This window comes from Balaenoptera musculus, chromosome 13 (assembly GCF_009873245.2).
Source record: "Balaenoptera musculus isolate JJ_BM4_2016_0621 chromosome 13, mBalMus1.pri.v3, whole genome shotgun sequence".
Taxonomy (NCBI): domain Eukaryota; kingdom Metazoa; phylum Chordata; class Mammalia; order Artiodactyla; family Balaenopteridae; genus Balaenoptera; species Balaenoptera musculus.
The window spans coordinates 10,110,378-10,223,391 of NC_045797.1; the positions used below are offsets into that span (position 1 = coordinate 10,110,378).

The 113,014-nt window shown below is 42.7% G+C and overlaps 4 protein-coding genes and 2 long non-coding RNA genes across 20 annotated transcripts; 2 read left to right on the forward strand and 4 right to left on the reverse strand.

The window, feature by feature from the left end:
• Positions 1 to 9,308: 9,308 nt before the first annotated feature.
• On the reverse strand, positions 9,309 to 19,964 carry LOC118906402 (zinc finger protein 501-like). Its single transcript, XM_036873916.1, has 5 exons — positions 19,679 to 19,964; positions 18,784 to 18,872; positions 15,784 to 15,886; positions 15,190 to 15,276; positions 9,309 to 13,210 (listed from the first exon to the last, which is right to left on the reverse strand). Exons 1-5 carry the CDS (start codon positions 19,695 to 19,697, stop codon positions 11,943 to 11,945), a joined length of 1,566 nt encoding a protein of 521 aa, XP_036729811.1. The 5' UTR covers positions 19,698 to 19,964; the 3' UTR covers positions 9,309 to 11,942.
• An 11,543-nt stretch (positions 19,965 to 31,507) lies between these two features.
• Positions 31,508 to 34,396, reverse strand: LOC118906404. The gene is made up of 3 exons (XR_005022483.1): positions 34,367 to 34,396; positions 33,326 to 33,386; positions 31,508 to 31,810 (listed from the first exon to the last, which is right to left on the reverse strand). It is a non-coding gene; the product is annotated as an uncharacterized LOC118906404 (long non-coding RNA).
• A 5,755-nt stretch (positions 34,397 to 40,151) lies between these two features.
• Positions 40,152 to 54,434, reverse strand: ZNF2 (zinc finger protein 2). 3 transcript variants are annotated; one of them, XM_036873918.1, is made up of 7 exons: positions 54,374 to 54,425; positions 52,793 to 52,980; positions 51,300 to 51,389; positions 47,031 to 47,102; positions 45,660 to 45,786; positions 42,555 to 42,668; positions 40,152 to 42,020 (listed from the first exon to the last, which is right to left on the reverse strand). In XM_036873918.1, exons 4-7 carry the CDS (start codon positions 47,061 to 47,063, stop codon positions 41,014 to 41,016), a joined length of 1,281 nt encoding a protein of 426 aa, XP_036729813.1. In that variant the 5' UTR covers positions 47,064 to 47,102; positions 51,300 to 51,389; positions 52,793 to 52,980; positions 54,374 to 54,425; the 3' UTR covers positions 40,152 to 41,013. The 3 variants fall into 3 exon arrangements, with proteins under 3 accessions (XP_036729813.1, XP_036729812.1, XP_036729815.1); XM_036873917.1 differs by lacking the exon at positions 51,300 to 51,389; XM_036873920.1 differs by lacking the exons at positions 51,300 to 51,389; positions 52,793 to 52,980 and having other exon boundaries at positions 54,374 to 54,434.
• A 6,716-nt stretch (positions 54,435 to 61,150) lies between these two features.
• ZNF514 (zinc finger protein 514) lies at positions 61,151 to 80,043 on the forward strand. Of its 10 annotated transcripts, none has more exons than XM_036873180.1 (6): positions 61,151 to 61,401; positions 61,702 to 61,782; positions 63,539 to 63,627; positions 68,040 to 68,166; positions 68,483 to 68,578; positions 70,890 to 74,517. In XM_036873180.1, the coding sequence occupies exons 2-6, from the start codon at positions 61,764 to 61,766 to the stop codon at positions 71,873 to 71,875; spliced, it is 1,317 nt and encodes a 438-aa protein (XP_036729075.1). In that variant the 5' UTR covers positions 61,151 to 61,401; positions 61,702 to 61,763; the 3' UTR covers positions 71,876 to 74,517. The 10 variants fall into 10 exon arrangements, with proteins under 10 accessions (XP_036729075.1, XP_036729076.1, XP_036729082.1 ...); XM_036873181.1 differs by having other exon boundaries at positions 61,151 to 61,337; XM_036873187.1 differs by lacking the exon at positions 70,890 to 74,517 and adding an exon at positions 79,997 to 80,043 and having other exon boundaries at positions 61,151 to 61,782.
• On the reverse strand, positions 70,678 to 83,668 carry LOC118906015. 2 transcript variants are annotated; one of them, XR_005022404.1, is made up of 3 exons: positions 83,525 to 83,668; positions 78,931 to 79,068; positions 70,678 to 70,730 (listed from the first exon to the last, which is right to left on the reverse strand). It is a non-coding gene; the product is annotated as an uncharacterized LOC118906015 (long non-coding RNA). The 2 variants fall into 2 exon arrangements; XR_005022405.1 differs by lacking the exon at positions 70,678 to 70,730 and adding an exon at positions 70,742 to 70,777.
• A 91-nt stretch (positions 83,669 to 83,759) lies between these two features.
• Positions 83,760 to 109,616, forward strand: MRPS5 (mitochondrial ribosomal protein S5). 3 transcript variants are annotated; one of them, XM_036873188.1, is made up of 12 exons: positions 83,760 to 83,978; positions 87,259 to 87,339; positions 89,542 to 89,679; positions 93,432 to 93,557; positions 95,675 to 95,908; positions 97,669 to 97,703; positions 99,250 to 99,340; positions 101,617 to 101,663; positions 102,137 to 102,194; positions 102,502 to 102,564; positions 105,826 to 105,962; positions 108,663 to 109,616. In XM_036873188.1, the coding sequence occupies exons 1-12, from the start codon at positions 83,921 to 83,923 to the stop codon at positions 108,885 to 108,887; spliced, it is 1,293 nt and encodes a 430-aa protein (XP_036729083.1). In that variant the 5' UTR covers positions 83,760 to 83,920; the 3' UTR covers positions 108,888 to 109,616. The 3 variants fall into 3 exon arrangements, with proteins under 3 accessions (XP_036729083.1, XP_036729084.1, XP_036729085.1); XM_036873189.1 differs by lacking the exon at positions 83,760 to 83,978 and adding an exon at positions 86,602 to 86,651; XM_036873190.1 differs by lacking the exons at positions 83,760 to 83,978; positions 87,259 to 87,339; positions 89,542 to 89,679; positions 93,432 to 93,557 and having other exon boundaries at positions 95,691 to 95,829.
• Positions 109,617 to 113,014: the final 3,398 nt, after the last annotated feature.

The following is a 113,014-nucleotide window of genomic DNA, read 5'->3' on the forward strand; positions in this document are numbered from 1 at the left end:
TCTTCCTGGACCAGGGATCGAACCTGTGTCCCCTGCACTCGCAGGCAGATTCTTAACCACTGTGCCACCAGGGAAGTCCCTATGATTTCATTTAAATTATGATTTAAAATATGTAAAACTAGTTGAGGATAATAGAAACCAAAACAGTGATTACTTAGTGGGGACAAGGAGGTGAGAGGTTAGGAAGATGAGGTGGGGCGGGTGCATTGACTGGAAGGAGGATGCGGGAGACTTCAGGAATAAGGGACGTGTTTTGTATCTTGACCTAAAGCTGGTTGGTTGTTACATGGATTTATGCATATGGAAAAATTCAGCAAACTGTATACTGAAGATTTATATATGTTAGGAATGTTAAACCTCAATTAAAATAATTTTTTAAATCCATGATTCATAGTGATACTGAAAAAAATAGGTGGGAGGTAAAGATGAAAATCTCTTTTTTTTTCATAATAATGTCAGCTACTAAATATAGAAGAAATAACAGAGTTAGAAAAACACCATTTTGTAAGCAATAATGTTTACAAAATGAATTCAGGCAAGGATCTTCAATGGAGTCCAAAAACATTGTGTGAAAGTTTGTTAGGAAACAAGATATTCATAGATGACTTACTAAGTTGAAAAGGAGAGATGATTAATTATAATGAGGGAATTTGGACAACATGTGAGGCAAAGTAATCAAACTTAGCATTAGGAACAATAGACAAATTGGCATCTTGAGTTTCTTGATGTGATTTGAGGATTACACAACAGCTATATAGCTTTCTTGCCAGAAATGCTTAATCTGGATCTAATCATGAGAAAATAATCAGAAAATACAGATTGTGGGACATTCCACAAAACAACTGGCCTGGACTCCTCAAAATGTTAATGTCGTGAAAGACAAAAAGGGGTTAAAAGACCATTCTAAACTGAAGCAGACTACTGAGGCAGGACCAAAAATATGCAATGTGTCATCATTGATTGGAAACAGACGGTGGAGCTGTAAATGACATTTTGGGATAACTGTGGATAAATTAAAACCGACCAAGGACTTTCCTGGTGGAACAGTGGTTAAGACTCCACACTCCCAATGCAGGGGCCCGGGTTTGATCCCTGGTCAGGGAACTAGATCCTGCATGCCACAACTAAAGATCCCACGTGCCGCAACTAAGACCTGGCACAGCAAAATAAATAAATAAATACTTTAAGAAAAAAACTGACTATATATTAGATAATATTATTGCATAAATGTTAGATTTTGGGGGTTGAATAACGGTATTGTGGTTATGTTGGAGAATATACTTGCTCACATGCTGATACATATTCTTATAAAATATATGACATCAGGGCTGAAACTGGATGTCAGCAATCTCGTTTCAAATAGGTTGGCAAAGGAAAAACACACACAACCAAAAATAACTAAATAAATTAAAAAAAAAAAGATCAGGAAGATTTAAGCTCACAACTCATGATTATGAAACCATGAAAAACGAAACCAGAATAAAAGTAGAACAATATCTTTAAAGTGCTGAGGGAGGGAATTCCCTGGCGGTCCAGTGGTTAGGATTCACTGCTTTCACTGACGGGACCCAGGTTCAATCCCTGGTCTGGGAACTAAGATCCCGCAAGCCAATTAAAAAAAAAAATGCTGAGAGAAAAATAACAGTCAGCCTTGGAACTCTATACCCAGTGAAAATATACATCAAGAACTGGGGCAAAAATAAAGACATCAATCAACAAAAAACTGACAATTTACAACAGATCCTCACGAGAGTAACCTCTAAAAGATATCCTTCAGGAAGAAAGATGATTCCAGAAGGAAGGTCTTCTGGAATGCAAGAAGGAATAGAGATAAATTTGTGGGCAAATCTAAATGAACATTGACTTTATAAAACAATGACAGTGTCAGTACTTATAACACTAATATTTAAGATGGGAGGGTGAGTGTGGTATATCAATTGCAAAGACTGACCCAATTCTTCACCCCTCCATGTCCACAGCCTTTGTAATGTGACTTTATTTTTATTTTTAAAAATATTTATTTTATTTATTTTCCTTTTTAAAATTTATTTATTTATTTATTTATTTTTGGCTGTGTCAGGCCTTAGTTGCAGCACACGGGATCTTCGTTGACGCATGCGGGATCTTTTTTTTCCTTACAGCGAACGGTCGGCTCAGGTTTTTCTCCAGTTGCGGTGCGTGGGCTCCAGGGCGCGTGGGCTCTGCAGTTTGCGGCACGCAGGCTCTCTCGTCGAGGCGCTTCCGGCATGTCGGTTTAGCTGCCCTGCTGCATGTCGGATCTTAGTTCTCCGACCAGGGATCGAACCCTCGTCCCCTGCATTGGAAGGCGGATTCTTTACCACTAGGACCACGAGGGGAGTCCCTGTAATGTGACTTTAATACGGAGATAGAATCTATTTCCCTACCTCTTGAATCCAGGCTGGCCTTGTGACTTGCTTTGGCCCAGGAATGTGATGAAAGAGATGGTGTGCTAATTTCTAGCTGAGGCTTCAAACAGCCTTGCATGCTTCCACTCTCTTGGCTCCCTGTCACCAGGAGAGCATGCCTGAGCTAGCCTGCTGGAATGGCAGAAGGAGGGCACTGCCATCCCATCTAAGGCCATCCTCGGGCAGCCAGCCTGTCTGTATACACATGACCGAGCCCAGCTGAGATCAGATCTGTAGCACCATCCAGCTGACCCAGAGATTCATGGAGAATAAGACATAGTTATTGTTTTAAACCACTAAATTTTAGAGTGGTTTGCTACACAACAATAGCTAGCTGATATAGGAGTGATTGAAGTTAAAGGATTCTGAGGTCCTTAATTTCTTTGTAGGAATGAAATTGATTAACTTTAGAGTTTCAGTTAAACATGCTTTAAGCTAACTCAGCTTGTTAAAATATTAACAATAACCACTAAAAAGAATAGAAACAGGGTATGTATGTTTCAAACTCATAAAGTGAAAAAAAGAAATTTAATAAAATTTATTAATTAATCCAAAAGAAAACAGAAAAGTGGAGGGAGGCAAAAAAAAAGAAAGCACAAGACTAAATGGTAAAAATATATTAGTGTGATGGACAATTTTATGGATCAGTTTGACTGGGCCTGGGGATGCCCAGATAGTTGGTTAAACATGGTGTCTGTGATGGTTTTTCCAGAAGAGATTAGCATTTGAATTGGTGGACTGAGTAAAGAAGAGTGCCCTCCCCAGTGTGGGTGGGCATCATGCAATGTGCTGAGGGCATGAATAGAACAAAAAGGCAGAGGACAGGTGAGCTGGCTCTCCCTGCCTGAGTGCTGAGCTGGGACACAGGTCTTCTCCTGCCCTCAGCACCCCTGGCTCTCAGGTCTTCAGACTGGGAATGGAATCTACAGCATTGTTCTCTGTCTCTCAGGCCTTCTAACTATATACCAGCTTTCCTGGGTCACCAGCTTGCAAACAACAGGTCATGGGACTTCTCCGTCTCCATAAATGCAGGAGCCAATTCCTTACAATAAATATCATTATTTATCCAATTGGAGATATAGATAGATATGTATATCTATATCTATATCTATACCTATATCTATCTCCTATTGGTTCTGTGTCTCTGGAGAACCCTGAGTAATACAGAGTTTGGTACCAAGAGTGGTTCTAGAAAATCAAAACTTTAAGGATGAGTTTTCTGAATTGGTCCTAGGGGTTCTGGAATTGGCTCTCTAATCTGATTAGATTTAAAGACCCTCATGACTCTATTTCCAGTAGTAAACAGAGCACCGATAGTCTATGATATGATCTGGCCACAGAGATACGCAAAATATCTGCCTTGGATACTCTTAATCATTTCAACCATTTGTAAAAGGCAAGAAGCTGGGAGGAACATTTTTAGAAAACTAACTGTTGTTTGTCTGACATTAAGCTTTTGATTGCCAAGACATCCATCTCAAATAAACGCATTGCCAGTTGTATGACACAGCTACTAGTAAAGCAACTAGATAAGAAACCGAGCTGCCCCACCCATGAGGTATGTTCCCTTTTAGAAAGCCCTAGGCAACCTAGGTAACTGACTACTCCAACGACCCTGCTTTTCTCTTCCCCTGCACTAATTCCTGCTCTTATGTTTTAAATTCACAAATAAAGAATAAAACTCTGAAAACCTCAGACCCCAATAAAGGCAGAGTCCCAGGTCCACACTCTCTCTTTCTACCCCTGACCATGCTGTATAGCCCTTGGGCCTGCCAGGTACCCTCCACGACCTGTGAGTAATAAATCCTTTTTTCAAAGTACTCTGATGGTTGTTGCTGAAGTGCATCTTGCAGTCATAATAAGAAACGCAAGGGCTGGTCCAGCCACAACACTGGCTCTGCGCTCACTACAAGTAGTATGGGCCTAGGTGAGTACCTCAGGCACTTCTAGCTAATAGCATCATTATAGGCTGAGACTGACAACACAAAAACAAACAAATAAAATAAAGTTGGCTGGTTACTCCTGATGTTGTTGGGCAAAGTGGTAAAAGAAAAGGATAAACTCAGAGATTTAAATTCCCTTCTCAAGTGCATATGGAACATTCTCCAAAATAAATCATATTTTAGGCCACAAAACAAGTCTTAAAATTTTTAAGAAGACTGAAATCACACTAAGTGTCTTTTTTGACCACAGTGGAATGAAACTAGAAATGAATAGCAAAAGGAAAACTGGAAAATTCACACATATGTGGAAATTAAACACACTCTTGAACAACCAATGGGTCAAAGAAGAAATCACAAGGAACTTAAAAAATATCTTGAGACAAATGAAAATGAAAACACAACATACTAAAACTTACGGTTTGCAGCAAAAGCGTACTAAAAGGAAAGTTTATAGTAGTAGATGCCTACACTAAAAAAGAACTCAAATCAACAACCTAACTTTATACTTCAAGGAAGCAGTAAAAGAAGAACAAACTAGGGACTTCCCTGGTGGTCCAGTGGTTAAGACTTCGCCTTCCAACGCAGGGGTTGTGGGTTCAATCCCTGGTCAGAGAGCTAAGATCCCACGTGCCTTGTGGACCAAAAAAACAAAAACAATAACAAAAAAACCACCAAAACATAAAACAGAAGCAATATTGTAACAAATTCAATAAAGACTTTAAGAATGGTCCACATCAGAAAAATCTTAAAAAAAAAAAAACTAAGACTAAAGTTAGCAGAAGGAAGAAACTAATAAAGATTAGAGCAGAAATAAATAAAACAGAGAATAGATAAACAATAGAAAAAAATCAATGAAACTAATAGTTGGGCTTTTTTAGTTTGGTCAATGAGATTAAAGAAGGAAAGAGAGAAGGAAGAAACCATACTATAAACATACACACACAATTTTGGTGGTTAAACAGGAATTATATTTATCAAACTCACTGTACACTTTAAATGGGTGAATTTATTTATCTAAAAGTACACTTTAATAAAGTTGATTTTATAAAATGCCCAAAAGCCAGGTTTTTTTTATTGGAGTAGTAAAACTGACAAACCTCTGGAAACACAATCAAGAGAAAAGGAGAGGATACAAATAAGCAATTCCAGGAATGAAAAAGAGACCATAACTACAGATAAAACAGGGATTTTTAAATAAAATAAAAATATTTGAACAACTTAATGGCAAAAAAGATAAACTTTTAGAAAAGCCTAACTTAAAAAAATTCAAGAAGAGATAGAAAAACTGAATATCCCCTAAAACCAGTCAAAACACACACTATACAACAATAATCCCAGTTTAACAGGTGAATGTAACTAAACATTCAAGGAGCACAAACTCTTCCAAGGGTAGGGAAAATCATTAAGTTGCGTAAATCCCAGGAATGCAAGTGTTCTTTAACATTAGAAAATTTATCAATGTAATTTACCACATTAACAGATTAGAGAAAACCATACAATCATCTCAAAAGATGCAGATTTTACTACTGTTCATTAAAAAAAAAACTTTTTTTTAAATAAAAGATTAAAAGTCACATGTTATATTCATCATTTTATTGGGCTACACCACCATAAAGCTTACATGATGGACAGGTCATATAAACAGCTATACCAATACCTAATAGTCATACAGCACTTGATAGCTTACAAATCACTCTGCACCCATTATCTACCTAATCTAGCCACTCTCAAGGAGGTATGACATTTTAAAATATGTATAAATGAGGAAACAGATTTAAAAGGATGACGTGATTTGTCCCAAATCCCAATTATTTTCCTTCTTTATTTTGTTGGTTCTCTGTGATATCCACACATAGATAATACATAATAGGAAAAAAACACAAAATTCTGAATCTAATTCTCCAGTGGTTCTCACATGTTCTTGGAGCAAAGATACAAATAAAAATGTTTAACCTCATAGTTTATATTCTTAGTCATATCTATCCTTCCTTCTTGAATTTGTAAACTATAATTAAATGCTGGTATTTCCTCAACTTAAAAACTATAGTTCCCTCAAAGCTAGATGACACTTGCAGCCTGATAGTTTCTACCTTCCAACTAGGCAATGTATCTTTGGGGAACAAGTGAGCATTCCTCTTGGTCCTTACTTGGTTACAAATGCCCGGTGTAAGCTACAAACCTTTGATGCAACTTGACCTGCCATTTCAGTGTCAGATGGAGGATGTCATGGGAAAGATGGAGTGGTGATTTCCCCTATTTCTCTAAGTATAGCTAAAACCCCTGGACGTTCTATAGAAAACAACATAAGATTCTGAAAGGTGGAGAGAATACAGACAGGCTGGGGACCTCTGGACCCGAAGAACAACACAGGGCTCCTTGGCTTTTCTTTTTGCTTCATTTGTCCCAGACTGGGTTCTGAAGAAGCAGGCAATCCAGAAACACCAACAAGCACAGACCAAAAAAAACCCAAAAAAGCCCAAGAAAAGTCTGCTCTTTCTAGTCAAAGGACTAGGAAAAGAGCAGCTTAGCAAGACAGAAAACTTTTAGACAAGAACCACCCTACTCCGGCCAGAGACCATGGAAAAACACTGTGGTCTTATCAACAACCAACAAAGGCCAAGTGGGGAGCCTACACATCCACCCTCACAGGCTGTAATGAGGCTCCTCAATGCCCCATCCCCACCCTGAGTGGTGTCAGAGAAGGTCAAGTGGGGGACAGGACTGTCCAAGCCAACCCCTCCCCCATCCCACCCCAGCAGTGTCACCAGGGACCCTCTGGGGAGACTAGGCTTCCAAACCTACCCGGGGACAAGACGTCTCTCCCCTTCCTTAATGGTGTGGTGTCAGTGGAGGCCACGTGGGGAGCTGGAACTCCTCCCCACCCCCAGCCCAGCAGTACTGAGGATCCCTGTCCCACGTGTCAACAGAGGCCAATGATGGGCCGGGACTTCCAACACCAACGTATAGTCATAAGGCAGTGTCCCCCCAACCCTTTCCACCAGAGCAGTGTCAGAGGAAGGCTGCCCAGACAGAAGCTCCAAACAGAGTCAGAGCCTCATAATACTCAAAATGTCCAGATTTCAATGGAAAATCACTCATCACACAAAGAACCAGGAAAATCTCAACCTGAGTGAGATGATCCACAGATGCCAACACTGACATGGCACAGATGTGCGAATTACCTGACAAGGATTTTAAAACAGTCATTGTAACAATGCCTCGGTGAGCAATTACGAACACACTTGACACAAATTTAAAAAATAGAAGTCTCAGCAGAGAAATAGAATAGAGAATCAAATGCAAGTGAAAAATACAATAACTGACATAAAACCCAATAATGGGCTCAAATAGTAGAATGGAAGGGACAGAGGAACCAGTGAACTTGAAGACAGAACAATAGAAAATACCCAATCCGAACAACAAAGAGAAAATTGCTATGGACTGAACTGTGTCCCCCAAATTTATATGTTGAAGCCCTAACCCCCAATATGACTGTATTTAGAGATGGGGTTTTTAGAAGGTAATTAGGTTAAATGAGGTTATAAGTATGGGGTCTTAATGTGATAAGACTGGTAGACTTCTAAGAAAAGGGAGAAAGAATTCTCTCTCTCCACACCCATGCACTGAGGGAAGGCCGTAAGAACACAGCAGGAAGGTGGCCACCTGCAAGCCAGGAAGAGAGCTCCTACCAGAAACCAAATCAGCTGGCCCCTTGAAACCAAATCATCTTGGCCTTCCCAGCTCCAGAGCTGTGAGAATTAAATCTCTGTTGTTTGAGCCACCCAGCCTATGGTACAGGCACACCTCAGAGATATTGTGGGTTCAGTTCCAGAAAGCCACAATAAAGTGAACATCGCAACAGTGAGTCACATACTGTTTTTGGTTTCCCAGTGCATATAAAAGTTATCTTTATACTGTAGTCTATCAAGTGTGCAATGGTATTATGTCTAAAAAACAAGTATGTACCTTGATTTAAAAATACTTTATTGCTAAAAGATGCTAACTTTCAGCGAATCATACTAGTAACATCAAAGACCACTGTTCACAGATCACCATAACACATATAATAATAATGAAAAAGTTTGAAATATTGAGAGAATTACCAAAATATGACACAGAGACACGAACTGAGCAAATGCTGCTGGAAAAATGGCGCCAATAGAGTTGCTCAACTGTGGGTTGCCACAAACCTTAAATTTGTAAAACAAAAAAAAAACTATCCCACAATACCTGCAAAGCGCAATAAAATGAAACACAATAAAACGAGGTCTGCCTGTATTTTGTTTTGGAACCCAAACAGATTAAGACAGGTTTTGGTACCTAGAAGAGGGATGCTGCTCTAACAAATACCTAAGAATGTGGAAGTAGCTTTGGAACTGGGTTACGGATAGAGGCTGGAAGAGTTTTGAGGTGCCTCCTAGAAATATGGGTATTAAAGGCCATTCTGGTGAGGTCTCAGACCTCAGAAATGAGGAACACATCGTTGGAAACGGGAAGAAAGGCAATCCTTGTTGTAAAGTGGCAAAGAACTTCACTGCACTGTGTTCCAATGTTCTGTGGAATGTAGAACGTGTGAGCAATGAAACTGGATGTTCAACAGAGGAGATTTCCAAGCAAAGTATTGAAGGCACAGCTTGGGTCCTCCTTACTGATTAGAGCAAAATTCGAGAGGAGAGGGACTTCCCTCATGGCACAGTGGTTAAGAATCCGCCTGCCAGTGCAGGGGATACTGGTTTGAGCCCTGGTCCAGGAAGATCCCATATGCTGCAGAGCAACTAAGCCTGTGTGCCACAACTACTGAGCCCGTGCGCCACAACTACTGAAGCCCACGTGTCTAGAGCCCACGTTCAGCAACGAGAAGCCACCGCAATGAGTAGCCTGTGCACCTCAACGAAGAATAGCCCCCACTCGCCACAACTAGAGAAAGCCTGTGCACAGCAACAAAGACCCAACCCAGCCAAGAAAAAAAAAATTCGAGAGGAGAGAGATGAATGAAAAAGGAATTGTTAACCCAAAAGGAACTAGAACTTGGAGGTTTGGTAAATTCTATCCATGTTGCAAAACACGAGAAAACTTGTTCTGAAGAGAACACTAAGGGCGAGGCTGAGCAACCATTTGATAAAGAGATCATGGGTGTGACTCATAGATTTAATCAGCCATCTCAGCAGAAGCCAGGGACAGAAATGGGACTATACCAGCAGAAACACAGCCAGCTGGGATTAAAGGGGATAGAAAAACCAGACAAATGAAGGAAAGCTGTTGGACTTCTTAGATCCTATAGGGCCAGACAATAGAGCTTATTCAGCTGCAAACGTGCGCCGTGCTTCAAGAAAGGGAAGAATGACTCTGAAGTCGACTCAGAGATCTTGAGGCTGCCTCCTCAGCTTCAAAGGGTGGGGACATCACCTTGGTTTCAACAGGCCAGACAGCCTCCAGCCACAGTTTGGAGGAAGGGCTGCCCAGCAGAGCTTGGCAGCAGGATGGCTGCACTAGCAGGTCTGGAAGGTGGGACACAATGCTAGAGAGGTTTATCCTCACCTGAAGATCTCATGGAGTTTGCTTTGCTAGGTTTTGGGCTTGCTTGGGATCCATCACCCCTTCCTTCTTTCCTACTTCTCCCTTTTGGAGTGAGAACGTCTACCTTATGCTGTCCCACAATCGAATTTTGGAAGCACATCACCTATCTGGTGTCACAGGTTCACAGCTGGACATGAATTTTGCCTCAGGATGAATGATACTTCAAGTCTCACCCATATCTCATTTATGTGATATTTAGATGAGACTTTGAACTTGACTTTAGAGTTGATGCTGCAATAAGTTAAGACTTTGGAGGTTGTTGGGAGGGAGTGGATGTATTTTGCGCATGAGAACATGAATTTGGGGGCCAGGGACTGAAATGCTATGGACTGAATTATATCCCACCAAAATTCATATGTTGAAGTGCTAACTTCCAATGAGACTGTATTTGGAGATAAGGTTTTTCAGAGTAAATTAAGGCTACATGAGGTCATAAGGCTGGATTCCTAAGCGGATAGGACTGGTGGTTTTACAAGAGGAAGACAGCAAGCGCTTTCTCTCTTTCCATGCTCAGGCACCAAGAAAAGGCCACATAAGGACACAGCAAGAAGGCAGCCACCTGCAAGCCAGGAAGAGAGCCCTCATCAGAGACCAAGGCCGACACATTGATCTTGGACTTCCAGCCTCCAAAACTGTGAGAAATTAATCTCTGTTGTTTGAGTCACCCAGGCTATGGCACTTTGCTAGGGCAACCCATGCAGACTAAGATAAAAACGTACCGAAGAGTAAGTAAACAGAGTCTCAGGAACCTGTGAGACTAAAGATCTAACATTTGTTAGGAGGGGTGGGGGTGGGGGCTGAAAATGTATTCAAAGAAATGGTGGCTGAGAATCCCCCAAATCTGGCAAAAGACACACACCTACAGCCTCAAGAAGCACAGAAAGCAGGATAAACTGAAAGAAATGCACACTAAAACATCACAGTCAAACTTGTAACCACTAAAAACACAGTACTCAAAATGTTTGCAAAAATAATCTTCAAAGTTTCAGTGAAAAAAAACAAATATAAAGATGTCACCTGCCTCTATTCAAGAGTAAAATGATGAAAGGTAAGGATTTCTAGTGTTTTCAAGTTGTTTACAACCTAATATGCAGCGTCAGTTCAGGTCTACAGCTAAGTTAAACGATGGTATGAAAAAGCCTAGGGTACAAACTACATACAACTGAGGCAAATTTTTATAAATATGCACATTCTCAGGTAACTCAGCTTAAAACAGGTTGAAAGCATCAGAGGTCCCTTCTGTAGTCTCCCTTGCTAGGTTGTCAGTCTTGACCCTTGGAGTTAATGTGATTCTTAGTAGGTAACTTCTCAATGAACATGGTCTAAAAGACCAAAAGTGCAGAAGTGGACTTGCCAGGCCAACATTCCTTGGCTTCAAGGTGGAAACTTTGTGAACAACTAACAAGCCTGACTGATATTTTTCCTGGTTCTTGGTACTCATTTGAGTAGTTATCTCAATCAACATTTCCTGAGTTCATCCCCCAGCTCTTTTTGTCTATTCTTATTATCCACCTCCTAAGTGCTCTGGTATTTAAGACCACAGACAACGTCCCTTCCACTACCACTCTCAACCCTGTACAGGTTCACTGTGAATTGCCAACCTCTTATTTCCACCCTTGCAACTTGCCTAAAAGGACCATTTATCCCTTCAAAACTTCATCTCCTTAGCATTATGAGACCACCTACCCCAGCCAAGACGGCCTCTTTCCATCATGGCACACCCTATTTCTCTTGCAAGGATTTGGTAGCTTACATACACATTAGGGTGTTGGAAATAATTTTCCCCTCTCTCCAGGGAAATACACAACGTCCTCTGTTACTTTAAAAGATGTAAAACCCTTCTTTCACACTCTAAATAAGCTATGTCCCATATCAACAATGACTTCTCAATTAAATCTTTTTTTGTAACACAGTCTTAAATTCCTTTGTAGCCCTCACAGCATGTATAGTAATTGTTCAATAAATGTGTTCTGAATATACTACAGGTACATGACCTTTATCCAGTATGAATTCTCTTTTGCTGGCCAAAGGCTGAATGCTCACTAAAGGCTTTTCCATATTCCTTGGTTTTCCCTCCAGAATGAGTTTTCTGATGTTGAGAAAGGGATGAACTCTGGCTGAAAGCTTTTCCACATTCCTTACACTTATAAGGTTTTTCTCCAGTGTGAGTTTTCTGATGCTTTGTAAGAGATGAGCTCTGGCTGAAAGCTTTTCCACAATCCTTACACTTGTAAGGTTTCTCTCCAGTGTGTGTTCTCTGATGACGAATAAGGGCTGAGCGGTCACTGAAGGCTTTGGCACAATCATTGCATTTGTAGGGTTTCTCCCCAGTGTGAGTTCTCTGGTGTTGAGTCAGGGCTGAACAGTAGCCAAAGGCTTTCCCACATTCATTACACTCATAAGGCCTCTCCCCAGTATGAGTTCTCTGGTGCTGAATAAGGCCTGAACGATCACTAAAAGCTTTCCTGCATTCATTACACTTATAGGGTTTTTCTCCAGTGTGAATGACCTGATGCTGGGTAAGGAATGTGCTTTGGCTGAAGGCCTTCCCACATTCATTACACTCATAAGGTTTCTCTCCAGTATGAATTCGCTGATGTTGAGTGAGGTATGAACTCTGATTAAAGGCCTTCCCACATGCATTGCATTCATAGGGTTTCTCCCCAGTATGGATTATATGATGCCGAATAAGGGCTGAGCGGTGACTGAAGGCTTTCCCACATTCGTGACATTTGTAAGGTTTCTCTCCCGTATGAATTCTCTGGTGTAGAGTAAGGTGTATGCTCTGACTAAAGGCTTTACCACATTCATTACATTCATAGGGTTTTTCTCCTGTGTGAATTCTCTGATGTAAGACAAAAGCTGAGTAGTAACTAAAGGCCTTTTCACACTCATTACACTTCCAAGGCTTCTTTTCTGCACAAATTTTCTCATGTTTCATTAGATCTGAATTTTGTTTCAAGTTCTTTTTAAGTGAATCACAATTGTGCCGTCGTTCTCCTTGCTGCTGAACAAGTAATGTCCTCCGACTAAAATTTCTTCCAAATCCATCACACTGGTAACTTCTCTCCCCAGAAGGTTTCTTCTGAGGGACAACCTCTTGTATTAAATGTTTCTCATGGTTTTCCTGCTGACTCTCTAAAGAATCCTCACATTCACTGGAACTTTCCTTTGGAAATCTCTCTATTAACACCCCGGTGTTAACAGGGGCTGATTCTTCTTCAGAAATGTCCTGCTCTGGAGTTAGCTCCTTGCATTCCGGTCCTGTATCCCAGTCTCAAAGAAACAAAAATACAATGAATCATTTCCTACACTGAGAGAAAAATAATTGCTGTGGTAGAAAAAACAAAACAAACAAAAAATGCTTACAGGGGACTGAGGAACTTGTAAGTTCTCAAAAATAGTCCTGCAACCTTGAGAGAGCATGAGAAAAGAAAGATGACTGGGCAAAGCAGTGCTCAACATTCCTGTATCCAGCAGGGGAGGAAATGAGAAAGAATAACAGAACAAGACTAAACAGAGGTGATGGGGGAAATAGCAGATAAGAAACAGGGTCTGGTGGAGACTGGACTGGGATCTGAAAACGATGGTCTCCCATGCATTGCCCACTGTCACCACCTCACCAGAGCATCATGCCCTGAGAATGTCCATCACTAGCTGATCTTACCACCAATCTTTTCTTGTTCCAATATGTCCCAATCACTGCTAGCAGACTAACCTTTTAAAAGCCTACCTCTTACACAAAAATCTCTGTTGGTTCCACTGTCTCAAGGTGAGACACAAATCCTAGAAGCTAGCATTCAAGGTAGTCCAGATCTACAAATTCAATTAGTAATTAAAAAGCAACTTATCATCTCTGATCGTGCCACACTGAACAAATTGGAAACAGCAAAACAGAACCAACCTTCACAAAAAAATAAGTAGTGTGTGGGGAGGGGAAGGTCAAATTCCCACATGCTCAGATTGGTCCCCAACCTGTCAGGACACCTGCCCCCCAAATTCCAGGCTTCTTAGGAAGAGTTTGGGGGAAAACCCTGCACTGCTAGAAATGTTTAAATATTCTAGGCTTAAATGGTCATTAATATCCATTCCAACCATGACTCTACATGAAATAAATCAATACAATATAACATTCTCAATGACGTATCATAATCAAGGAAGTGGCTAGGATTTTATGGATAAATAGGTAGAAACAGCTTAAAGGCAAATGGACTTTTAGCTAAGGGGAGTGGAAGAATTGAAGCCCCAAACATTTGCAGAAAACACATGGTTAGCGGAGGATAGTCAGAGACTTGCCTGTCTCGTGTTAAGGGTTCAAGTTGAACAGAGAAGATAAAATGACTAGGCAGGTAGGTCTTGAAGGCAGGTAGAGGAATACAGAACTGGCAGAGTAAACAACTCACTGTGGGAAATCTGGCAGTATTATGCTGCCTAATTAGACAAGGATAAGAAAGTATAATTAAAAGCTAAAGAAAGTATAATCAGCTGGTAGTCTACTGCAGTATCCAGTTTGACAGAAGTGATAGGCTCAAATCCATGACATCTTTCAAAAGAAAAGTTAGCAGGACTTAATCATTAGCTATCATTTGCTTAGCGTATAGCCAGGTACTGTTCTAAGCATTCCCTTGGGTTATTTCATTTGATCCTCACAACAACCCTATGAGTTAAGTGCTACCATTACCCGCATTTTACAGTTGGGGAATCTGAGTCACAGAAAGAATAATTAAACTGTTAAAGCTCACAGAGCTAGTAAGTAGTTCAGATTAGCTTTGAACCCAGGAAGAGTGGTTCCAAAGTCTGCACTCTTAACCACTATGCTATGCTACCTCCACTTAGAGAAGAAGGCAAGGGACGACTCAGAGATCAATTTATAGTCATTGTTCTGAGACAAAAAGTCACATTATCCTGCAGAGATAAAATAACATATATGAAAAAACCTGTTTAGAGCCTTGCACCCAAACAAATTATTAACAAACATTAAAATGTTGATTTCATTTCACTTTATTTGGGAAAAAGAATTGGTTTGAAAGGGTGGAAAGTACTGACTTTCTAAAAAATAAAATTATGACTCTATAACAGATCAGCATCCACAGACCTGGAGTATGGCCCAGGAGAAAGGCACTTCACTTCAACCTTTCCATGGGTCTAGCGAAATCTGGAAAGGCTCCTCCACAAGCGTTGCAAAGATTTTTTTCCCACTGACCATCTGGGTTTTACGTTCACTGTTTCCAAAAATCACTCACCTGGACTAGTTGCTTTTGAGACTTCTCTCTCCAGCTCCTCCCCACATTCCAACCGAGAGATTACATCAGGCTTGGAAATTGGAAGCCCTGTTTGTGGAGAAAGAAAAAGGAGTCTGGTAAAGAGCTCAGTGTTAGCTCCTTGGTCTTTAGAAAAGACAGTCAGTATAAGAGAGAGAAAGGTCGGTTCTGGATTTCTCCCTCAAAAGCGCTCAGAAGAAGGTAGGAAAATTGACATGGGGTCTATTTGAGTTCAGAATAATTGAATGACTTGTTTTTACCTCTCCCTATTAAAAGAATAAGCACCCATCTCTTAAGAGGTGTTTTTATTAGAACTTTGTCTCAACATCCTTGGTCAGGGAGTAGGGAAGAAGGACGCTACCACCTAGGCAATTACGATATAAAGGTGTCCACTTCTAACTCTAGAAGGTTTAAACTTATATCCAGAAACAAAAAGAAGAAATTGCCTGCATCAGACCTTACACAGGGATTAAGAATCTTTGAATCTAAGAACCTCAGAGCTCCTAGGAACTGAGGAAGCAAAGGTACCACACTGGGTAAATTCCCACACTGGGTGTGGGCCGGGGTGATGCTTACCCAGCAAGACCAGATTCCTATGCTTCTCAGGCACATCTCCTTGAGGAGCGTTCAGCTGCCCCCACTGGGTGACAGCCTCAGCCATATCCCTGATCATCGACTCCTGAAAAACGGAACACATCAAGTGCTCACCAAGGGACGTCCTTCCAGAAGCCTCTGGGAAGGACTCAAACAGACAGCATAAGAGGAGAAAGACAGGAAGGACAGGAAGGTTAGACAAAACGACCTCTACCGTCCCTTCCAATACTAAGATTCTCTGGTGTATTTGGAGTCACAGACTCGCTCCTTACCTCCACACATCAGAATCGCATGTAACCTGCAAGTGCGAAGGAACACCTGCAGGGTAAAATCTGAAGGTACCAAGTTACTAGTTTATGTGGTGAAAAGTTAAATTATAGAACTACAGAAATCCTTACTATTTGGCAATAGTGGAGATATGGGAAAGTGGAGATATGGGATATCTCCCAATATGGGATATGGGAAAGTGGAGAAAATATAATTATAAATGAAGTATTTTCTTTATGGTATGGTTTTAGAATACAAGAGATTCAAGAAATATGAATTATTTTTCTCTCTCGTTTTCCTTTGAGAATAAAATCAGTCCAATATATTTTCTAAAAATTAAGATGTTTGCTACACATGTCACAGTATATAGATTTGTAAAACAGTATTTCAAGCCCAAATTATCAGAGTTCCGAAAGTGTTCTTGCCATCTCTCCCCAGTCGGTCTGACCACTCTCCCACCCGCCTCCACCATCTACTCTCTAACCCATCATACACTTCTCCTCCTGCATTCTCTGTGCTCCAGTTGCCGGCTGCCCTTTGGCTGCTTGAAATGTATGTTATACTCCCTCCCTTCTGCCCCTTTACACGCATTGCTTCCTGTCCCTGAATGTTCTCCCCTTGCCCCATCCTTTCAGCTATCTTAATCCTACTCACACTTCAGATCTCAGCTCAGGGGTTATCTCCTCAGGGAAGCCTTCCCTGACTCTCTGGGTGGTAGCACCATGTTCCTTCCCTCCTCTTGGGTTATGCACACATCAAGGGGACTTTGTGATTAACGTCTGTCTGTCCCATTAGACGCTAACCTCCAAGAGAGTAGAGGCCAGGTTTAATTTTGCTCAGTGAAGCAGCCCTAGTCTCTGGCACAGAGCAGGAACACTGTGAATATTTGTCAAAGAATTAAAAGAAGGTGAAACACTTGAACAAGAATTAAGTTTAAATGGGGTGTTCTATAAAAGTGTGCCTGGGAACAGAGGTGGGAGGGGAAGAGAAGTGTATCAAACATTGAAAACATTACAGGAGTGTTTACTTTACCTTACCTTAACCTAGATGACAGGCACAAAGTTTAGATCATCTACTAAAATGTAGGGAGAGTGAGCAGGGTGGGTAATGCTCCTGTGAATCTAGAGCTGAATCGGTTTGCTGCTGATAAAACAAATGTCTAATAATTGTTCTAACTCTATTAAAATTTTTTTCTATACAACTTCAATGTAATGGAGTCACATTGAAACAGACCAGTCCCTGGGATGCTAGCAAATGAACCAGTCATGGCTTTCTTTGAAACACCACTTTTGCCATAGCCCCTGAATATATGTGTATATACATATATACATGTATATATGTATACACACACACGTATATATGTATACATATCCTCCAAAACCAAGTGGTAAAATAATTCACATCATGACATAAAGTTAAGAGAACTACCTACTTTGAAAATCCCCTGCTCAAAATAATTTAAATCTTTTTCTAATACTTGAACTATGAAATCACTTCCCTTTTTATTTAAGTTATGGTCCCTTAAGGCCACATGCCTCAGGAGTGCTCAACACAAGCCATGCAATTTGTACAGTCTCTTTTCTTTACAAACAACGCAGCAGTAACAGACTACCTAGCAGTTCCTTTGAGACTTTAGTTCTGAGAAAGCCTCAGCAATCATACTCATTTAAGGAGCTGCTGCTCAGGGTGAGTATGTGGGGGGCTTGAGGGCACGGGGAGACCAATCACGCACTGTCCAGCAGATGCTACTGACTCTCTCTCCTCTTCCCTCTGAAAGAGATCTACCAGTTCACATCAGAATCAGTACTGGTGTTTCTTCCTAGCATTTTGCATGGATTGTCAGCACCTGGATGCTGTGAGGCAGGTCTGAGGTTGACAGGCAGTCCCAATGCCTATACCACGGGGTCTGCCATTCTGCCAGTATCCTAGGCCAGATCCTACAGAAGCATCTTGACTAATCTTCTCTCTCCAATCATTCACAGCATGTTTCATCTCGCTGGGCCTCTAAAAACTTTCATGGGGCCTCACCTGCCTTTGGAATAAGATCCTGTGTGGATTTTTCCTGCGGTCTGGCTACAACACACCTACACTTCCCTCATCACACTCCAGCTCACTCCACAGTGACACACCTTCTCCCTGAAGACCTCTGACTCTCTCATCACTTGGAGACTTCTTGCCAAAGCTGTTCTCCCTCTTGGAATATTCCTATATTCTATTTTCCAACTACCTACTCTCTCTTGTCTCCCAAAATGCAGCTTTTATCCCAGCATTTTACCCCCAAATACTCTAGAGTGATGGAAAACCTCTTCTAAGGTCTTTTATGACTTGTCTGTACTAGTAATTTCTCTATTAAAAAAAAATATATATATATATATTTCTTCTTGCTGTTTAACTATTTTACTTATCTATATCATTTCCTCAGTAAACTTCACAAGGCAGAGGCAACTGGCTTTTATTCCTTTGCATCTCGCCAGGAGGCCAATTACAGCACTGAAGAGCTTGTAAGTGTGCATCTAGCACTAAGCGGATAGAGAAGTGATGCCAGGAGGGAAAGTTTGGTCCATGTGAGGAGCATTTACTATCAGGTTCACCGCTCATCATTTTATTAGGATGAAGCCAGTGGTCTAGGAACCACGGCTGAGCAAGTCCATAACAATGCTAGAAACCATATTCACGTTCTGAGAACAGAAAAAAAGAGAAGAAATTTAAACCCACCTGGGATGCAGGGGTCAGCAGCACAGTGGTCAGGCCATTTTCTTTTGGGTTTCCAGCATGGGGAAGGTCTGAATTCTCAGAAAGTGACCCTACAAGTGGAAATAGGAGCCACAGTGATTACCCTTGCTTGCAGTACACTCACAGAAACTGCCACACACAACTACTTGTCACCTAAGAAGAGTCAACACAGGGAACCAAGGGACAATCCCACAACATCTCTTATACAAGACAGTCATGACCATGGCTGCCTCAGGTTCCTCCTACGCGCTTCTGCCCTTAAACTCCAGTAGAACTCTGCTACGAGATCCTGGACACTTAAATACATATTTCCATTTCTCATCTGCTGAGTGTAGTCAAAATAATCTCAAAGTCTCGGTGTGTCAATCCGTGCCTCAATGAGTCACTCCTGTTCTGTTCCAGGCTCACAGGATGAAAGACTAGTTAAATTCTTTTTGAACACTGGCTTTTCAGATACAAAACTGGCTTTCTCAGAAAAGCAATGGGCCTGTGGGGAAAAAAATCCAAGTACTCTAAACAAATCCTGTGACTTCTCGAATCCTCACTTTCCCCATCTGCCAAATGGGTCTATTTGATAGTCTCCTTCCTCCATAACCGCCTTACGAGGTTCCTGTGAGAACAAAAGAAAGTCATTATCAAAAGCCAAATTGTCAGATCTGGTGATTTGCGGGGGCAAAGGAGGTATGCATCATCCTAAAGACCAGCAGGGCAATGTAGGTAGCGGGCTCCCCTTAAACCCCAACGTGAGACCAACTGGTAGGAATGGGTTCTCTCCCAGAGAAGACGTGATGCTTGTCCTTCCAGAGCTTGCCCCAGCCAGAGGGCAGCCTTTCTCCTTTTTTCTCTCCAGCAGGCGGCATCCCTCTGAAATTCTCACCTCTGCCCTTAGGCTCCATGGCGACTTCCTCCCCGCCGGCGCAAGTGACGACCGTGGGAGAATGGCGCGACGAACGCACTAGGGGCGGGGGGTGCACAGCTCTAGTCCACCCCGAGGCCCGGGAACACGCGCGCGGCTCTATAGCTGGGCAGCCCGGTGTCCTCCACCCGGGGGCCCTCCACCGCCCTCCTTCCGGCCACTCAGACTCAGAAGGACACGCGCTCAGCCCTCCTGGAGCCCAGGCTCGACCTCGCGAACAACACTGTGGAGGCCCGGCCAGCGACAAAGGCATCTAGGAGCCGGCCGGGCCGAGTCGCGCCGGCCCGAACTCGCTAATGAACTACAGCTCCCAGAATCCTCCGCAGGGCGCGGCGCGCGTCACCGGAGGACGCTTCCCAGAGGACCCCGCGGGGCCGCCTCTGCAGCCGGCCCTGGGTCTCTGCGGTGGCGCGCGGCCGTGCTGGGTCTTTAGGAGTGCTCGGCCCCTCGGAGAGCTCTTTCCTGGACGCTCCAGGGGCCGCCCCTTCCTCAGTGTGTACTCTGGCCTTCGACCCCGGAGGACGTGTTCGGCCGCGCCAAACCCCGCCTCGAGAGGGAAATTCACTCCCCGCAACTGTAACTGGCAGAGGGCGGCGCCCCCCTACCCACCCAGGATTCCTCCCTGGCTGCTGTGCTCCCTCGGAGGGAAGGCGCCCGCGTTCCAAGGATGTTCACCCCACCACGTCGCTTCCCCTGTACTGCGCCTCCACGACCCATTGTCGGGGGGCAGAGATTACCTCAAGTAACCAGGGATGTTTATTCCATGCTGCACCTCGAAATAATGAAAAGCAGAATCTCAGTCCCGGAAAGCACCTCAGTCCGGTCCCCAAGAAGCTATTAGTTAATAGTTGGTACCGCTGACCTTAAGGTGCCTGGAACATGAAGGTCTTTCAAACTCCCAAGGAGCTCTAGGAAACGTCAGCTGGGAGTGGGTTTATCTTCAGGCTGGTGCATGTTCTCACCTTCCTTCCCACAATAAAATGGCCAATTTTCTATCTAGCTCAAGTTCCCAAGAAAGAAAATCAAAGTACCTAACTGTCCCTGCTTGGGTATAAGCCACAACGTCTGTTTGTCCTTTCTCTAATAGAATCCCCAACTTTTAGCTAGGCTTAAGGCTGCCTGGAGTAAAAATGACATCTCTCATCGTCCCTACCTCTTGCCAGGGGCATGAGAGCAAAGTGATTCTTAAAGGGAAGAAGAAACTCCTCCATGCTGGCTGGAACGCAGGCTAGTCATTGCGGATGGTGTGGACAAGGTTAATACCCTGGGAACGGCAAACCAATAAGACAGAAGGAACTGAGCCCCTAACATTTTGGTGGAACAGAGCTTGGGCTTTAATGTGGGAGAGATGTAAACTTCTGTTTTGTAGAAGCCACTATTATACTGGGTTTCTGCTATACAGATAATTATGCTTATCTCCTAATTCATTCTAGATTGGCTGATTGTGGTCCAATCAGCTAGGGCTGGGAGGAGAGGGTGCATGTGATAGAGAACACAGCCCTGCCAGCTCAAGCTGGAGGGAACCAACACCCCCCTCTCCACCCCCACCCCCCATCAGCAGGAGGTATGGAGTGGGCAGTTTCTTGCAAAAAATAGTGTGTGAAAGTTACCACCAGTTGACATATCTGGAACACCTGGGAATACCTTTCTTCCTTTTGTTATCTATCACCATGAAATTCCCTTTCGTTACCAGATCAATGGGCAGTTCTCAGTCCTCTTCACTTTACCTATGAACAGTAGTTGATAAAAAGGACTAGTCCCTCCTGGAAACACTCTGGTTTTCCTCCTTGACTGGCCACTCCTTCTCAGTGTCCTTAAGTAGTTCTTCCTCCTCTTCTCCCTAGCCTCTAAACCAGTGGTGGTCAAACTATAGCATGGTCAGGATCACCTGGAGAGCTTGTGAAACCATAGTGCTGAACTTCACCCCTGTTCAGGATGTCTGAGGTGGGCCTGAGAAATTGCATTTCTAAGAAGTCCCCAGTGATGCTGAAGCTGCTCATTTGGGAACGAACTAAATGTTGGAATATCCCAGGGCTCAGTCCTTGGACTTTGTTTCTTTTCCAGTCAACACTTACTCCTTGGTGATCTTGTTCATTCTAGATATTCTAAATGCCATCCAAATGTAGTCAACTCCCAATTTATCCCTCTAGCCTAGGCTTCTCCCCTGACCTTGAGCTGTCTCCTCAACCTCTTTACTTGGATGTTCAGTAAATATCGCTGATGTAGCATGTTCAGAAGTGAACTTTTGATGTCTTTCCTCCCCCACTGTAGTTTTCCCCACCTCAGTAAATGGCAACTCCATCCCTCTATTTGCTCTGTTCAAACACCTTGGAGTCACCATTCTTCTCTTTATCTCACCACCCACATCCACTTCCTCCCCAAATCCTGTTGGCCATACTCTCAAAATCTATGCAGAATCTGACCACGTCTCACCACCTCCACTGCTACTACACTTGTCTAAGCATCCATCATCTGTTGTCTGGATCGCTGCAAATGCCTGCTAACTGCTCTCACTCCTACTCTTGCCCTGCATATTCTAGTCTCAACACAGTGCTCCCCTATCTCAGAGAAAAAGCCAAAGTCTTTACAGTGGCCCGCAGAGCCCTTCAAAATCTGCATCACTGGGAATTCCCTGGTGGTCCAGTGGGCAGGACTTGGTGCTTTCACTGCCATGGCCCGGGTCTGTGCGGTGCAGCCAGAAAAAAAAAAGTCTGTATTATCCACACCCACTAACTCTCTGATCTCATCTTCGACTACTTTCCCCTCCTTTGTTCTGCTGCAGCGACACTGGCCTCTTTGTCACTTGTCAGTCAAGTGAACATGCTTCCACTACGGAACCTTTGTGCTTGTTCCCCTGTCTGGATATCCTTCCCCAGATGCCCACATGGCTTGCTCTCTCACCTCCTCCCAGCCTTTGTTCATCTTCCCTGTGAAGCCTTCTCTGACCACACTATTATTTTCCCCCATAGCACTTATCGCTTGCTAACATATGATTATTAATTTTGTTTACTAGGTGTCTCCAACACACATGCACCACAGATTAAGCTCCATGGGGCAAGGAGTATCACTAGAGTATTTACTGGTACTTAGATGATCAACAGCTGTATGAGAGTATGCTCTGTACTTGTAGAGAAGGAATAAATGCCTGCAACTAATATGGCCCTCGTTGCTTTTCTTGGCTCTCATTTGTGTGCTGTTGGAAAACCTGCACTTCCTTTATAACTCTGCTTTTATTTGCACAGGCCCAACGTTTGAACGGACACTACCAGCTGGCCCAAGTGCATAAATTGGTGTCACAAAGCAGCACAGAGGAGTTGGAACCCCTTGGGATTAAAAACCCATTGGTCCCCAGTGAGTTCCCATTGTCTCTTAAGGGTGGATTGACCTTGAGCTTTCCTAAATTTATTAAAGTTCCTAAGTTTAAATTTGAGAGTCACTGTTTCCTTCTAGTCTGTCTTTGTGTTTGACAAAACAACCTGCCAGGAAAGCATCCTTGCCTTCCTCAAGAAGCTACGGTGCCATCAAAGGCCATGAACTTTGACGCGAAAGTTGACGTAAAGAGAGGTAAACAAGGAATCCGTTAATAACCATGGAAGAGGGAAAAACCGAAAAGTAAAGAAAGGGTTTGGGTGTCAAACAGGTGGAGGTTTGAGGGACATGAGATTCAAGAGAAGAGAGAGGTGCTAAAGGTCTCAGGCAGTCAGAGAGGAAGGCAGACTTGAGACAGGAAATCGAGCTTGGATTGAAATAGCAGAGGGAATAAATCAGGCGTGAGTCCTGTGCCTGGTCACATTACCTCTGGGCCTCTGCACAGACCCTCAGCTCTTTGCTCCATCTCAGCTGCCAGAGCCTGGAAGCGTGCTCAGCCTTGTGACTGCACCACCTGCAGCGGGACAGTTATTGGCCTGGGCAGGCCAGTCTCTCCCCTTGCTTGCCACAGGCCAAATAACTGCACACTGCAGGTTCCTGGCTCCTGGTACCACGCCCAGACTTGTTGATGTGCCACACGATGGGTTGTGGGATCTGGCTATGATGCAACCTGAAAATGCGAGGAAGATGGGAGGGATCTGATCAGATAGAATCCTTCTGCTTCTCTGCCCATCACCTGCTCCAAGGCATGGTTTCTCCACGTAGACTGTCTGGAGAATTCTTTTTTTTTTTTTTTTTAATTTTTAAATTTAATTTTATTTATTTTTTTATACAGCAGGTTCTTATTAGTTATCTATTTTATACATATTAGTGTATACATGTCAATCCCAATCTCCCAGTTCATTCCACTACCACCACCCCTCCCCGCCACTTTCCCCCTTTGGTGTCCATACATTTGTTCTCTACAAATGTGTCTCTATTTCTGCCCTGCAAACTGGTTCATCTGTACCATTTTTCTAGGTTCCACATATATGGCTCAGTAAGTTGAACTGCTGATCCTAGGGTATTTGGAATTGCTGCTTTATTACTAAGCAGGGATTCTCAGAGATGTAGGTGTAAGGAAGCCAATCTATGTCCCCACTGTGTAGGTGAAGATAAGACAGTCTTCATTTTGGTTTCACAGATACTTATGTTGAGGGCAAGAAGGACATCACGTCTAATAGGACATGGTGGCCCTGCTTTCAGTTACATCCTCATGTCAGCTGCTTTAGTCCTGAAGGATGACCCCTCGTGGGTGAGCTATGTCTGGAGTTAACTTTGGCTTTGTGGTATTCTTTGAGATTAGACATGGCCGCATCTCCTGGTTCACTGTGGTTGACTTCTTCAGCCTGGGACCCCACCCAGCTGCCATGGCTGCAGCTGGCTTTTGCAACTGGACTTTGAACTTCTGGTATGAATGTGTTTCCCTTCAACAGCTATGAGTGATTATATGATGAGAAAGGGAAGGTATTGTGTCCAGGGTATTGATGGTATGACAGAGCCAGGCTAAGGCATCTTAGGGACCAATGAGATTAAAGATAAAAACAACCACTACCCTAGAAACAAGAGCAGTTGGGTAGAAACAAGAATAGTCGGGTGATGGGTTACTCTACCAGAGCCCAGAGGTCAGGTAAGAGGGCAAAAGAGGCAAACTCCAGGGAAACTGAAGGTCCTGAGGAGCTAAAGTGAAGAACAAGAGCATATAAACCAAATCAGAGCTCCAAGAAGCTCCAAGAAGAATGGATTAAGAGCTCATAGCACAACTACAGTGAAGGTATTTGCATTGCTAAATATATTAGCTTGATGTTTATTTTCTTACTGAAGTTTCTAGTTCTAGAAAGTGCATTGGATTTGGGACTCAAGTTTTCATGACTAGACAGGTATTCATTCATTCGGGAAATATGTAGTAAGTGTCAGGCACCACACTGGGGACACAGCAGTGCACAGATATGAAATAGTTCCTGTCTCATGGAGTAGTCAGTCTAGAAAAAATAAATGCATGCATGAATGAATAAAATATATGATGCCTATCTTAGAGTCCCCTTCAGACACTTACATAGCATATTGATTGGAGAGGTTATGACCAATTTGGGGATCCTCAGAGTATGATCTTAAATTTGAAGCATCCTAGGGGAAATCTATGGCACAGTCCATTGAGGCTATTTATTGAGACCGTGGTACCAAATGGAGGCATGAGAATAAGCAGTAGTCAGAAGTGCTCAGACATAAATCTTTATTATTTTGAATAAGAGCATCCTAAGTCTCTATGGGGGTCCCATGTCTGGCAGAAGCACCTCTATGATATTCTGAAGCCTGTTTGGTATAACGTCGCTAATGCTGGATGATAGATGATTTGCAACTGAACACTTTCCCACACACACCGCATTCGTAGGGCTTCTCCCCAGTGTGCACCCTCTGATGTTGAATAAGTCGTCTTTTCTGGAGAAAGGCTTTCCCACATTCAGTGCATTTATAGGGCTTGTCTCTACTATGAATATTCTGATGCTGATTAAGGGATGAGCGGTCAAAGAAAACTTTTCCACACTCACAACATCCAAAAGGAGTCCCTCCAGTGTGGGCTCTCCTGTGGCGGAGGAGCGAGGAGCGGTCAGAGCTTTGTCGCACCCCTTGCACCCAGAGGGCTGCTCTCCGCTGTGAGTGAGCTGGTGGTGGGCAAGGATGCTCTTCTGGCTAAAGGATGTCCCACATTCTGTACACTCATAAGGCCTTTCTCCAATATGGGTTCTCTGATATCGTGTAAAAGAGGATTGGACAAAGAAAGCCTTGCCAAACTTGTTACATTTAAAGGGCTTCTCTCCCGTGTGAGTTCGCCGATGTTCAGTGAGGGTTAATCGGTCATAGAAAGTTTTCCCACATTTGCTGCATTCAAAGGGGTTCTTCCCAGAGTGAGACATCAGATGTTTCTAAGACTACTCAGATAGCTGAAGGCTTTCCCGCACTCTTTACAATCATAGGGCTTCTCTCCAGTGTGAGACCTCTAATTGCAAGTGCGGGACAAGTGGTTGAATAAGGTCTTCCTACATATGCTGCAAAGCTTCTCCCTTTACTGTTGGTTTTCTTAGCAGGAGTGGATCCTTGCCTGGAGTCCTTTTCCTTGGGGGAGGATTTCTTCAAAGTCTCCCCTGAAGGATTTTCCTTCATCATGCCCTCAGGGTTTTCTGGGCCAAGTACAGGACCCAAAGGACCATCTTCTCTGAGTTTTTCCATTAATGTCTCTCGTGACTTTACTGATGATGAGATATAACTCAGATATAAACAGAGATATAACTGGGTTTAGTGCCAGTGAAAAAGAAAACATTGTATATGTTAAGAAAAGAACGAATACAAAATATTGCCTGGTTTATTGGTAGCTCCTCAAGAGAAAGACATCATGGAGAGGGTGAAAAATGGCAGAAGAAAAGAGAGGAATAGAGACTGGAAGTGGAGGGTGGGCATTTAGTCCATTAAAAAAGTTTCAGTTATTCATTCACAGATATTTACTAGGTTCCTACTAAGTGCTAGGCGCTTGTAAAAGTCACTGGGATTCTAGGGGCTTCCCTAGTGGTCCAGCAGTTGAGACTCTGTGTTTCCAATGCAGGTGGCACGGGTTCGATCCCTGGTCGGGGAACAAAGATCCCACATGCCTTGGTGGCACGGCCAAATAAATAAATACATAAAAGAAGATTTAAAAAAAAGTCACTGGGATTCTAATAAACAAGACAGACACGGTCCCTCTCCTTGTGATGCTTGTATTCTACCACACAGAAGACAAAGAATAAACAAACAAAATAGAACAGATGGTGAAAAGCACAGTGAAGGAAATAATGAATGGGAGTTGGAGTGGGGCCTTCATTAGAGGGACCCTTAAGAATGGTCATCTAGAAGCGACATTTAAGCTGAGATCTGAAAGACAAGGTAACCATATGAACAGCCAAAAGAAGAGAATTTCAGAGGGAGATACAGATGCAGAAAAATAGGAGAGACACAAAGAAGCACAGAAATGACCGGGCAGTTTGTTATGTGTCCGTGAGTGTAAACAGCAGAGAGTAAGTGGGGAGACAGGCTAGCACCTGAGCAAGGGAACTGTCAGTGACTATGAACGGTGTTTTAGAGGAAGAGGAGGGAGATATGGTAAAGGGCAAGCAGGAAAGATAAGAAATGTTAGCAGAGCTGAGATAAAGATAGGTCTCGGAACTTCCCTGGTGGTCCCGTGGTTGGGACTTCACCTTCCGGTGCAGTGCTGTGGGTTTGATCCCTGGTCGAGGAGCTGGGATCCTGCATGCCTCATGGCCAAAAAGCCAGGGCATGGAACAGAAGCAGTGTTGTAACAGGTTCCAATAAAGACTTTAAAAATGGTCCACATCAAAAAAAAAAAAAAAAATCTTAAAAAAAAAGAAAAGATAGGTCTCAACCCACCCTCAGAAAAAAAACCAAGAGAAAGGGCCTTGTTATGCACAGCTCCACTAATTCATTCCTCTGACAAGTATCTGAGTGTGTGCTACATACCAGGTACTGTTCAAAACACTGGGGATACAGTAATGAACAATATAAAACAAGAATCTCTCATGGAGTTTACATTTTAATCGGAGAGTAGGTGTGGACAGACAATAAACAAAATAAAGAAGTAAAGATATAGTATGTTAGGAAGACAGAGCTGGGAAAAGAGCTAGGTCGTGCAGGGGCTGGAGACGGGAAAAGGATGGAGAGAGTTCACTTTTAGTTAGGCTGGTCAGGGCAGGCCTGACTGAGAAGGTGGCACATTTGAGCAAGAACTTGAGAAAGGTGACAAGAAAGCCATGTTTCGATCTGGGGGACAGGTTTTCCAGGCCAAGGCCCGGTATGGCAGGGACCATCCCCACAGGTCTATGAGACCCCAAGGAGCAGGATCTAAGTGAACTGTCCAGCACAGTCCCACCTGCCTGGCTCACACATACCTAGAGAAGTACCTCCTGGGACTTCTTTCTCTTCCGCTTCCTGAAAATCAAGTTTCCACGGCTCTTCACCTCTCTCCAACTGGAAAATCACATCAGGTTTAGGGGCTAGAAGTCCTGTTCACAAAGAACAGAATGAGAAATGGCTGTTTAGGATGGAAATTCATTCATCTCAGGCTTTAATAACAGCCCCTTACTCTCTAGAGAGGAAGATGGAACTGTCCAGAAAGCATACGCTAATTTCTAGAATAAGACGCTAATTTCTATTCTCTGAAGGCAAGTCAGGACTGACTTTCTAGAAAATCTGAATTAGATCTTTTGAAGTAGTTCACTTCTTTTTCCCAATAAATATCTAGGAACCTCCCCCCTATGGAATTGGTATTCCTGGGGGTTTTGGGAAAATTCTTGGCCTAGAGGAGTGGAATATGGAGAAGGTTCTGCACCTCAAGGAACTAAGGTGAGGAAGACACCCTGTGTCCTTTGGTAGTTTTTTAAATAATAAATTTTATTCCCTTAATTATCCTTCTGTGCAACTGTACTGAATTTGATGAAGCTACTAATCAAACTGGAAGAGTTTTAGAAATATAATTCACCTTTCATACAGTTAATATAAAACACTCAAAACTGAAAACATCAATAAAATTTTTTTTTTATTCTCAAAAGATAAATTATGATGTCTTTGGCTTTTAAAATTTTCAAGTAGTGGCATTTATAAAGCCTTGATTTTCTACATTTAGTTTTTTTTTTTTTTTTACATTTAGTTTTTAAATGCATAATTAAATATTTAAGACATACAAAAGGCATAAAAACTAAAACAAACACCTATGAACCCACCATCTAACTTAAGAAATAAACATTAAAGCTAAGATTGAAGCCCTTCCCTCATCCCCTCCCCCCTTCCCCCCATGAGGTAAACACTACGCTAAATTTGATGTTAATCACTCTATGCATTTAAAAATGTTTCATCTTCTTTGCACTTTTTAAAATACTTTAAAATATTCTGTATTCATTGTAGATAATTGAGAAATTCAAAAAAGAGAAAAGGAAAAGCCACCCGCAAGCCTACTAGTCAAAGATAATTAGGGGTAAAATTTTGGTGTAGATTCTTCCAGACTTTTTCTATGCATATAGATATATGTTGTAAATGTACTCAAGTTCCAATCATTTTGTATCCTGCTTGTATCACTTAACAATATATCATTACTGTTTTTCTAACCCTATAAATATCATCATTGTCAAGGCCCATATTATACTGTAGTCCATTATGGATATACAATTCATTTATCTAAATGCCTATTACAAAGTATGTATGTTGTGTCCATTTTTCACAATTTTAGGCAAATTGAGATAAACATTTATCTGATTTTTTTCCCCTTAGGACAATTTCCCGAAGAGAGGGTACCCATTTTCAGTTTTATATGATACAATTTTTTTACTTAAAGCTAGGGTCTCGTCCAACCTTCACTTATCCTATAGACTCCATCCAGATCAAAAGGAAAGTCTTGGCTCAGGGTTTCCCTCAGGCTGAATGATGAGACTTCACTGGCATGACAGCCACATCCTTGGCCACTTTTCTGCACTTTCTTGTCCCTGGCCTTAGGAACTTCTGTGGCTTGGACTCAGCAGTCTTCCTTAATGCTGTTCAGATGTCCTGTTCTGCTTGCCATTCTTTTGGTCCATTACTGTGGTCTAGGGAGTTCTGGGATTATCTCAGGCTTTCCTCTCTCACTTTAAAAACTGTAGGTGGTTCCTTTTCCTACAAGATGCTGTATGTTTTCTCTATATCTTACCTTTCCTTCATTGTTGTTCTTTTTTTTTATTATTGTTGTTCTTTATGACTGTATTTCAATTTCTTTTTTTTTTTTTTTTTTTTTTTGGCTGCATTGGTCTTCATTGCTGCACGTGGGCTTTCTCTAGTTGCGGTGAGTGAGGGCTGCTCTTCGTTGCGGTGCACGGGCTTCTCATTGCGGTGGCTTCTCTTGTTGCAGAGCACGGGCTCGAGGTGTGCGGGCTTCAGTAGCTGTGGCACGCGGGCTTAGTTGCTCCGGGGCATGTGGGATCTTCCCGGACCAGGGATCGAACCTGTGTCCCCTGCATTGGCAAGCGGATTCTTAACCACTGCACCACCAGGGAAGTCCCTTTAATGTCTTTTGAGTGAGTTTTGACATCAACAGGAACCTGTTCTTTACCTCTTGGTAAGGAGGTAGGATTTCATTACTACTTTGCTAGGCAATATATTTTTAAAGCAGCTCCTTGAGGTATCTACCAAATCCCAGTAGTACTAGGATGTCACTAGTTAAACACAAACAAACAACAAAAAGTATATAAACTCACAAAGCATTCTTTTATCCTTCCCGGGGATCTATTCAAAAATGTACAATTCTGTCCCAGTAAGAAAGGAAGGGCCATATTCTTTACACACACACTGGATGGCAAATTCTGAGTCACTGAGGAAAGTCATGCTCACCCAAAGAAACAAAATCCTGATAGTTCTCCAGCATCACCTCCCTGTAAAGGGCTCTCTGAATAGGAATCAGCTGCTTCCACTCATCCTTTGAGACCTTCACAGCCACATCCTTAACCTGGAGTAACTTCTAAAAAGACAAACATATTCTTACTTATGTGTCCTCTTTTATGTATCACTGAGGAGGCATAAAGACCACAGCACTGGAAGACAATGGAATGGATAAGAAATGGTTTTGATGATGTCAAGAGGACTGGATATTTTAAGGAAAAGGTACAGGTCTGTGACCTGAGGCATGAAACTCTTGGTTATGGCCTCATACCATCGTACCCATGGTCTCAAGTACAGGTTTAAGAAACTGACTGGGTCTCATCCAGCCAAGAGAAAGGGAATCAGGGACTTCCCTGGCGGTCCAGTGGTTAAGACTCTGCGCTTCCACTGCAGGGGGCGCGGGTTCGATCCCTAGTTGGGGAATTAAGATCCTGCATGCTGTGCCATGTGGCCCCCCCCAAAAAGAAAACAAACCAAGAAAAGAAAGGGAATCAGAAGCCAGATGCTAGAAATTCCAGCCAGTTTCTTTGTTAGGGTCATTTTTAAAGTTCTTGCAGAACTAGGAGGCTGTACTCAAAATGATACTACTCAGTGGTCAGTCCAAGACAATACAATTGCTTCTCCAGCAACAAAGGGCAGCAGAACCAAACAAGATGGATAGACCGACCAGAGCCCTGCAGCATTGGCTGTTATCACAGAGGACCATGGGAGATAAAGTATTAGCCAGAGAGCTAAGGACTGTTATAGTCACCTGCAGAGGCAGGTGGACCCCACCCAAACTTTGGTGCCAATGTTGAGACTGATGATGCTACACCCACACACACCAAGAGTATGAAAAAGATTATTATTTATTTAATTGAGGTCTCTGGGGAGAGCAGGGCAGGCCTCTCAAGCAGGTTCAAAATGGCTTGAGAGAGCAAGGAAAGAAGACTGGCCTGGGTTTTTATCGTGGTTAGGGGATGGGGCCAAGGTGAGGGTTCCCACATGTCCATGGGAATGGGCTTGTGTGGTTTGAATCTCCTGCTGATGTCAAAGGAGAGAACATTCAGGCTTCCTCATCAGCTTGTTCAGGTGTGGGGCGTAAGGGGAAAAGGGAGAGGTGAGGCTTTAAAAAGCTGTCAGCAGTCAAATATCAAAAAATGGAGGCAGGCTACACAGAGTAACGATACATCCAGGGAAGGAGGGAGAATCTATATCCCCTTCTCTCCAGTCCTTCTCAACCTTATGACATTACAGCACCTGGAAGACATAAGAGGTAATAATATTCTCAAGGGAAAGATTCGTTCATCTGTCAGAAGTTTTAAAATGAAAATCTGAAAGACCCTTCAAGGAGTGGAGCCAAGAATAATGGTCTCCCCAAGCTAGTCCACAAAGAATGCCAGAAAAATATTCCCCTGGGCTTTCATCACAAATGCTATTGCAAGATGTAGTCAGTAGGCAGTAGAGAGGGCAGAAGGGTAGAAAGAGGAAAAGGAATTAGAAGTAAAGGCACCCATCAGTACCCACCCGAGGCTGACTCCATGTGATACACTGCTATACAATCCAACGGGATAAGGCACATTTGGCACCATCTTCTGGATTCCAACTATGGTTATGACCCACTACCAATCAGATTTTATTTCTATTTTTTAAAATTTCTTTTGTTAGTAGACTTGTGTGCCTGCTGGATATGGAAGAAACAATGATGGTGCTATACATCTTTATCTCTTGCTCCTTGAGATCTCTAGACAGAGAACCTGGATATACCATTTTGAACCTTTAGAGTGGCCAATAGCAAGATTACATTTATACTTTCTGTGTGTGCAGGGCATCTGACACGTGCCTGGAGGTGACTGCAAATGAGAATGGTGCTGGAACAAAGGCTGCTCTCTAAAGCCATCAGGGAACATGAGTCTTGTGTCTTTCCACCCCTCAAGAGAACGTTCTCAAAATTCTCCTCTGTACAGACAAGTCCTCCTGGACTTACTGATGTAATACCCACAATTAACCGGCCCTGGTCTCTGTGTCTCCTACTTGAAATTCTCGAGACACTATTGATTGTTGGCCATTGAGAGCCTAATGACCTTAAATCATTAAGGTCATTTCCACCTCTTGCCCAATCAGCTGTGGCCAAGGAGCGAGGTTGGGGGGGTGAGGAGTTCTTGGAGAAAGGGATTAAGCCAGGCCTGGCCAGGCTTACTATTCTATATAAAGTAGCTTTCTTAGTAGCAGTATTTCAAGGTGAGTGACAGGCAGCTGTTGTTCTGTCTCCTGAGATCTGCCAACAACACTTCACACTTTTTAAGGAAAATCTTTACCCACAACTGAACATTTATAAAAAATGACTTCACTTCCCGGCCAAAGCTGATTGGCATCTGAACCAATGAGAGTCTTTACCCTGGAATTTTGGAAGTGGAACCAAGAAGAGGTCTGTCTCTTCTCATGAGGTTCCACTTGAGGGAATGAAAACTTGGGAGCCCTTGACAGTCACATTTTGTCACGCCATCCGAGAGCAGAAAAAGCTAGTCAGCAGTGACAAGAAAATATGAAACATAAATATATACAGAAGTAGAGGCGAGGGGTTACAAGAGGGCCCTGAATTTGTTCCGGCCCCTGGTTCCAGTTTACAGGCACACCTGCAGTCTTCTCCTTGGGTTCCGTGACCTATCAAGTATTCTCAAAATGAATCCCCTTTTTACTAGTTTGAACTGAGTTTCTGTAATTTGCAACCCAAAGAGACCTAAGACAAGGAGCAAAACCTCCCAGTTCCCTCACCTGAGGTTTCATTGTTCATGTTCTGCTACCAAGACCTCTCTTCTTAGAGCTCTTCGGGGTCCTGAGGATACAGAGAAGACACAGCATCCAACGTGGCTCACAAAATCAATCTTAAGATGCCCACCAGTGCCATGAAAAGAAACTATGCAAGTTTCCAGCCAAGCCTATAAACTCGTTTCCAATCCACTCCCAGACGAATCCACATCAAGAAATAAAGGGTCAGGGTCATTTATCTTCTTTGAACTCTCAGATTTCTGTCTCAATCACCTAATATAGCCTATCTTATACTATAGTTATTTGTATTTTTGTTTTATCTTTCTAAGTAGATGATGAATCTTGGGAGCCAAATCTTGCTTTCCTCAAAGAAAAACTACTTCCACATATTTGGTACTCAAGAAATCTTTGCGGACTAATTGAAATGCCAAGTTTTGCAAGAAAGCCTGATTGGTGTTGGAAAGCGGCACGGAGGATGAGAAGAGGAGAGCCTTTGGGCAGCTGCAAGAGGCCGAGTGGAAGGGGTTGAAACCCTGGACCATGTGCAGGGAACCCAGAGAAATGACCCATCAGGTGCTTTCCGGGAAAGCTGGATCAACAGGATTCAGCGGAGCCAGTTCAAGCCAGGTGTACTGGGCCCCTAGGACGGGTAAGCAGGGGGACTGCACGGCGAGTTTCGGTCAGGAAGGCTAGGAGAGGGAATGCGCCGTCCCACCCGGCGGACAGCACTGCTGACCGTGGCCCTGCGCACCCCCAAACACGACACCTAACACTCGGGGGCCAGGCTATCGTGACCTCGCTTCACTTCGCAGCCACGTCTTCACCCTGAGTCGTGCTGGGCCCGCAGCTAGCGCTTGCTCCCCTGCCCCGCCGCGGGCCGGTTCAAGGTCAGCCGGGGAAGCGGCGGCCAAGGATAGTTCGAAAACACCCCATTTCGGTTCCACCCTCAGGTCATGGCGCTACGCATCCCTCCCTACCTCCCGGCCCCTTCCTCAACACGTCCCTCCCCGGCCACCTCTCCCACCACACCCAATCCTAGGTCCTCACCCTGATGGCCAACCCGCTCGCGGCGCCGCGTGAGGCGCAGAGAGCGCAAAGCGCCTGCGCAAAATGCGCTCGGAAAACTACGATCCCCAGAAGGCCTCCGGCGTAGCGGCGATACTAGGCCACGCCCACTGAATACGCCCCGCCCCCTAAGGTAGCAACGGGGTATTCGTGTCCATCACTTAAAAGGTGCAACCTCGCCGTTTTTAGTAAATATGGAGGAAAGCCGATGAGTAAAGAGCCAAAGCGGTCTCATAGCCCTGTTCGCTTGCCCCAGCTGGGCCCGTCACCCTACCGCGGATGGCTCTGTTTCCTAGGCAGCTTGCTATCCAATTCTCCAGGAGGATATTTTTAAACATTTTCTACCCTTCTCAGGCACCTGCTACTTCATCGTCTCCCTCACTTCGGGAGGGTGTGGGTGGGGAAGACGCCTCAGAGTTTCCATACTTGCCCGTAATCAAATCTACAAATTTGCCTTTCTTCACCTCCATTCTTTCTGCCTTCTGTAATTGTAACGATAAACAGAGCTACACCCGGGGTTCGCAATTGTAAAAGTCAATAAAGCACCTTCAGGTTTAAGCAAGTTGGGGAAGCATTTTCTGTCTCCTATACCTAAAGCATCCTGATAAATGTTCACATCTCTAACATTTTAAAAGAAATCTTCCCTCAGTGTCACATCCGCCTCCAACTACCATCCTCTCTCCTTCTTATCAAAGCCAAACTATTCAGCATTGCGGATACTTGCTATTTTTACCATACACATCCCACTCATTCCTCAACCAAGTTTATTCCAGTATGACTTTGGCGCAACCATTTAAGTTACCGACAAATGCCAATAGACTCTTTGTCCCTTTTGACCTCTTGGCAACATTGAATGCTTTTTTTGGCAACATTGAATTTTTTTTTGGCAACATTGAATGCTTTTTGACTATTCCCTTTCTTGAGAGTCTTTTGTCTTGAATTCTGTGACACTGCTCTCACCTGGTGTTCCTCTTACCTCTTCTATTCACTCTGCTTTAAGAGCTTCATGCCCCTTAAATGTTGGTGTTCCTCAAGGACCTGTCCTAGACCCTGGTCTCTTCCTACACTACACCTTCATGAGCAATTTCCCTCCACTCACATAGTTCCAGATATCACCTATATATCTGGGATCACTCTTTTCCATTTCAGTCTGCCTATAGAACATTCCCATATATGTTTGGATATTTCACAAGCATCTCAAACTCAATATATTCAAATGAAATCACTCTCTACCCTCATGTGGAACACTTTGGGTGCACCACCTTATTCCTTGGCCCAAATTTTACCCCAGCCATGCTACAGCAATCACTTTTGCACAGATATAATCAGATAACACCTCATCTTGGTTGTATCCCATACTTCTCACTTTCCTCTTGGAGTTTCTCTGACTCTGCCACCAGGGAAGACTACAGAAATCCCTGGTGGTCGTTCAGCAGCACTTAACCAATTGGGTGTGGGAGCTGGTAGTTAAACACTCCCCACTTCCATATCAAGGGCTGACAGTTCTGAGGCTCACTCACCATGACGCCTTAGGTCCCAGCAGGATCGAGCCTCAGTTGCCCACAGCAGTGACCAACGTGATCATATACTTTTGTATTGGCTTTTTCTTCTTTTTTTGCAGGTACTTGTTATTAATAATGTAATGAGTAAGTTCAGTATTTTAATATTCAAATCTTGCTTTATCAGATTATATAATGCAAAAAATCTAAATATCTCAGTGGCAGGACAATAAAAGCAAATTGCTAGTGTGTTAAGTGAAGTTACATTTATGCTATTAGTGGATCAGCTACTGGGTATAGACAAGAATGTGTTAGCTAGATCCATGGCTGCATATCAGTCAAGGGGTGACTTGCAACTATCTTCTGATACAGAAACAAGATGAAGCAGAGAACTAGCTGCAGGTGGCTCCACTTCATTAACTTTACTGTGATAACTGTAGTAGTTAACTTCCAGGATCTAGCTTTTTAATCAGCCAAACCAAGGAATCAGAAAGGAAACAGTGGGACAAATCCTTCCACTTTATCATCATGGCTATAATTTTCCTCACTGTTTTATATTTACAGTTTTGGAGCGTCCATTGCCAGCACCCATTCATGCTCTGCCCATTCTAATAGAGCTTCCTCCTCCCTCCAGAATCATAATAAACGGATTCTAATATCCTGCTCAGAAAGAGATAAAATACATGATCACATGAAGTATCTTTTAACTTTCCCTAACTAGCAACCTTGGATACTTCCTCCTCCATATCCTCATTGGGTTGTTAGAGGTTCATCAGGTAACATCTTTTCCCCACTTGAGTTCTAATCGAACTCAGAACAAAGGAGGCAGGCACATAGAAATCAGAACAGCTGTTTTGAGAGCTGTTGAAAAATGTGTCTGAGGGACAGTGACAACAGGTTTCCCCAGCCTGGACCCCACCCAGATATTTGTCCTACTGGAAGCAGAAGACTGCTTTCTTCAGGTACACAGTGCTTGCCACGTGGCCAGGAGCAAGCATCCCTCTAACGTCTCCAATGATCAAAATAATCCCTTACATTTTACCTCTAACAGCCCCTGATGATTTTGCAAAACTGTGCTATACAATACAATAGCAGCTAGCCCAGGGTGGCTACTGAGCACTTGAAATGTTGCTAGTCCGAATTTGAGATGCGCTGGAAGAATAAAGTACTTGAAGACTTAGTTTTAAAAAAATGTAGTATCTATCTCAATGCTTTTTTTTTTTTTTTTTTTAAAGGAATTCCTTTATTTTTATTATTTATTTATTTATTTTTGGCTGAGTTGGGTCTTCGTTTCTGTGCAAGGGCTTTCTCTAGCTGCGGCAAGCTGGGGCCACTCTTCATCGCGGTGCGCGGGCCTCTCACTATCGCGGCCTCTCCTGTTGCGGAGCACAGGCTCCAGATGCGCAGGCTCAGTAGTTGTGGCACGTGGGCTCTAGAGCACAGGCTCAGTAATTGTGGCTCACGGGCCTAGTTGCTCCGCGGCATGTGGGATCCTCCCAGACCAGGGCTCGAACCCGTGTTCCCTGCATTGGCAGGCAGATTCTCAACCACTGTGCCACCAAGGAAGCCCTATCTCAATGCTTTTTATATTGACTATATTTTGAAGTTTTAAAAATATTTGAATGAAATTCAAATATTGATTGAAATGAAATATTAAAATTAGCTTTTGCTGTTTCATTTTAATATTTAAAATATGGCATTATATTCCTGTTGGGCAGCACTGATCTAAAATGCCTGGACTCAGGTATAGAGCTTAGAGTCTCTTCAAGTTGATTTCATATTTAATGGTCCTGGAGGGGAAAGGTACTGCAGTTTTCCAGGGCCAGATCTGGGTCCTTGTCTCCCACATTGGTGCCATATGATCTTCACACTTCTACTATCAATATAAGCTGAGACATACATTTCCCCTGTACATTCAGGCTCTTGTTAATGTATAGTCAAGGAAGACTCTCACCAGGATCCCCATCACCCCAACATGGGTACTTCAACTACTTTCTGCCTTTTTACCGCAGAAGTCCCACCTTAATAACAGAGACCACTTAGGAACTTGACATCCACAGCCAGCTTTCTCTTGGACTTTCTGAGGAATCACGATTCTGGCTTTATCAATATGTTATCTAGGGACTTCCCTGGTGGTCCAGTGGCTAAGATTCTGCGCTCCCAATGCAGGGGGCCCGGGTTCAATCCCTGGTCGGGAAACTAGATCCCACACGCATGCTGCAACTAAGAGTTCGCATGTCGCAACGAAGATCCCGCGTGCTGCAACGAAGACCCGGCGCAACCAAAATTTAAAAAAAAATTAAAAAATGTTATCTACTGACCGGCACCCAGTAGCCTTGCTCCCCAGCTCCTCCTCACCTCTGTCTTATTTATGTGAGACTTGGGGGTTAATTTATTCTTAGAAGCACAGGCCTAGAGGTGAGATAAATTTCTGGGATTAGTAGTCCCACCAATTCTCTGTCCCAGGTTTCAGTGCACCGGTTTTCTCTATTTACCATATTGTCTTCATCTCAAAGTTCCCTAGCATTGCTTATCCTTTTCTTTAAAGCATTGATTCATGGTGTGCTTCTATTAATTTGTGTGGTAAGTGTTCAATTCTCTTAAACTTAGATAGGGCTTATTTAAGCACCAGAGAGATTATTTCATTTTTTTGAAACCCCTTTTAAAGTATTTTGCCTTGTATCTTAAGAATGTTGGCATAGGGACTTCCCTGGTGGTCCAAGTGGGTAGGACTCTGTGCTCCCAATGCAGGGGCCCAGGTTCGATCCCTGGTCAGGGAACTAGATCCCGAGTGCCGCAGCCAAAAAAAAAGATAGATAGATTAAAAAAAAGAATGCTGGCATACTTCCAGTTTGTCCAATTTCTGATTCGAAGATTTCACCCTACTAATGGCCATTCAGTGAAGCTAAAACCTCAAAATTTAAGACCTCCACTACCCCATACCCTATTGAGAGGTAAAATGGCCCTTTCCTCAGAGTTTTTAGCAGGAGATGGAACAGTACTCCACCTTTTAAAAATGCTCTGCAGATCACCAAATTTTAGAAGGGAACAAAGGGAGAACTGCTGACTTTATGTCCCCACTCTGTTTCGATTACCACTTTACTCAAAAGTCCATTCTAGTCTCATCTTGCTGACAATGGCAGAGTATCTTAGGGGAATACCTGACCTTCAATTTACTTTTAACAAGGCAATAAATTAAAGATTCAGAACTCTCAGAGACAGTCATCAGCCAAAAGTTTGTCAGTAGTTTCTTTTATTTTGTACTTGACATTATTAAGTAATGATATTATCCACTTCAGTAGATTCTGCACTGTTTTTCCTCAAGTTACTTCGGAAGTCCACATGTGAAAAGTCTTCTTGCCGCTCATCTGCTTTAAGAAAGGTGGACCAATAGGGTTGGTTAGTAGTTTAGGGAAGGGTCTGTTTGGAATTCCACCTTCTTGAATCAGACTTTTACTCCCAGGGAGAAGTGCATGTTGGTCCACTGGGATTCATGCAGGGCAAGGTAAGTTCCAGACAGCCTTTCAGAATCAAGTCCTCTTCTGGGTTTCACCTTAAGCGAATAGAAAGGGAATGCAGATGCCTACAGTCAAAGTTGTCTGGAGCCTGACTGTCAATAAAATAAAAATATAGGACTGGGCCCAGGGAATAGAAAGGTTTTGGGAGTCGAGATTTCAAGTTTAGCAATGTGGGATCACCTCATGGCAGACCTTAAATATTCAGAGACGTTTTCATTAAACAGAGAGCTATTTTAGGTCTTGAGTAAGGCAATGATGGGCAGGAAGGGATCATTTGGAAAGACTGGCCTAACAGTAATATGGAAAATGTAACTTGTGACAGAGGCTGTTTATATTAACCAAATGCTGAGGTGCCTGTTGACTTTCCTAGTCTCTTGGTGCTGGGTTCTGGTTTATGAGATATAAACAGAAGTGATGGCCCTTAAAAATATCCCAGCATACCCCCCAGCTTTCTCTTCCATGATGACCTTTGAGGCAACATGTTCTAAATGATGAGGATGAAGGAAGACAGACTCACATCTGAGTTTATGTGAGAAATGAATCTTTGTTTTTTTGGGGGGGTTTACTTATTGCCCCATAGCTTAACATCCCCCTCCTCAATAATGAAGAGGAAAGAATTCGAATCAAGGAGTGTCTGCTGCAGTAATGGGAGCCTGAGATGATAAAGGTACAGGCTAGACTGTGACATTCAGAGAAAGGATGTGAATCTAAGAGGTGTTTTAAATAGAACTTGGTAAGTCAAAGAGTCAGTAATTCGATAAATATTTATTGAGCACCTATTATTTGCAAGGCACTGTGTGAGATACAAAGACATATAAGTCACAACTCCGAGTGCTTACAATCTGGTTGAGGAGCTAATACATGTACATAAATTATAAAACAAAACTTATAGCATTATGGTAAAGAGAACAGACTTTGAAGGGAGACCTGTATTCAAGACCTGGCTTCACATTTTACTAGCTGTCACATTGGGCAAATTATTTAACCCCTCTAAACTTGTTTGCTCATCTGTAATATGTGGGTAGTAACAGTACCTACTTCAGAGGGTTAGTGAGAAGGGCAAATAATCTACTCCTTGCAAAACTCTCAGCTGAGTGCTTGCCCCATAATAAGCGCTCAATAAGTGCTAGCTACTAGTAGTAGTATTAAGAGATCTAGAAGCTGGGACACAACAGAACAAGGTCAGTGCCCAAAAAATCTCCAAGAGAGAGGGACTAACGGCTATAAAGAAAGAACTGTTCTGGAAACAACAGTATTGCTCTGACATTAGTGTGCCTTCCCCTCCTGCTGTGACCTCCAGTTATTTAAAGTGTAGTGATACCTGGGGCCCAGGACGAGAGGTGTGTCTGAGGATTGCCTCCTAACGTTTGTCCCTATCATCTGACAAACCTCTGCAAAATTTGACTCTAAAGAGTCACATCTTAATTTCTGGCATCCCACATCAGCTCTATAACACAGTGGGTAGAGAGTGTTCCTTCAAATACTGTGGTAACAGAGGCAGGTAAGGAGAGTAGTAGCCAGAATAGGTGCAATGACCGGGAGATGGGTTTAAGATGGGGAAGACCTATCTTGAGTTTGCATGGAGGTCCTTTAACTAAAGCTTTTGCTCAACTCAGTCTATTCCCTGTTTGGCATAACGCCTTTGATGTTGAATAACTGATGATTTGGAACTGAAAACCTTCCCACACACGCTGCATTCAAAGGGCTTCTCTCCTGTATGAACCCTCTGGTGTCGCGTAAGCCGGCACCTCTGGCTAAAGGCTTTCCCACATTCGCTGCATTCATATGGCTTGTCTCCAGTGTGAATCTTCTGATGCTGAGTAAGGGAGGAGCGGTCAAAGAAAGCTTTCCCGCACTCGCTGCACTGATAGCGAGGCTCTCCAGCATGGGCTTTCTGATGTCTATTCAGTGATGAGACACCATAGAAGGCTTTCCCACACTCGTTACATTCATACGGCTTCCTGCCCGTATGGATTAGCTGATGTCGAGTAAGAATACTTTTCTGGCTAAAGGCTTTCCCACATTGATTACATTCATAAGGACTTTCTCCAGTATGAATTCTCTGGTGTCGAGTAAGGGACGAGCGGTCAAAGAAGGCTTTTCCACACTCGTTGCATTTAAAGGGCTTCTCTCCAGTATGAATTCGCTGATGTACAGTTAGGGATGAACGGTCGAAAAAGGCTTTCCCACAGGCATTGCACTCGTAGGGGCTCTCCCCAGTGTGCGACATCAGATGTCTACTGAGACTGCTCCTGTGACTGAAGGCTTTCCCGCACTCAGGACAGTCATAGGGCTTCTCTCCAGTGTGAGTCCTCTGATGGCGGATAAGGGAGGAGTGGTCAAAAAAGGTCTTCCCACAGTCACTGCATTCCTGGTCTCTCTCTTTAGTGAGAATTTTCTTGGGAGGGGTTGCCCCATGCTGCAACCTTTCCTCCTGAGAAAGGGATTTCTTGCAGGCCTCCACTGCAGGGCTTTCCTTCTCTGTTCCCAACCCACCATCCACTGCATGAACTTCAAATTTAGGAGATGGAGGACCTTTCATTCCAAGCTTTTCCCTCAATGTTCTTTCTGATTTTTCTTCTTCTGAAGCACCTTGAATCTCAGGCTTAGTCTCCCAGTCTGGAACGGACAGAAAACACAGATGCATGTTTCTTTCTTGGGCTCGGAAATGTTGCAGCAGAGAGGAGAGATGCTATGATAAATCTGAAAAGTCATGTACAGTCACCGCATTGCTTGCTCCCAGAAATAGTGTTACACTCTAGGGAGAAACCAACACTTGGGACTGAAACGGGGAATAGAACTGATAGTGGAAATCTCAGAAAAGAGGAGAATTTCCATTGGGAGCATGGCCAGGTTAATTAGGAGAGCTGGCTAAGTGGAGGGGATGGTGAGGAATAGGAATGTCAAAGCATGAATGGGTAATGTGACAGGTCTGAGAAAGTAAACATTTGGTGAATAACAGTGAACAGAACTTTAAGGTGTAGAGAAAAAGAAAAAAAAAAAAAACCCCTGGTGGGGGACAGAGAATAAATAATAAAGCAGAAGATTTGAATTTGAGAAAAAGGTGATACCCAATACTCCCTCCCACATACACCTAAATAACAACCACAAAACAAAACAAAACTCTGCCCTGCCCGGCTCATACTCAATTACCTTGAGAGACATTCTCTGCACATTCTTTCCCCTCAGATCCATGAAGCTCCACTATCCAAGGCTCATCCCCTCTCTTCAACTGAAAAATCACATCAGGTCCAGGAACTGGAAGTCCTGCTCATGGAGAAAGAAACAAGCCAGGTGGTCATGTGTGATTAAATACACAATGATTCCAAAGCTAATCCCAACCTCTAAGTCTTGCAGAGAGCAAATGCAAAAGGCAGAAAGTGCACACCAGAAATACAGAGTATGAAGTCATGCAAGGAATTCAGGAAACTCTGAATGGAGGTCAAGACTGAGGTTCTAAAAAGGAACAAATAGCATTTGGTCAGAGAGTTGATAGACTCCATTTGAATTAATGTGTTTATTCTTCCCCACGAAGTGAATGGGATGATCCTAGCTTTAGCACTGGTAGGATGGGGGGAAGAGTCCTTAACTCAGAGAAGATGAGAATGAAGAAAGGTCACCTTGAATAAGAATGTGTAATGTGGGGGCTTCCCTGGTGGTGCAGTGGTTATGAATCCGCCTGCCAATGCAGGGGACATGGGTTCGAGCCCTGGTCCGGGAAGATCCCACATGCCGCGGAACAACTAAGCCGGTGCTCCACAGCTACAGAGCCTGCACTCTAGAGCCTTCAAGCCACAGCTGCTGAAGCCCGCGCACCTAGAGCCCGTGCTCCGCAACAAAGAGAAGCCACTGCAAGGAGAAACCCACGCACCGCAACGAAGAGTAGCCCCCGCTTGCCGCAACTAGAGAAAGCCAGCTCACAGCAACGAAGACCCAAAGCAGCCAAAAATAAATACATTTATTAAAAAAAAAAAAAGAATGTGTAATGTGTATAATGTAGGTGCCCATTTTTGTTCGTTTATTTACCCTTTACTATTGTGATTTTATTTAAACAAGTGGATCATGTTCATTGCAGGAAATCTAGAGGCATGTACAAGTAATAAGAAAAATCACCTTTTGTACTTTGTATTCATTTCTTTCTTTCTATTCACTTTGATACTGAAAGATACCTATAGATACATTTTGTTAAAAACTGGATAATGACAATTATATCTCAATTTTTGAAAATAAAAAAAACTACTGGAGAGTGATTTTGGAAAATAACTAAGACTACCCCAACTAAAATCATTCCTATCTGATTTATTTTGACATCTACAAGTAGGTAATTCCTAAATCCATCACGATTCACTATATATAACATATGTCACTCCAGGCACTTTCACATGTAAAACATCATTTTGGGCAGAAGACTCTCAATTAAAAACAAACAAACAAAAAACAAACAAGTAAAAACCCCAAATAACTGGATAATGAAATAATGCTAAATTTTAAACTTGACTTTTTCACATAATAATAAACTTAAAATATTATTTTAATTAGCACAGCTCTACCTCACCATTTTAATGGCTACATGGTATTACATTGTATGGAATAACATCATTTATTTCATTAATCTCTTGCTGACTGACATTCCAGACTGTTTTCAATGTTTTGCTAAAACAAACAATGGTATGATGAATATTTGTGTACACCACAGGCTGCTAATCTTATTATTTCCTTAGGACAAATTTCTAGAAGTGAATCTGTCCATCTTTGGTTACATTTAAAAAACAGATCCCCTCCTAGAAATAGTCTTGAGGTCTAACCTTCCCCTGCATTGGGACCCCTGACTTGGGCAAGAGAGGTACTTTCTTCTTGGGCCCAAGGATCATCGATCTGGTTGTATGCTGACTCTCTGCTGAGAATGGCCACATCCATCACCTGCCCATGGCTTCCTGTCTCTATCCTTAGATTTCTATTTTACCCACCAAAGTCTGTGACAAAGGCTCAGCAGTCTCCCTTAATGCTCCCTAAACATTCTCTTCTATTTCCAGATTTGGCCTGTTTAAGCTAATCCAGGGTGTTGTGCTTGCTTTTTTGACCTGCCTTGAATGAAATTTGCGATGTGACTCCTTTCACTGCCACCTGCTGCTGATTTTAAGTCTATTCTAAATCTGTACACACTCAGCCTCTTATTCTGGAAGCTCCTGAGAGGTTCTCCTTACAGGAGCCCAACTTTACTCTCACGAATACCTCACATCAGCAGTAGCTCTTAATTTTCCTTTTGTCACACAAGTCTCTATCATTGCAAAGTGCCTTCTGCAGGCATCTCTCTAAGATGTCCTTAAGACAAATATTCAAAATCAAACACATTTCTAGTGACTTACTCTGAGCTACAATCTCACCCCTACATGCCCTCTTTTTTTTTCTTTTGGCATGCGCGTGTGGCATGCAAGATCTTAGTTCCTGACCAGGGATCAAACCCACGCCCCCTGCAGTGGAAGCGCAGAGTCTTAACCACTGGACTGCTAGGGAAGTCCCCCTCTTTTTTTACTTTTAATTGAAGAATAGCTGATTTACAATGTTGTGTTAATTTCTGCTGTACAGCAAAGTGACTCAGCTACACATACATATATATATATATATATATATATATATATATATATATATTCTTTTTCATCAATAGATTCTTTTCCATTATGGTTTATCCCAGGACATTGAATATTGTTCCCTGTGCTAAAGAGTAGGACCCTGTTGTCCATCTGCCCTTTTTTTTAAAACAAAACACTTCTTTCCCCCTCCTCTGCTTCTCTGAGGAAAAATCTTCCCTCAACGAGAATGCCCCTTGCACTCCCCCTTAGTACTCTGGATGGAGCTGAGTGAGTTACTGCTGAGCTGGGGGAAGACCTGGGTGTAGGTGACTCGGCCTCTTCTGCTGGCCCCAACCCTCTGGAGAGCAGCTCCCTGCAGCAGGCTCTCACATGCCCTGCTCCTCCTGGCCCTGGACCTGGCCCTCCGTGTTGCAGGGCCAGGTTTCTCAGCAAGGGCCCCTTGGTTGTCCAGTCTGCTTACAGCTCAGGGAGCAAGCCTGTCCCAGGCTGGGATTCAGGATTAAGAAATCCACTCTTGCTGTACACCTAAGCCACATCCCTCTGCTCTTCGATCTTGTCTCTCAGGGGTTCTGACTTGGGTGGGAGGAGAAGAGGTGTCAATTTATTAGCCTCTCAAGCCCACATCAACACAGTACAGAGTCTACTCCTGGTGGGAAACTCTCCTTACCCAACGAGACAATGCTCTTATAGTTCTCCAGCATCACCTCCTTGTAGAGGTCCCTCTGAGTAGGGACCAGACGCCTCCACTCTTCATCTGTGAAAACCACCGCCACGTCCTCAAATGTCACTGGGTCCTGGAAACACAATGACGTTCTCCTTATTCATAACCCTTCTCTTTACATGGACCAGACAAAACTGTCATAATGATGACAGCCTGGAGGATGCAGAGGAAGTGGAAAGAAAATGGTTCTGACAAAGTAGGGCTTTGAAGCATTTGGGGAAAGTGCTATAATCCCCCGAGGCATGAAGTTCTTGGTCACAACCCCACACTTCCTTCCTAGCCGAGTCTCTGAATATCAGGGATTCTTTTTTCAGACTTACAGAAAATGTGCAAGAATAGAACAAAGAATTCCCAAGTACCCTTCACCCAGCTTCCCCAAATTAACATTTTCCACAGTGGCTTTATCTTTCTGTGTCTCTCAGTACATGCACATTCACCTATCTTCTTCCTGAACTTCTTTAGAGTAACTTGCAAACATGATGTCTCTTTACTCATAAATGTTTCAATGTGTATTTTGTAAGAACAAGGATATCCTCTTGTATAATCACAGTATGACTGTAAAAATCAGGATAGCAGTGATATTATATAATTATCTAATCTACAACCTTAGTCAAATTTCACCAATTGTCTGTGTGTGTGTATGTGTGTGTGTGTGTTTTAACAAATCCTTCAAATAATGGTGTAGATTAGATCATCTTTAAGATCTCTCTCATTTCAATCTGTTGTTCTGTGATTCTGTAAGGTTGCATCTTTACCCCCAATCCTGAAACCAAGATGAGTCTCCACAGTGTCTGGAGAAGTTCTAAGCCAGAGCATGGAATTCAAGACTCTCTGCCCTTGGGCAGGGAGGGGGTAAGCCACATGTCTCTATCCACACAAAACTCTCTTCAGGACTCTTTCAACCTCACTGAGGTGCTTTACAGTATGTGTCACATTCTCCACCTAACCCAACACCCCCTGGGATATGGGGGCCTACTTTCAGTCCATACATAGTGGATGTACTAAAGGGAAGTCAGAACTAGGAACAGCCCGCTGTTCCCCAAACCTTCCAATCAGACCCGTACCATTGGTTTTTAGGCAAAATTGCTCAGGGTGAAGGCCACAGGGGCTGTGTGCCTGGTGACAGGCTAGTGGGCACACGTTCAAGGCAAGGAAGCATTACTGAAAGATATCACAAATCAAATGGGAAGGACACACTCCCTAAGGAGTCCTTCCTCCACCTGGTTGGGTTTGATCAAAGCTCCAAGATAGAGAAAGAAAAGTGGTTACCTTCTGGAGCCTGATAGAGTATTTCAGAAACACAAAAGTCCACCTCACCTGGAATCTGGCAGTTGGAGACACAGCAGCCATTCCTTCCCGAGTGCTCTCCTTGCAGAGAAGTGCCGAGTCCTAATGAGGCAGAGGTATGGGATGAGAAAGAGGGTATAAGACCAGTCTTGTTTTGTAGTTTTGTGACCCATGAAGCAAGAAATCTCCACACACCAGTGAGTTATGTACTCACCTTCATTCTCAATACCCTACAAAAAGGGAAGGCAAAGTAAAGTAAGGCCAAGAGCAAGCCCACCCCATCCCAGAATTAGAGCGAAAGGCCATGGATATTGCTATGCAGAACACAATGTGGTGCTTATTTTACCATAATCTTAGAGGCAAAGTTCTGTTCCTGGCAGTCAAGAACATATCAAGGCTCATACCATCTTTATAAATTCACATTCAACATTGCTCATAATGATTACTAGACAAAAAGCGTAAGAAATTTTATGAATGGCTATACGGACAAGTCCTGTCAAGGAAATACCCATAGCCTCTTCAAAGGAAAAATGCCCCATTGACAGCAATACCCGATGCTAAAGGAGCAGCCCTTGGGCAGCCACGGTTTGTTCCACGTGACCCTGTGTCTCACTCCTGGAGCCATACTGATTAGGCCACAGGTGGGCAATGCACAGGCTGACCAGTGGACTGATGTATGGTGTGGCTTGAAAAGATGACATCCATCCTCAGGATCGTGAACTAAGAAATGTCAGGACAACGAGTGGGTGATGAGCTGAAAGGATACCATGAGGGGCAGAAGTAGCCACGAGGGTCAGAGCAGCCAAAGGTACCAGGAAGCAGAACCCATGAGCATGTGGGAGGCATGAGGTAGAGAACAGGCTGTAACAGACTAAACACAGGCGGGCACGCTGGTGGTGAAGCACTGAAGCAAAGACCCTAGAATTCCTGGCCTTAAAGGCCCTAATGCACCTAGCACCACCCCAGACCGCAATTTGCATGCAGACCAGCCTTATTTATTGTTAGGTTTCCATAAGACTGTAACCCTCTTAGGCTTTGTGTGAATCTTTATCACCAAACTTTACTTGCATTAACTGAGTACATCTCAGTTTCTCACAATCAAGAGCCTAATTAAGACATGGTCAAATCAAGCATTTTGGGGATTCATGAGTGGGGTGTGGGGAGAGTGTGGTCCTGAGAAGGAGAAGGAAAGGGTGTGTATGCGGCTCAATGATTACTGTCCTGCAGCCAAGGGAATGTATTTATTGATCCTTGTTATTCATTCATCCATCTATCCAACTAACATTTATTCAGCACCAACTATTTATACCAAAGCAAAAGAAGTACGACACTGTCCTTGTCTTCCAAAAGCTTATGGACTACTACGCAGGACAAACAAGTAATCAAGTTAATATTTCACTACAGGATGAATAGATGCTCTAAAGGGATGTGCACAGGTAACTATGAGACAGCACATCAGAGGCTCGCCTAACCCAGACGGGAGGCAGGGAGGAACACTGCCGGTTTCTTGGCAGAAGTGGGACCTAAGATACGTTTTGATTTGGGGGAGGCATTAGAACATTCTAGGCACAAAAAAAATCAAGTTTTCCAAAAACAAGGAGGCAGGTCTTTACAGGGAAAGGATTAACAACTGTAATGAGTTTAGAATGGCAATGTCTAGGTTGGGGCAGTGCTGCGGGGGAAGATGGGGTTGGAGAAGCAGGCAGAGACCAGCTAGATCAAGGAGAGCTCTGCGTGGTCCTACTCCCACTGGCATGGGGATCACAGAAGGATTTAAGCATGGAAGGGTCACCACCAGATTTGTGTTTTAGAAAGATCTTTGCAATTTGTATCAAGGGCCTTAAAATAACATATCTTTGACCCAGCAATTTTCTCCTCGGAGTTTCTCCTAAGGAAATAAGTAAGAACACATGCAAAGCTTTTTATTAATCATCACTAACACTAACCTTTACTGAGTGCCATGTGAGGCAACCTCCTAAGCACTCTACATGTGTCATCTCATTTAATCCTTACAATACAGCAAAAATTTGAAATAGCCAAAGTTTCTAAAATAGGAGATTTGAGGGCTTCCCTGGTGACACAGTGGTTAAGAGTCCCCCTGCTAATGCAGGGGACATGGGTTCGAGCCCTGGGTTCGGGAAGGTCCCCCATGCCGCAGAGCAACTAAGCCCGTGTGCCAATAGGATAAACTGTGATTTTATATGTGTATGTGTGTGTGAATATTATACATTGATTAAGATGAATGAGCTAGAACCTCATGTTAGTCATATAAATTTCAGAAATATAATTACTGAGCAAAAATAAAGTTATAGAATGACTTACTATGTAATAGTTATATAAAATTTTAAAACAGGTAAATGGTATCTACAAAAATCTATATGGGACAACAAGCAACAGATTGTGAGTACCTCTGGGAAAGAAGGGAAATAGGATTGGGGAGGGATACCTAGGAGACTTCAACTTTGTAATGTTTTGTTTAAAAAAAATCTAAAGGGAAAAAAAAAACAAAGAAATTCACACAATATTAAGTGAAGAATGCACACTTTTAAAATTACATAATTGAGCATGCACACATGTACAGAAAAAAGACTGGAAGAATATATATTAAAATGTAAATGGAATTTGAGTGGTGGCATTACAAGTGATTTTTATTTTATTTCTTACAATTCCTTGTATCCTGATTTTTTTTTTTTTAACAAGAGTTATGTGTTTACTTTGGTGTACAGGAAAAATAACAGGAAGGAAGGAAAGGAGGTGTGCAGAAAGTTATAGCAGACCTGAGACTGCCATTCTTGGGAACATCTACTTGCAAGGTTGGCCCTTGGCTGGGGTCTGGGAACTTCAATTTTAAGAGGGTTTCCTAAGAGGTAGGGTGGGCCATTATGCCTAAACTATTTGTGCAAACAATATGGTTTCTGCTGAACACCTGCTGTCCTGCTAGAGGGCCTGGAATTTTGGTATATGTTAGGCAGGAGGTGCCTACGTGACTAGCCCTCACTTAAAAGCTTGGGCTCTGAGTCTAAAGAATTTATTTGGGCTGACACATCACACACATGTTGCTGCATTTTCATTGTCGGAGGAGGAAGTGCTCTGTGTGACCCCTCATGGGAGGGAGAGAGCATGAGGAAGACTTCCCATGGTTCCTCCAGACTCTGCCTATCTGTCCCCCTTACGACCTGGCTGTGTATCCTTGCGAGATCACTGTCATCATCTTAGCCATGAGTACAAATATGGGCTGAGTCCTGAGTCCTTCTAACAAATGCCTGAACGAGGGGTGATCTTGGGCCCCCCCCGACACAGGCAGCCACACCACTCTGGGTAGCTGTGGCAGAATGGGAGCAGAGGAGGTGAGTAGACCGGTGAGGAAACTATTACAATTAACTAAGCAAGAAATGATGAAGAACTGAACAGCAGACATAGAGAGAAGGGGAATTACTGTTGATATTAAGAACAGACCATTGATTGGAAGCGGAGGCTGAAGGTGATGGGAGAGGCAAGGATGACTCCAGGTCACAGATCTGAGTAACATGTGAATAATGGCACCATTCATAGAGATGAGCGACAGAAAAGTAGTTTTGGAGGGAAAGCAAAGAAGTACAGTTTTGGGCATTTAGAATTTGAGCTGTTCCCACATCTTTGGATAGGAAAAAAATCAGATGACTCTGGCTCCCACTGACCAAGTTGTAAAAATTACTACTTGAATTTTGAAAAACTGTGAGTTTCATTCAAAATAGAAAAGTTAATATAAAGTATTTTAAAAATGGTTATAATACAAAGAAGGCAATGTTCAAGCCTTTAGTTATATATAATAGTACTTTGCTTTTTTCTATTATTTGTATGACTATTCATAAAGTATAGACGTATCCTTGAGATATATAGTTGTATTCATTTATATAAGCATGAAAAAAGAAACCTAGGAAAAGGGGATAAGCAAAGTAATCCCAGAAATAGGAATTCCGTACCCAAAACAGGAAGGACTAACCAGCAATGGGACCAGGTAGAAAGAACATGGGCTCCTCACAATGAACCAACCTCAGATTCTAAAGAGGCAAAGTAACTGCAGACTTAATCCTTCTTCCCTTAGGAGATGAGCCCTCCAGCTGGTCTTATTAATTATAAGATACTAATAAGGTAAGTTACGCTTTCAAAAATGCCAAAAGACTAGATCAATATATACTTACTAGACAACGGGTTAACACCGGCCAAGCAAACTTTAAAAGAATATTGCCTTGAGGGTGAACACCAGTTTGCAAAAACTAAAACCTATGTGAAAGGCAAAAACTTAAAAACAAAACTTACTGGAAAAACAAGTTTGGTGTATCTATAAAAAAGAATCTCAGCCTGAGGAGAGATTGGGGTTTGAATCTTGCTAGGAGGCCAAGAGGATACCTGTACAAATGGAAACAAATATACATCAGTTGGCAACCAGAGCCTCCAACTTGTGTTGTCTGCGGCAATATGTATTCTTATACTTGTTGGTCTGTCAAGATTCCTCCATCCCCAGGAGGGTCTCAAAATATTACCGTTGGGTCCTATGGAGATGTCAAAATTAGCATTTAGAGATACAGGAGAGTATAGGAGTAAAGGCTCTGGCAGACCACTTGAAATCAAAGTCCAGCTCTGCCTCTTCCTACCTGTGTGACCTTAGGTAAGTTTCTTAACCTCTCAGTTTGCCCATCTGTAAAACTGGGATAGTGAAAGTACACATCTCATAAAGTTATTGTGATGCTTAAATGGGATAATACGTGTAAGGCATTTAGAATAATATGCTAAGTAAGTATGAGGAGTCCTAGGGAGGTAGAAATAATGAAAATATTAATTACACTGTGTTGCTGCTGTTTTAGAGTAGGTTTAAGTGTAAGTGTAGCCACAATATTGGGATCAAGGTATTTGTATATGTTGTCTAAAACATTAGAACTTTTTGAACAAATCAGTTGAACTACATTTGAAATTGTGGTTGAAACTGCTCAATGTTTAAATGCTTAAAGACAATTTTCAAAGTTTCATTTTTTAGATTATAACTTTAATACACTGAGCATTAACCAAATTACAAACAGAGGTGAGCATAAAAGCTCCCCAGCCATTAAACGACCAGCTAATATTCCCAAGGCGCTCATCGTCCATGGGCTCCCTGCCAGGCCAACTTCACTCCCCATCAGGTCTAGCCTCCACCAGCAGTCACTTCGGTAAGCTCTCAATGGTACTCAGGACTCCTCAAATCCACCAAATTCACATGGAATCACTGCCAGCAAAGGGTCATCTCTGTTTTTCCTTTCCCTATTTCTGGATCTCAGAGTATTTCTGGAGGAAATGCTCTTCAAATTCTTATTCTATACCTTCAAAGAGTGCTCGCCTAGAAAGCTTTTACTGTTCCCATCTTAGCTACACAGCTATTCCAAACCTCCGTGGCTACCCTTCAATTTCAGCAGAACACTGTCTTTCACTATACTGAAGCTTCGCAAGAGTGAGTCCTGAGCGAGGCAGGACTGTGGTAGAAAGCATTCCACAGGCCTGGATTACTGACTGTGAAGACTTGGGCGAGTTACTTAAGCTAACGGTTGACCCCCCCATCCCCTGTTTTTTAATACCTATTTCACAGGGCAGTTATAATAGTAAATGAGACAATTAATGTAAAGCATTTATCTTACAGTCTGTTCAATAAATGAAAGCTTCTTTCCTTTCTACTACCCAACACCAACCCATTCAACCAATATTTCCAAGTACCTGTTATGTGCTAGGCAGCCTGGGTGTGAGGCCAGCAAAATGGAAATGTCTCTTTTCCAGGACTTTACCTTAGTGTCCTACATCTGTGTCCTACTTTCTTTTCCACCATTGTTTCCTCTCAGAATCTGCTTCCTGCATGACCCACTCTTCCTTTCTCCAGCATCTCCCATCGCTTCAGTAGCTTCTTCACATATCTTCAAACAGATATAATCCTCCTCGATGTGAAATTATCTTCACTGAAGCCCACGGCCTCCCTCTGGCAAAACAGTTCTCATTTAGATTTTCCTTTCATGATCAAACTTCTTCTACATACCTACTGACTTCACATCATCACCACCTACTCTTCTCAAAGCCATTTTTCTGCTCCTGCCACCCCCACACACCTGAAACCGCATGCTTGAAAACTGCCAATGCATTTCTGAGCTCTAATTCCGATAGTCCTTTTCTCCTTATTTCTCTGCAGCGTTTTGACTGTTTGGACAAGTTTCTGATGCTGCCCAAGGCTCAGACTGTGGACAGTGTTCTTCTCACTATCCTGCAGAAAGTCCATCCACACCTGGTGCTCCATTCCCACCTTTACAGAAATGCTTATCGAGTCTAGTCCCAATCCCTCTTCCAAACTCATCCTGCATTTCCAAATGACTAAGGATTGTGAATTAGGCATTTTGCCAGCATCTTAAAACCACCTTCCCCTATGCAATTCCCCACATGAGCTCCTCTCCCTGTCCTTACATTTCTAGCAGATGCTCTATTATTCTCTCAGGTGCCCCAAATTCAAACTCTTACCTAGCTCTCTTTCCTCCCAAATCTAGTTAGTCACCAGATCTTTCCGAGTCTTCTTTTGCAATGTCATTTGTATCCTTCCCCACCACTGACACCACCATGATTCAGGTCCACAACAGCTTGCTTCAGGACTACCACCACTACCCAGCATTCCTAACTGCTTCCCTCACTAGTCCCTTCCCCTCTCTAGTCCTGGATGGAACCTCTAGAATAACTGTACCAAAACAGTTTTAGTCCTGTCAGTCCCCGATCGGTCCCATACAATCCACCCCGCTGGCCGTGTCTTGTCCTGATCCTCTATGCTCTGACCCCGTTGTGCTTTCCCCCACCCTTGTGTCCCACTATTCCTCGATACTTCACTCTTATACATAGCATTTCCTTCTCAAACCTGCCTAATGCATCGCTACTTCTTTCCTATTTTTTTTCACATCAAATTCTACCTCCTCCACGAAGGTCCCCTGATCTAGTGCGGAGGCCTATGGTAGGGAGCTAAACGAGACAATCTGATGCGATTTCTGGGAAAGACGGACGGACTGGAGTGGGCGGCGCCCTAGATTTAGTGTCAATTCCACCCACGTTCATTAAGCACCTATTACGGGAAGAAGGTACGCGAGGAGCGGAGGAAGGCTCCAAACTTCCCACGGAACACGTGCACACACGGCGGCTGGGGGGGCAACTTTCCGTCCGCACCTGTCCGAGCCGGGACGTCGACACACGCACACGCACACACTCAGACGTTCTGCAGGTTGGCTCCGCCCGCGTCACCTGTTCTACTCCCACAGCACCTCCCCCAAGTTCTCAGTGTCCCCTTCTCTCGGCCGCTGCGCTCACTCGGCTCCGCCAAGACACACACCCACAGCCCTCACCTCCGGCACAGACTGCTCGCGACCCAGGAAGACGGCGCCTTTTCAGGTCGGGAAAGCAGTGCGCAGGCGCAGAGGGTTCTGACGTCCGCGCTCCCCACCAACGCTCGGCCTTCGCAGACTCCATTTCCCAGAAGTCTCAGCGGCTGGCAAGCTTTAATATGATGTCCAGCGATCTGCGCGAGCGTACCCTTCTAATGAAGGGGTGGGCGGTGCCGAACCGGATCGCACGCGGCAGTGCGGCAGCCTGAGCGCGGAGAGGGAGCCGTCGTGGGTGCTAGGGAGGCTTGTGGTCAGCCTGGAAGTACTGTCTATGTGTGATGTCACGTCCCTCCAGTCCTCCGATGGGAGGGCCGTCCTAAGGAAATGTGTCTCTTTTAGCTTTGGGGTCCCGTCCCTACTGGGAACGACTTCGAGTCTTCTGGCCCTCGGAAGGGGCTTGTTTCTGCTTCAGCTTGTTCACTTTTAAGGAATTTGGTTGTAAAATTTGGGCAGGAGTGACGCAGAGTTTGGTTCTGAGGATGGGGCTGGGTACGTGCCATTTTTGTGCAGAAAAGAGAAGAGCCCAGGAGTAGGGCAGGTAGCCCGACTCACGACATTTTGAGCGCACCCCAGCCTGTCTTCCTTGGTGCTACTCGAAGGACACTCGTTGGAGTCTCGCAGGGCTTCTCAACCTTGGCTGCACGCCGGAATCACTGAAGAGCTTTGATATATTGATTCCTGGGGCCCACTATGAGGAGTGAGAGTTTGAAAAGATCTGCAGGTGATCCTAATGTGCAGCTAAAGCTAAGAATCACTGCTCTATAGCTTCAGGGAAGACTTGAGATTATACAAAGAATGTGATGAAATTCTACAGTCAGGAACAAGTCTACACTTGCACTCAGAAAACCTAAATTGCCTGCCATAGGCAAGGCATTGTTACAAATACAAATAAGACACAGTTATTGCCCCAGAGGAACTAGTGTTCCAGTGGACAAATCAGAATGTGAAATTGTTACAACACAAAGCAGTGTGTTCTACAATTATGTCACTATTGGGAGACACTATTGGGAGTACAACTGAGGAAGCAATTAACTATGGCCGAGAAAGTTGGAAAAAGCTTCCTATAACTGGTATACTTGAAGAAGAGTAATTAGAAAAAATGCAGAGAGAATAGCATCTGCAAAGGTATAGGCTAGAGGATCAAAGTGCAAAGAATTAGTAGCAAGATGAGTGGCTGGTGGATAAGGTTTAGGGGCTGATAACCATAACTTGGAGCCAGATGGAGTACGATTTTGTGCTATAGTAAGGGGTTTGGACCTTCCAAGAAGATTAGGACTTGGAAAAGTTACGCTGTCCAAGACATATTTTCTGCTGTTCCCTTCTGTGGGTGGTTTTTTTTTATTCGTTTAGCCTTATGCTGAGAGTGGAAATTTGGGGGTCCTAGGTGAGTTTCTTAGAGTTCCCCACCCTTGGGCAGGCCTTAGGGTTTCATCGCTACCTTAACTCCCCAGGTTGCTGTCAGAGTGGGAGCTTAAGTTCTCCAGGGTTTAGCAGGGTAAGAGTTGGGTTTGCTGCTCACTCACCTCTCAGGGCTCTAGCTCGCACTTCCTTATTTTTTAAAATTGAGGTATAGTTGATTTACAATATTATATTAGTCTCAGGTGTACAACATAGTGATTCACAATTTTAAAAGATTATACTCCATTTATAGTTATTATAAAATATTGGCTATATTCCCTGCAGATATACAGTATATCCTGTTGCTTATTTTTTACATAGTAGTTTGTACTTCTTAATCCCCGATCCCTATCTTGCCCCTCTCCACTTCCCTCTCCCCACTGGTAACCACTAGTTTGTTCTCTATATCTGTGAGTCTGTTTCCGTTTTGTTATTATTCACTAGTTTGTTGTAGTTTTTAGATTTGGCATATAAGTGATATCATAAAGTGTTTGTCTTTCTCTGTCTGACTTATTTCAGTAAGCATAATACCCTCTAAGTCCATCCATGTTGTTGCAGGTGGCAAAGTCTCATTCTTCTTTGTGGCTGAGTAGTATTCCATTGTGTGTGTGTGTGTGTGTGTGTGTGTGTATACACACACACAAGTCCACTGTCCTCCTTGGCAGCAGATGCCCATTGAAGGAGACCCAGCCCAACCTACCCCCATTTTTTGCTGGAATATTTTATACCACATCTTATTCATCTGTTGCTGGACACAGGTTGCTTCCATATCTTGGCTATTGTAAATAATGCTGCTGTGAACATTGGGGTGCGTGTATCTTTTTGTTTTCGTTCATTTTTTTTTTAACTTTGCAAATTCCTTACTTTCATGCCTGTGTGTTTAGAGAGATGATTTATAACTTTTCAGCATTTTTAGTTTTTTAGTTTTTTTCAATTAGGGTTGTTCAGGAAACCCAATCTGCCATGTTGCTGGAAAGATTAAGAGAGTTTTAGCCAGTTTTCTTAGAAGAGTTAGGAAGGGCATATGGATGCTGAACAGCCAAGAAACAACCTTGTTTAGAATAAAACAAGGCCTGCCAGCTGGGGGCTCTGCCAAATTGCAAGATGTTATGGCTATCTGCTGCTGTGTAACAAATCACTTCAAACTCAGTGGCTTAAAACAAGGTTTATTATGCCAGTAACTTCTGTGGGTTAGGGACTTGGACAGGGCACAGCAAGGGTGGCTTGTCACTGCTTCACACTGACTCCATTGGGAGGACTCAAGTGTCTTTATCACTTGTGTGTCTGGTACATGGACTGGCATCCGTGGCTGGGCTCCCCAGGACTGTGGACCAAAGTCCCTACACGTAGCCTCTCTTTGTACTCGGACCTCCTCACAGCGTGGTGGTCTCAGGGTGGTCAGACTTCTTACATGGCAACTCAGGGCTCCAAGAGAGAGAGTCCCAGTGAATGAGACAGAAGCTGCATGGCCTTTTATGACCTAGCCTCGAAAATCAATGGTCACTTCTGCTTTACACTGTTGGCTGAAGCAGTCACAAGCTTGCCCAGATTCAAGGGTAGGGCATTACAGCCCACCTCTCAAAGGGAGGCGTGTCAAAGAAACGATGGTTGTTTAAAAAAAAATCTGCCACATAGGATTTTAGCCTTCCCCTTTCATGGGTGTTTCTCTATGAGACAGGTGGGGCGGGGGTGGAGTGTGGCCTTGCAGTGTCCCTGTTTCAGCGGACAGTTTTGCTGTGTCTCGTTGTTTTGCTCAGCTGTGTTGCTGTCTCCTGAACTGCTGCAGGTTGCTTCTAACAGTAGCCCCTCCTCCTCCCAGGCCCCCTCTTGCAATTCTAAGACTCCTCTTCTTGGACACCCTTTAACCTTATTTCTCTGAGCGTCTCTTCTCTTTGCTGCTACTACATGGTACTCTGTATCCAGATCTACATCTCTCCAAACTCTCTGTCAAAAGAAAACATCATTCTTTTATATCATGTGGCCTTTTAAGAGGTGTTATCTTAGCAGAAGAGCATGGGCCCTTAGTGATAAGTGTTTTCAGTTTTACCACTCAGTCTATGGGGTAGAGGATGGTTTATCCCCTAGCAAAGGGATTTGGCTACTTAGCAGTAATATTCTTTATTTTCTACTACCACCTCTTTTTTCCTGGGGTGCATGTGTATCATCAGAAGCTGGGTAGATGCGGTGGAAGAGAAATATTCAGGCACAATTTTACACTATACCTGAAAAGCATTGCTTCTTCTGATGCCTAGGTCTGATTCCAGGTCAGATTGGTAATTTACTTCTATACCTTTGTTTGTTTAATATATTTTTTTCAAAATAGATACCATTGGGTTTTTAGTCCACCCTAAATGATTGTATATGCCTGAACCCTAATTGTGAACAGGTTCCTGTTTTTACTGTGGGACTCCTTACCCAGGTAAGTCAGATGGTGGTGCTCTAACATCCCACATTAGTTAAGGAGGCTCTGTCTGCCAGAGCACATGTTGGACCTGCAGAAATCTCTGTGCTTCAGTTCTGCCTTTCAAAAGCACCAGCCAGTCTTTCACATTTTTGTTTCTTTTAATTAGTTCTTAAAATTCCTTTAGCTCTTTAAACTAGAGTAAGCCATCTCCTTCAGGCTAATGTGAGTTAGAGAGATGCTCTTGCTATCTGATTTTCCTCTGGATAAACTACAGTTTAGCAATGTTGTTCTTAAAGTCTGATATCTCCCATTATTCTTCTGTGGTACTAGAATTTTAGCCAGGCACAAGAATAAAGACTACATTTCCTGGTAGCTAGGTGTGGTCATGTGTTCTGGCAAATAGGATGTAAGTGGATGTGTTGTACAGCACCTTCTGACAACCTTCCGTAAAAGAGAGCTGGACTCAGAATAAAAATGAATGAACTACTGATACACATGACAACATGGCTGGATCTCAAGGACTTTATGCTGAGTGAAAGAAGCCACTCTCAGAAGGTTACATACTGTATAATCCTGTTTATAAGGTATTCTGGAAAAGGAAAACTACAGCACAGAACAGAGCAGTGATCACAAAGGGTTGGGATGGGAGAAGGGTTTGAGTACAAAGGAGCAGCAAAAGGGAATGTCAGGGGTAATGGGGAAACCTATCAGGCTGCTGGGGACCAGGGCTCCCCTGACTGCACTTGGCGTCAAATGGCACACCAGAGCACTCTGAGTCGGGGAAGAGACATCACTGTTAAGCTATTGATTAACTCTCCCGGGTAACAAATGTGCATTGTAACAAGGGCCTCTAGCTCAAGGTCTGTCCCAAAGGACGGAATTTAAGAGTGGGAAATGTCAGGCACTGTAGCAGGCCAATGCCTAAAGGAAAAGACATCAGGGGCAGGCAGCGCCCCTCAAGTTCATCTGAAGCAGTTCCATTTCTAGTTATGTCAGCCACCAATGAGATGACGCTCTTTTCTCATGTGTCCATACCCTCCCCTTTTTGGTTCCAGAGCACAGAAGAGAACAGAAACCATGGTTCCCAGGCAGCCCCGCCTTCCCACACCTCCTCGGCTTAGGAGAAAGAGGGCTTACTTGCCGGGCACTTGCTGTGCCATCCTGGCCATCTGTGCCACCAGAAGTGCTGGCAGAAAAGTGAAACAGATTGAAAAAACAAGAAAGGAGAATGGAGACTTCCCTGGTGGTGCAGTGGTTAAGAATCCACCTGCCAGTGCAGGGGACATGGGTTCTAGCCCTGGTCTGGGAAGATCCCACATGCCGTGGAGCAACTAAGCCCATGCGCCAAAACTACTGAGCCTGTGCTCTAGAGCCCGTGAGCCACAACCACTGAGCCCGCATGCCACAACTACTGAAGCCCACGCACTCTAGGGCCCATGCTCTGCAACAAGAGAAGCCACCGCAATGAGAAGCCCGTGCACCACAACAAAGAGTAGCCCCCACTCGCCGCAACTAGAGAAAGCCCACGTGCAGCAATGAAGACCCAACGCAGCCAAAAATAAATTTATTTAAAAAAAAAAAGGAGAGTGGACTTTTTGCCTTGATTTAATAGGTTATTCTTCCTTGAACCCCTAATTAGGGTCTATAAATCAACCTCTCAGTCCTCACAAATCCCCTCTCTGATTGAGGAGTGCCTCCAGAGAACCACTGTTTTAATATCCAGACCGTTTCTCCATTTCTTTTAGGTCCTAGATGATACACGTTTCCAGAAGAGGAGGGAGTCCAAAGCGCTCCCTTCTTTGAGTTCACCCTTCACTGAATCCAAAACCGGGGGACAGTGGGAGAAAGACAGGCACGTTAATAGCCTGTAGAATAGCAGTTAGTAGCCTGCAACTGATCTCAGGTGGCCTCGGCCTGCAGTGGCTTGAAGCAGGATTTCGGTTTGTAGCCAGAGACTGAGGTCAGGCCGTGGCAGTGAGAGCGCTGAATCCTAGCCTCAGACCACCAGGGACCAGTGGCAAGTGACAAGGCCCTGGCCCGTCAGCTGTGTAGAAATGAATTTCCACATAGAGTCAGAAAGCAGTGAAACAAAGTATTTATTAGGAGGAAAAAGGGTACGTGTGGATAGGCACACAGGTGGGCTCAAAGAGAGGGCCCTGCCCCTGTGGTAGTTTGAATCACTTTTATGGGATATTTCTTCCACGTTTCCTTTGGCCGATCACCTTGCTTTGCCTGGTTCTGAGTTCGTATTTGGTATATTTCAGGGTCCTCTCATGTGTGTGCATGCACCTCTTAGCCAAGATGGATTCTAGCGAAGAGGCCTATGGGTAGGTTGACATCACCTACTATGTGGTGGCGGCCCCTCCCTTTTTGACCTTCAAGGAGCCTTTCTGCGCATGTGTAGTCAGGAAAGTGTCCTTGACCTCAAGATGAGAAATAAGCGGTCTCTTATCTGGGCAGGGCTTAGCTTCTCCTCCTTCCTGCTATTTTGGCCCCTTCCAGCCTGGGACCCATCTATCTCCTGCTTCACCATGGGCCATCAGATCTCCTGAGCACTTTATAAGAAATATACATGTCTGGAGAGCCTCCTAGAAATTCTTATTCGGCAGATTAAGGGTAGGGCCCAGGCTTCTCTTTTTAACAAATCTCCAGTGACTTCTGTTGAGCAGCCCCAAGACAGGCTCTCTGGCCCAGTACTAAAGGCACTCCCAATATGGAGGTTGCTTCCGGTTCCCTGCCCGTGGCTGGTAGCAGGGTGAAACCTCCATCCACGTAGCTGATGCCCACTTTCCTCACCCGCAGCTGCGGGAGCACAGCACCCAGGATTCTCCAGTTGACAGGGCGCAGGCGCTGCTGGGTCCCGCCCTGCAGCCCCGCCCCCCGCCCCCCGCCTGGCGGCGGGTCTGCGCAGGCTCAGGACGGGTCTCGGGAGGTGGGGTTGGGGCTGGAACTCGGGCGTCCCTTGGACCTTTGTGGCTTTAGCGACTCCTGGCGCGCAGGCTTGCACTGCGCACCGCTTCCCGAGCCCGTGACACAGAGGGGAGTGTCCCTTCGTCTGCCCGCCTGCGAGGGGCTGAGGAGGCCTGGAGCTGGGCCCAGAGTTGCGGGGCCGGTCGTTTCCCTGTGAGGCTCTCCCCAGAATCCCTGCTGCCTCTGGGCAGTGGAGGAGCGGGCACGGAGGTCGCAGGTGTGGCTGTGGCCGTTTTTCCTGGTGCTCTGCGTGAGAGCTGGGTTCCAGAGCCTGGTCCCTAGGAGGAGAGCGGCGGAGCGGAGCCCGTGGGCGGAGGCCGGGCGCGTGAGGGGTGTGGGAGTGGGAGCGGGAGAAGAGCATCGCCCCCGCAGCCATGCTGCGCGCCGCTGGGAAGTGGACCCGGGTTTGACAGCCCTGCTCTGGGCGCTGCGGGTTGGCTGGGCGTGGCTGCCGGAGTGGGAATGCCTGGTGTTACCCAGCGTGCTCCCCGCTCCCTGAACCCCGGGAGAACCGCAGGGACCCGGCCGAAGGACAGAGATTTGGACCTAGTGAAAGGACATCGCCCCTTAGCACGAGCTATGGACTCCACAGCATCAGGTTTGGCTCTCGAGGGTGCCGCGGGCCAGAACTCTCCTGGGGGGTTAGTGCTGGGTCGAGGAGGAGGGCCCTAGGAAAGGGCCGGGGAATCCCACTGCAGAGGCAGAGCCTGCAACCGCCTTCCCTGTGGCGGTGCCTTCCAGGCTAAGGAGCGTGAAGTCCCAGCATCCAGAGACCATGGAGGGCGTGGCCATGGGAGACTTATCCCAAAGGCCAGCGGACAGAGGGGAGAGCAGGAGGGGATCTCTTCCTGCTGTGGCAGGGAGACGGCAATAAACCTGTGAGGGAGTGGCCCTTGGCCAGGGATCAGAGGACAGTGGGGCCATTTGGAGCTTTGCGACCCTCTTCCTTTATTACTTCATTAAGTAATAATGTTCTTCCAGATCATCTGGGTACAAGGTCAGCAGTGTACACGGTGGGCACCTCCTGTGACCACCGTCCCCCCCAGTGTTAGGGAGAGCGCAATCCAGGTGACCCAGGAGATTTTAAGCCATTCCTTTCTTAGTTTAGAATCTCTTTTTCCTTCACCAAGTGGGCATTTTATTTTATTTTTGCTGCATTGGGTCTTCGTTGCTGCACGCGGGCTTTCTCTAGTTGCGGCGAGCAGGGGCTACTCTTTGTTGTGGTGCACGGGCTTCTCACTGCGATGGCTTCTCTTGTTAAGGAGCACAGGCTGTAGGTGCATGGGCTCAGTAGTTGTGGCTCGCAGGCTCAGTAGTTGTGGTGCACAGGCTTAGTTGTTCTGCGGCATGTGGGATCTTCCCAGACCAGGGCTCAAACCCATGTCCCCTGCATTGGCAGGGGGATTCTTAACCACTGCACTACCAGGGAAGTCCCGGGTGGGCATTTTAATTCTTCAGTGCACACGCTCAGGGTCATAAAACTGGCCAATGACAGAACAGGGCTAAATCTCTGTGACTCTCACCCCCTCTTTTTTCCTATATGCCTTGTGGTCTGTAGACCAGCAGCACAGGCTTCTCCTGCAAGCTCTCTAGAAATGCAGACTCTCACGCTCTACCCCACATCCCCTGAACCAGCCTGTTTAGCAAGATCCTCAGGAATCCATATGCACATTAAAGTTTGAAAAGTGCTGACCTGTGCTATACCATGCTGCCTGCCTACCTCCCTGCTTTTGTTGGTGGTGGCCTTAACCACTTCTCTGGCATGGTTGGGGTTAGTTCTTTGTTTGTTTGAAGACTTTAAACACAGTATGATACAAAGACCTATAATAGAGGGGCTCTCAGAATACCCTCTAGAGACCTAACGGTGCTTAAGAACATAGAGGACAGCTGCTCAGGAAGAGCTGGCCCCTGTGTTGCTTCCCAGGGATAAGGGGAGAGGTGTAACTTCTTCCCCAAAGTCCTATATCCCTATGTGGCCTCGTCCTAGGCCTTATTTTGTATTGTTAACCTGTCTTATACCCTCAGGTTACAGTAAAATTCCTTGAAGTTCTTATCCACGTTTATATTTTCAAAAGGCCTAGTAAATGACCTGCATATTGGAGGCCCAGTAAGTAACTCTCCTATAGAGTGGCCAGACTGTGGTCACACTTCAGCTACCTACAGCTTGCTGTGGCCTATGGACAGGTGGGGACCTCACACAGCTGTGTACGAGGGCAGCCTCTAGCCCGTCCGTCACATCCCTTTGGCCCAGCCTTGTCCCCAGAACCATGGAAGTGACACACTGACTTGGGGAGTCTGGGAGCTGTAAATCTCACGAGGGTTAGCCTTCCTTATGGCTCCTTTTACCTTCCTAGTTCTCCCTTCTCAGGACCCTGCTCTTCCTCCAGAGAGATGCCCAGGAGAAAAGGGAACAGCCAGCTTATTCCTGAAAGCCAGGCCCCAGGTGAGTTGGGGTTCTCTTAATTTTTCCTCAATGGCCTGAACTATGGATAGTTTTGCCTCCTTTTCTCTGGAGCCTCCTCGTTTGCCAAAGGGAACTGACCCCAATTCCTGCTCTGCAGGAGGCCGAGCCCATCAAGGCTTTTGCTGGCCTCCTTGCCCCTTGCCCAGGGCCCTCTCCTCTCTGCTCAGTGTGCACTCACTCAGATCCTTTGGTTTATTTCTGTAACGGGCGCTGTGGTGAGTACCAAGTAATGTGAGAGCACCCTGGCCCTGAAGGAGATGTCACAGCCACAGAGGGGAGAGGACTCTCGCACCAGGATGCAGCCCCAGTCACGGTAAGGATGTGCGTGGTGTGATGGCAGATGGAATGGCACAGACAGGCCTTTCCATCAGAGTTTGGGAAAAGGAGAATCAGCCTGTGCTGGAGAGGTTGGGGAAGGTGCACGGAGAAGTGGGGACAAGGAGGTTCTGAGGGCTCGGACAGGTGAGGAGGTCATTTGAGGCCGGACCCCTGTGCAAATGTTATCTTCCAGGATTAGTGTGGCAACACACTTAACTTCACTGCTTCTGGCTGCGTGACCTTGGATGAATCACCTAAACTCTCAATGCCCTGGTTTTGCCAACTGTAAAATGAGGATGATAATCATGTTGATGATAATGATGAAAATAATAAAAGCTGTTATTTGCTGAAAACCAAACAGGTATCAGGAACTATTCTGCACAATTTATTTATACTAATTAATTTCATCTATAAAACAGTCCCACTTTGAAGAATGGCAACTGAGGCACAGAGAGGTAACCCGAGGAAACCAAGGCACAGAGAGAGAAAGTAACGTGGTCCTGGTTATCTAGCTAATGAGGGCGGGAGCCAGTTTCAGATCTGGGCTGTCTGGCTCCAGACTCAACCACTCAGTAATACAACCACCTCATGTAGTTGTTGGAGTCTTCTGGCAAACGGAGTTGCCTAGTCCTTGTCAGCTTCAGTTGCGATGGGGATGACGGGGTTAATGGTGACTGACTGTAGAGGTGGATTCAGGTTTGGCTGTAGGAGGCTGGATGTGGAGGGAGAACCAAGTGGAGGGCTGTGAACGCCAGCCTGCATCGTTTCCTAGCATCCAAGGTGGTGGTTTAGTGGGATTCTGGCTTGATAATAGACATTTATAATCAGTTTTCTAGTCAATAGGGGAAACTCTCACCAATAAGGAATTCTCTCCAGTAATTAGTAGAGTAATAAAGAGCTTAAACCTCTTTGGCCCTGATGTACACCATTCAGAGGTGTATCAGAGCTTCGTCTAGTTATGCTGTGGTAGCAACAGCCCCCAGCTCTCGCGGGCTCACAGTAATGAAGTGTGTTTCTTCTACACGTTGCCTATCATTAGTGGGCTGGCTGTGACTCTGCTCCACACCCTCTTCACTCTGGGATTCAGGCTGAAGGGTCAGCCCTCCTCTGGGATGTGCCGTTCCTGTGGCTGGGGGAAGGTGCAGTGTGAGACTCAGGGGATGGCTCTCCAGGCTTCTGCCGAGAACTGGCATGTGCTGCTTCTGCGCACAGCCCATTGGCCAGAGCAGGTCACGTGGCCATGCCTAATGTCCGTGAGGTGGGAAGGATAAGCCTCCTGTAGTAAGGGGCCCAGAGGGAGGGGCAGTAAACATTCTGAACAAACAGTTACACTGTCTGTTTTCTTGCTCACAGATGTTCACTTCCCTCCCTCCTGCACACAAAATTTCTCCCCAGGGGAGATAACCCAAAAGCCCCATCCCGTCAGAGCATCAGGATTGAAGTCCTGGATGGTGTGATATTTTGGACATCAGGTCTGGATATTTCTCCTCTGGATATGGAGATCTATGAAAAAGACAGGCTGCCTGAATCCATATATCCCACATACAGTGGAACAATGGGGCTGGATAACCACAGTAAACACCCCTGTTCAGAAAGGGGAACCATGGGAGGAGCCCAGCAGTCCCTGGTCTGTAACAGTTACGAAATTCCACTGGGCAGAGTATGCATATGGCTGATTCACTTTGTTGTGCAACAGAAGCTAACACAGAATTGTGAAGCAGTTATACTCCAGTAAAGATCTTTTTAAAAAAAAAAAAATTCCACTGGGCAGACTTGGTGAAGACCTTGGCCTTGGAAGTGGGGAAGTCTTTTGGTTATATGCAGTGGTTCTGCTCCCTGGGTACAGCTCCCCAGTCCAGTGTTCTCCTTGGCTCTGCCCTCCAGAAGTTCCTTCCTTTTACAGTATCCCCCTTGGTCACATATGAAGATGATGTTGGAGAATAAACTCTTTTGAGGGCTAAGCAGCTTTTTCATTCTGCCTGAGTAGGTTGATGGCCCAAGGATTGTTTCAAGTCATGAACATTCAGTGTAACTCTCAAAAACTTGACCAGCTTTTTGTGTACTTCCTTCCATTAGCTCCCTGTGTCAATAGCTTTTCCCACAGTTCTTGTTGAAATATGCCCCTCTCTTTAGACTTAATTGTGGAGCTTTTGGGGTTTCCTTGGGAAAACCATACTTTTAGTCACTGTGAACAATTTGGTCCCACTGAAAGGATTTACTGGGAGCCATCTGAAATTAATAAGAGGTTTAAACAAAAGGTCTGACAATCACACCCATGATTTGGTCCTTGCCATTAGGCTGAGTTTTAATCGTCCTTTTTCATGCAAAAGCCATATTTATTTTGTCTTTGACCAGCTGGAAATGAGAATTGGTTAAATCTCCAACCCTGCAAGTCCTGGAATTTCTGGACACTTTCTTTGGCCTTCCATTTTTATTTTGCAAATCAGCACACTCTTGAGCTCATTTTTTTTTTTTTCCTGTAATACTGTCAAATGACATGCCAATGACAACCAACTCATACTACTGAAATTATGTTTCCCTCCTCTTTTCATAACATCACAAGCTCATGCTTGCATTGTTCGTCTTTCAAGTTACTGCAGCAACAGCTTTACCCCACAGTTCACCACCAAATTACATCGGTTGCCATCTTGCCAATAAGTTTCCTCACTGCCTGGCCCTGAAGACAGTGTCACATATTTTAGGCTTTTTGTCATGGCAGAACCCTACTTGGAGTACCAGCTTTTTTAATGAGTCAGTTTAGGCTAGTTATGCTGTGATAACAACAGCAAACCCTGAGAGACTTACACCAACAATGGTTCATTTCTTGTCCACATTACACACAAGCTGTGGTTTTGCCCCACATCTTCACTCTGGGATCATTTGCCATTCTCAAAGCAGAGGAAAAAGAAGCAATTGCAGAACCTCCACTGACTCTGAAGGCTTTTGCTCATTAAGAAGCTCATGTCACTTCCTTCACATTCCATCTGTGAAAGCAGATTATTTGGCCACACCTGAGTTAGTGGGGTAGGAAGATCAATTTTGTAGGGAGGGCCAATGAATATTTTGAACAAATAGTATAATCTATCACAAGAGGTTACTAAAGTAGTGAGTTTTCCACATTTGATTATTCTGGACTGCCTTTAACTTAATATAAAATTGTTACTTTGGCTTATTCTGTGGAAACCTTAGTAACTAAATGGGATTTGACTTTTAAACGTTTTTGGGGGAAAGTAACAGTACTACCCTTCACTTATCTGCTTTATAGTTCATAGTTCATGGATTTTTGTACAATGTAAGTCAAATGAGAGTGTTGCTGTTATAGAGAGTGCCAGGATAGTCCTGGTTGGGACCCACAGAATGGTTGTACCTTGTGGGCACCTGAGATCCAGGGTCTCACACTCAACTTTGCACATTCAGGAACTGAAAAATGATTAGGCTTTGGGGGAGAGGATTTATGTTAATCAAACTCGCAAAAGACTTACTGATTCACCATAAGGCCACTTGATACACTTTCACTGAACTGTGTGCTGGCAGGCTGTTTTGGGGATAAGTTATTCTAAGCCCCAAATGATTTTATTTGGCCTTAGCAACAGTTGTCATTGAAATCCTAGGTCACAAGTTTCAAAAATACTTAATTAGAAAACTACTGATACCAGTGCATTTCAGAATGCAGAGCATATGAGTTTGTTCTAATTGATTCCATTTAAATGTCACTAAATTGAGAGTGAAACCTTTTGAAAACTGAGGAAATGGATTGTATTTCTCTCTTCCATATAAGCAGAGTGTCTCTGTAGGCCTGATTCTCCTGAGACCCCGATTACATTTCTAAGCAGCTTGATGTTGACATATGTGGGCACTGGGTGGGATACCAAGTAGTAAGGATGACACAATCCCTGGAGCAGCTTAAAATATTTTTGAGATGATAAAACCCAGAACAGGGGCATTGCGATAGCTAGGAAATCTCGGAATCCCTTCCTGTACATCCTGAGGTTCTACTCAGACACCAGTCTACTCTTCTCCCCAGGGCCATGAGTGTGCTCCCCGAGGGTGCAAGAGTGTCTTCTGTGTTTCAGGACCTGATGACATTTGAGGATGTGGCTGTGGAATTCACCCGGTGGGAGTGGGGGCAGCTGGACCCTACTCAGAAGGACGTGTACCGGGAAGTGATGCTGGAGAATTTCAAGAACCTGGCCTCCCTGGGTGAGCTCAGCTCCTCCAAAGCCCAAAGCCTGCCCATCAGGCCATCTTTATTTCCTTGGTGTTTAAAAGCTAGGGGTGTCTGGGCCTGTTGGCTGATTTTTGCCCTGGGATTCTGGAATTAGACATTTATATTCTCTTTGGGGCTCAGAGATACGGTATTTCTACTCCTTGTTCCTAGGAAAAGTCCCACTCCATATGCACTCAGAATAAGAAGTTTCATGACTCTGCTCCTGATACTTCACAATGCTTATTCTTTGGAGGCTGTCTACAAGCCTTGACCTCTGACATAGTCATGATCCTTTTCCTTTCCCACCAGGGTTTCCAATGTCCAAACCGTATGTCATCTGCCGGTTGGAGGAAGGGGAAGAGCCCTGTATTTTGGAGAGAGAAATCTCAACAGGTGCCCCCGCAGGTGAGTGAGTTGGACCAAAGCAGATAATAAGGCCCAACTGAGAGTGGGAAGTTCCCCTGAGCCCTTGGTCAGGGGGCTTTTCTTTGAAAAGGTGAGGTCACTTGCCAGGAACCCTCAACACCAGTATTTTGAATACGTATAGGCTTTTGTAATGTTTTCTGGTGGGAAAAGAAGAGATGTTCATTTTCTTCTCTAGTGTTTATATTTCCCTTGTTACCTATCTCTGCCCACCTGTCAGGGTTCTTGCGGCTGTGCATCATCACTAGATGTCACACGGTCAGTATTAGATGGAATCTAAGGATCAACAGATGTAAGTGCCCAGCAATCCTATATCAGCAGGGCTAAGAGAGTTAGCAAGGGACCAGACTGAACAGTTAAGTAGCCCAGAAATTAAAGGGTTACTGGCAAGGACATCCTGATGGATAGTCAGGAAGATCAAGGTGAGGACACTTCAAGCTTGGTTAAGCTAAGCTGCAACAGAGGTGATTCCAGGAACAAAGACTACTCCTTACTAGCTGTTGATGGAATCTCTTTGAAACTGTTTATTCCTAGGTGATTTGAGAGTACCCCGTAGGCTCCACCCCTTGGGGTAGAATTCTGGATACAAAGCTCTCCTGACTCCCATGTGTACCCCAAGCATACCGGAGATGACAGTCTGTGTTGAGGCAGAATCAGCCTCAGGCCAGAGCTAACGCTCCTGAAAGCAGGGCTCAAATCCTGACAGCACAGGCTGGGCCTTGTCATGGGAACCTAGAAGAGAGGAGAGAGAGGGAAGATGCTGATCTCCTCTGTATTTAGTACTCTCTTGATCTTGTTTCCTTCCAGAACGAGGGCAAGGGTCTGACGTCTGGATCTAGTCTCATCATCAATATCTGTCTGTTTACAATGTTCTGCAAACATGGCTGTGTTTCAGAATCTCTCGGGGAGCTTGTTAAACATTCATATCCCCAGGAGCCACACAAGACCTACTGGCTCAGAATCTGGCCTCTGGAGCCCTGGTTAGGCATTGCCAGTCATTTTCCTCTTCAGAAGGGTCACTATTATTGTATTAGCTTTCTGTTGTTGCTGAAACAAACTGTCACAAACTTAGCGGCTTTAAGCAACATGTTTATTATCTCACAGTTCATAGGTCAGAATCAAGCATGGGTCTCACAGTGTTACAACCAAGGTATCAGCAGGGCCGAGTTCCTTTCTGGAGTGTCTAGGGAAGAATCTGTTTCCTGTTCCTTTGGGTTGTTGGCAGTACCAATTCCTTGCAGTTGTAAAACTGAGCTCCTCATTGTCTTACTGGCTGTAAGCTGAGGGGCATTCCTAGCTTCTAGAGACTGCTACATTCCTTGGCCCATGGGGCCCTTCCTCCACCTTCAAAGCCAGAAATGGTGGATCGAGTCCTTCTCACACCACATCTCTCTGACTCAGCCAGGAAATGTTCTCTGATTTTGAGAACTCTTGTGATTAGATTGGGCCCACCTGAATAATTCAGGATAATCTCCCCATCTCAAGGTCTGTGCCCTTAATCACATCTGCAAAGTCCCTTTTGCCATGTGAAGTAACATATTTATATGTAATATAATACATGGTATATGTATATTATATAATACATAATAATGTGTGGTGTGGACTGAGGTGTTGAGGGAAGACTTTGTGGAGGGCATCTTCCTAACCCTCCTCTCATCTTTACAATCTTTGGACTTATCTTGTGTCCTGGAGTCCAAACACTGTTCTCTCAGGTTTTCCTAATCTCCAGTCACCTGCTTATCTTATTCTTGACACGTCCAAAACTTTCTTCAGACATACACCATTCTTGGAAGAAACTGTACACCTCTTTTAGATATTATTTTATTTATTTATTAAAATTTTTTTTTAAATTTTATTTTCAGGTGCATTGGGTCTTCGTTGCTGCGTGCGGGCTTTCACTAGTTGTGGCGAGCGGGGGCTACTCTTTGTTGCGGTGTGCAGGCTTCTCATTGTGGTGGCTTCTTTTGTTGCGGAGCATTGGCTCTAGGCGTGTGGGCTTCAGTAGTTGCAGCACCTGGGCTCAGTAGTTGTGGCTCGCGGGCTCTAGAGCACAGGCTCGGTAGTTGTGGTGCACGGGCTTAGTTGTTCCATGGCATGTGGGATCTTCCTGGACCAGGGATCGAACCCATGTCCCCTGCATTGGCAGGCGGATTCTTAACCACTGTGCCACCAGGGAAGTCCCTAGATATTATTTTAAAGGTTAATTATCTTACATCTATTATAGGACTTTACTTCCTCTTGGCACATAGAACAGGTAATAATAGACTGTCTTTTTTTTTTTTTTTTTCCCCAGACTGGGAGAGAAGGCCTCAAGCCAAGGAATCAATGCTAAGTCAGGGAATTTCCAAAGAAGAATTATTCCAGATAGCATCAGTGGAAAAACACATTAGAGATGAACTCTGGTCCTCCAAACTGAAAGCAACTTGTGGTTGTGATGACCAGTTAGAGATGCACCCAAAAAAGCAGGAGAGACATCTGAAAGAAATGTCACTCACTCACAAATCTACTACCACCCTTAGGAGAGATCATGAGTGGAGTGAATTTGGGACAAGTGTAGGTTTAAGATCAGTCCCTGTTAACCAACACAGTGTTCTCATGGGAGAAGGATACTATAAATGTGATACAGATTTCAGAGAGACTTCAGGGAGAAATAACTCTCAGAGAACCCATCCAGGGAAGAAATCTTGTAAATGCAATGAATGTGGGAAGTTGTTCCATTTCCAGTCAGAACTTAGGCGCCATCAGAGATGTCACACTGGAGAAAAGCCCTATGAGTGCAGTGAATGTGGAAGAGCCTTTGGTCATATTTCATCCCTTATTAAACATCAGAGAACTCATACCGGAGAAAAGCCCTATGAATGCAGCGAATGTGGCAGAGCCTTTAGCCAGAGTTCATCTCTTGTTCTACATTATAGATTTCATACTGGAGAGAAACCCTACAAATGTAATGAATGTGGAAGGGCCTTTGGTCATACTTCATCCCTTATTAAACATCAGAGAACTCACACTGGAGAAAAGCCCTATGAATGCAGAGAATGTGGGAGAACCTTCAGCCAGAGTTCCTCTCTCATTGTACATTACAGATTTCACACAGGAGAGAAACCCTACAAATGTAACAGATGTGGGAGAGCCTTCAGCCAGAGTTCCTCTCTCACTCAACATTATAGATTTCACACCGGAGAGAAACCCTACAAATGTAATGAATGTGGAAGAGCCTTTGCTCACACTGCATCCCTTATTAAACATCAGAAAAGTCATGCTGGGAAAAAAACCCTATGAATTCAGATAATGTGGAAAGGCTTTCAGCTGGAGTACACACACCACTAAACCTCAGAGAATATATATATATATAATATGAGTGTAATGTATGTGGGAAGACTTCTGGTCGGAGGACCTGTCTTGTTCAACATCAGACAGGACATACTAAACTGAAGCTCTATTAATATCAAGAGAGGGAGTGGGCTTTTGTCACAACTCCTCCCTTATCAAACAAACACCAGAGAATTCAAACTAGTAAGAAACTATGTGAACGTAATGGATTTGGAAAGGCTTTAGTTAGTGGAGACACACATTATTCAACATCAGACAGTTTATACTGGGGAGAAGCCTTATCTGTGTAATGAGTATAGCACAGCCTTCAGTCACATATTATTCCAAAAACAAAAACAAAAACCAGATAACCATACTGGAGAGAAACTCCTCAAGCATGGTAAAAGCTATCAGTAATACTTCTCTTCTTGCCTTACTAAGCATCAGGAATACACACTAAAGAGAATCGCTGAGAAAGCAGTAAATGTGGGAAGGCCTTCAGTCGCAGCACATCCCTTATTAAGCATCAGAGAATTCGTTCTTGAGGAAAAACCCTGTGGATATGGTGAATGTGGGAGAGCCTTCAGCCAAACCTCTTCCCCTTATAAACATCAGCAAGCTCACCCCACTGGTTAGAAACCCTGGGGATGTAATGCATGTGGGAAAGGCTTTGGTGGATGTTCTGCCCTTTTTGCACATCAGAGAATTTGTACTAGAGTGACTCTTTGAATTTAGTGAAACTGGGAAAGCCCACTAGCCAGAAGCCAGAACTATACATATTGTATAGTTCCCTTTATATGAACTCCACTAGTAATAATGTGTGTCCTCTAACTAAAGCCTTTCCAAATCCAAAACCCTCAGCATACATTAAGGCTTCACCCAAAAGGGAAACCCTGGGAGCTTAATGAATGTGAGGAAAGTTGATTCATAAAGCTAGAGCTGAAAGGAAGCTAAGAAATCACCTAGTCTGGTGATCTCCTACCTGCTGGGGGTTGTTTTTATAACCACTTGTGTTCTGTCTCCCCATCCTGTTACTGATGGGAGAGGGGGTGCTGTGTGGGTGAAGAGAGTGAAGGCTGATGAAGGTGGAGGCACCAGTGACCTAGACCAGCCATATTTTACAGCTAAGGAATCTGAGCTTCGGAGAGTGCCATGCCCTGGTCTATACACCTAACTGCTGGACTTCTTTCCTCCTGGTTCACAGCTATAGTTTGGGGATTGAGAGACTGAAGGCCTTCTCTGCACAAAAGCTCCATGCACTTGTTTCTCTGTAATACATGTTACTTTTATGAGGCAGTAGAGTACTCTTATTAAAGTTTTTGCGAGCAAAAAGCAATTTTAATAGATCTTTATGCTACTAGATTTGGGATTTTTGAAATAAAAAAATTTTAAACATCAATTAAAATATGGGTATTATTAAAATCAAAACCTCAAAAACATTATCCTAAGTGAGAGTAGCCAGATGCCAGGGACCACATATTGTATGGCTCCCTTTTTATGGAATGGCCAGAAAAGGCAAATCTTCAGAGACAAAGTAGATCAGTGGTTGCCTGGGGCTGGGAGTGGCAACTGGGAGTGACTGCAAATATTTCAAGGAATCTCACTGGGGTGGTGGGGCTATCCTAAAACTGGATTATGGTGATAGCTGAACAACTTGGTAAATTACTAAAACTCATTGAAATGTGCAAATAAAATGTGAGTTTTATGGTATGTAAATTATACCTCAACTGTTTTTCAAAAATCAAATATACAGACATACCAACTATTGCTAAACCAATTTTCCTATCTCGTCTGTTACTTCAAGCCATCTGTGTGTCTTTGCTATCACCTTCTATTTTCTGTAATGGTTATTCCTAAGCTTACTGGGTCTCAAGTTCATATCATGTTGTCTCTGCAACCTATGTGGAGAAGCCAAGACCAAGAGCTGTCATAGGCCAGAGGAGTCTTGACTAAAGGAATTAGCTTACACTAAGGACAGTCGTTCAAACATTTAAAGTCCAGATGAGGTAGCTGAGCCCAGCATTCAGGGAACCAGCTCAAAGTGGGTCCATGCAGACAAGCAGGATCTAGGGGTACAAGAGGTTGGCAGAGGGGAGTAGGCAGGTAGAAGGCACAGGAGGCATCTGGACAGCTAAGATCATGATGCCAGCCTAGGCGCCTGAAAATCATGGGAAATTCTTCCCAGAGATTCAAAGTTCACAAGCAGAAATAGCAAGTATTTTACATTAGTAACAGCTTAGTTTGCTCTATCACACATTTTTTCCCTCCAGTGCCCTTCTCTAACCCCCGCCCAGGTCACTTTATATACCTGGATACCTGCAACAACTTTGTAGCTGGTCTTTGCCTAACATCTGTCCCTTCCTCTTTTGTATCTCGATCACGTTAACCATTCTCATCAGCGTGCACCCATTCGCACCCCTGAAAGCCTTTGTACTGCCTACAGGATAAATGCTCACCTCTCAGTTTAGCATTTAATGCCCTCTCCAGTCTGCCCTAATCTCCTGCTGCTCCTGACAAGAACCTCTATTTCAGAAAAACTAGCTTGCCTGCAATACTTAAGACATGCCTCTGCACTTCCCAGCTTGGGCCGTTCTGCTCAAGCCATTCCACCAGCCTGGAATGCCCCCTCCACTGTCTAAAGCCTAATAATCAGTCAGAACCCTGTTCAAAGGTCCCCTCCTTGGGGAATAATTCTCTTGAACACTGATGAGAAGTCAGGTCTTATTCATCTGCAATTGTAAAAGCATTTGTTGTATCCATAAATATTTAAAAATGAACAATATGTAGATAGGGATAGTTCTTATCACTGTCTTGATCTATTTAAGTCATGGGTTGTTTATCATCTTGCTACTTCTTTGTCTCCTGAACCAGATTATAAGCTGCTTCAGGTCATTTCTCATACTTCCTCTCAGAAATGAGCACCCAGTAGGTCCTTACTAACCACGTATTAATTTGAAAAACAACTTGTATTGCCCAAGTTTTCTCAGTGCTCTAACTGCACACTTTCTACTAGATGAAAATCTTTCCTTCTAGAACACTACCAATCAAATATTTTCTTAGAAAAATACTATATTGTTCCTGTAATTATTTTTCAATTTCAAATATAAATTAGCATTGTTCTATCTTTTGGGGTTGTTATATGCGTATATGAAAATTCATTGCTATTTTATTTTGTAGCACTACAATGACTTCTCATTCCAGCTACCCAGAGTTGGGCCAAACTTCACAGGTTAAGGAAACAGTCACCCACAAGACTGCTCTCATTTCAAACACCAGCCATGAATTGGGGGTCCCTAGGTCACCCTTCTGACCATCTGGCTACAAATTTGGGAGTTCCCACTACTCTTTCAGACTTGGTAATTCTATATAACTACTCTCAGAACTCAAAAAAGTGCTGTATTTATTATGGTAATTTTATTATAGCAAAAGGATACAAATCAAAACCAGCCTAAGGAAGAGACACATAGAGTAAGGTTTGGGAACAGCACAAATGTGAGGCTTCCCCAGGAATACATTACCCTTCTGGCATATTGATGTGTAACAACAATACATAGAGTGCTTCCAGCCCAGGAAACTCACCTGAACTTCGTTGCCCAGAATTTTATTGGGGTTTCATTACGTTGGCGTGATCAGTTGACCACACAGTTGAATTCCATCTCCAGTGCCCTCCACCCCCAGGTTGGGCTGATACCATGTGGCTCAAAGCCCCAACCCTCTAATCACTTGGTTGATCTGTCAGGCATGGCCAGTCCCCATCTTGAGTCATCTCATTTGTGTAAACTAGGGGCCAACCACGAGTCACTTCATTAGCATAAACTATCAGATATGGTCCCTGGGGGGGTCACTATGAATAACAAAGATATCCTATCACTCAGGAAGTTCCAAGGATTTAGAGGTTACCTCCTAACACATTCAAATCAATGTAAAAATGCTTCTTCAATTATTATTCAAATAAGTCATAAAAATAAAGACTGTACTTTAAACATTCCTCATCAAATAATTGCAATATACCACTTCTGCTTGCAGACCACTGGCAAGAACTTAGACATAGGACTATGGCTGATGGCAAGGGAGGCTGGTAATGGAAGGCTTTGTCCTGGGCAGCAATGGGGCCAATGAAAATTGGGGGATTCTATTACTAAGGAAGAAGAGGAGGATGGATATTGACAAATGACCAGGACTCTGTGCCTGAAGACCCCAATACTTCAAAGCCATTTGGGAATGAGATCATATCCATGATCCTTTCTGGGTCTCAGTCTTCTCCTCTGTAAGATGAAGGGCTTTGCACTTGTGGAAATAAATGAAGACTACCCAAATGAGAAGAAACAGGCTGTTTATTCAGAGTTTGCCATAGCAAAGGATCAGCCACTATCACCTGCACCTGGCAGAGACCCAAAGGCATGAAGGGATTAAGAAAGCTTTACGATGAGAAGAAAAAAAATGAAAGCTTCAGGTATGCCCTGACTGGAAGTTGTCGGCATGGGAAAACTGGAGGGGGGTTAACTAGGAGCAGGATATCTTATGTGATTGGTTTGGGCAGCATATTTGGTTTTCTATGGTTGGTTCTAAGTTGGAAGTGAGGGCAAAGAATAGGGGGGAAGTAGCAGTCATTTGGCTGTTCTGAGCTGATTGCTGCAGAGGCTGTGGTTTGGCTTCCAGGCTGGTTGCTGCAAAGGTGTGGGACAGAGTTCTATTGTCATATAAGGTGTATCCATTGTCCATTGGTATATTTAGTCCCTCAGTTCTCCCTTTTGGTCATTTTCTTGCTTGAGAGAGGTTGACCAATTCAGAGATGCTAGACAGCCAGATATTTATGGAGGATGGTTTGGTTGTCTCCATAGTAAACTTATCATGAGATCTTTTTGATCTTTTTGTTGTATCATCATGGCAATCATCTGATGAGAGAGAAGCTGTGCAGAAGCATTGAGCCAAGTAGTGTTTTCTTTAAGGTGATGTACTGCCTGTTCTACCATGCCTGTTTCATTGAGCCAAGTATAGCAATGGCATAGATGCCCCCATGATTAGTCGGTAAGAAGTTTAGTGCAAAGCAGTTGCCCATAACTACTTGAGCCAATGAGCTGAGACAAATCTACAGATCTTCAATCTAGGGAAGAGGTGATGTCATTAATAACTTCTGGCAGAGTTAGAGAGTGATAGGTCTCTTATAGTCTTTTTGTCTCCCACCATTGGAAATACTGCTCTGATTGTTCACATAAACAATGAGTCAGCAATTCCCCAAGGCAGAGTGCATGAATAATTAAGGGTGGCCACATTTTGGAGCTCTTGCCTGGGTTGGAATTTCCAGCATCTGGTGATTTATAAAGTTAGGATTTCTATATACAGACAGTTTTGGGATGCTATTCCTAAAGTGCATGAAGTTTTAGTCTGAGGAAAATGAGACCTGTTGACATGGTTGCAAAGGAAGTAGAATCCAGTAGGGGCACACAGAGATCCAGGAAAAAAGTTGTTCATGGCATGAGATGGGAACCAAAGCCTCACATTAGCTCTGCTATATATTTGGATCCCTTTACCTTCTTCCAGCTGATAAGTAACTGGCCTACTACCCTAATGAAGGTTGTTGAATTCAAATTTAGAATTACCTGGATTCTGGTCAACAGATTGTGATAATTGGCTCTTTATCTGGGAGAGTGGGACACTCACTAGCAAAGTCACAGGTTGATTCGTTTAAGGTCATTTGTCCCTGTAGGTGCTAATGGAAAAACCACTGGCTTTAATTCTCTATAGTCTCATTTGGTGAGACCAGAACCGTTCACATATATTTATCATGATCGTCTGCCAATGGATGGCATATCCAGCAGTTGGTGAGACTTAGAGTGGTGGCTACTATTTAGGATAATCTAAGAATGGCATTAGAATGAGTACGCTCTGGGGACTTCCCTGGCGGTCCAGTGGTTAAGACTTTGCCTTCCAGTGCAGGGAGTGCGGGTTCAATCCCTGGTTGGGAAGCTAAGATCCCACATGCCAAAAAACCAAAACATAAAACAGAAGCAATATTGTAACAAATTCAATAAAAGACTTTTAAAAAAAGAATGAGTACGCTCTGACCTAACAATTATAATGAAGAGGAAAGAAAAGAGAAAACGGGTCATTATGGGTGGATGACAACCAGGAATCAATAGAAATGAGAAGGATAACTATAAGCAAGCAGATGAAAAACAAAACAAGACTTTTTTTGAAGTATAGTTGATATGGTATTGTGTTAGACAAAACAGGGCTTTGACACAGGTCTTGGTCTGACATCTTGGGCAGAAGCTATCTGTTATCTGAAGTCATCTATTTATTCCAAAGGTCTTTGGTCAGCTGTATACTTCTGAAGACCAGCTGCTTCTAGAGCATCTGGGAGAATGCTCAGTTTGAAGTCCTCTACTGGAATAGGCTTCCAGTTGTGTCAATTCGGAAATTCTTCTTTAGTTGTAAAATATGTATTGAAGAACTGACCCCCTGGAGTTTCACTGCTGTATTTTTTAACAGTACCCGATAAGGTTCTATACAATAAAGTTCAAGAACAATTTTTCTCTGATGTCTCAGACAAAAATCTCATGGTTGAAGATCACAAAGGGGCTATTTAGGAAGATGCTGTGGGAAGATGTCCTTAACCTGCTGATGATAGGACTGGGTAGAGTACATGAATCCCTTGTAATATTTTTCCATGTCTGCATGCAGCAGGGTAGAGTCTAGTATTGGAAGTGGAATCTCTAAATAAATGGGTTCAGTTCTTAGATAACTGATGTATCCCCAAGGGAGTGAACCATATGGCCATAAGGGCTTCTGGGAGTACCCTGGCCAGGGAGCTAAAGGGTTTCTGAGATTTTTGCTAATTTTAAGTTAAGGATGTCATTGATTCCTGTAAAGTGTGTGCTTTGATCACCTGATATAAAAAAATGGGATGTGATAGGTTGGATACACAAAATCAAGCAGCTTTTAGTAAGCACTACAGCTTTTCATAGCAACTAAATGCTTCAGTCCATCATAAAAATAGACATATTAAAAACTAAAACACATACCCATTTCATGAAGGGTAGGAGCTGGATAAAATCCATCTGAAGGTGTCCAAGGATCTTGGAGGCTTTGGTTCCAGGCCATGTCCCACCTTTAGTTTTTCCAAGATTATGTTTATAGGTGACACGTGACCTAAAAATAACCTGTTAAAAAGTTTTCTTTTTAAAGTTTATTTACCAATGTTAATTTAAGATTGTAACCAATTTGTCTGTATCATGATGCGTAGTTTCATGGAAAAATTTAGCTGTCATCTGAAATCATCTGGCGCCACCAAGTGGCCATCTTGGGAGCACCAGTGATGATCTGAGTGAAGGTTACATTTTTTAACATTCTTCTTTTTCAGAATCAGGGGTTAAACATTGATATTCTATAGTGGCCTCTCTGAATTCCTCCAGAGATTTATCCTTTGAGGGTTTAGTTAGGAACCTCACCTTGGTTAAGGCTGCTTGTTTGGCCTAATGATCTGCTAGTGCATTTCCTTTCACTTCCATATTATCTCTTTTGTATGAGCCTCAGCCCTTATAATAGCCACCTCTCTAGGAAACAGGAGTGAATCCATAAGTTCTTGCTGTCCATTTTTGATGGGGATTCTAGGAGAGGTTAGGAAACCCTCTTTGTTTCAAAGCATCTCAAAGTCATGTTCTGATCTCAAGCATATCTCCTATCTGTGTATATACTTACTCTCCGGTCTTTGGCCAGTCGACTAACTATATATAGTAAGTGCAATAAGTTCTGCCATCTGGGCTGCTTGTAACTCAGGTAGAGGACTACATTCTAAAGAGAACTTAAATTAGTGACACCATATCCTTCTTGATAACCTTTGGTTTCATATTTGAGATATGCTTCATCAACAAAAAATTTTTAATTGGAGTCTCTAGTAAATCTGAGCAAGGCACAGAAAGTTTCCTAACTAAGGTAAGACAGTCATGAGGTTCTCCTTCTGTTAGGGGCAGGAGTGTGGCAGGGTTCAGGATGCTGCAGTAGTGAACAGAAATGTGAGAGGGAGAGAGTAACAGAATATAATAAGATGTTAATTAGCAGGCTGACAGTGTAAACTCTCTCTTTTCACAGATGACATGATCTGATATGTAGAAAATCCTAAGAAATACACTAAAAACCTACTGGAATAAATGAATTCAGCAAAGTTTCTGGATACAATCAGATCAATATACAAAAATCAATATTTCCATACATGATCCATAAAAGGAAAAAACTGATAAACTGGACTTCATCAAAACTGAAACCTTAAAAAAAAAACAAAAAAAACCAAAAAAAAAAACAACAAAAAAAACTGAAACCTTTTGCTTGGTGAAAGACCCTATTAAGAGGATGAAAAGACAGGCTACAGGCTGGGAGAAAATATTTGCAGACAACTTATTTCAAAATGTACTCCCATCTAGAATATACAAAGAACTCTCAAAACTCAATAGTAAAAGAAACCAAACAATCCAACTAGAGAGTGAGCAAACATTTCACCAAAGAGGACATACAGATGGCAAACAAGCATGTGAAAAGACATTCAAACATCATTACCTATTAGGGAAATGTAAATTAAAACCATGATGATTTATCACTACACAACTATTAGAACAGCTTAAAAAAGTGTTTTTTTTTGTTTTTTTAAATTTACTTATTTTTGGCTGTGTTGGGTCTTCGTTTCTGTGCGAGGGCTTTCTGTAGTTGCGGCAAGCGGGGGCCACTCTTCATCGCGGTGCACGGGCCTCTCACTATCGCGGCCTCTCTTGTTGCGGAGCACAGGCTCCAGACGCGCAGGCTCAGTAGTTGTGGCTCACGGGCCTAGTTGCTCCGCGGCATGTGGGATCTTCCCAGACCAGGGCTCGAACCCGTGTCCCCTGCATTAGCAGGCAGATTCTCAACCACTGCGCCACCAGGGAAGCCCCAAAAAGGTGTTTTTTAAGTGACAATTCTAAATGCTAGTGAGGATCAGAGGAACTAGATCTCTCACACATTGCTGGTGGGAATATAAAATGGTATGGCCACTATGAAAAAGAGTTTGGCCATTCTTAAAAAACAAAACATACATTTACCATTCAATCTAGCAATCTCACTGCTTGGCATTCATTCCAGAGAAATGAAAGCTTATGCCCACACAAAAACATGTACATGATGGGTATATACCTCTAAGTATTGAAAGCAGGGACCTGAAAATCTATTTGTACCCCATGTTCATAGCAGTATCATTCACAACAGCAAAAAGGTAGAAGCAACCCAACTGTCCATTGGCAGATGGATAAACAAAATACAGTATATACATACAATGGAATATTATTCAGCCTTTAAAAAGAAAGGACATTCTGACACATGCTACACAAGGATGAACCTTGAGGACATTATGTTAAGTGAAATAAGCCAATTACAAAAGGACAAACATTGTATGATTCTACTTATAGGAGATAGTTAATCAAATTCATAGAGACAGAAAATAGAATGGTGGTTGCCAGAGACAGGAGGGAGAAAGGAATGGGGAGTTTCTGTTTTGCAAGATGAAAAGAGTTCTGGAGATGGATGGTAGTGATGGTTGCACAACAATGTGAATGGACTCAGTGCTCTGAACTGTACACTTAAAAATAGTTAAGATGGTAAATTTTATGTTATGTGTATTTTATCACAGTTTGAAATTTTTTAAATGTCAAAAAATGCACATGAATATTCACAGCAGCTTTGTTTGGAAGAGCCAAAAATTGGAGAAAAACTACATATCCTACAATGATGAATGGTGGAACAAAAGGAAGAAACTATTGATGCATTCAATAACTTGGACGGACATCAATGGTATTATGCTGAGTGAAAAAAGCCAATCTCTCTAATTCCATTTATATAACATTCTCAAAATGACAGCATTTTAGATATGGAGAACATATTAGTGGTTGCCAAGGGTTAGGGATGGTTGGGGAAGACAGAAGAGGGAGAATGTGACTCTAAAGAGAAAGCACAAGGGATCTTTGTGATGATAGTTCTGTATTGTGATTGTGGTGGTTATAGAAATCGACACGTGATAAAAATTGTATAGAACCACACACCACCCCCAAGAATGCATGCAAACTGATAAAATCCAAATGAACTCTGTGCATTGTATCAATGTGTACAATGGTTTTGATACTGTATTATAGTTATACAGTTGACCCTTGAACAACATGGGTTTGGACTGCATGAGTCCACTTATATGCAAATTTTTTTTCAATAAATACTGCTGTACTACATAATATGCAATTGGTTAAATCCATGGATGCGACACAACGAATTCAGAGGGCCAACTATGGGACCTGATCACCCATGGATTTTGGTATCCGTGGAAGGTCCTGGAACCAATCCTCTGTGGATACTGAGAGATGACTGTATAAGATGTCACGATTGGGAAAAACTGGGTGAGGGGTGCATGGGACCTTTCTGTACTATTTTTGCAGCTGCCTGTAAGTCTGTAATTATTTCAAAATGAAAAGTTAGAAAAAACAAACAAGCCAGAACTTGACTGCTTGGCCATGGGCCAGCAAGTTCCCTTGTGACCTGAGCTGTCCATCATGAGCTGGGTGCCATCTGACCCACCAAGCCATAAAGCTGGGCACACAGCAGCACGCCATCATCAAATGGAAGTGGTATATATGAAGCTGGGCTCAAGCAGATCCTGAAGGCACAAGAAATTGTATGATTTCCTCATGACCATGGCCTCTACTCTTGAGACATTATCTTCTCTCTCCAACCCCTACCTACAGCTTCACGGTAACCTCCCTCTGAGCAGTTGCCTGAAGAGGAAAACTCTTGGGTTCTGCATGGTATGCAAGCATCACCTAAAAGGACACAGCTGCACAACATCTCACTTTGGGAAGGCTCTGCGGGACAGTGATGAAGGGAAATCCTCTCAGTGGGCAGAACTTTGAGCAGTGCACCTCGCTGTTCATTTTGCCTGATCAGAAGCACAGAGCTATACTTTTTCATGGGATGTGGCTAATGGCTTGGCTGGATGGTCAGGTACTTGAAAGGAGTATGATTAGAAAATTCAAGGAGGTCTGACAAGGAGTCTGGGGAGAGGTGTGTCGACAGACTTCTCTAATTTGGCACAGAATATTAAGATAATTATGTTCCATATGAATGCTTACCAAAGGGTGAGCTCCACAGAGAAGGATTTTAATGAGGTGGACAGAATAACCAACCTGTGAATGTCAGTCAGCCTCTTTCCACAGAAACGGACTCAAGAACAAAGCACTAGGGATCGAGGTTACGTTTGGGCTCAGCAACATGGACTTCCACTCACCAGGGTCAATCGGGCTCCAGCCACTGCTTAGTGCCCAATATTCCAACAGCAGAGACCAACACTGAGCCCCCAATATGACACTACCTCCCGAGGATTAGCCAGCTATCTGGTTGCAGATTGATTACATCGGGCCAGTTCTATCATGGAAGGAGCAGCACCTTGTTCTGACTGGAACAGACACTCTGGATATGGATTTGTCTTCATTGCCCGCAATGCTTCTCCCAAAACAACTATCCAGAGCTTTGCTGGAGTTGGGTATGAAGAGCTTTTCAATTCTATTTACTCCCCCCTCGGACCTTCACTGAGACCCTCTCCGTGCTCGTCTGTACCTCGCACTTCTGGTTGGGAAGAGTCCGCAGCATCAGCTCCGTTCCGAGGGAGGAGGATGTCACCGGCTCGCGGTCCCGCCGCCCAGTAGGTCCCGACGGTCCCGCCGGGTCCGTGGAGAGAACACCGTGAGCCAGCCCCGCCCACACCGGCAGCCAGCCCAAGCCCCGCCCCTGGGTCCTAACGCGAGGACCCCCGCGGGGGCTGTCCGAGACTGCGCCGGACTCATCCCACTTTGCTTCCCGTCCAGACAACCCCTCACTCGGGCCTGCGCTGCGGCGCGGCCCCCTGGCCTCGGAAATTCAGTCTCGGGCCGAGGTCTGCGGCCGTTGGACGAGGAGCAGTCGCGGCAGGCGGTGGGAAGGCTGCCCGGACGGAGGCGCTCGTGGTTCTCCACCATGGCGGCGGCGGTGCGCGCTGCGGGAATTCTCCCAGCGCTGTGTGGCGCGTCGGCGGGTGAGAGGCAGGACGCTGGGAGCAGGGGCTCTGAGCGGGGCGGGAGTAGGGGTTCGCCCGGGGCCTGCAGACACCCGGCTGGAAAGAAGCGAGAGGCCGCGGCCCCGGCCTCTCACGCCCGGCTCTTGTCCCGCTGGGACCTGCTGTGTGACCTTGCGCGCGTCCGCATCCTCTCTGGGTCGCAGGGCCCGGGTCTGTAAAGTGAGGGTGGACTGGACGCAGTCCAAAGTCTCTTCCAGTTCACCAGGCCGCTCGTGCATGCTCGGTTAAAAGGGGCAGGGTAGTGGCAGGCAAGCATCGCCTTCCCAGCGGGCGTGATTCACAGGTTCATTTGGTGATGCTGATGTGGGGTTCGAGGTGGATGGCGGCCAGCGAAGCTCGAAAGGGCAAGAGGCTGTCCTCCAGCTTGAGTCGGATAGGACTAATGTCAGTTATTTTAGATTCCAGGCTGATTAGTGCCCTTTATTAAAAAAAAGGATGTTTGGAATGTCAGTAGTTTTGCTTTTATTGTCCTCCCCCACCCCTAGTTGGTTGTTTGCAGCCCGAGGAAAGGCAATCTGCTATCTTCCAGCCTGATGTTTATCTCTAGGAACCACTTCGTAATTAATTTGACCTCTATTCGCTCTATTTTATCGTAAACCCACAATCCAGCATTCGTAATTCCGAAATCCAAAGATCTGTAAAAATCGAAAAGTTCTTTTTTGTAACTCATTTTGTTGGGAAACTTGACCTGCAATCGTTTGTCGGAAAATCTGACCTGAGCATTTTTTACTTTTGTTTATGTTGTGACCACCTCCTCCTTTTCCAAAGCCCCGATCAAATAGCACCTAGCATGTGTAGCTTTCTTTCATGAGCTCTTAGGTGTAGCAGGGACTGTCTTAAACTCTTTATACTTTTTTCTTTACTTCATCTTCACAATGCCTTTATTATTCCCATTTTACAGATGAGGGAATTAAGGCACACAGAGGTTGAGAAACTTGTTCAAGGTTAGGCTGGGAGGATGTCAGGTTTTTGCACCCACACCATCTGGCTCCAGAGCCTCTTTCTTTCTTTCTTTCCTTCTTCTTTTTTTTTTTTTTTCTTTTTCTAGTGTATAAACTTTTTTTGGTAGTGGCTTTATTGGGATGTAATTTACATACCACAGGATTCATCTTCTTAAAGTATACAGTTCAGTGGTTTTTAGTGTATTCACAGAGCTGTGCAACCATCACCACAATCAATTTTAGAACATTTTCATAACCCCAAAAAGAAACCCTGTACTCTTTTAGCTAGCATCCCCCCGACCCCCATTGCCCCCAGCCCTGGGCAACCACTGTTCTACTTTTTTCTCGATAGTTTGCATGTTCTGGATATTTCATATAAATGGAATCATGTAATATGTGATCTTTTGTGACTGGCTTCTTTCACTTAGCATAATGTTTTCCAGATTTGTCCATGTTGTAGCATAAATCAGTAGTTAATTCCTTTTTATGGCTGAATAATATTCTGTTGTGTGTATATACCACATTTTGTGTATCTATTGAGCATTTGGGTTGTTTGTACCTTTTGGCTATTATGCCTAATGTGGCTGTAAATATTTGTGTGCAATGTTTTTGTATGTACATATATTTTCATTTCTCATGTGTATACACCTGGGAGTGGAATTGCTGGATCAAATGGCAACTCCTTGTTTCACTTTTTGAGGAATTGCTACACTGTTTTCTAAAGTAGTTGTACCTTTTTACATTCCCACCAGCATGAGGATTTTTATTTCTCCACATCCTTGTCAACACTTGTTATTTTCTGTCTTTTTGACTGTAGTCATCCTAGTGGGTGTGAAGTGGTATCAATTTGTGGTTTTGATTTGCATTTCCCTGATGGCTAATGAGCGTCTTTTTTTTGTGCTTATTGGCCATTTCTATATGTTCTTTGGAGAAATGTCTATTCTAATCTAGATCCATTTTTAAACTGGGCTGTCTTTTTATTAGTGAATTGTAAGAGTTCTTTATATTTTCTAGATACAAGTCCCTTGTCAGATAAATGATTTGTCAAATTTTCTCCCCATCTGTGTGTTGTCTTTTCATTTTCTTGATAGTGTCCTTTGAAACACAAAAGTTTTAAATTTGGGTAAAGTCTGATTTACCTATTTTTGGTTTTTGTTGCTTATGCTTTTAGTGTCATATCTGAGAAACCATTGCAAAATCCAAGGTCATAATTATTTACCCTTATGTTTTATTCTAAAGGTTTTATAGTTTTTGCTCTTACCTTTAGGTCTTTGATCCATTTTGAGTTAAGTTTTATGTGTGGTATAAGTAGGGCTCCAGCTTCATTCTTTTTGCATGTGGATACTCAGTTGTCCCAGCATCATTTGTTGGAAAGATTATTCTTTCTCCACTGGTTTTTCTTGGCACCCTTTTCAAAAATTAGTGTCCAGTGAATGCTGTCAGAGCCTGTTCTGAAGTACTGTACTGTGTGAAGTGGTACACTGTACGGTTACAACCTGGCGCTGCAGGGGCTCCTGATGAAAGAGGGGAGCAGAGTGCTGTGGGAATTGGGGAGCCTTCACCGAGAGGTGGTGTTTCAGGCAAACCAGGAGAAGCTGTCAGAGACACACTAAAGGATTCAAGAGCTGAGTGTGTTCCAGACTGACTGCGAGTCTCCTGCGGCCAGAGGGGGATGGAGAGGAGAGTGGTGGAGATGAGGCTGACGTGGAAGGTTGGGGCCAAGTCGCAGCCCTGTAGGTGATGCTGAATTTTGAATTTGTTCTGCAGATAGTAGGGAGCCAAAGAATGATATATCAGGGCTGTGCGGTGACTAGACTTGTAGTTTTAGAAAGGCCTGCCTGTTACCAAAGGGAAAAGGGAAGGGGGGTAAGTTAGGAGTTTGAAATAAGCAAAAAAAAAAAAAGAGAGAGAAGGGCCTGCTTGACAGCAGATGGTGAATTAGAGGGAGAGACCCTGGAGTCAGACTGGAGACCTGTTAGGAGACTGTCCTTACCGTGTGGCTGAGGGATGGAGCCTGAACAAAGAGGGGCAGTGAGACTGTAGGAGGGTGTGCAGCTGAGAGGTGGATTGATTTTTGAGGAGAATCTATAGGGCTTGGTAACAGGTCAGATGTGAGAGTGAAGGAGCCGATGTGATGTGATTTCATTTACTTGGGCAAGTGGTCATGGAGCCCAGAAATTACTCATTTACTTGTCTTGGTTCTTTTATTCTATAGATAATACTATTCTTTAGGTGTTAAAAAATGTTCCTTTCCATGTAGAAATGGATCTTAATTTTTTTTTTTTTTAAATTTGTAGGTCATTTATGGTCCAGGCAGCTTTACGTAAACAGCTTTCCAACAGCTTCCATTTTGGCATTGAAGACTGTTCCCAGCAATGGTGAGATTTATTTATCTAACTACCTTTTCTTATAAGAGCTAGTGTTAAGAGTACTTTATGTAGTTTTTAAAAATGTAAAGGAATGAAGTACATTCTTTGTAATAGAAATGGATAAGGTCTAAAGAGTATTTTTCAAATTTTTAATGATTACAGCTGTTATAATTCAAGGCTTTAAAAAATAATAGCCATGATTTATTGAGTAATGACTGTGTCAGGTTAATAGTATGTTATCTAGGTTAATCCTCACACCAGTTTTTATGAGGAGTTGTTATTCCCATTTTACAGATGCTGAAGTGAGTCTCTGAGAGGCTAAGTGACTTGCTTAAGGTCACACAGCCAGTAATGGCAGGACTGGGTCCTGAGCTGTCTCGGATACTGTGATGTGTTCTCGAAACACAGTGTTTGTAGAAGGGGTGGGAAGAGTGCTGACTGGTGGAATGACCGCACAGTTCTCGGCTCCTCCACTTTCTGCCTGTGCAACCATGAGCTAATGACACCCCTTGGACCCTCAGTTTCCTCTTCTATAAAATGAGGATGGTAGTTCCTACTTTAAAGACTGTTATCTTAAAATATTGTACTTCCGAAGAGTACTAAAAGGTTTATATCTTAAAACCACTTCCCTTTTCTAGGCCTTCTCATCTTCCAGTGACACTTGAACTTCCATCTGGTTATATTTCTAAACAGATAGTGTATATACTTGTTCTTTTCTCTGTTAACATCGTTATGCTAATTGAAGATTTAATTAGGCACCATCCCTGCTTTTTCTGAGCATAGTTGTAAGCACAGTTTTGGTCGAATCTATAGGCAGTTATGTATATGTTCTTCACAGCTGAGCTAGGTAGTACAGTTGACCCTGTACGACCAGAACGGGTTTGAACTGCACGGGTCCACTTATATGTGGATTTTTTTCAAGAAATAAGTACTATAGTACCATGCAATTCGAGGTTGGCTGAATCCAAGGATGTGGAATCGCAGATAGGGAAGGCCAACTATATGTTATACGTGGATTTTTAACTGGCGGGGGGGGGTGGTCAGTGCCCATCACCCTCATGCTGTTTAAGGGTCAACTGTATTCTCTTATTACGTTTCCTTTCTCCTACAACATTTTCTTTTTCCTAGAGTTAGTAATTGCCTTGTTTTTAAAAAATTGCTTTGTATTCTTTGTACCTGTTGCAGTATTTTCCTAAAGGCTGCAACAGATTGGTCAGAAATAGCAATAATTTTTCTAAAATCCCTGAAACACATCACTAATTAACCAGTTTGATTTAATAGAAGAGATTTAAATTAGAAGGAAGAAATTCTTCATGGTGAAAACTGTTAAACACTGAAGTGAAACCTTCAAGGGCAGACTCTGTCTTTGAAGAAGTCCACCCAAGGGAGCTTTCTGGGCTTGGCCCTCTGTGGACTCCATGCTATTCCTGAGACGGAGACTTCATGGTCTGAAATTAATAAGCATTCAAAGGATCAGAGCAAAATTGTTAATTGATCGTTGGTGGATGATAATCTGTAATTGAACTTCAAATGTGATTTAGCATGAGCTGCTGCCACCTCCTGTTTTAAAAAGCACAATGCAATTTGAGCAAACTCAGTTGTAGCGACAGTACATTAAAAGAGATTATTTCTGAACTCTGCAGTTGATTTCTTTCTACTTTTGACAGTTGGACCTTTGTAGGCTAACTACATTATTATTTGTGAATAGTATTTTGGTCTTTTGAAAAAGATTAAAGAATTCTAAATTTGATGGTAGTGATTTTTACACTCTTCAAGTATGTCAAGGATTGTAGTGCTAAACTACAAGAATAAATTCATGTGCACTTGATATTTTGTTGAAGATTGAGAAGGTTACAAGAAAAACTAAAATGTGTCCAACATAATGGGATTTAGAATGATTATTGAAGATCTGAATTTATTTAAAATGAAAAGCCAAAAAAAAAAAAAAAAAGAAAAGCCAGTATTTTCTATTTACTTTTAATTGAGTAATTTACAAAGTAAGCTAATAGGTCCAGAGAGACCTCACTATGTTATCTGAGCCAGCCTCCAGAAGTTTTATTTTTTAAAGAAAGACTGTCCTCAAAATATGATTCTTAAAAGTTCAGGATTTTAGTGACTTATTTTTATTAGTAACAGTTAATTTTTTGGTGCTGGCAGTGTTTCTCCATAGGTGTGGAGCATCTAACAGAGTTTTATTCCATCTACCTGCAGGCTCTTTGTCATCTCCAGGAACCAGAGACAACCGTCATTTTATCAGCTTGACCCGTGCGCTACAGACACAGTGCTGTATTTCTTCTCCCAGTAACTTGATGGGCCAGCAGTATAGATTCTATAGTTTCTTCACTAAATGTATGTAGACTGGGCACAAACTTCCCATTTCATGAAACAGGAAAATAAAAGGTGCTTTTGTATCTTAATTTTTCTTCTTTTTCTTTTTCCTCCTTAAATGAATTAAGACTTCAGAGATTAATATATGATGTACAGGCATACTTCATTTTATTGCACTTCACTTTATCGTGCTTTGTGGATATTGCGTTTTTGACATATTTAAGATTTGTGGCAACCCTGTGTTGAACAAATCTATCTGCACCATTTTTTCCAACAGCATTTGCGTGTTGTCTCTGTGTCATATTTTGGTAATTCTTGCAATATCTCAAACTTCTTAGTTACTATTATATTTGATATGGTGATATGTGATCAGTGGTCTTTGATGTTGCTACTATGACTGGCTGAAGATTAGCATTTTTTAGCAGTAGAGTATTTTTTATTTTATTTTTTTTGAATATTTTTAAAATTAAAGTATATATATTGTTGTTTTAGACATAATGCTATTGCATGCTTAAGACTGCAGTATAGTATAAACATAACTTTTATATGCACTGGGAAACCAAAAAATTTGTGTGACTCACTTTATTGTGATATTTGCTTCGTCGCAGTGGTCTGGAACCAAACCCACAATATCTCTGAGGTACGCCTGTGCTATTAAAATAAAAATGTTCCTCCGTGTACCTCCTAGAATTATCTCACATGCTACCAGTTGTATTGTACTATACACACTTTTGGGAGTACTACTTTACTTTAATCCCCTCATTTGGGGCACCTGAGGTCTAAAGGACCTGTGGAATCCCTGGAATTCCAGGATGGAATTGTGGCCCAAATCCCTGCTGATTTAGATTCACACCAAGAATATACTCAAAATCTGTTTTCAGTTGCACTTTAGTTGAGGAGACAGGACTAATCAGGAAAAGTTAATTTTAAGTAGATGTTGTTTTGCTAAGATTACTCCTATCTGAGATAGTATTTGAGTCCAGTCTGAACTGAAATTAGCTTGTAATAAATGGAGATTGAATCCACAATTCAGCATTAGGCAAATTAAAAGAAATTAGGATTATAAAGCCACTTCATTTTAGACTATTTGGTAAATACAGAATCAAAAAGCAAAAAATCACTTGTAATCCTACTACCCTGAAATCCTGGATTTGCTGCTTTTTTCATGCAGCAGTACGCTATACATTTTCCCGTGACAGTACATGGGCTTCTCCAGTGCAGTGTCATAACTGTAGAATATTTCATTGTGTGGGTACAGATCACTTTAATTTGGATTAAATTAAATAATGACCTACTAGGTCATTCGTGTAGCTATGCAGAAAAGAGGACCAGATGATGGGAAATTGCAAGTAACACAGTCTTCCTTGTATCAGAGGATTTTGGTGTAAAGAGAAAAGAGAGGTGGGTAGAGTTGGAGCCATGAGGCTCTTCCTTGGTGCCCCCAGCCCCAGTGTTTTCTAAGAGCTGACTTTGTGCTTTGATGGTGGTGGCTGGGGGGTGTCGGGCGGGTGTATGTCAGACTTACAGGCCTTTTTAAAAATAGTCTTTTCCCTGCCCTGAAAGGCCTTTTCTCTAACTCTTCTTGTTCTAGAGGTGCCCCTTGCCCTCTGAGACCTCTCACACCTGCCTCTGACTCTCCATTAGCCTCCCTTCTTCCTCAGTCATAGGACTCTGTACCCTTATGAGTTTATTGCTCCCAAGTCAGGGCGGGGTGGGGGTGAACTCAGTTGAAACCAGCATGGGGCTAGTTTTTGCTGTTTTAATAGGAAATAGTCTTTGACTTTCTAAATCTCTTCCAAGAAATTTAAAAAACCATAATTTTTTCAAAACTCATTAAGATTTCCTAAAAATGTTTAACATTGTATTTATAAATCTATCCCTCTGCCATAGAGGGCCCACCATTAAATCGTGGAGTCTTTTAAATCTTCGTCTTAATATCGTTTCTTTTAAAATCGAATCCCTTTTAGTCTTAAAGAGTGATTTGCTTATTCTGATTCTAAGAGAAACTGTAATTGATTGACCTCCTTATGCCTCCATTAAAAGTGCTCTCACTGTGAACTTTCAAGTTTTTGATGGGATTTATAGATACCATCATTTTTAACCAATTAGGAAAGAAAGACAGTCTTTAGTGAGACTTTAATTTGAGGTTGGTAATTTTATTTCAAACCTGTGGTTCTTTTAAAAGAATCAGTGTCAGTCTAAAGTTTGAAGTTAACGCTTTGCTTTGATCAGGGATACACAAAGCAGCATGTGATGTGGAAGCTTACTTACTTTTGTGAGCTTCAGTTATGCAGATCATCTGTAATAATACATTTGTATTTTTAAAAACAGGGTACTGTATAACTATAAAGCATTAAAAAAGATTATAAATCCAAAGCATTTTTCCCTTTTCATGTTATCTACCCAAAGGATCAAGGTGTAAGGCCTTTCAGGAAGCTAGCAGGTAGAACTTTCATTTTTATTTTTATTATTTTTTAAAATTTTTATTGGAGTATAGTTGCTTTACAATGTTGTGTTAGTTTCTACTGTACAGCAAAATGAATCAGCTATATGTATAATATATATCCCCTCTTTTTGGGATTTCCTTCCTATATAGGTCCCCACAGAGCATTGAGTAGAGTTCCCTGAGCTATACAGTAGGTTCTTATTAGTTATCTGTTTTATGCATAGTATCAATAGTGTATATATAGTGTATATATGTCAATCCCAATCTCCCAATTCATCCCACCCACCCCCCCTTTCCCCCCTTGGTATGGTAGAACTTTTAAAGCCTAAGGGCTCAGAAGAGGAGAATGAAGATACTCATTTGAGTTCTAGAATATGTTTAATATTTCAGGCATGTAGATATATGTATCTTAGGTTTTTGACTAGTACAACATTTGTATGGCTCTGATTCTTTATTAAATTGGTAATGGAACAATCTGTGGTCATAAAATCAATTGGTGATACTGTGAAAGGTAGAAGTCCTTGTGAAGACAATTTAAATCTAATAAACGACATAGCTATACCAATAAAATTCAGAAGTGGTCAAAAGTAAAGAATCTGAATATTCCACAAGTACAAAGGGGAAAATACTGCTTGCAGTGTATGATAGAAAAAGATCTGGGGACCCTAGAAATTCACAAATGGAAATAAATCAGCAGTGTCAGGGTCTACATATAAAAAAAAAGACAACAACGATGATTTAAGAAATACACACATACACATGCAGGTATTAACTATCAGACCTCTACATACTCATTCTTTTGCAAGTATTGGTTAGGCTATAATTAGAGTTGAAGGTGAATTTGGGCATCTCATTTTGAAGGATACACAGAGATGTTTAGGGCATTTACAGAATAGAGCAAACAATCCAAATTATTAAGACTTTTGGGTTCAAATTGAAGTGTTGGTACTTTGGGCTAAGAGATCTGTATTTTGGAAGTCTAGTTACTGATTATCTCAGTAGTTATAATGGAGGCAAGAGGGCAGGGAAGAGACTGGTCACACAGTTGTTAAAATGTCTGGGAAACAAATCTACTGGAAAGTAACAGGGTTGAAATATGGTTGTCTTTTATGGGGGAGGGCCATATTCTGTAAAAGGAGTAGAATCGCTTCCTCTTGGGCTTTCCAAATGTAACCATGTGATGTGTGCAAAGAATGTTTTAATTTTGCTTTCATTGCAGTAATGATATGTGACCCGACTTCTTCCAGCCTTTTGTATTCAACAGGAATAAATCAATAGACTGTAGATCACTGCTTGAAGAAATTTTTTAAAACCTATTTCTTTACAGTGACAGCAGATGAGCTGTGGAAAGGTGCCTTAGCAGAGAGTGGTGCCGGAACAAGAAAAGGAAGAGGCAAAAGAACTAAGAAAAAGAAAAGAAAGGATTTGAACAGGGGTCAGATCATCGGTGAAGGTAAACTTATTTATAAAAACAGCTAATGTGCTTTCTAAGATTTTTTCTCCAAAATTTTACAGATATTTTACAAACTAGAAGCATAAAACATTTCTCATGAAGGGTATTAGGTTCTGTGATTTTAGGGTCCAGCCAAATGGCTTATTGCCCCATGATTCAGGGAAAGGAAAATCCCATAGAAAGGCATTGATTCATTTAGTTATCATTCAACAAGCCTTAAAGTGCCCTTGTGTGGCATCTGCTGCAAAAGTCCGTATCCTCAAAGAACTTATGATTCAGAGGTAGAAGGTGGAATAACTGGAGAACTGGCTTAACTTTTTCTCTGAAGGGCCAGGTAGTAAATACTTTTTTAGCCTTATGACCCACATGGTCTCTGTTCCAACTATTCAACTCTGCTGTTGTAGCACAAGAACAGTCATAGACAATACATAACCGAATGGGCATACCTGTGTTCCAGTAAAACTTTATTTACAAAAATAAGTGGTGGGCTAGGGCTTCCCTGGTGGGGCAGTGGTTAAGAATCCGCCTGCCAATGCAGGGAACACGGGTTTGAGCCCTGGTCTGGGAAGATCCCACATGCTGCAGAGCAGCTAAGCCCGTGCGCCACAACTACTGAGCCTGCGCTCTAGAGCCCACGAGCCATAACTACTGAAGCCTGCGTGCCTAGAGCCCGTGCTCCGCAACAAGAGAAGCCACCGGAATAAGAAGCCTATGCACTGCAACGAAGAGTAGCCCCTGCTCGCCACAACTAGAGGAAGCCCGCGTGCAGCAACGAAGACCCAACGCAGCCAAAAATAAATAAATAAATAAATAAATTTATTAAAAAAAAAAAAAGTGGTGGGGTAGATTTGGATTGTGGGCCTTACTTTGCCAACTTCTGGAACACATGATTGTTTATATTTGTGTTCTTTAAAGAATAAAAATAGTATACTTGAATCAACATTCTTTACTGTGGTTGCTGACAAATTATCTTTGATAGTAATAGCCTTTTGGATGTAAAGGAAACACCTTTCACTGCACTTGTAGCTGCTGCATGTCTACTTGGATTTTTTCTCCATGACTTACCTTATATCTTTTTTATTTATTTATTTTTTTAACATTTTAAACAATCATATATGTATACTTTCTCAATAAAAAAAAATTCTCAGTAAAAAAAAATAGAGAAACCTAAAGTCCCCCTTGATGCCTTTATCTCCCCCAATCCCAGTTGCCTCCCCTAAGGAAACCACTGATTTCATTTTGATGTGTTTCCTTCTGACATTTTCTAATGCTTTTATATATATAAATACCCTAAAAGGAGTATACATTTTCTTTTAAAAATAATTAGATATGTCATATGGTACATATTGTCTTATAATTTGCTTTTTTTCACTCAATAATAGGTCTTGGAAATTGTTCTATATCAGAACCTATAGCACTACCTTATTCTTTGAATTTAGTACAGAGTATTTCATAGGTTGGATATGCCGTAGTTCATTTTACTGTTCCAATATTGCTGGACATTTAGATTGTTTCTGTTTTTTGCCTTTACAAATAACACTTCAGTGGACATCCTTGTCCAAGCACACATATGCCTCATACCTGCATGGGAGCGTTTTTCTAGGCAATACCAGTAAGTGGAATTACTAGCTGTTACGGTAGGTATGTTTAAAATTTTAATGAACAGTGCCAGGTGGCCTGTAGAGTGATTATGTTAGCTTAAGCTCCCACCAGCGGTATCATTATCTGTATACACATTGCCTGGCATTTTACGACTCAAGAAATGAATGCGGGCTTCCCTGGTGGCGCAGTGGTTGAGAATCTGCCTGTAATGCACGGAACACGGGTTCGAGCCCTGCTCTGGGAAGATCCCACATGCCGTGGAGCAACTGGGCCCGTGAGCCACGACTACTGAGCCTGCGCTCCGCAACAAGAGAGGCCGCGATAGTGAGCGGCCCGCGCACCGCAATGAAGAGTGGCCCCCGCTCCCCACAACTAGAGAAAGCCCTCACACAGAAACGAAGACCCAACACAGCTAAAAATAAATAAATAAATAAATAAATTTATTAAAAAAAAAAAAAAAAAAGAAATGAATGCTTTTAAAAAATTCTTATTTATGTATGTTTTTAAACCTGCAGGGCGTTGTGGCTTCCTATGGCCTGGTCTGAATGTCCCTCTTATGAGAAATGGAGCTGTGCAGACCATTGCCCAAAGAAGCAAGGAAGAGCAGGAGAAGGTAGAGGCGGATATGGTCCGGCAGAGAGAAGAGTGGGAGTGGAAGAGGAAGATGAAGGTTAAACGGGAGCGAGGCTGGAGCGGAAACACATGGGGAGGCGTCAGTCTCGGCCCCCCTGACCCTGGTTCCAGTGGAGGTAGCAGAGTCCTGGTTTTGCTTACATTGTGACAGAGAGAGCACTCCTATTTCTGGAATTCTTTGATATGATTCTATTTACTCGTCTGTTTAGATTGCCTTCTTCCTAAAAAGGATTTGAGCATCATTGAAGTAACTTCACATTATTACCCAAATGTATTTTATGGAGCACTAGAGGCCTATAAGCCAAGAAGTATTCCACAAATAGGGGGCAAAGCACTGGGTTCTGGTGTCTTTATTGTGTGGCTTCTCACAGAGCATTTGAACATGGTGGTGTGCATTACAGCTCTATATAAGTCATCTATGGGATGCAGTTTCCCAAATGCTATTGGTCATGGGGTGTGGAGCAGCACGGCTTGGGAGTGCTACTTTGATAACAGAAGAAACCAAATAGTTGTCATTAGGCCTCATAAAAGTACACATGAAATAAAAGTTGATAATATTTATCAGACTAAATTAGAAAACAAAGTCATCTCCCCACTGCTTCCTGAGTACGTAAAAAAGTAAAAATTATCTGAAATATTCATTCTTGTCAATGAATAGGAGATGAAGAAATAGACAAGGGTTCGGCTGCTTTCTTTAGTTTGGCTCAAAGAGACGAGAGGTTGAGGTGGAGAGACTCAGGCCAGCATGCTTAGGACTGAGCAGAATGCTTCCATTGGGAGAACGAAGATACGGGAGGGAGAGGAAAAACCCATTAACTTATTAAGTGCCTAGTGAGGGCCCAGATTTAGAGTGCAGACAAATGGACGAACTTGTGATGGAAGAAAGGGCAGGGGACAGAGTCAGGTAAGCTGTGTTGGTGGTGGTGGGAGGAGGGGGTGGGGCCTGTGTGAACGCTGTCTCTCCGGAGCCTTCAGTTAGTCTGTGAGGAGGAGGTGGGCAGGGATGAGCATGGCCACCCGAATATTTTGATGAAAAGGTAGAGTATCTGGGACGGGCCTCAAAGTTATCCAGTGGAGTGGGACTTGGACAGCGTTTAGAGGAAAGAAGATTGGCTGTGAGTTGATAATCGTTGAAGCTAGCTAATGGTACATAAGCTCACGTTTTGCTGTTTTTGGTGGGTTTTTTTTGCCTATGAATGTAAATTTTCTATAGTAAAAAGTCGATAAAAATAAAAGAACACAGAGAGTGTTTGAAATGGCTGCTGTGGTGAGAGGAGAGAGACCTAACTAAAAGGATGTAAAAGGCCAGCAGGCAGGAGGGAGGTCTTGACTGAGGTGGAGACCATGAGTTTTTAGTGACCCAAGTGTGTCCAATGCTTTGACTTCTCTACAGCAGCACCTGGTACGTCAGGTGTGCCCAGACAGCTGCGTTGATTCCATCCTGGATAGTGTGGTGGAGAGGGGAAGAGGTGAGGGAGTTGAGGATATTCACAAGACCTGGTCGAAGTGTTGGACTGTGGTGTCTTGACTGAGTGGGAGAGACTGGAAGACCAGAGGGGTGATGGGGAAGGGGAACAGTGGTCGAGAGTCTGGAGGTGCTGGGGAGCCCCAAGGACCATCACCTTTGAGTCACTGAGTGAGAGCTGGAGAGGTAGGAGGATGCAGTCAGGGAGATAGTGGTCAAGTTTATGAATTTAATGGTAGAACAGTTTCTGGTGATGATGGAGGACCAGGGTGTTGCTTTGATAGTGGCACCAAAATATCTGAGATTCTTTCTTAGTTAAAAGTCAGTGATGGTGCCTATGTTAAAAAATGCTTTCATACACTAATTATATAGACACATTTATCTGTATACCTGTTTCTTTTCTCCCTACAGAAACATATGATGATTTCGATACCAGGATACTTGAGGTGGGCATGCTGAATAAAATACCCAGTTAAGCCTTCCGAGAAGTTGGGATGGACGGAGTGGGGTGGGGGGAGAGGGTAAGAGGAACAGTGAGGAAAAGCCTTTGATGCATGACTTTTTCTGAGCTACAGAGCTGCTTTGGGTAAGGAAGTAATGAAACTTTAATTTCAGTTACTTGATCATACTGGCTTTTCTGACTGCTGCCCTTTTGGGGGGCCACCCATTAAGGTCTCAAGACAAAGCAACTTCAGTGGTATTGCTGATAACAGAATCTGGAGATTGCATTTAAATTTCCTCCTTCTTAAAGCAAAGGTTGCAGTAGCAATTTCTCCTTGAATTCGGTGTATCTGACACTCAGTTCAGCGGGCAGAGATTGAGGGGAGCCATGGGAAGGGTAGAAAGCTTGGAGTTACTGTGTATGTCCAGTTCTTGGTGGGGAAATGATCTGCTGGGCTGCTTGTAGGCCCTTGAAACTGAAGCCTGTATCAGGTAAATTGCAATCACTCTTTCCAGAGTGTTTCCTAAAATAGTCAACTTCCCTTTGAGCTAGTGCTGCATACTTAGTGTTAAATGCCATATGGAATAATCATGTATTGAGTTTGTGATTGAATGTGTATATTGTTTCTTCAATATCAGTTGCATTACAGAGTTTAAGATACATTTACAAGTATTTTAAGTCTCTGGGTCCTAGTTTACACCCTTTTGAAATTAATTCCTTTGAAGAACTCTTGTCTATGTGGGAGATTTCCTGTAAGATTATCCACAGGAGTGGGCTTGAGCTCCCTTTTCTTACCTTATGGGAAAGGGGCTGCCGTGTAAGCAGTTTAGTTAACAGTTTCATAGTTCTTGGTAAATTTATAAATATGCCAAAAAATGCAGATTTTCTTGTAGTTCATAATAAGCAGGTATTTCCAAATTTTCTATTTTCAGTTGAGCCTAACCCATAGAGATCCAGCCCTGTGCTAATTATTTCTATACACTGCATTTTATCATTTCTAAGATGGACATTTTTTCATATTTTAACATCTCTGATATTGGGATGTGATTGATTGACTGATTGATTGATTTTTGGCTGCTCCACGCAGCTTGTTATATCTTAGTTCCCCGACCAGGGATGGAACCCGGGCCCCAGCAGTGAGAGCGCCAAGTCCAAACCACTGGACCGCCAGGGAATTCGAAGGATGTGTTTTTATAATCAATTAGTTATAAACTATGTCAAAGTTTAATCAGCAACTTTTTATCTTTCTGTGGTGCGTTCATTAAAATAGGGTGTATTGAGTTTTACAGTTTCAAATCCTTTAAAAGTTGTCTCAGTCGAACTTTCTAACAAGCCTGTGAAATAAGAGAAAGGCTTACTTCCATTTTACTCCTGAAGAAACAGTGCAGATGGAGGTTTCCCACTGGAGAAAGTGTGCTGTTGGTGCTCGTGGGATTGAGGGATGATGTGTGTATTCACCACGTGTGCCTGTGTGTGTGTGAGGAGGTCACTCCAGTTCCCTACTTCAGAATTTTCTTAAGGTGTGATATTTATGAAACATTTTCTTTTAGGTGAGGAATGTTTTCAATATGACAGCAAAAGAGGGAAGAAAGAGGTCAGTCCGTGTCCTGGTTGCTGTGGGGAATGGCAGAGGAGCTGCAGGTGAATGGGGGTGTGATCATATATGAAGAGCTGGTGGTGGAGGGACAGCCGTGGCCTGGGCTCAGCCGTGGAGTCAGTGGGTTCAGGCTTTTTTGACTAATTAAATCTTTCAGTGGCTTGGGCTCACAAACCTTGTGGTAAACCCATATAATCCGGTAGAGGCAAAAGAAAGATCTTCCTCCATCTGCCTTTTTCCATGAAGACAATGAATATTTTAAAAGGCTTAAGACACTATTGTTTATATATAATAGTGAAAAACGTGGTGGGAGAGAAAACACCAAATGTTCCACAATAGGGATACAGTTACAAGAAGAGTATAGCTATACATTGTAATAGTCTATAGCCATTAAAGAATTATGGAAAACTACTTACAAAATAATGGTAAGTCAAACGAACAGACAAACAAAAACCCACTTTGTATAAAACTGTGTAATATAATCCCAATTTTTTTAAAGTATGTTTATATGCAAAGAAAAGACTGGAAGGATTAGAAGGATATACACTGAAAAGATTAAAAATGTTTAATTAGTATGTTTGCCAATCATTTAAATTTCTTCTTGATACTTTTCTCTGAAGTTTCCATAGTGAACATCTGTTTTTGAAATGTATACATGAATACATTTCAAAAGGGAAAGAAAAGTGGAAAGAAAAATGGAAAACTGCCTATTTAAATCCATACTGACACTTTCAAAACAAGTACTACCTATAGATAGTATGTTGCCAAAGGAAACCACTCTTAACAGTTACTTTTGTATCTTTTCAGAAATTCTTTGTTCATATATCACCATATATCTTTTTAAAAAAATTTATACAAAGGGTCATATTATATCCATAATTTTATAGCTTGTTTTTCTTGCTTAGTATTATACCCAGAGATTTATATATTAGCATAAATGGATTCCCCCTCATTTTTTTGTATTGACTGCATAGTGTTCCATTGTATGGATAAATGTAATTTTTGTAACCTTTTCCCTATTGCTGAATATTTATGTTGTTTACACTTTTTTTTTTTTTACTATTTATAAAAACAGTGAGCTTCTTACATATGTTGTACTTTTGCAAGCATATCGATAGGGGAAATTTCTTGCAGTGAAATTGCTGCCTCTAAGTTACATACATTTGAAATGTTGATGAGTATTGCCAGATTGCCCTCCCAAAAGGCTGCATCCATTTATGTTTATCTGCACCATCACACCCTTGCCAGTCCTGGATAGAGTCAGACTTTACTGATTGTAAGTAAGTGACGATATGAAACATAACTCTTAGTTTTGATCTGTATTTCTTTAGTTATGAGAATTAGGACACCATTTTACATGTCTGTTGGCCATTATAATTTCCTTTTTGAGATCTGTTAGTTCACGTGTTTCACCCATTTTCTGTTGGGTGATTATTCTCATTGATTTTCCTCTTTGTATGTTAAGGACATTAGCCCTTTATCTATCATATATTTTGACTTAGTTTTAAATTTTTTCCACACGAAAGTTTTTAAATCACAGAAGCTTTACACCTTTATATAGCAAGTAAGTTCACCCATATATTCCTCAAGGACTTACATGGTTTAATTTGTTTTTTTAAACTAGTAATTGTAATCCATAGCCCCTTTTGCCCCAGCTTCTCAGATGTCTTGCATATCTCATGGAACAGTACTGTCTTATGTTACTTTTCTGTGTATAATTTAAAAACAAAATACATTCTTCAAAATAAATAATGGTGATAGCAAATAATGCAAACATTTTCTTAACTTGTGGTAAACCTCATTTCACAGGATTAAGCATTTACAAACTCAGGAATCACTGATTTTTATTTCCGGGTTAACTGAAATCTGAATTGCGTTTGAAAGTTCCACTGAAATCATGGTTTTACTCTATAGCAGTGTATGTTTTTTTCCCAACTTTTCTGGTTATTTTAATCTGTTTTCAGAATTTGTGAAAACCACTTACCTTATTAATTTAGCATGGTTAGGGTTTTTTTGGGTTTTTTGTTTGTTTTTTTATTCAGTGTAGTTTTATCTAGAAATTTATAAAAGGTAATGTTATGCATCTAACCTTGAATTTCATAGGTACATTCAAATGTAATGTTTCCAAAATGCCCCAAAACAAAGAAGCAAATCTCTGTAGCCTCATGCTTTGTCATTTGTTTTGGATAGCGGGTTTTCTGTGGGCAGAAGAAAGATGAACTACTGTGAAATGTTGTAGGAACTGAAACTTGAAATGTGGTGAAAGACATTATGTGCCAAATTTATGCCCCTTTTCATATTTTTGCTTTTTCTTTTAAAGGTTTTGCCATTGGGAAAGCCGCTGAACGGGCAGATGCTTTCAGAAAAGTATGTACATTTTTCCTTTGTTAACAGTAAAAGACCAATAAGCTATGTGCTAGACATTGTGGGAACCACAAAAAAATACTTACTGTCAATGGTTACTTACTTACTGTCAAATACTGGCAAAGGTTACTTATCTCAGAAAAAGCAATTTCAGAAGAGCCTGTATTCTTGCATCATTTCTATCAGACTTGCAATTGCTTACCAAAATTACGAGACAACAGGGAACGTTTGAACACTGTCAAAAATATTAAGGAATTGTTTGGGGGTTTTTTTCTGGTGTGATAGTGATGTTATACTTATGGGTTTGTTTTTTTTTAAATTAAATCCTTAGCTTTTAGAAGTATATACTGAAATTTTTGTGTAAATTTGAAATTTTCCATAATAAAATACTTTATAAAAGGTATTTTTTGAAATCCCTGAGGAAATGTAAATTCTAACAATAGATTTAAGGAAAATATTTTCCTTCTTTCTTTCAGGCAAAGAACAAGGCAGTTCACTATTTGCATTATATAGAACGATATGAAGACCATACAAGTGAGTTTTAATCTATTCTTTTAAAATTTGCAGGATTATACTTGTTTCATTTATGTGTGGCAGTATATCTCTGTGGGTGTTTCTGTGTTTCCCTGCTTGTTACTGCATTCTTACATATAAATAAATAAAATGTAGAAACAAACTTTCTCTCCTGAGAAGGTTAGTAATGAGTGAAATCGGAGTTTGTTACTCATCCTTGGCCAGCGTGTGGTGGCTGCTTAGGGTAGTATTGGTTGCTTTGTGATATTTGCAAGGGCATTAAAGCTATACCCCTAACCCTTCTTATGTTTATGTTTTTACTCTCCAGTATACCATGATATTTCTTTAACATTTAAAAGGACACATATCAAGATGAAGAAACAACCCAGAGGTAACTAAAAAAACTCATAATTTGTTGAAGATAAAGCAGAGAAACTGTACCAATTTCATCCTGCCCTCTATTTTTGCTCACCTTTACCTGATCTCATTTTGAAAACACCAAAATGGAAAGGCCTAAGTTAGATTTAAGAAGATTGAGGCTTTGGGGAACTAAAAAGCAGTCATCCTACCCAGGCTCTCATGATTACAAACACTTCCAGGGGTAACTGTAGGTGGGAAGGGCACTTAATGAATAAGAAACAGTAACTGAGTGAGTGAATAGTTGGGTTTGTAGTGGGAACATTGGTTACTCCTAGACAATTCATTGATGCTACTAGATGGTTCTTTTTTTTTTTTTTTTTTTAATTTATTTTTGGCTGTGTTGGGTCTTTGTTGCTGTGCGTGGGTTTCCTCTAGTTGCGGTGAGCGGGGGCTACTCTTGGTTGTGGTGGCTTCTCTTGTTGCAGAGCACAGGCTCTAGGTTCGCGGGTTTCAGTAGTTGTGGTGCGTGGGATTAGTTGCTCTGCGGCATGTGGGATCTTCCCAGACCGGGGATCAAACCCGTTTCCCCTGCATTGGCGGGCAGATTCTTTTTTTTTTTTTATAAATTTATTTATTTATTTTTGGCTGCGTTTGGTCTTCGTTGCTGCACGTGGGCTTTCTTTAGTTGCGGCGAGCAGGGGCTGCTCTTCGTTGCGGTGTGCGGGCTTCTCGTTGCAGTGGCTTCTCTTGTTGCGGAGCACGGGCTCTAGGCGCACGGGCTTCAGTAGTTGTGGCACACGGGCTCAGTAGTTGTGGCTCACGGGCTTAGTTGCTCCACAGCATGTGGGATCTTCCCGGACCAGGGATCGAACCCGCGTCCCCTGCATTGGCAGGCGGATTCTCAACCACTGCGCCACCAGGGAAGTCCCAGATGGTTCTTTTCTTATAGCTTATTCAGTTCCACTCATTTATTCTCATCATCAAGTATTGATTGAACATCTTCTGTGAACCAGGTGCTACACTGAGCTCTGAGGTTCCAGAGATGGACCTTCTTCTTGTCTTGGAAAGAGCAAGCAGGCAGAGTTCAGGGTCATGGAGCTGTGCCAGTCATGCCCAATGGTCTCGAGGTGTGGAATTCTTGAACATACTGATTTGTGTTTCACCTGTGGTTCTACAGTAAAAATGATCTCATATAACTCTAGGTATACTTAGAAGGTCTGAATCAGAAGATAAAATATTATACAGTATTTAAATTTTTCATGTCAAAGCTTCTCATACAGCTTTGCTAGAGCTATGGCATGGAAATAAACTAAGAGAAAAAATATCAAATACAGTATTAGTTGTATTAATTGTATTTAATACCAATTGTATTAGTGCACCAGAACTTGCCTTCTGCTTTAAAGTCATAATTAATCATTCATATGCCAGATAAAAACCATTTATCTTATTATTAGAAAAAGTATTGAGTTGAACACTTAGACATTAAGGTTTAGACCTGTGCTAAGGTGTGTCCCATGTGGTAGTTGCAGCCTGTGTGGCTATGGAGCACTTGAAGTGTGGCTTCTGAGAGACCTTGTAAGTGTCAAACACCACCAGATTTCAAAGACTTAGTATAAAAAAAAAAAAAGAAATATCTCAAAGATATTATTGTATTGATTACATGTTCAAATGATAATGTTTTAGACATATTGGGTTAATAAAATATATTACTAAAATCAATTTTACCTGTTTTTTAAAAAACTTTAAAACACCTATCTGCGAGAGAATTTAAAATCATATATATGGCTTACATTTGTGGCTTGCGTCATGTTTTTGTTAGACATTACTTTGGATACATCTTTATCTGAATGATTTTGGAAAGACTGCTACAATTTTAATTGCAGAAGTTACCTTTTTTATCTTCCCTGTCTTCTAATCAAAGCTGTATTTTTCAGTGCTGCCTTTAAGGCATGTGCTGAGTTTCATGCCTGGTTAATCAGAATGTTAGAGTCTAAATTTGGGCTTTTTCTCTGCATCATTCCTACCTGCATTTGCCAGGTGCTGATCTAGGCTCTGGGGATACAGCAGTAAGCAAACAATATCCTGGCTCTCATGGAACTCGCATTCTGCTGAGGGGCAACATTGGATAACAAGTTCGGCTGAGTGCCTGAAAGCAGCCATCAGGGTCTGGTTTGCAGGGGAGGGCACGGGGAGGGCACGGGGAGGGAGGAAGGAGGCCACCTTCACTAGTGTGGTCAGGGAAGGTCTCCTTGAGGAGGACGTATCTGAGTGAGACACTGAAGGTAAGAAGGGGTCATGCAGGGAGAGCAGGCTGAGGGAAACACTGAGTGCAAAGTCCTTGCGGTGGGAAAGCCAGCACGCGGAGGGTGGTGTCTCTGGGTGAAGTCGGTGAGGTGTCAGTCACAAAGGGCTTTGAAGGCCGTGGAGTTCTTTGTTACAGTCAACCCTTGAACAGCACGTGTTTGAACTGCTCGAGTCCACTTATACTCTGCTTTTTTTCTAAATACTACAGTGCTTCACGGTCCGTGGCTGGTTGAATCCATGGATGTGGGACCTTGGATATGGAGAAACTGAGGACATGGAGGGCCGACTATAAGTTAGACTCAGATTTTCCACTGTGTGGAGGGTTGGCTCCCCTAACCTCCACACTGTTCAGGGGTCAACTGTACTTATTTTAATTCAAGGGACAGTGGGAAGTGAAGGGCTTTAAATGGGGAGTGATGTGTTTGCTTTGTGTTTTTAAAGCTCTCCCTAGGGAAGGGATTACAGGTAGACAAGAGTAGGGCGAATGGCTGGAGGGGAAACCACCCAAGATTTAGAGGCCAGCAAGGAGGTGAGAAGGATGGGCCAGTAGCTAGGAGGAAATCTGGGAGAGGGTGTGTTACCGAAGATAAAAGAGTCTTTCCAGGAGGAAGTGGATGTCTCTGCTCAGTGCAACTGAGCATTCAGGGAGGGTGAGAACAGATGTGTCCCTTGAGTCTTAGTTAACATGGACATGGGGCGCCAAGAGCCTTCAGGCATCTCTGTTAATCTTAACAGCCCTGTTTTTTTTTGCCCATATGTTTAAGAAACTTATATATTATTTCTTTAATCCTTATAACATCTCATTTAAATAAGTGTCATTGTGGAAGTTAAGTAAGTTGTGAAGGGTCACTCAGCTGGGAAGTGGTGAAGCCGGAACGTGAACCAGCATCCCCTAAACCCAGAGCTGGAAGCCCCGCGAAGCCAGCAGGTGATGCCGCCTGCACTGTGGGCAGTGGGCAGGTGTTTGACTTGTTTTTCCTCTTTCTAGGCTATGGCCTCCGCTGCCACCGGGCCATCATCACCATCTGCCGGCTCATTGGCATCAAAGACATGTATGCCAAGGTCTCTGGCTCCGTCAACATGCTTAACCTCACCCGGGGCCTCTTCCACGGGCTCTCCCGCCAGGTAACTCTTCCCTGGGCTCTGAAACAGAAGGGCTAGTTTTTATTTCATTTGTGTGCTCTGAGACCACCATCTCCTGGGCCGTCCTGGAGCTGCTCTCGGGCCACCTGAGGACTGGGCATTCTTTGTTGTCTGTGGCTGTATCAGATTAGTTAATCCAGCTGACGAGTTAGTTCATGAGAATTATCCTATAAAAAAATACTCCATGGGTGTTTTGAAGTTTTAAAATTAAGTATTTTTAAAAGCCAGTAATTATAATCTGTTTTATTATGGAAAGAATACCTGCTTGTTCTAAAGCTCCAACAACATAAAGATGTAAAGTAAAAAGAGAAAGTCTCTTTCCTTACTTTGTCCATTCCTTTGGAACTGAGGTGAAGCTCCTTGGGTACCTCTACTCGAGAGCAGCCTTCAGTTGAAGCACAGTCAGTTTTCATGTCACCTGTATAGGTAGTTCAGAGGGACATCTGAGTCAGTAGGAATATGAACATTAGTAGTTCAGGTTATTTCTCCACATAGATGGGAGCTCTGGGCCCCTGCCCAGCTCACCCCCTCAGCCTCGGCTAGGCTCACAGTCACTCCGGCGGTAGGGAGGAAGGGCTGTCACTGCACGGGGCGCCCCCTCCTGGGCTGCCTGTCTGCCAGCTCGGCCAGGCTGGCTTGTCCCTTGAAAGGATGGGTGGACCTTAGCAGAGCTGGGTGAGCAGAAAGACAACCAGGTTCAAGAGACATTTGCTGACCTCCATTTGCTGAGGACTTTGACAGGCTTCCTGACAGAGTGTGATGGCTGTTTCTGAATAAAGTGATCCATGGAATAATTGTAGCCGTCTCTGTTTAAAATAGGAAAATTAACTGAAAGAAAAAGCTTTGCTTAAAAAACCTTTTTTGAACAGCTGTGTTCATGTGTGTGTGTGTGTGTGTGTGTGTGTGTGTGTGTATGTTACTACTATCTAAAACGTCCTTCAAAAGCACTTCTAAATTTACACTTACTGTTAAGAGGTTTAATTGTTTGATGTAGTAGCTAAGATATTTGTTTTAGATAGGTCATATTTATGGTCAAGTAGATCTGTTCTAAAATGCCATCAGCTATAAAAATTTGCATTGTGCTACTCAAAGAAAAAAAATGACACCAGTGTAAGCAACATGCCACTGATTATAAGACACTCCAATTTAAATTATTTTATGTTGTTTTTGTTTTATGAATCAGCTCTTCTCTTTTCTAATTTCAAATGTATATAGAATTAGAATAGTACAAGGTGCACATAAAGTCTGGAAACATGAGATTGTACATTTCTCATGGTATTTTAGGTATTTTAATGTACTATCAATAAACCATCTATTGAGTTTATTCGCCTTTTTCTGACTTTCATGGCTACCTTCTGTTATGAATCCCCATGGCTCTCTTACACAGAATCAATAGTTAGCAGCTCGTGGCCAGTTTTGTTTCTCTAAACCACCCCCAACCAGCCCTAGTATTTTGAACCAAATCTCATATATCAATTTATTTCACTCATAAATATTTTATCATGTAGCTCTAAAAGATAAGGATTAAAAAGGACCCGACAATACTACTATCATACCTAAAAAATTAACAGTGACGAGATATCAAACATCTAGTCAGTGTTCATAGAAATGTATCCATTTGTCAGATTTAAAAAATTTTTTTAAATTAATTAATTTATTTATTTTTGGCTGCTTTGGGTCTTCGTTGCTGTGCATGGGCTTTCTCTAGTTGAGGCAAGCGGGGGCGACTCTTTCACTGCAGTGCGCAGGCTTCTTATTGTGGTGGCTTCTCTTGTTGCGGAGTGCGGGCTCTAGGCGCACAGCTTTCAGTAGTTGTGGCACGTGGGCTCAGTAGTTGTGGCTCTCTGGCTCTAGAGCGCAGGCTCAGTAGTTGTGGCTCATGGGCTTAGTTGCTCTGCGGCATGTGGGATCTTCCCGGACCAGGGCTCAAACCCGTGTCCCCTGCATTGGCAGGCGGATTCTTAACCACTGCACCACCAGGGAAGCCCTAAAAAAATTTTTTTAATACAATTTGTTTGAATCAGGTTGCAGAAAAGGTCCATACATTTTAAATCTTTGCTGTCTTTTAAGTCACTTTTAATCTGTAAGTTCCCCTCTTTTTTCCTTGCATTTTTTTATTGTTGGAGAAATCAGGTTGTTTGTCCCAGTCTGGTGCTAAATATCTGAGGATCCTTAACATCTTCTCTCCCTGCATGTCCTATAAATTGGTAGCTAGAGCTGGGACACGATGAGGTTCAGGTTCAGTTTTGGGCACAGTATGGCACATGATCAGGAGGGTTAGGAAGGCAAGAGACCAGAGGCCAAGGCCCTTCCTTTATCCCACTTAGGGGTGGGGAGATGAGGCTGAGATGATTCCGCCCACAGCAGGTCACCATAGTTTAGCCGCAGCAAGTTCCTGCTCTTTAAGTTACAGACTTAAGTTTATTGTGGTTTTTTTTTTTTTTAAAGTAAAATCTTGTTTTTAATCACTCTTAAATAATTCAGTAAGCAAATAAACTTGATATTATATTACCTGGGCCATGTTTCCTGCTGTAATAATCACCCTCAGTTAATGAATTTTCAGGAGTTGCTACATTTTAATCAACCAAACAGTTTTGGCCATGCAAGATGAGTATCAGGGGTGGACCACGTTAGTCCAACCTCATAGACCTAACCTTGTGTTCTCAATTTGGTCGTGTCCAGGATACCCATCAACAGCTGGCTGACAAGAAGAGTCTCCACGTTGTGGAATTCCGGGAGGAATGTGGCCCTCTGCCCATCGTGGTTGCCTCCCCCAAGGGGGCCTTGAGAAAGGATCCGGAGCCGGAACATGAGGTTCCAGACATCAAACTGGACTGGGAAGAAGTGAAGGCTGCACAGGGTATGAAGCGCTCTGTGTGGTCAAGTTTAAAGAGAGCCGCCACCTAGGCCTTCTTCTGGCCTGGCTCAGCCTGGCATCTCTTGCTTCTGGCACCTGGGAGAGACTCAACCCCTCACACTTTGGATTGTCACTTTTTATTTTTTTTTTTTAAGGAAAGGCCAACCTTACATTTCTTTATTGACAAATAACAAATAATTATAGATTTAATTTATTGAGCACGTCGTATATACCAATTACTGTGATAGGAACTTTACATACATATCTTAGTTAAAAACTACTTTAAATATTCATTTAAGCTAGCAAATTAGGGAGGCAGGGCTTCTAGTCTGACCTAATAAAAAATAATATGCAGTCAAGTTATAGTTACTTGACTGTAGTCACACAGCTAGAAAGTAGAGGAAAATGGGCAAACTTTGTTCTTTTTGACTCTAGAAATTCTCCTTTTTAGTAAACCTCTTTGTATCAATGTTTTAGTGGTTGCTCTAGGTATTACGTTATACCTATATCACTTATCACCAGTCTACTGGTGTTGACTTTTTACCAGTTTGAAATATAGGAATCTTACTTCCCTTTAAATCCCTTTACCCTCACCTGTTTCTATAATTGTTTTAAAATTTCCTCTGCCTACACTGAGAACCACATTAGACAACATTATAGTTTTGCTTCAACCATGAAACATAATATAAAAAACTAAAGAAGAAAAAAAAAAATAGCCTATTGTATTTACCCATGTTTTTGCTCTTTCAATCGTCTGTTCTTCTTTCCTGACATTCCGAGAGTCCTTTTGTCATTTTGAGTGGGGAAAAGCCAAGTTCCCCTCCTGTGTGTCTCCTTAACTCTCACAGTACTACCACACTCCCAGCCCTTCTGACAGCAGATTTGGGGGGTTTCCCCTCACCAAGCAATCCTCTGCAACACCAGCTGCATGTCCTACAATTTAACTCAATTCTGACACTGTCTACCTGGAGGTAACATCAAATTCCACTGGTTAAAGGCTCAGTCCCACAAGACTGCCCCCACCCCACTTCACACCAATTGCAAGTCCAGTTGTCACCTGTGCTTCTGACTCATCAGCTGTAAATCAGAGGTTCCCATGACTCCCTCATTGTGTTTGATTAATTTGCTAGAGTGGCTCACAAAACTTAGGAATACAGTTTATTTATTGCCTACCAGTTTATTATAAAAGGATATGATAAAGGATACAGATGAACTTCCAGATGGAAGAGAGACAGAATTTTAAAATTTTCATGAAGTCTAATTTGTCTATTTTTCTTTTGTTGCCTGTATCTTTGGTGTTCTATACAAGTAATTATTGCTAAATCCAGTGTTGTGAAGCTTTCGTCCTATGTTTTCTTCTAAGAGTTTTATAGTTTTGGGTCTTGCATTTAGGCCTTTGATTTCTTTTGAGTTTGTTTTTGTGTATGGTGTTAGAGATCAACTTCATTCTTTTGCATGTGGATATCCAGTTTTCCCAGCAACATTTGTTGAAAACACTGTCCTTTCCCCATTGAATGGTCTTGGCACCTTTGTCAAAAATCATTCAACCATATATACAAAGGTTTACTTCTGGGCTGTCTATTCTATTCCGTTGGTTTACATGTCTGTCTTTATGCCGGTACCACACTGTTTTGGTGATTATAGCTTTGCTGGATATTTTGAAATCAGGAAGTATGAGTCTTTCCGTTTTGTTCTTGTTTTTCAAGATTGTTTTGGCTAGTCAGGTGTCCCTTGAAATTCCATATGAATTTTAGGGTGGGTATTTCTGTTTCTGCAAAAAATATCTTTGGGATATTGATAGGGATTGCATTGAATCTGTAGATCACTTTGGGTAGTACTGACATCTTAACAATATTGAGTCTTCCAATCCATGAACGTGGGTATGTGTTCACTTATTTACATCTTCTTTAATTTCTTTTAGCAATGTTTTATAGTTTTCATTGTACTTTCACTTCCTTGGTTAAATTAATTCCTAAGTATTTTATTCTTTTTGATGCCATTTTAAATGAAATTGCTTTTGTAATTTCCATTTGATAAGGGATATTGGTCTATAGTTTTCTTGTAGTGTCTTTGGCTTTTCTATCAGGGTAATGCTAGTCTCATAGAATGAGTTAGGAAGTATTCCCCCCTCTTCAATTTTTTGGGGAAAGTTTGAGAAAGATTAATATTAATTCATCTTTAAATGTTTGATAGAATTCAACAGTGAAGCCACCAGGTCTAGGGGTTTTCTTTGTCAGGAGATTTTTGATTACCTACTTAATCTCCTCAGTAGTTACACGTCTATTCATATTTTCTATTTCTTCATGATTTAGTTTTGGTAGGTTTTGTGTTTTTATGAATTTGTTCATTTCATCTAGCTTACCCAATTTATTGGTGTACAGCTGTCCAGTATACTCTCTTATAACCCTTTTTATTTCTATAGAATCAGTATTAACAACCTTACTTTTATTTCTAATTTTTTAGTAATTTGAGTCGTCTCTCTTTTTATTCTTAGTCCATCGAGCTAAAGGTTTGTCAATTCTGTTGATCTTTTCAAAGAACCAACTCTAGCTTTCACTGATGTTTTTCAATTATTTTTCTATTCTCTATTTTGTTTATCTCTGCTCTAATCTTTATTATTTCCTTCTTTCTGCAAGTTTTGGGTTTAGTTTATTCTAGTTCCTTAATTTATAAATTAGGTTGTCAATTTGAAATCTTTCTTGGTTTTCAGTGTAAGCATTTATAGCTGTGAAATTCACCCTTTGCACTGCTTTGTTGTGTCCCATAAATTTTGGTATGTTGTATTTTCTTTTTTATCTCTAAGTATTTCTAATTCCCTTTGTGATTACTTTTTTGATTTATTGATTGTTTAAAGTGTGTTGTTTGATATCTATAAATTTGTGAATTTTCAAGTTTTCCTTTTGTTATTGATTTCTGACTTATCGTTGTGGTTGAATAAGTTACTTTTTATAATAGTTATCTTTTAAAATCTGTATGACAGTTTCTGGCCTAACATATGATGTAGCCAAATTTTCTGATGAGATCTGCTGGTAGTTTTAATGAGGATCCCTTGTATGTGATGATTTACTTCTTGCCTCTTTGAAGATTGTCTCTGTGCTTGTCCTTTGAAAATTTTATTATAATGTGTCTTGGTGTGGATCCCTTTGAGTTTATCTTACTTGGAGTTTATTTTTTAGATGTTTATATTCATGTCTTCCATCAAATTTGGGAAGTTTTCAGCCATTACTTCTTCAAGTGTTTTATTCTGCCCTTTTCTCTTTTTTCTGGGACTCCCACAATTTGTATGTTGATCTGTTTGATGCTGTCCTACAGGTCCCTTAGCGCTGTTCATTCTTCTTCAATCTTTTTCTTTCTGTTCCTCAGACTGATAATTTCTATTGTCCTGTCTTCAAGTTAATTGACTTTTTCTTTTGCCTGCTCAAACCTGCCTTTTAATCCCTTTAATAAAAATTTCCATTTCAGTTATTAAAATATAGCTACAGAATTTTTTTTGTTTGCTTCGTTTTAGGTGTTCGATATCTTTATTGGTGTTTCCATTTTGTTCATACATCGTTTTTTTTGGTTTTGTCCCCATCTTCCTTTAGTTCTTTGAGCGTCTTTAAGACAGTTGTTTTAATGTCTTTGTCTATTATATCTGCCATTGGGTCTTTCTCAGGGATAGATTCAAAAGTAGACATTTTAATCTAATAATGTGGTAACTCCAGAAATCAGATTCTCCTCCTTCCCCAGGGTTTGATGTTTTTAAATGTTTTAAATTTATGTATGTATGTATTTATATTGTTGTAGGTTGCCTCTATGTCAAGAATATGCCAAGATGTAAACTTAAGGTCTTCTCAGGTCTTTTCTGAGTCTGTGCCTTTCCCTGGGTATGCATGGTCACTTTATAATGTTCCTTGTATGTGCAGCTCCTTTTGAACCTCCTACTCTTTAATGTGTGACCCCCAAAAGGTGAAAAAGAGAAAAATAAAGAGAAGGGGAAAAGGGCATTATCCCTTTAAATCCCCTTAAAGTCACTTCAGCTGGAGGTGGAGGGACTTCTAACAGTTGTGGGAGGTGCAACAAAATTAGCCACCAGCCTTTTTGTCTACACCTCTCTGATCAGAGGCAGCAATCAGTGATCAGAGCAGAGATCCCTGGTATTTGTGGGACAGGGTCCTTTTCGCCCACCCTGGCTTCA

Bases quoted from the DNA above. Each gene is read 5' to 3' on its own strand.
- LOC118906402 (XM_036873916.1), bottom strand. The intron at 15,277-15,783 runs GTAAGCATCACC...CTCCACAAACAG, and splicing joins TAGGAATCTGGTCTTGCTGG to GGCTTCCAATTTCCAAGCCT. The intron at 13,211-15,189 runs GTGAGTGATTTT...ACTGGGATACAG, and splicing joins CTCAAAAGCAACTAGTCCAG to GACCGGAATGCAAGGAGCTA.
- ZNF2 (XM_036873920.1), bottom strand. From the start codon at position 47,063: ATGGCTGCTGTGTCTCCAACTGCCAGATTCCAG. The intron at 45,787-47,030 runs GTGAGGTGGACT...TTGTGTTTCCAG, and splicing joins CTCCAACTGCCAGATTCCAG to GACCCAGTGACATTTGAGGA. The intron at 42,021-42,554 runs GTAATTGAGTAT...TGTCCGTTCCAG, and splicing joins TGCAGAGAATGTCTCTCAAG to ACTGGGAGACTAAGCCTGAG.
- ZNF514 (XM_036873178.1), top strand. From the start codon at position 61,647: ATGCCTGGTGTTACCCAGCGTGCTCCCCGCTCCCTGAACCCCGGGAGA. The intron at 63,628-68,039 runs GTGAGTTGGGGT...TCTGTGTTTCAG, and splicing joins TCCTGAAAGCCAGGCCCCAG to GACCTGATGACATTTGAGGA. The intron at 68,579-70,889 runs GTGAGTGAGTTG...TTTTTTCCCCAG, and splicing joins CTCAACAGGTGCCCCCGCAG to ACTGGGAGAGAAGGCCTCAA.
- MRPS5 (XM_036873188.1), top strand. From the start codon at position 83,921: ATGGCGGCGGCGGTGCGCGCTGCGGGAATTCTCCCAGCGCTGTGTGGC. The intron at 93,558-95,674 runs GTAAACTTATTT...TTAAACCTGCAG, and splicing joins GGGTCAGATCATCGGTGAAG to GGCGTTGTGGCTTCCTATGG. The intron at 99,341-101,616 runs GTGAATGGGGGT...TTTCTTTTAAAG, and splicing joins GAATGGCAGAGGAGCTGCAG to GTTTTGCCATTGGGAAAGCC.